The sequence below is a fragment of the Cygnus atratus genome, chromosome 4, assembly GCF_013377495.2.
Source record: "Cygnus atratus isolate AKBS03 ecotype Queensland, Australia chromosome 4, CAtr_DNAZoo_HiC_assembly, whole genome shotgun sequence".
Taxonomy (NCBI): Eukaryota; Metazoa; Chordata; class Aves; order Anseriformes; family Anatidae; genus Cygnus; species Cygnus atratus.
In genome coordinates this window covers 61,934,423-62,049,013 of record NC_066365.1, presented here as the reverse complement: position 1 = coordinate 62,049,013, position 114,591 = coordinate 61,934,423, and the positions used below count along the sequence as shown (strand labels likewise).

Below are 114,591 nucleotides of genomic sequence, written 5' to 3'. Positions count from 1 at the left end.
CAGGGGTTGCCACAGGTATAATCAACAATCCCCTCTATAATCAACAAAACAGCACCTCTACAGAACCGTTATGAAGCAGAAAGTAACTGCACCGTCATTACATGATGTGTTGCTGAACAACGCTATCTCACAAGTCCCCACCATCCTTTCAGAGAAGGGTGAAAAAGAACATGGTGTAACTAAACAGTTTTCTGCAGCTCATTCAGCCCTCTAGCAGTCTACACAGAGAACGGGTTCTACTAGCAAGGACAAGAACCTCTAGCTGCACCTCCCTAGCCTCAGAAACAAGAGCTCTGGAACAAGACAAATGCAAGAAGAAAACCCACCACATACCTCGTTACTACTTTCATCTTGCCTCAGCCAGTACTGCATGAGTGGCTATATATATATTATATATATTATATATATATATATATATATATATATAAAAAACCTAAGCTCTGGGCACCAAAGTAAATTTAATGCAGCTCACTTGAAGCAACAATTGCTATAAACAATATCCTTTCGTACATCTCTTGTAGGCTTCCAACTGAGCATTACGCATCCTTCCTCGATCCTGTGTTCAGATGTTGACCATGAAGAACCAACTCTGCACTAATATAAATTGAAGAATTTTCTTTTTCTCTTACCTTGTCAGTATTGGTGGGAACAAGAAAATGCTCTCAAACCCTGCAAGAGTTGGTAACCAAGCTGGTAATCAACAAACTGCAAGTTATCTCCAGCTAAGCCTGCAAGCTCACTTCCCCCACTGAAGAATCTTGAAAGCTACACACACACACCACCACGACTGCTGTCCTCGTGAATCTTAACATAAAGAAGGTATCCAAGTGGTAAAACTGGTAAAAATTACTAGTTTGCCAGATCTAGTTTGATATATCCGCCTACAAAACTAGGCAGGGTGGGGTAAAACACATCTGCCTTCTGCAGTCACACCACTTAGAGCAGGTGACCACCGAGCTCCCCACTCCCCATGGGCTGCAGCACCGCCCTCTTTGAAGGCCTCCTCGCACACCGCCCATGCAGCCACTTGTGCGGTTGGCACCACCACTCATCTCTCCTCCCAGCACAGTTGCAGCCCAGCAATGGATTCTCTGCATCCCCGCTGGTCAACGAAGCGGTCATTTTGAAGAAATGGGGAAGAGCAAGCGTCTTCCATGGACTTCCTGTGAATGAAAACTGACTTCCCTGGAAGCTGCTTCAAAACGCATCTTAACGCAGTCATGGCGGAGGAGGGAAACAACACACTGGGAGATTCTACAGCCACCATACGACCGCCACCGAACCTCTGCAGCCTGCTGGTATTGTACACGTAGATATCACACCGTAAAAGCATATATACTCAACCGCTACAGCAAGCTTTGTTGGTGGGAATGTTTTATTTGAGTACGTCTTTCAAGCCCAAATACAAAACCAAATGCAAAAGGAAGGTGGGAATTACCCTAATTTTGCCAGATAAAGAACTTGGGGTGAGAGGAAAGGGGGAGAAACAAGGCTCCTAAAGATGTCTTACTGCTACCCAAATGCAAACAATACATTTGAAATTACCTGCAGAGCTTTATATTGTACTTATGGATTAAAAACAAAAAACATTCACTTAACGCAAAATAATCCAGTAAAGTATATTTAAGTGCCAAACTTGGAAAAAAGTGGCATTAAAAAAATCAGAATGTTTTCCCATCTTCCCAAATTAAGTAAGATAAAACCCAACACCCTTCAAACCAAATGAGATTTTGTGAGATTGTTACACCACTGTACAGTACACTCATAATTAAGATGTTGAAGTTGTGGGGAGGGTCAGGCTAGTATAACAAATCTCACTCCAAGGATTGTTAACACAAGATGCGGACTGTAAGTAAAGTGCATGAAAGGAAGCCTGCTCAGCTAAATGAAGTAGACTGAAAGATCAGAAGTCAGCGGTCATTCGCCAGAGCGGCAGCAGGCCCGAAAACCACACTGCAAATTCTGGCATCCACTGGCGGTTTCAGCATGAGGACCTGCACAAAAACAGAACAAATGTGAAAAGAAGAAAATAGGCCGCTTAGGTGCAGAATTCTTCTAACCTGGTAATTCATAAAGTGTATTTTTTTAAACACAAAAACTTCATTCAGCACTGTGAAAGTCTGAAAGGCTGCCGCCAGTAACGTCACTGTATTAACACCTCACTTCAAACAGCTATTTTGAGAGGGTTTTAGTTTTTTTTTTTTTTTGAGATAGCTTTGTCCCATGAATGTAACATTTAAAATGACACAGATGTAGGATAAGCAACACTAAATCAGCAAATTTTAAAGAGCTCTCACAGCTACCTTTCACAATCGAGGTGTATTTTCACAATGCGTGTTTAAGTCCCATTTTCCAAATTTAGAGGATGACATCACGGTATTACCAAAAAAGCCACAAGCTCTAAATCTATTTCTATTTATATAGAAACAATTCTTAGCCTGTAAAGTGTTTTTTTTCCAGGAACATTTCATAGTTGGCTAGACCTCCTGTACTCTTGACTGGAAATTCAGAGTCTAAAAAGAAAAGCACCTTTACTATCCCTACAATTATCCGAAGCCGTAAGGCTAAAAAGGAGACATCCAAAAAAGAAAGCTGTGAGGCACAGACAGTACAAACCAATGCCGTAGTTCTACCCACCTCCACTTACCTTCACATTGTTATCCCTTTCAAATGTTAAAGTGATCATAAGACAAGAAACTATTGGATTTATTAGTACAGGATTTTATTTCCTGCAGCCATAGGCCTGCTTCAGAGAGACAAACATTTACAGTCAGGTTGGCCGAGCTCTGGCACCCAACGTAACTCAGCGACACACTTTCAGTTGACCACAGCAAGCTGGTCAAGAGCTAACCAGGACAATCCATTTTTTCCCCGCTCGTACTTGAAATAAATCGGAGACTATTTAAGGTGTTTTCAATACATTGAGAAGAGATTAGCAAAATAACGTAATGAGTAAGGGCACCATGCTATGTCTGGCTTGTTTTCCCCCTTGAACAGTAGCTTGAAGTCGTAATTCAATTAATTCCCCCAGAACCTTGTCTCTGGAAATCAGTTTTTTGCTTCATGCCACACACCGATGAGCAATATTCTACAAGATAATTAAATTAACATGCATGAGACTGAATAAAACAAACCTGAAGCTATAACGGAGGACAATGGTTACAATATGCAAGTCAGCAATATCTTCACTTGTTGATAAACTTACTTTCCCTTTCAAGTCTTTTTATTCACCTGAGCTACGTTTCGCTCCTCCACATCACTTACGAGCTAGAGTTTGAAACCTTCGTTTGAAAGCTTCTTCCACAGTCCTTTAAAAAGGAGACTCGGTGCTTCTGAAAAGGTGGTTTAGCAGATTTAGCAGAGCACGTTCTGGGCAGCAGCACTTCCCAAGCCGTGGCTGACCCTCCTCCTCACTGTCACAGCTAAGCAGCGCATCAGTAGTTCTGAAGCAACTGTCACGCTTCTAGGAACAACGCTTGTGACAAAACTTACAGAGCCACAACATCCCAAGGCACAGCGTTGCTCACTATACTTCTAATAGTGCCTTCCACCACTTTATTGCTCATCTCAAGAATGCTCTTCCTCATGCTAGTAACTGACCATAAGAGCTGGCCCGTGGGCCGTCCAACCCAGCACCAACTTGGCACTGCCAACAGCAAGTGTTGTCCAGGGCAGTCACATAAGCCCCCTGTGCAAACCTTTCCCATTCCCCACAGCATTCAGTACTGGTGTACTACAGATGCTGAAGCTCATTTCCTTTGGTATTTGTTTATGGCTCTCTGTGCATGAATTTGTTTAACCCCCTTTTTAATCCTTTGATACTAACTGCTTCCACAACTCCCCACGGGACCGAGTTCTAGAAATTCACTACATCATGCATCTGTTTTAAATCAACCACCTACTAATTTTAACAACTGTCGCTGAGCTACAGTACTGCAGAGTTCGGTAAGCTGCTGCACATTCACGTCATCCACTGCCTTCCCAGACCTCTCCCATCTCCCTTTCATCCATCTCCCTTTCAGCCTTCTCATTCCCGGACTGAAGCGTTCCAGCCTTTCGAGCATCTCCCTGCAAGACTGCTCCCTGCTCCGTTCCCTAACTCTTTTTAGTAGACCTCTTCCACATCTTGAACTCCGCTACGTACACTTTACCGGACAGGGAGACCAACACTGCATGCAGCAGCTCCAAGTGTGGGTGCCCCGAGGCTTCCAGGAACAAGCAGCAACACCTTCCTATCTTGTTCTCAACACCCTTGCGATCTCAGTGTTGAAAACATTGTTGGCCCTTTTGGCTGCTGCTGCAAACAGGAAAGATCTCAGAATTAGCACTGACAGCTCTCTGCAACCGTCTTCCAGTTGCAGCTGCCGGCTCTGAATTCAGTCTCATGCAATCACGGTTTGATTACTGCACTCCTCCCAGACATACAGCCATACATACAGCTCTACCGAAGATCACGAGAAGTCCTTGTGGCAATCTTCAGCACCAGCATCAATATTTGAGGCAGCTCAGTACCATTTGAAACTTGGAAGCAATTCCATTACTCGCACCAAGACAGCGACCGAAGTGCTGAACAGAACTTACCCCAGCACAGAGCTCCTGGGGGCACGGGGAGAGGCATCAGCTCCCAGATCCTGCCCAGTGACCATTAAGCCCTACCCCTTCTTCCTGTCCTTTAACTAGCTTTCAGTTTTCAAGTTTAAGATTTTAAGTTGCTGTAGGATTGCTTTAAGAATGTAGAAACTTGTAAGCTGCATCATCTGAAAAATTTACAATCTCCTAAATTATTAGGCACTGACTTACAAGTTACATTAACCACACCGCAGTGAAAGCTTCCTCCTATGCTGCGTTTCTTGTCCCATATCTAAACCTCCTGACAACACTGCATTTCCTTTAGAGCCTCTAATGAAGAACTCTGACAAAATGAAGCTCAGGTTTCACAGCACAGCTCCGGAGATCTCCTGCTCTGTATTGTTTCTGAGCACACGCAGGCAATTCCCGTAATTGAAGATATTTCTGCTTATTAAAACAACTATTAATAATGTTTATTACCTTGTTGTAACAGCAAGTTTGTTTGGTTGAGACTCTGTCATTTCATTCTTATGTTCTGACACGTCAATTGATCTCCTCTACCACTGGTCATGCATCTCCTCTGTAAGTATCCCAGTCCTCCTTAGCCTGTTCTTTTTGCATTTGACACAGCAACATTCACTACCTTTGCTTTTGGCAGTCACAGGACCATTTTTGTTTTCCTAACTTTGTTACATCTGACTGTCCTTACGACTCTTTGCCTTCCCAATTTCTGTCTTCTCCACTTTTTGTTACTGACCTCATTGGACTGGACTCTGTTTACAAACTGTCGCTACTTAAAAAGGCCATTAAATAAGAGAAAACGCCAGAAAATATTCTGTTTTCTTTGGACTCCACGTTCAAGGGCTCCCATTCATTCCACCTCACTGAAGCACCAGGTTAAGCAATACGGAGACCATAAGAAGGGAGCTGTACGCAGTTCAGTGAGTACATCATCTTTTTAGGTCCTACAGGAGGGTTGGCTTTTTCAGAAGGGCCCCTCTTGTTCTCCTGACAATGCGGTGCTAGCAGTGAAGTGCCTGAGTTCAGTGAGTGCTGGGGTCGTTCACCTGGGGAAGCAAAGTTAATCGGATTCTCACCTAACCTGCCGCAGACTGCACTGCTGGCTTAGTTACCTCTAAACTGGATTATTGTAATGCTCTTTAAATCTAGTTCTGATTACTCAGACACTTCAGGTGACCCACAGGAGAGGTCTGCTTACTCCTGCTGAACAACTCCAAGGTTTTCAAATATTAATACAAACGTGGCTGGCAATCTAAGAAAGGGGCACAGCTATTTGATAACTCCATTTTGATGAATTTTTATTTCACTAATACATGTAACAAATCTCCCAGAAGGCAGTTAAGCATTTCACCCAGAAGGCATGCCAACCAAGACCAAAACCGTGGTGAAAGAGCCCCTTCAGCCCAGCACACACCTGCCTGCTACCATCGTGACCCTTTAGCCACCTGTTCTAGCCCTCACCCGTGGCAGCAGAAATACTTGTGGATATAAAGCAAAATGGATCCCCAACCCATCTGAGAAGAAAAAAAGCCTTCAGCTGCCCCAGTTCTTGGTTTCATTTACCAAGTAGAAACAGAAAGGCTAACACCGACATCAGGAAGGACAGCAGGGAGGGAAGGACTGCTCGTTTTCACAATCACCACTGCAAAGCCACAGCCCAAAGCAAGGAAAACGAGTTGCAAAGGTTGAGGGTTCCAGCTCAGCGAGAGGTTCCTTCATTCCCAACAGCACATACCACATTGGATGGTCATGTAGCAAAGGCACCACTTTACAGGGGAATTACAAAAAAGTGATCAAATTAAGCATTGGCCTTGAAAAAATATAAAGCCAACATTCATTTGAAATCTCAGTTTGAGTGTTGCTGTCTATTAACCTTTGATGAAGGTAACCAAGACGCTCTCATAAAGAGTGGCTGTTGTGTATCTGGAGAACTTAGGGAGAGTCCAAAGCCTTAAGGTAACAATGTGCTCCCATATAAATCTGCACAGGGAGTCCATAACCTAACCAAAAATTTCAAAGTTCTCAGCTCCATTGCTGGAAGACAGATCAAACTGTGAGCAATGAATTCCCAACCTCACAAGAAAAGAGTGAAGCAGAACCACAACTTCATTTTATTAATGCCCTAACCCTTTAAGTATAGCACCTGAGGACTACACTAAGAAAAAAAATCTAGAAATTGAATTGCTACTAAAAAGCTGCGAAGAGGTACTGCTCCAGGGACCAGGGAGCCCCATTTTTCTAACCCTGGAGCTGCCCGTATTGCAGGATTTAAAACTGACAGTACAGTAAGGAGACTGAACACGGCTGGACAAAACAGCCTACGGGGAAATACCTGTTGCAACTTTAAAGTTTGTAACTCTTAAAAAGTTTACACTTTTAAAAGTTTAAAAATTAAACTTTCTTACTGAGTTTAGTGTTTTTCCATCAAATGTTTCAGCCATTACAGAAGACCAGCAATTAGGAGGGGTGTACACCAGATTCGTTGTCACCTGCAGCTGAGGGTTACCTAGCTCAAGTCTCCGGTGCAGGGCAAAGCAGGCAGAGATTCGAAACTAAACATTACTACGCAAACCAAGAACTGGAATCATACTAACAGTAAACAAATAGAAAATAAATCTGGAGGTGTGTGCAGGTTTGTGGGCTCAGATAAAAACTGTATCATGTTATTGCTGTACTACAGCTGTGACTGACCCAACTTGAACATCTGGAAGTTGCCGATGCCTACCAAACAAGTCCAGCAAAATCTCCACAGAGAATATCCAATGAGGCTGCACACGTTAGGCTCAGGGATTATACAGAAAGAAATCTGAAAACAGGCCGTAGGTGAAAGTAAAGCCCTTATATGTCAAAGACAACAAAATGGTATCTTTATTAATCAAAGACGGCTAAATTCCATGCTGTCGGCTCCATTTTTTGTTCTGCAAGACTGACGGGTTTTCCAACACGATCCCAGAACATATCTCCTTCCCCGAAAACAATCCCTGATAAGCTGGTGGGCAAAGAAAATTATGAAATTATTCTCTAAATCCTTACAGGTCAGTAATCTTTGTACAGCATTTAATATAATCTCTATATGAGCAAAGAAAAGCAAACAGCTTCAAATATGGATTGCTATAAATAAAACAGCTTTTACTTCCCCTACAGGTTCTTTAGAAATACCGTATGGTACTGAAATAGTTCAAGCTGCCACAGAAATCCTGTTGCCAACAGAGGGGAACAAGTGTTTAGCACTATCACAGTGAAGTTTGGGTGAAAATACAAACAAAGGTGTCCTGATAAAGCTGCAGAGAATTCAGTTATGAAAAGGTATTTCCCATTTCCAAATTTTGCTAGGACACCTCTAAGTTTTTATTGGCTTCCATCTAAAAAAAGCTTCTGAGATGATATTTTTCAACAGATATAAGAAGTCGGACCATTACATCCTCTCTCTCCTCTTGACTTCTCTCTAGAAGAGCTGCTCATCCAAAGGCATGCAAGATGCTTTACAGAGCAGAGCTTATAGCCTCACTGCTTCCAACAGGCAGTAAAAGAAAGGAAATAAACAGGAAGAGGATCAGGACAATTTTACAGAATTATTCCAGAAAGTATTCTGTTTATATACAAATAATTTCTTTGGGATATTATAGAACAACCAAGCTTTAAAGTGGTGGAGGACTTGCACAAGAGATTCTGACTTTGTGAACTAAGATGACACTATATTTTAGGGACTAGAACAATGGAGAGAGACAGAAACAGCTAAAGACAAACCAGAATATTGAGTCTGGTATTACTGAGAAGTGGAAACAAAAAAAAATAGCAAAGAATAAAGATGTAAAAGGGAAAAGCTTTTAACTGGTCTTTGAAGACACCGTTAAATTCAACACGATGCAGGAAGGAGAGTCAGAGAAGGATTTCAAAAAGGAACCTTAATTTTCAGATTGAAATGCAAAGAGGTTTGCAATGTGGTTTTAAAAAGCTATAGTCCAGACAGAATGAAAGTAGGTAACAAAAAACAAATGCATCAAAATAAAAAAAAAAATCTGTCAAAAAGTACACAGAGAAGTCCAAAAATTATGGAAGCAAAAATGATTTAGTACTTTAACTTCTAACGTTAGTAACGTTGGGATCCAATCCAATAAAGCACGTCATCCTACATCAGTTTCAATGTACTGAATTCCCAAACGTCACTGAAGTTTTACTTTTGCAGTTCCAAAGCTCCAGCATCCTAATATAGCAGGGATACCCTGCTGTGATCGTAGCTCAGTATAGATGCGAATTGAGATAAACGCCATGAACTATCAGGGAAGTATAATTTTGTTTTACACACAATTAGTTCTTGTAATTCTTATAACTGTCACCTCAGTTATCCTTTTTTTTCCTTTCCATTCTGTTGCACTTACCTGTTTTAAATTCACACATGGAATACAAATCACACCATGGTTCCATCTCTAACACTATGAATGTTTACTGGACCTGACATAACAGACCAAATTCCAGTGTGGGAAACACTGAAAAGACTTCCACCATAACCGTATTTTATGCATTTATCCAGATCCTTCTCCAGCTGAGATCCAACCCTAAGTTAGTAAATTAAGCAAAACCAGAACAACTAAATTACATTATCTATAAGGACACATGACGGTATTCTACACCAAACCCACTGTAACTTGTGAGGTTTACATAAAACACACAATTTTTCCCAAAAATAGTCATTTTAGTACCGCTCTAAGCCTCTTTCTCAAGTTATCGCCACAAAGAAAACGTACAACTGCATGATTTACAGGAAAGAGACAGAAAGGACAAGGGTGTATCAGCTATATTGAGACTTACTTCCTAGCCTCTATTACTTATGCTAACCTAAAGTAAGAGATACAAGGACTACAAGTGTCTTCCTAGAGTAATATGATGTTGGACTAGAAAGACTTAAAATAAGATAAAACTGACTTAACAGCTGCAATTTTGTAGTTAATATTTGAAACTCAGCGCTACACAGCCAAAAAAAGGGTTTTTTTTATTTTTATTTTTTTTGCGTGTTTTTTGTTGTTTTGTCTGTCATTTTCTAATTTGCCCAGAGAGGTTGTGGATGCCCCATCCCTGAAGGCGTTCAAGGCCAGGCTGGATGTGGCTCTGGGCAGCCTGCTCTAGTGGTTGGCAACCCTGTCCAGAGCGGGGGGGTTGGAACTAGATGATCTTTAAGGTCCTTTTCAACCCAGGCCATTCTATAGTTCTGTGAATTTGTTTGTTCATGTGTCCCTAAACCAGAGGTCACCCCCCAGAAAAGCATCACATCTTCACAAAAGACATTACCGTTAATGTTGTCACAGTAGTAAAAGTGTTCATCGTTTAGCGAAGGGCATGCAGCAACTAAATCCTGCAGGCCTGCACCAGTTACAGTGAGACAACCCGAGAGGTTGAGGTGTTCCAAGTGTGGCAGTCCTCCTCCCAGAGTCAGTGCCCTGTTAACAGACAGAAGAGAGGCGTTAAGAGCTTGCACAGCACTGGACTGACTTGTACTCCACTATGTCACCAGTTTACTAGCATCTTGTAACAAAAGCAAACCTCTAATAAACCATTTAGCTTTAAATCTGGCAGTCTGGCACCCTATGAGGTGCATCACCCTTGCAGCCGTGCAACAGGCCTGAAAAATAAACCAATCCCTACAGAAAGTAATAATTTCCTTTGACAAAAATGGATTTAAGTGTGAAATCACTTTGTTCATTAATGACTCCAGAGATGACCACTTATTTCAAAGAACTAGCATGACATGCTTCTCCAAAACACTACTGATTTCTGGTGAGTCTTCCAAGGTGAGGTGTATTTCTCAACCCATCCTGAGAACAGAAATGCAGAATTGATGCTCCCAATGTTTGGTGCATAACACTTCCAAAAGCTTCAGTATAACTTTTTGGTTCAAGTCATTTTGGAAACCAAATTTGTACTTTCCTAAGTCTGCCAAGTCTTTACCAGCAGAGCCTCTCTGCCAACACACCACCACATTACTCAGATGAAGTTCGCTATTTTTCTTCCAAGTGCAGGAGAATTTGGCTGCTGATAAAGCGGCCTCACAGATACGTTGCACCTGACCAAACACTTTGTGTTAGCCTGCTTGCTTCTTTGGGAGTTCACAGGACAGCTAAGCAAGTTAATCTGAAAAAAATACCACCACACCACAAGCTTGAATCAACACGTGTCAGATTCAAGCTGAGACATTTTCAGTTTCATGTCCGAAGCGCATGGGTGTACAACTTTCTCCCGTCAGAACTGCTAATAACAGAGCCAACTAACAGTTTATATGAAATGAACTGGCACATATAAATATTAGGAGACTTCGTTATCCTGGTAAGCGCAACAAATACTTCATGTAGAATACAGTCTCAACTCTTAGTATTCGCTTGTATCGAAAAAGCAGCGATGGGAAACCAGCACCACAGCTAAACCCTTCCTATGACTCAAGGATCAAGTAGCCCTTTGGTGCAAGAGCCATGAAAGAAGGCCAGCCACGTGCAACTACACGCAGCGCTGCCTATTCCTCACCAAGTGAGCCACACTCGGCAGCACCAGTCTGCTCCAGTGCTTGGACAGCATCGGGCTCAAAGACAAAGCACAGCTAACTGAAGTGAAAGCTTAAGTACCAGAACAGCTGCAAAGAGACATTTGAGCAGCTGGTACTTCTGAATTTTGTCAGATGGGGACGAGGCCTCTCGAGAGGCAAATCAACACCAGCAGTGCCCCATGTATTTCTCTGTTGACTGCGGCATACGGTACAGGTAGGCATAAAGCCTTCACATTCCAAGCAGCTCTAATTAGTCCCCAGAGCTACTACAGCACATCTGAGCAGGTGACTTCAAGTATTTCAGTCTTGTCCCATTTTCATTATGAAGCAGTAACTACACTTTGCTGACACAACGCAAAATATCAATTAGGTATCACACACTGCAAATTTTGCCACTGTCGTGAAGCTGGCTCAATGTGCAAGCTAACTTCAATTAATTTCTATGCTTTACACATTACATGAAGTTATATTTAATGTGTTTTTGTGCACGTAAAAAGTTACGTCACCATCCATACAAGTTAAATGAGATGTTACAGTTTGTTTTTAAAGTTTCAAGAGTAATAACAAGTTTGGCAGGCATAATGGAAAAAAGTGAACCAACACTGAATTTCCTAACAGGAAGTTACTACAAGTCCAATCTAGAAGTATAAATAAATACTGCCTGTTTGCCTACTGCAAATGAATTTACAAAAGCACTTTATTCCAGAGGAGATATTATTCCAGAGGAGATGTCTAAAAAATGATTTTTTAAGTCCTTTCACTCAAAGGAAAAGTTGGAGAAAGTTTTCAAGTCTGGTACCATAAATATTTTGAGATGGATGCAAAGATCACTTAAGACTTACCAGATTTTCTCAGAAAAAATATTTATACTGAAACTAGGCCGACACAACCCAGAGCAAGCCAACTGCAACAAATACCATCAGAAAAACCCTACTGCAGCGAAATAGCTCAAAAATGTCTTTTCACCTGAGAGCACGATCTGTGATCTGGTAACACCCAGACAGACTGAGAAACTGAAGAACTCGTGCAGTCTCTTCATCTGGTTTTTCACTCCCAGAGTATGCCAAGTCTTTTTTCTCTGACTGTTTAGTCCTTGTTGTTTTTCTACACAGTGCAGAGGACTCTGGAAGTGCTTGAATAGTTCTTAGTGCCGTCCCAGCACAACAAAATGAGTGACCGCAGTAAATCAAGTCAGTAGAAGCACAGTGCTGCTGCCACCCTCTAGTCCTTAAGCCATAAATGTCTCTACTGCAGCAAGATGCAGAACAATTAATGGGGGATGTTGGTTCCATGAGACAAAACCCTTCAACGTTTCTGTGTCTCCACTCTGCAGCATCCTCGATGTCAGCTAAATCATCTGCATCTAGCATCCACACATATGCAGAATTGAAGTTTTCTGAGCTGTCAGGGTCAGTCCAATGATGCTCACTGTCTCTTCCATCGATAAAGTCTTCGTTGTTGATTTCATGCAAACAATTATACTTCTTGCTGGACTGCAGAGTAATCTCTCTGTTTTTCCACAAGGTCTTAGCATTCCTGTTTCTGCAGCCTTTCAGAATACCCCTGTTATGGTGAGTTGATATGATGCCCAGAGCTCTGGAAATCCTCTCTACCGCCACATCCGTGATTTTTTCACATCCAGACAGATCAAGGTGGCGAAGATTTTGACAACAACCAAGTGAAGACCAACTGAAATCAGAAGAAACAAATGACTTATTTTTGCTCAGAAACAGGTGTTATGGATAAATATACAAAAAAAAGATTAAATAAGGGAGATACTTTATTAACTCACAGATTAGATAAAGAAGTCGATATTTATTACATCTTGAACAATTTTTAAAAACAGCAGACCAAACACATACGTGACAACAATTTCAAAAAGCAGTTTCTGCTGTGCATAATGCTGGTACCAAGAGCCAGGTAAGTTTAGAGAAAACATATAGTTCACTTCTTTCAGCTTTTTGAGAAGTTAACTTATTGAATTAGTAAAATTCACAAAGAAAAGAAAAGTGAGGTGTAACATTCAGTTCAAAGTATTTTAATACTTGTATTTTTTCCTATTTGAGTTTCTCAAGCTTGCCTGTTTATCCATACTGAAGTATCAGTGTACTCAGACCCCATGTCCTCCTCTCAAAACTTTCCACTTACTTCAGAAAGAATAGCTGGACTCCTGAAGCATGCTTTGTGTATGGTATTAATTATTCCATACAGGTAATTAGTCTTAGATTGCTATGGAAACAGACCTTCACATTAATGAAAACTCACCCCTTCGGCCTTATATTTTTCAACTGAAACAGAAATTAGATCTGCAGTACTGTTGCTGCATTATTAACTATAAAAGTATATAGCTGATTTAACCTTTGTCTGTTTATAGTTAATGTTAACATTTTCCGTATATGATTATTTCCATTTACAGCAAACCAAATCCATTTTCCCAAATTACAGATTTTAAGATTGGAAATACAGATATAAGGAAGGGCCAAGAATTTAAGTTTCATGGGAGACTGACACGAAAAGATCAAGTTCTGAACCATGCAAAATTCCATAAAGGTCTTTATTTCAGTTAAAGCTTCTACAAGCTACCATGCCAGTAACATTTTGTGTTGTTAGCGCACACAGCTTGAGAGCACTGTATAATTAAATTGCTGCACATAAACGGCCACTGAGTTCCAGTATCACGTTAAGACCCATTTGTGCAGGCTCCACATTTATGCATCATCCCACTGGTTTTAATGAAATTTCTGCAGAGTTCTGTAAAACTCAGGAGTCTACAGTAATACACCTAGGCCCTGGAACTCTTCCCACCATTTGATCAGCAACGTAAAAAGCAGTATTCCAAATGCTATCAGCTGTATCGGAACAAAAACTACAGTAATTGAGTAACTCCCAAAATTAAATCTATGAACAGTTTCCATTGTTAATATTAACACAAAATTAAATTGTTATGGATATCTATACTCTGATAAATTTGTAGTAGTTAAGACAGAAGGTTGTAAACAGCAAAGCATAACTTTGTAGTGGCCGTTTCATTCACGTGTTGCTCTGGTTTAGTCCTTTGTTCTGTGTGAACCCTGACCGATTTATTTCGGTCTCACGCTGGCAATGGAGTAAGGACACGCTTGAATGTTTTCTCCCCTTTTGTTTATTCTTAAAAACAAGTTAACTAACCTTTCAAATGCAGAGTCTGAAATATCAGTTTGAGTGAGATCCAAATATTCCAAGTTGGGACAAAGCTCCAAGATCTGTCTAACCTGGAAAATGAAGAATAATCAGCAAAGTCTAGCCAAGGTTGCAAACAATGTCAGAGACAACATATGAATTTACATTCTTTTAAGTTGCAACTTGTTTTCACGACCAGCGTGCTTTAAACTTGGGCACATCAGTTACTAATTCCAGGCTGCACAGCCGCAATTATTAAATGCTGGTTTCAAGTTACATACCATTTTGCTAGACACTGCAGAACTGTAGGCTAGTACTAATGTCTTCACTGAGGAGCCTACATATGGGAGGACATTTTGAATTAAGCCATGAAGGAAACGTTTTTCCATTTGTGCTATATTAATGGCAAGTGAATCTTCAGCTGCTTCTTCTGAAAAATAAAAAACCAAAGAGGAAGACTTAATATTTTAAGTCATTTGGAATCTACAGTGTCCGCTTACATCACTAAAGTTATCAGGAAACCAAAGAAAGCCTAACAAAGCTTAGGTTTCAGAAAGTACCCTACATCAAAACTTTTGCTGTATTCTAGTTCCATACTTCAGCCCCATCTTTAAAATTTTGTCTTTGCAACAATCCTGAAGATTTTAACACCAACGGCAAGTAAAAATAGTTAAAGACTTAACAGAAAATTAACATTTAAGGACTCTGAGAAACATTTACTACAGATTGTGTGCTATTCAAAGCAGTCTGGGGCAGCTATTTCCACTGACTTGCTTAATAAATTGAAATATAATATCTAGGGGCATATCACATCCCGTGATGTAAAAACTTATGACAAGTTTTACTTTAAATCTAGAATGCATTAGGATGCAGTATGATTCACCCAAACTTTCTAAAAGATAAAGTCTACCTTTTACCTCCTTCCTAACTCCAGAAGTATCCCCATAACTCTTCTTTCACCTGTGCTCATGGTTGCTATCTCCTAGATGAGCTATTTCAGCACACCAAAACCAGCTGCCTTTTTGTTGTTGTTAAAGTCTCCCCTGGCTTCTTTATCCATCTGAGAGTCAGGATGAGATGGAAATAGGGAAAAAATGCACTCCTTTCAGGAACACTAAGTAGTTCCTAGACAAAACTTCAAGTTCTTTTTTAATGTATAAACCTATTTGGCTTAGAAAGCATTTAATCTAGATAAGAAAGTACATGTTGCTGTATCTGTCATTAGTTTCATGTACGTGGAATCAACTACAAAAAATCAGAAGTTGAAATCGATTTTATACAAGAGACTCCATTTTATGAGTTCATTATAGCTATGTAATCTGTAGAAAAAAAGAACTTCATCAAAATCAGAATTTACTTACCAGATTCATCTATGTCAGCATCTTCATCCCATTCCTGGAAAGCACGACTTTCATCTTTTCTATTTTTCACCCATTCCTCATCAGGTTCTGTCTCAGTATCTGCTGCAGGACCACTATACCAATCACCTACTCACCGAGAGAGAGAGATGAGCACAAACTTTTCTTATTAGAGCAGAAAACAGCAATAACTTCTCAGTATACTGTGAAGTATCTAAAGATATGAAATAAAATAATAAATTTTGCATTCATCTCAACTAAGGTTGACCTGACTCTGGACATAACTCATGTTTGGTTGATATTTTAAAGCTAGAGATTCCTGAAACAACTGCAGTACCATTACACAGCTCGTTGCCTATTATGTTATTCCTGAGACATGCCTTCTGTCCTTATTTCCTTAGTAGGGACCAATGATTTTAAAAATAACAGAAATGGTTATGGAGTACCTGGACTGTGTAAGTGCTCAGGTTCTTTATGGTCGCTAAATTAACCACAAGCTTCTTGTTTAGCATTTGGTTTGAGGCATTTCTGTTTTCCTTCGGAAACCCACAACCATATAGTCAATCAGTATGTATTTTACTAGTCCATTTTTAGTCACTGCACATGACAACTCCAGGAGCACAAACCCCAAATCCCAGAAGGAGCCTACTTACAACAGCTGTACAACACAATTATAATCTATACGACTCCAATCAAGAGATAATCGTTTTCTAGAACATCTGGATGAACACAAGTATCAGGACAGCTCTTGTGTTTTAGCTGGGAGGGAATCCCATTCTCCCCAAAAGCTACTGCACAGGCACAAGTTATGGGTACGCTGTAGTGTTGGGCTCGGGATAAGCATGTCTGCTGCCTCCGTTAGTGTAGATATTCTTAAGGCAGGAAGAGCTTATCCCACTACCTCACTAGCGGGAAATCCTATTATCCCACAAAAAAGAGCAACCCCTGTTAAATAGTTTCTTATTCAAGCAACACAGACAAGTGACAATGAAATCCTAACTATTTGTCAACCAACTGAAGGAAAGGGCTTTGGTGACATTTCTCATCTACTTTATCCCACCTTCGTAATACACAGAAAGACTCAAAAACCCTCCCTGTATGAGAAAAAAGTTAGAAATTAAACCAATTCTGTAGATTTATTTTTTTTTTTTTTTTAACACCCCCCCCTCCCCTTGGCAGTAATTCCTATTTGAGAAGCTTCCACCCAGTTTAGAGCACTTCTCCACAAACGACTGCGTTAGTAAGTATAGACAGTACGTCATGGGAATGGCTTCCTGTTGTGCCAAAACCAGGTTCAGGAATAAGCCAATTTAAGCAGATGCCAATTATCTCTTTTGTGTGGCATGTAAGTATAAAGTTAACTAGGTTTCAGAAGAAAATTCAACGAATTTGAACTCTGAAACCTCCCCACATACCCACTCTGTCTGCTCCAGCTCTGGGACCAATCTATTATTGTAAGTTAGATTTATTCGGCCAAACAAATTAATTCCAAACACAAAGTCATTTAACTCTTCTCTGCCCTGTACAGACTTTAGAAGCCATAAAGATACAAAGAGAAAAAAAGTTCTTAGCTTTTAGGTCAAGAATTTAAGTTATAAACTAACTTTATTAAAATCTTAAAAGACATAAAATATTGCTTATTAAAAAACACAATCATCTCAACCACAGGCACAGCATCAATTGTGTAGCCTGCAATGCCATCCTCCAGTGATTGTTCAATATTCACACAAGTCTGGACAAATACAAATATTTGTATTTTAAGCTACAGATACGCTCCGATGACTCATAACTGGCCTTTACAGAATACAGAGTATTTTGTCTGTTTGAACAGGTGCTTTTGCAGAGGTTACGTTTCTCAATAGAAAATTTTAAAGAACACAAGTCTGAGGAACAGAAGCTAGAGCACACCACTTCTTAGTCCTTACTGCAGTACAAGGTAAGATATTTAAAGAACCAATAATAAAACTAACACATGCAGTTTCTTTGAAGTTTAAATATAAAAAGCAAGAATAGGTCACAATGAGGTGCTACAATTCTGTTGTTCTGAGCTTCAACTCTGCAGTTTGGTGTGAGTCACAAGGCAAACCTCCCCAAGGAAAGCATACTAGTCAGGAACTAACAAAAATGTATTTTATTTCCACCTAGTAACACGATAATATGAATATATTACAGAAATAGTAACAGCAGCATTTAGAACTCAAAATCCCTACACTATAATTAAGATGTGGTACTAGTGAGCACACTTATTAACACAAGACAACAAACCTCAGTAAAACTAATAAACAGTTTGTATGTAAGAGCTATTCATGAGTAATGACCAACTCAGTGTTTAGTTTCTTCATACCTCCATCTTGCTGTTTTTGTTTTCTTTAATTGATGCTGCTTGTTGTTTTGTGTTTTTTTGTGTTTTTTTTTTTTTTTTTTTTTTTTTTAATTCATCCAAGTTTCAAGGCAGTTCCTGCCAAAAGCATACAACCCTTCCAACATGCACAGCTTTCAGGATCACTGTATGACACGACAGCTAATAAAACATTATTTGCTGTTGATTCAAACTCTATAATTGACATGCTTTCAAAGAAAGAATTAAATTTAACTTACCTCTGGCCCAGCGAACAGGATAAAGATGTTTCCAAAGAGATCCAGTTTTAGCCAACTGTGACCATTCAGTGCTTACTTGACTACACTGACATAACTCTTGGGGGTTAAGGTAACTGAAAATGGTCACCATTACTTCAGGAGGAAGATTAGTAATATTTGTGGTGTGCCCTGTTACTTCAGTTTCTGAAATACAGAAAGTTTGTGTTAAGTGAAGTAAATCCTCATAGCTTTAAATAGTAATGGTGTAACTACATTCTGACTACATCAATGAAAAAAATGTATTAGTATTTTAAACAATTGTTTGACAAAAGAAACAAAGAAAATGGGTGTTGTTTTGTCTTTAAAAAGCTTCCTCTGTAATATCACCTTCAAAAAAAGCTTAGTTTTCTGTTTGCCATTTTCCAACTGGCTAGGTTTCCCCCCCCCCCAGCTCTGATCCCACAAGACTCCAAGAAAGCCCTAGACAAAAATAAACTGCTCCTACTCTACCACAGCAAGACAGCAAATACTGCTTTCATAACTGGAAAGCTTTAAAAATATGCCTTATGTCATACATGATATATATACCTGCTTTGCCAGATTCCCAATAAATAGTATCAGCACACAAAGTCTACCAGCTGGGCCCACTCTCACTGAAAGCACTCAACCTCTTGACTGGGACACAGCAAGAAATCCATACTTAGCTGTTTGTAGCTGTCTTTTTAATTTCTAGCTTTAACTGGAAATATAAGCAATTAAGGTGACACTAAATATTAGGTCAGACACTAAAAATCAACTATTATAATCTATACTTTAATGGACAATAGTAGAAACCATCTCCAACAGCTCTCCTTTATTGCCACAATACCTAAAGATCTGTAAACTGTAATGTATTTAGTGCTTTGGTTAGATGTGGTTTTTTGTTTCTTTCTTTTTGCTGTTTTAGAGAATTTTCAATGCTTTGTAGAGTCAAATTACTTGAGAAAAAATATTTCCAAAATGTTTTTAAGGAGTCCTTAGAAATAGCAGATTTCACAAATTAGTACGACACAAAGTATGTAAGACTTTACTGTGAGACACGGACCAGGTTTCTCTTCTTTGCAGAAAAGCTTCAAAGGTGACCATAACAAAAATAATTTGCCCTATCATAATCTGTTACTACTTCAAAAACCAAGATGTGTAACTACAATTTCAACTGATGAATCAATGTATTTATCTGGACACCTGGCAAGTCACTGCAGATAGACTACAGGGAATTTCACACTAAAATTCTGCTAGAACTGCACAAGACTACAGCTGTGATATTTTCTTCCTTTTCTAAGAAACAAACAAAAGATATACTCCCCTTCCCCTAAAGTCTAGAACACAGCTGTTGCAGAGTTAGAACTGTCCCAAAACTGCAATTTCAGCTAGACATAATAGCAAGGAAAGCCATAAAGCTACTTCTGTCCTGTTCAGTTGTTCAGACTCGAACAGTATCTTACACCATAAACAGCAATGTTTTCTGAAGGCTTGACCTGAAGGGTAGAAAACGACCAGTTCAGTAGTTCAAGAGTCAAGTTTCGTCAAAAAAATGGTTCCAGAACAGTTTTTCAAGTTTTTCTGATGAGAGCACCACACCTTATCAAAACCAAAGAGTAAGCTATTTGTCAGTCTCACCCCAGTATTACACTTGTGGTACATTAATCCTTCTTCCTTGGTACATTAACTCTTCTTCATTTGTTAAGAGTGAGAACAGTAAGCATGGAGGATGCAGGCTGTTTCAACAGTCAGAATACAAGCCTGAAGTGCACTTCAGTAGCATTTATTCTACGTTTCATCAGGAAAGGTAGAGTTAGATGAATGCAAATTAAATACCCACTTTCAGAATGCACGTTTCATCTGACCTACTCACACACTGTACAGATTCATACCCTTGCACTAACTCCAAACACAGCTCCTTCCTTTCTGATTCCCCAGATTAACTGTAAATATTGTCAGTTGACTAACTATCCTGCGTTACTAAACCATCAATAGAAAAAGCTTACAAAACAGGCCTGAAAAACAACAATTAAAGGCAGAGTCTGCAAACAGAAAATGTAATTTTTATGGAAGTATGAAATTAAAATTTAAGTATCGTTTCTACCTGTTTATTGTATCAAGTATTATCACAGGAGGGAGGAAAGGGGAAGAAGTCTGAGAAAAGATAAACAGTATCAGATACGGTAAAGTTTGCCAAAAGCCTGTATGATATAGTAAGTCTTCAAGTTTCAAAACTGCTTTGAAGAAATTTCTACTTTACAAAAATTATTTTAACTAAAGTACTGTACTGGTAGATATGCCACTGGTGTGGCTTTTTAGGCAAAAACTGCTTTCACTTTAATTAAATGCTTCACCTTGATCTGCCTTCTCATCCACAGAATACTTAAAGACCTTCTGAAGCTCTTCAGCTTGATTCCACTTACTAAGACCTCTGAATTCTGCAGCCTCCTTTTGTGAGCAGTGTTGTGCAATTACTTTCTTCTTAATATCTTTCAGCTCTTCGTAAGTAAAGTATTCCATCAACATTGGCTGAAAAACCTAAAGCAAAAAATAAAAAGTGCAGTGCTGACACAGATCTACCAGGACAGAAATTTCCTGCTTCCATTCCTCCCCGAGCACAACATGGCGTACGTAGATGGTCCTGTCCTTAGGTTCATTTCAGTTTTAAGTTCTAACCCTGCGCTTGCCAATGGGTCACTGAAGAGCCTCAGGCATGCTGTTTACCTGTTTTCCCCAACAGAAAAGGGAAGTGACTAAACTAAACAACTTATCAATGTACTCACACGGAAGGCAAAGTGGCAAGGCAGAAAAAACATGAGGGAAGATTTCTCTTAGACCTCGGAAGATTTGTTCTCTCCAGAAGATGCTTCCCAGTTTTCAGATACCCATAAATCATCAGACTGGCAGTACTAGTCTTTATGTTTCAAATATAGGTCAGAGGCTGTTTGGGAGTGTCAGTTTGAGTCATGAAGCACGGGTTTATAGGACTTCTTTTAAGTTTTGCTAGGCCATACGACATTTGCACTTTCTTTTAGACTTGCACTCTTGCACATTTAGAAGTTATGCAACACATCATAAGTTTAAGAGCAAACAATATTTTAAAGACTTTTTTAAAAGAAAAAGGGAGGATTTTTTTTTTTTTTTTTTTAATATTTGTGCAGGTCTAGCAAGTCACAATAATGGTACCAAAGTTTACAGTAATGCATTCTATTTCTGTTACTTACTGTTCCCATAGTTTTACAATTTTCAGGCACCTTAATACTACATCTTCTGTTTTATAAATGGATTGTTTTATACTGTTAAACCATCTGTATGACAACGTCATGAAACAAGTCAAGCACAATACCATGCTTTATACTGACGCTGTTCTTCTACCTGAGCCCTACTGCGATATTCTGCATACTTCATGTAACTAAACCCTTGCTTAAAGGTTATTTGTAATAAAAACAATTGCACGTACACATATGTATGTAACACAAACCTTTAATTATCCCTCTAATTATATAATGTTAATCATTTCAACTTTTCAGCAGTATTTTAATCCACCACCACCAGTCAAAAGGTGGCAATCGCATACCATGTGTCAAGTAACTTCCTGTTAAGCAGCTATACCTGCTGTAAACAAATTCCAGTGGACTTGTTACCAACTTTCAAAAGGGCCATGATTTCACCATAAATTTTCAATATATTCACTGTTCTAGAACGTGTCACATACCATTTACAGAACAGAACAATGACACCACAGTCCTGAATGCAAATCGGCATAATAATTAAAACAGAATTGTGGAAAAAAAAAACCTCAATCTCTTAAGTCCTTTGTCTCTGCACAGTCATTTCAAACCACAAGGAAGATCAGCGTAGTATTTGAGGAGAACTACCTACCTCCTCTTCCTCTTTCATATGAGGAAGGAAATCCCTGGTAAAGGCTTCCAATCTCTCCTTCAGCTGTTTCGCATAGTTTAGCTGTTCGCATTCATTCTGAAAAGAAAGAAAAGATTTAACTGTTATCTAATCCTGTCCACCCGTTCAGGGGTTGAACTATTAGATAAACCGCTGTTTCAACATAAAGAGCATGTATGCAGTATGTTCTGTGATGCTGTTTGCTGTATTTAGTAGTAAGAATGTGTTAACTTTAAGTTTCTTGACAAGCTGACAGTCTGTACTGACCTGCTTCTAGACAGAACAAAGTATTACCTTCCTGCCAGATTCCAGTTTATTTTGTTATCAGATATGAATTAGCTTGTCTAATCACATTTTTACTTTAGAGCAAAGACCTGAAGCCTGCCAGTCTACAGTCTAACCCAAAGTTCAAAGTAGTTATAGACTAATCTAAATATTTGCATATTTTGCCCAAGAATCCTTCCAGGATATAGTAATTCCATTTCATCTTCTAACTGCATATATTTTACATTAGTTACTCTACAATCAAGTTTCAAAATTATAATCACAAATTATAGTCCTATGTGTTTTCTATATAAAATATATGAATTTACTTTTGAAGTGGAAAGAACTTCAAAATAGAGACGTGACTTTAATATTAAATTTTTTCCAAACTCATCTATCAATTTGTTCTTTGCTTGTTCTTTGTGCCAGCAATAAGTTGGCTCTTTAGCCTGTCCCATAATTGCAACGTACAGAAGTTCCTCATAGTTCTTACAGTAAATGTTGCAAGTTTTTCTTTTCAAGCTTCTACAACATTAAGAAACCCTGTTATAGGAAAATCCTAAACTATCAGTTTAAATCAAACTAATCACAAAAAAAGAAGTTAAACAATTAACATATCTAAAGGAAGAAAATTATATCTATATTATAACATATCTAAAGGAAGAAAATTAACATATCTAAAGGAAGTTAGAAAAAGTCTTTTTTTCCATATAAGAAGTCAATATAAGCAACAGAATAACACTAACACCCTATTATAGAGGCTATAACACAAATCCAAATGTTCATTTTCTCTCTCCTTCACATTCCTTCATGTTCCAATTCATTACCGGAAACAAAACAAATTTTAAGGTTTGATATTCACAGGAAAAAATTATGTGCAAGATTCCAGTTCAAAAACCACTCTAGATATCAAATAAGCTGTTGTCTGATTACATTTTACTATTTTCCTTACTGAAAATACAGAACATCTATACATTTCTAAATGTCAAATTATTAATGGAGTCTACCATTCTTAGAGCTAAGGAAGGGGGAGTTGAACTGTGTACCCCAGAGAAATTATACGGCATAATCAAGATGAATTGCTCTCCAGCAGAATCCAACATGAAAAAGCCAGCTGGAGAAGGAACATGTGGAGTTACTCAAGGACTGGAACTCCAGCAGCATTACCGAGCAACAGATTACTGGAAGGAGTGCACTACTTGCTAACAGAATAAAACAATGCACTTTTTTTTTTTGCCTAGGTTCTGTAATGATCTCCACTTGTGACAACAATACAGTCCTATGTGCCCCCCAGAAAAAATACTCGGGCTTTCCTAACAAGATAATAAAAACTAGAGTTTCTAGTCAAACTGTTGCACCAATTAGCAGAGCAGTCATATTTGAAACTCTCACATTGTTGTCTCCAAAATATCTCCAGTTATGCAGTGATGGACTTCTCTATGTCACAAAATAGATCCCTGAGAAGAGTTTTTACTAGAGATTTAGTAACTGCAGTGAATGGTAAAAGAATCTCAGACGGCGAGTGGAAAAATCAAGCAATAACAAGTGTTTCATTTCTTCCTAATTTATTTTTAGAGAAAATTAAAAAAAGTTGAAGCAAACTAACATGCAATCACAGCACGTTTTCCTTAGGACAAGTCCTTTTAGAGTCTGCTTACCTTTACATTCTTTAACCCTTTCTCAAACAGGCTAAGCATCTCAGAGAGTTTGTTGTCCGAGTGCACGTTGTACACTGTCCGGCTCCGTTGCTGAAGTAAGCCCAATGATACACTCATTTTCAATCTGCTCATGCATTTTGAATTCCTTGAACGTGGCATAGAGGGACTGCAGAAGAGCCCGGAAGTCATTGTTGTTGGAGAAGTTGGTCTTGGACAGCTAAGAGAAAGAAAAGCTCATAAAAACCAACAAAGAAGAACATACCAAGGTCAAGTTAAAACCACTAGAACAGGTATTACACCGTTATTCATTGCTCCCACTACTTTCAACATAAAAGCTGAAAACCTTCTGTTATAAAGAAAAACTGGCAAAAATGAGATTTGAGTGTTCAGTTCAAGCAACTCACTTCAAAGATATCAAAAATGTGGGTAATTAATGCTCTTGAAGCTTCCAATCTTCAAGCACAGGAGATTAAGATCACATATCCAAGCACATATATAGGAACACACCGTTTTTATTTTAACAAAAAATTCCCCATAATTTAGCTAATTGTTGCAACAGAATATAATTCAAGACAACTTCTTCCAGACACAGGCAGAATTAATATTGGCACTTGAATAGGATAGATTAGCAAAGATTTCTAACATCCACGTATTAATATGACTTTGGGAATTATTTAGAGAGAATTTATAACTATTTTAACCTTTATGGCTGACTTGCCATTTGATTTTTATTTTTTAACAAGAACTGACAAAAGTTTCATGCAAAACCCTCAAACTTATTTTTAAAAAAAACTTCCAAAAACTCATTATGCGCGGCTGTTTCACGTATAGGTTCCTCCTACAGTTCATTAAAACAGTAAACCATCCACAGTCAATTCTTAACTCCCAAAGCAAGCTACCCAAACAGCTTTACTACCATGTTGTGCTTTGTGAATAAGGTTAAGTAAACTAAGGGATTTCATTGCGCAATTCTTTGATTTCCAACAGCAGCTATGTAACTGTATTTCCCACTACAGGCTCTGAAAAAAAAATGAAGCTATAAACTTCAGAAACATTACAAGGAAAAATTACAAGATAATTGCAGAAGTTTCACAAGGCATAATGTATGCAATAATGTACACTTTGAGAAGAGTTTCTAATTGCCAAAAAGGAGATTACATTTGACCAGGCAAATGCTGAAGGCAACCCTCTCATTCCACATGGATACAGAGAGCTTAAGACAGCAGTTAAGTAGCAGGGTAACTTTTAAAGAGAAAGATTTTCCTCGAAAGAGCGATGTTATTATAGCATTAGTTTTAGAAGCCAGTAAAGTCAGAGCTGTATTGAAGGAACATAAACCAACCTTGGGAAACCCTGAAATAAACAGATGTAGGAAGATTTCCTGGCAGAAATCAAGGCAACCTCCCCAGCCTGGCAGCTAACCAAAAGGTCCAGCCACTTCCCGAGGTCTGTGTGCAGGTGCTCGCTGATAAAGCTGTTATCAGCAGCCCTGGAGCTCACCTTACGTACGGCCCACAAGGAGGACTGAGTTTTAGCCAGCGTACACAAACGGCGTAAGCTGTTTGAAACGGTTTCCCATGGACTGAGAGCTGACAGATCAAGATAGCGCAAAGACCTAAGTTACCCGGTAACCCATTTTTACATACATACATGCAGACACGGTCATCATAAACAGCATTTTCAAACTGTGTTTTCCTTTGGTGAATGTTAAAAAAAATGGTATTTTTCCATTCTTATGTCTTATTGTGTGTGGCTTCAAGAACCGCAGTCCACAGCGGTACACAAGAGCAAGCATTCTACAAGTAAAAATATTTTAATTCAATTCAGAAAACAAGCCACTGAAACATTTCAGAAGTGTTTTGGTCACCAAAAAAATCCCCAAACTAAGCTTTTTGTTGGAAATGGGAAACAGACACATACTTTCATTTACTACCTGCATAGCTCAATGCTAACCATGAGCTGCGACTCCCAAAATGCCAATCACTTAGAAAACAAACCGAACGAAGGCACTGCCCCGTCCTGACAGCGCAGCGTCACCTCCGGGCAGCCACAGCAGGGGCAGGGAAAGCTGGACACCTGCCAGGGGCTTACACAACTCCCCGGCAGTCATGGCGTGCTCTACTGGCACACGAGCAAAGCGACTGCCATTAGGGAAACGCACTGACTTAGCCTCAGCTGAGAGCAGAAATAGGGTAAAATTAAATTTTTTTCAGTATCTTTCAGACCAGCTACCGACAGGTCAGGATCAACTTCTCTCCGTTCGTGACGCTGTGTCTGGATACACTCCTCACCTTCAGCCATTTGCCACTCCGACTTCAGCGATGGTGCAGCTTGCTTTCTGGTCTAGCATCTCTCTTCACCAAGGACTGTCTCAAAACTGTTCATTCAGCCCGTAAGGACGCACAATACCTGCAGTCAGTCCCAAGCACCCTTCTCCCCAATAATCTTACTCGTTCCCAAAAGCTTAGCTGTTTGACATAAAAACTGAGACAAGACTGATGAAGTGTGCAGCAGGAGGGTTAGAGAGAAATGTATTTTGCTGGCGGGTACAGGAAAAAAAAAAAATCACAGATTTGGTTCTGATACGAAATAGTATTTTCTCTACTCCTGACTCAAACCTTTTCAACACAAATACTTCTGTTGTACCTATTTACTGTCATCAGCAAACATGGAATAAGCGAAGAATCCACTTGTGCATTCAATTTAAGAGTTCCTATCGTAAGTGCCTTGTTAGAGGAGCCACTGGAACGTGAAATACCCGCATACTCTGCCCCTCTCTGCTACTGGGGCTTCCAGCAGATAGCCAAGAGATTAAGAACTATGGAGAGGATGTCGAAAGCTTAATGACTGTACTTGAATCAGCAACTGGTACATTAAAAAGGTCAGCTGAAGCTGAAGAAAGCTGGCTTTTCAGAGGCCAGGTAGCCTAGCAACAAAGTCACTCGGTCAGATCTGCAATTTCATTACCGGGCCTGATGAAGTCTTAGGACGAGCACCAAGAGCATTAGCAGAGGGCAGCTGCTCCTCCCCAAGGCCCGCTTTTTCGCCAGCTCTAGGCGAGGAAAACCAGTGCAGAAGTTGTGCAGTGCAAGAAGGAAACTGCCTCCCCAGGCTCAGGTAGACAATCCTAAGAGAGTGGCAGGGTGGAGGACATGGACTGTATTATATTTGCCGACTGGTTAAAAACACGAAGCACAGTACGTGTGAGATCCCTGAGCTGACTTGCACCACTAAACTGATTAGCACTGCTGCAGGTATTAGGGGTATCTGGGAGCTTGCTGTCCTTCTGAAGACACCACATTTAAACAAGTCCAGGTTTGTACGTCTTAGACTAAGCCAACAGCACGTCTGGTAAGGGGCTTGCAATACAAGCTAGCTCAGGAGCAGCATCACAGACACCAAAGAGAAACTCCTGGTGCCTCCCGAGGTCTTGTCCTGGAGCTCCAGGAGACAGCCACCAGCCGGAGCACCGGGCCCAAGGCAAGGTGCGGTGCCAGTCACTGCCACCTCTGGTACAGCTCAGGGACCTCTGATCTAAGTGCACGAGCGGCCAGCGCTGTAAAAACTGAATGCAAACTTGATTTTTAATTTCAAGCTCTTAAAAAGAGATCTGTCAAGTTATCACCTCTGTTTCATGAATACGGTGGAAAATGCATCAGTAATTCAAGGGCAGCTGCAGTGCCAGCAGTGAGGGGAAGCAGGAGGTTGCAGAACGGCCCGAATCTGTTCCATATCACAGCACAGCAAGGAGACAGACATACTAACTTAAGAGCGCTGTTCTCCTCTAAAGTTCTTTGTACCTAAATTGTCAACTTACGCCTTCACAGTATAAGATACTTAAAATGATGACAAATAAAAGAAGAAAATCAGAAATGCAGGCTTTCCAGCGATGCTAAAAAAAGGATGTATATTAAGATTATGACAAGTAGAACGTAAAGTTTTCTGCCATTGACTCAAGACCAGGTAACTCCATCCTCCCTTTGCAGGGAAAGACAGTAATGTTGAATTACACAATCACTTAATGGACCTAATTTTTTAAACCTCAAATTACTCAAAGAATCGCTACACAGGGAAGAGATCTCTGTACCTCACCATTTTAGGTGAGGGCCCGACTCCCTGTCCCACAGAGCCACTAACACACTCAGGACAAACGTACAGAGACACAGCAAACAAACACCCTTCCTTACTGTAAGCTGTCATCTCGCGTGAATAAATAAGCCACTCCAGTAACACCACTCCAATAAAACCACTCCAACTGCACAGTAACTAAGTCACTGAACAAAACACCGTATTTAGTTTTCCTCCTGCAAGCATTTTACATATTTACCAATAAAGCTCACGAAGATGTCTTCCTATAAGAAGGAAATTCACATTTCTGGCAAGTGAGTTTACTGCGAGTTAGCTCAAACAGTTATTTCCTAATGTCTATGCCAAAAATATGTTGAATAAGCAGAGTTTGCTTCTTCCTTAAAAATATCCAAGCACACAATCAACAGGTAAGGGGGAAAGCAGCAAACAGGAACAAGTAAGAAGTATGCTGCTCTTAACAGACTAGCACCACGAGAAGCAAAGCCTATATTCTGTGCAAACTTTTCAGGTTATGAGTATCTTGCTATATTCCCAACTACAGGCTGGAAAATAAAAAACCTGAAGAAAGAACAGGAAAGGGCAAATTGCATTTCCACTCTGCCCAAAGGTTTTACACCTTTAAGGTAGAATTACTAAGAATAAAGCTAAAAGTTCACCAAACACTATTTCATACAAAGGCTTTTCCCCATCAGTACCCAGAACTCCTCAACAGCCTTTAACCCTAAGAATTCACTCAGGAACAACAAGAAAATAACTTAAAGTTTTTTGTTTTGTTTTTGTTTGTTTTTTTCTTTTCTCATGCATCACCACAAGTAACGTTTTCGATAGCTCATTACCGTATATTTTTTATTTCCATGTATAATCACTGTGCTTACGACTTATACAAGCAGCTGATTGGCACTGGAGTTGAAATACCAAAATTGTAAATATTCCTGATGATCAAAGCAGACCACATTCCTACCACTTGTTAAATCAGGTTAAAAAACTCACTAAATATACTAAAATATTTTTCATTGTTCAGCAGGCAGACCACTGATTTAAAAGCTGACATTTTTAAAACAGAAAAGTACTGGGGGGACCGGAGAGGAAAGCAACACAGCATTACCAGGCAGCCACAAGTTTTTTCACTCACGCATTTTTAGGTATTACCATTTCACATACGCATTAGCACTAAAACTGAAAGGACAGAAACCGTGGACTCTGCAGAGATATTATCTCTGTTTTATGAGGAAGAAAATGAAGGGTCAAAGACCAGAACAAGGTGTGCCTGTATCAATACCAAGAGCACGTGCTTTCAGGTTACACTTCATCCACCGTAAATTAGGGAGTGGGATGGAGGAAGAAACACCCAGAAGCAGCAGCCCTGCCCCTGCTTCCAGCTGTACCTTCCTTCCTACCCTTTCCCTGGAATGTGCCCCAGCAATTACGCAGCTGCAGGACGAACCAGATCACTTCTACTGATGCACGAAGAAGCGCACGGTGCCTTTTCAGCAGGTTCCTCTCTCACCTGGTCAGGGCACTAGGCTGAGCGACAGCCTGCAGTGACATCCGGGTGCATCAACGTCTGTCTGAGACCACAAGGAGTTCAGTTCTTGAAACACAGCTAAACTGCTTCACAATCCAGCTTTTCAGATGTATAAAGCCTTAAATCAGACGACTCATACAGGTTTTGTTGTTGTTTTTTAAACTCCGGGTGCTTTCTTAGCTGTGGGTCTACCCAAATTAAGAGTAATTAGTAAGGCAGGACAGGACCTGCCCAGCCCATGGAGGGACTCGTGAAGAAATTTAAAACTTTCAAAAGCTCCTAACTTGTTTTCTGGGTAATCCTGTCCTCTATACAATCTCATCAATAGTTTTGTGGCTTAAGCAAAACAAAATCTTGAAATAGCATTTGGGGGACCCACTGCATTAACACAAAGATTAAGGGTATTTTTAAGGGTAATTTTCCCCTCCAAGAGCACCGGCAACGGTGCAGGTAAAGTCTCGTACTCTGTATTTTGAAAGGCTGTGGTCAAGCTGATAAATGCCAAGCATGACAGAAGAGTGGACCTAAAAAATAAACTGAAATATTTTCATTTTTATTGAGGTCTTCCATCTCTCTCTCTCACGCTACAGACGCAATCAATTTCTGCCACTAAATACCTATAAGAAAGTTTTGGGTTCATGAAGGACTTCTCACAAAGACCTAAGTAAACTGCGCAGCACTGCACCAGAATTTTCAATGAGGCAGCTGCTACGAGTGTCAGACCTCCTCAGGGACTCAAGCAGAGCACATGGCCAGGAAAAGCAGAGCTAAGATCATCCGAGTCTTCTCCACCACGCGGTTTCCGCGAGAAGAACTCTACCAGGCATGAAGAGATCCAGGTATTCATCATGGTTGCAGAGATGAACCCAAAGAAACACCAAAGAAAAGTCTAGTGAAGATATGAAACACATGGGCCTCATATGAAAGTAGAATGAACACTTGCAGTGATGTTACTCAGTTGTGTAGCAGCATTTCTCATGCACTTTTAATATTCCTTACAAGATTTTTCCTTTTTTGTATTCTCTCACAGGTAGATTCCTCCTAAGCCACGGCCTTTTGTCCGTCTGTCTGGGAGCATCTGAAGTCCCAAGGGTGAAACAAAGCTAGCCTCAAGGCTCCCCTCCATGCCCTCGCTGCAGTAACTCAAGCCACAGGCACAGCAAAAATACCTCTGCTTCTCTGCACCGGCCTCACTGCAATTCCCTAACACAATCGAACATTGGCACTGAAAAAAAAAAAAATCACTTTAGGCATGCACTGCAAAAACAAGGAGAGCCACCACTCTCTGAAGAATTACAGCTTACACTATATTTAATCAACTGAATCAGAAATTATAAAGCATACCCTCAGGTAAGCGCGTGCCACTTGTATGAATGCCAGTACACGCTAATTACAGTTTCTTTTTTTTTTTAAGGCATTTTTTTTTGGGGTTTTCTGTGTTTTTTTTTTTTTTTTTTTGGTTAGGTGTTTTTTGTTTGTTTTGTTGTTTTTTTTTTCTTTTTTTGATGCCACAGACTAGAAAAGGAATAAATTGTTGTTGCTTAAAACAGAGAAGGGCAGAGGTGAGTTGTTACTGCTCTCCACAGCAGGCTGGAACAAAGGACAAAAGATCAGAGCTACACATGAAGGGTGAACAGAAAACTTTCTTTTACAATTTGAGGGCAAAAAATAGGTGCTGAGCAATTACCCAGGGAAAAAACCTGCTGCTGTGTCTGGCATAAGAAAACATCTGGGGATAGCTTATGATAGCGAAAGAGAGAGATAAAGGAGAGAAGCATCCAAGAAGTAAGAAAAAAACTTTTCACTAGAGAAATAATAGAGATAGAAGGGCTTGATGAAGCAGCAGGATCTAAAATAGGAGTAAAATTATGCAGGTCTGAAAAGACTCAAACTCCAAACGCAGATGTCCCTCATTTAAATCTCCTTTGGCACTTTACTTAAAATGCATTTGCTTTAAAAGCAGTTACTTAAAACATATTGTCATTTTCAGATTCATCTTCAAAACGTTCTTCTGCATGAAGAATGAGATCGAGGCTGTTATTTCCCAGTAGGCACAGCAAGAAGTTACCGAACTATTCAGCATCTAACAGACAAGACGGAAAGAGGGCTGGGGGAGTCTGATAAAATAGTTCAAGGCACGGACAGCAAATTTTTCACACATCTCTGGACACCAACATGGAGGCTTAATTCCCTTCCACCTGCCTGCAAGGCCCAGCTAGCTGACCATTTGCAACTTATTAACCCTGACCATCCTAATTAGCCATTTACTTATTCTAAATCTAGGTAAGAATGAAAGCAGGTTCCCAATGCATCACAATGTTAATTGGTAATAACTAAATATTACGAATATCTAAATCAACACACACTAATTGCCATTCATTTCCCACCGCTTCTTCAATGTACCCAAATCCCTTTTCAGTGTTTCAGAAAAAAACGAAAGCTTTACTAATTATTTTATTAGAAACAGACTTATCTTCATGAACAGTCACTCTGTTCTTAGGGATATCAGGCAGAAAATACTTCTGGCTTTGAAATGGAAAGTCAAAATGGTAATTGTTTAATGTTTCAGTCCCCCTGCTGCCATAAAAAGCGCAGTCTTGTGTGGTCACCTAATTCCCCGATCAATGCTTTACAACATCAATTCAACTTAATCCAGGAGAGTTTTTCCCTCCCCAACTGGTTGATCTGTAACATTCTTACTGTAAGAACATCACAAATCTAACATTTAAAAACTATTCGTTCCCTTCAGCACAGCCCCAAACTTGCAAAGTAGAGAAATGACTGAAGCACAGCAGGAAGCTATTGAAACAGACAAAGGTGAAAGAAACTTGAGTTATCAAAAGGAACAATTATTAGGAAATGGAGAGAGGAACTGTTAGCTATGTGGGACGTTTAGAAAAGAATCCTACAAAACCAACCAAGAACGTAACACCGCTGGTAACAGAATAGGATTTACAATATAAATAAGGAGGACTCATTCACAAGTAACAGAGGACACACCAAAAAAGAAAACAGCAGAAAGGTCAATGTAGACGGATTTAAAAAAAAAAAAAAAATACTATCTATACACTTAAATGTACGATTTAACAGGAAAGGCAGAAAGATGACAACAGGAAAATTGTCATCTCAGCTTTAGTCTTCATAAGGAAGTTAAGACAATATTTATATTTACAGCAACTAACTTTTAAGAAATGGTCAGAAACGTAGGCTAGAAAACAAAAAGACCAGTTAAATCTTTATAACGAGTTCAACGTATTCCAGTCAGCAGAACACGACAGAATTGACCCAAATTTTCCCGAAGAACTAGCCAAAGTAATTACTGAACCATTAGAAGTAACGGCTGAGATCTTCTGCAGAAAGGGGAGATCACAGAAGACCGAAGTCAGGCAAACCCAGGAAAAACCCCGGACGTGTTTGCTCCAACACCAACGGTTGCACAACGCAGCGGAGCTGCTGGAGCAGACGTTTACTCCTGCAGGGGCTAGCCCTGCCCTCCTCCCACACCGCCAACCTGGCTCTGCAGCTCGTCTGACCTCTTAGCGAGCCAGTTTTACTGAACTGCCTTTCGCCTGGGTGAACTCGCTGCTCATCAAGCGGCCAGACGAGCAATAATTAACCCTTCCCGAAGCAGCCAGCCGTCACATCCATTTGCTCACAGTATTGAATCTTATTGAATCTCGCGCTAATTTTGTGAGGCAGTGAGAAAGATTGCAGAGCAAGTTACCCATCAGCGACACGGCATGACAGCGTTCAGGCCATGACTGTGCTTCCTTTTGCTAATACAGCCTGGGTTTGCTGGGTAATTTAGCAGGTTCATCTCAGGAAAGCCTGAACATAACCCTCTGCTTAGAAAACACATTCTTCAGCTGCAAAACCACCACGAGACAAGTTTGAAATCCCATCCAGCGATCCCAGGTGTCTCATCTGGGGTAGGCTCAGCCAAATTTTATTCCAGGTGTGCATCTAGACCGGTCGCTATTTCAGCAGCCCGGAACTTGAAGTAACAACCAGATTCTTTTTCAAAAAGGAATCTCACTTCCTTTTGCTATGATAACCAATCTCCTTAGGAGGAAGATGATACGTTACGCGTTACAGGCCATGATTTCTCTATTTTTCTCATCTTGTTTTGCTTTACAGTGTTTCAGCAAACTAACACAGCAGCGTTACAGGAAACCACACGGCAGCTCAAGCACCTGGCAGCAGAGCTCTGAAAACAGCTACCGATGTTTACAGCTAAAGCAGGATGGCATTTTTAACACATAATCGGCAGCGATGTCTGCTGCCTCGTGACAGACAGGATACGTTCGGCCACAGCATGGAAAGGTGGAAAGCTGCTAAAAAACACGATCTGCAAGTGGTGCGTCCACAAGGTCACAATGCAGCCACAGAAATGGTTTTCTGCTGGACACCACCACGCTGATAACTACAAGCTGCCATGGATCTGACAGTCCTCAGATAGGCACAGGGAAGCCCGAAGTGAGTATGTGGCTATTAAACAAGACTGCAGAGCACCATATCCAACATGCATCAGCTCTCCTCAACACCAGCAGCGACTCGTTTTGCACAACAGATTTCAGGCAAAAGTAGACGTAATTAGGCTGAGGTTTCCCAGTAGCTCAAGCCAATCTGGCTGCCACGGTCCCACCCTCTGCCTTGCGTTGGCTTCCGTGCTCATCTGACAAGCTCTTACTGGCAACACAACATCAGCAGAAAAATTACCCCGCTTAAAAAAAAAAAAAAAGAAAAAACGTTTTCTGCCAGCTTAGAGCCTTTGTGAGTCATTAAGCGCCGATGGGAGCAAGGGAGGCACAGCCTCAGCAGCAGCCAGATAGCTTGCAGTGTCGCGGGCAGCAGCGAGGAGAGCTGACAAAAGCAACAAGTACACTGAGGTGCAGCCGGCGGGACCCCCGCGTATGGTTGGGTGCCTCGGTTTGCTTAGTCCAGGAAGCAGGTAACTCAGACGGGGGACGTGGCTACGATTTGTAAATACCTTCCTGACAACGAAGGGCAGTTGACTAGAGATAGGCAAACGCTATCAGCTCTATTTGTAGCAAAGATGATGTCAGGCGTTATGAAAACCATTTTCACTGTAGGGACTGTTACCCTAGCGCTCCTCTCCCTGTAGGGGCGTACTTCCCCAAGGACTTACCAGACCACGTGACAGACGCGAGAGCTTTGTGGGTTTCCTTACAAAACAGAATTTTGGTTATTCTTACTACGCAAGTCCCGGGCGCTGTGTTCAGTGCAGCTGAAATGCCATTTACGAACGCAGCAAAAGCAGGAAGAAATCATTGCTAGCAACAGTTAAGAGACAAGGATAACTTTTAAAGAGAGACATCAAACTTCCTAACATGTCTGATTCCCTGTCCTGCCTCACACCAAGTTCTAGAGGAACAAAATAAACTACAGCTCTCAGTCCTCACCTAATATTTAAGTACCTGCTTACTCTAGCCGCCAATAACCTTACAGCTGATGCCCTGAAAAGCACAAAAGCACCCATCTCACCCTCACTAACATTTGGGGGAATTTACTACAGGGAGGAACTAACCTGACAGCAACTCTGTAACACCACACAGGGCACATGAGGAACGGTAGGTCATATATAATTCCCAAAATTAAAGACCACACTCAAGGGCAAACTAAATTTACAAAGCGCATGGCTTTACAGATTGTAATTGACACGTAAGCAGAACTAACGTCTCATCTAATTACATCATCTCAATCACACGAGGGAAGTCAAACAGATCACAGATTTTTTTCTGATGCAAAGCTAGCGTTACTCAAATACAGAGGTCACAGGCACAGCCTTCAAGCTCTGAAACGGGGTTAAAGGATGCAAGATTGAACACTTCAAAAATATACACAGACACATAAATCCCCATGGCTACACTTCTTCAAAAGAAGAAGCAAGCAAGCAGACTCCTGTACATTAAAAAGAATTAGGAAGATGAGAGACTATGTTTCATTGCAGGCCGGGTAGTTTTAATCAAATTTGCCAATACTTAAGAAAGCAAAAATTCCTGCCCAGGTAGTTTTACTTTCAGCAAGTCACAGTAAATTTGATCAAAACTTTGTGGGAGGTTCAAAGTAACAGCCGTGCCTCTCTAGGGATCAGAAATCCAGGAGCATCAGCGAATGACTACAGTCTCTGGTGCTTCAAGCAAACCCTGTTCAGCAACTGCGAACACCACACTCAATACTGCAGCAGGGGGCAAGGGGAGAGAAGTCCCATGTGGTCGCTTCGTGTGAAGTCCCCTCTGTTAAGATATCACAAACTTCTGTGCAGCCACAGATTAAAACCAACAAAACAACCCTGACCGCAAACACGCTCAGAGTTAGCGACCGGAACAGGCCCGCAGCGGGGCCTGCCGAGCCCCGGGGCAGGACAGGGGGGCACGGGGAAGGGACAGGAGGACTCCCCTGTCCTGCCTGCAGCTGTAAGCTGCTGCACTGCCCCTCCTCTAACTTCTGCCTCCTTTCTAAGCGCCTGCTAGCCCACCTGAGTGTGCAAACAGCCACTTATGCTCACAGATGGGAGGCACTACTTCTTTTCTCGGGGTGCTGGCTCTGAAGTATTTGCCTGTAGCCCTTCATAGAATTGTTAGGGTTGGAAGAGACCTTCAAGATCACCTGGTCCAACCATCCCCCTACCACCGAAGTCACCACTAAACCATGTCCCCAAGCACCACGTCCAACCTTTCCTTGAACACCCCCAGGGACAGTGTCTCCACCACCTCCCCAGGCAACCCATCCCAATGCCTGACTGCTCTTTCTGAGAAGAAATGTCTCCTCATTTCCAGCCTGAACCTCCCCTGGCGCAACTTGAGGCCGTTCCCTCTAGTCCTATCACCGGGTACCTGAGAGAAGGGCCGACCCCCAGCTCCCCACACCTTCCCTGCAGGTAGCTGTAGGGCGCAGTAAGGTCTCCCCTGAGCCTCCTCCTCCCCAGACCAAACACCCCCAGCTCCTCACAGCAGCCAACTTCGCCTTACAGGAACGCCCCAGCCTGCGCTACTGAGCACGAAACGCATAAAAGCGACAAATCCGGGGTAAAACTCTTTTCACCCCAAACCTCCACCAACACCCCCCGGCCTCCCCGGGGCACCCGGAGCCGCTGAGGGCGCGCACGCACCCCCCGTGACGGGGCGGGGAAGGGAGGGGCGGGGCGGGAGGGGGGTCCCGGGGCCGGGGGCGCTGAGGGGAGGGGGCGCGCTGACAGCTGCGCACTCTCCAAAACCCCTCCGGGGAAACGGGGCAGAGGCCGGCCCCGCCCGCCCGCCGCCGTTACCTTGTCGCAGTAGAGGCCGACGAGCTGCTTCATCCGCCAGTGCGGCGCCGAGAAGACGTCCACCTCCTCGGGGAAGGGAGCCATGTTCTCCCCATAGAGCCCCGCCGGCACCGGCGGCGCTAACGGCGGCGGCGGCGGCGACACCCCCCCCCCAACGCGCATGCGCGGGGAGTGGGGGGGGGGAAGGCGGGAGCGGCCCGGTGCCACGTGACCGCCGCCGCCCCGCCGCCGCCGCCGCCGCTGCTCGGGGTGGGCGGCGCGCATGCGCAGTGGGGGTGGCGCGGTGGTGTGAGGCGGGGAGCACAGCCAGGCCCCAGAAGGGGGGGTGGGGAGCTGAGGGGGGGGTCCACACACGGCTGTCCCTCACCCCTAGGGTGTCTGTGCTGGAGGCACTGCGCCTTCTAAACATGGTGTTAAACGGGGGAGCAGTAGAAATTTGACTGTGTTGACATGCGATGAATAAAAATGCCCCCCCTCTCTTCCCCCCCAAAATGGAGTGGGTGACCGTATGTGCATATGTGAGGAAAGGAAGAGTGTCTGCAAAGGAACCGGTGTTGGGGGGAAGATGGACGTGTCCCCCACCGGGCTGCTGTGGGGATCTTCTCCCAGCCCCTGGCAGCAGTGGTGGCAGCTCCCCGCCGTCCATGCCGTCCTTGTTTCTCCTTGCTTCGTGTCTGAGACAAAAGGAGCAGGAACACCGGCCTTGGGTGCTCACCCGCTCCTATCGAAACAAAAGAAGCAGGAATGCTCAGCAGAATTGAGATTACAAGTTAATTTGGCAAAAGGCGTTCGTAACTGTCGAACGACCTGCCAGTACGTAACCAACGTCCCCAAATTGCATTTTCAACCGTACAGTACATGCAGCACAACTTCCTGGCTGAAAACTCCTCCATGCAAAGTCAGTGGCGTATGTTTGATAGACTAAAAGCTGGCTAGGGTAAAAATCTAAGCAACTACTTGTAAGCAAATTGAAATACTTTGAGCAAAGGCACACATACGTCTTAGCCCAGTACTCCTCACTGTACTAATGCTCGGGAATAAAATGTGAAATCCTTGGTAAAATTCATAGATAATGAGGAGAGATCACGTGTTCAGGATTATCTAGATCACACAGCACACATAATCCTTTTATCTCTTTATCTATGGAAAGGATGCTTAAGCAATTGCAGCACTGGGTGTTTCCTTTTCCATTCATCCTTTCCGCTTCCAAGAACTTTTGAGCATGTTGACCTACTTAGTCATATTTGACAAAGGTGCACAAATCTTGGAAGATTAAATTTGTGCAACTCTGGGGAAAAAAAAAATAGCAGTTACACAAGAGAAAGAAAGCAAGGCGAAACAGAGGTATTGTACAGCTGGCCAGCCAGCAGATGGTTGCATTTCCTTCTCGGCTAGTAAACACAACTCTGGTTTTGGAGACAGTGCATGTGTTTCTTGCAAAGGGTGTCACAGCACACGAGGAAGCGGAGAGACTTGGGTTACTGCTGTAGGTAGAATTTGTGAACCAAAGATGCAAACCCTCAAGAAACAGAGGCTGGTGAACTCTGTTGCTTAGAGGAGCTTGCAATATGGGCAGTTTCAAGGTCATATTTCAAAGCCTAAAACAGGAAATCACACAGAATTGGGGTTATTCTGCCAGGAGTTAATGCCTGAGTAATAGTAGGGGATTAACGCTCCCCACTGTTTGCCTCCCTTCTGTTGGAAGCTACCACTCCCATGTGGCAGAAATAACAGGAGAGAACGTGTCTATTCCTCATCTTCCAGGGATTCAGAACATAAATATTTGCTGAATTTCATGGTAGTTTGAGTTAATATTTGGTTTGTGAACTAGACTATCTCCAAGGCAGATGTGCTGTAAATTTTGCTGACTCTGGTTCATGGGCAGACTTCTCTTCTAGGAGAGAGGGACAGAGAGCAGGGGACAGTGATCTGCATCCAGTGTGAACTGCCAGAGCGTGGGAGGCAAGATTAAAAATTTGTTTTTTTCATGGACTACCTTAAGGGGAGACTTGGTCATTTTCTACAAGACTTACATGGAGAGAAGATTTCTGAGGTTAGATTCTTCATTAACATAACAGAAAAAAACATCATGAGATCCAGTGACTGGAAGCTAAAGGTAAACAAGTTCAGGCCAGAGCTAAGGTATGACTCTTAAGGCTATCTAACTGTGGGAAAAATTTCCCTGGAGGTGTGTTAGATCAGCCATCACATGAAGTATTTAAATCAAAGCTAACAAATTAGAAATGGCTGTGCTGAGTCACATCAGAAGTCCATCTGGCTGGATGTTGTATTTCTCCAAGTGGCCAGTGAAGAAAGGAAGCTTGACAGGGATGAGGTGGGGATCCCAGCAATTACTGAACCTGCTTCCATTCCCTCCGGGACGTTATGACAGTTCATGTCCTTTTTGCAGAACACCACTGAGCAGCCCCCACATTTTCTTTGGGAAGTTGTTGAGCCCTAACCTGGTGTGTCCTTGCAGAAGAGCCATTCTAAAACTCTGTATCCATCTTTTCGAGTTAACCTGTGTGTTTCTAAACAGAAATTTTAGTCTTGATGAAAAATTAGTGAAAATTTCTGCTTGTTTCTATGTAGAAGTTCCCATCAGTGATGCCTCTGGTATCTCTTCTGAAATTATTTGACAAAACTTGTCTGCAGTGAAGTCAATGGTAAAAAAAAAAAAAAAAAAAAAAAAAAAAACTTTCCTTGACTTCCGTGGATGGTTGTTCTCTCTAATCCTGAATCCAAAACAGTAGACTTTAAACCGTGTAACTAACATGCCCCATCAGTATGGCCATGTTTCAGAGAGGTTATGAAGGGAAATAGGGAGAAAAAGCACTGAAGAAGTAACTGGAGTAAAGTACAGCATTTGGTGTGTCTCCACCATACCAAGCCCAACATTGCACATCTATTTCTGGGCAAGTCTTGCTTTCCTAAAGAACCTGCTGCAGATAACAAGCGAACTTGTTATCTTTCTATCACATTTGCAGGAGAAATCCATCATCAGCAATTTACTCAATGATTAGAAAGATTTTGCCTTCAGCAATATGCATTAAGTGAGAACTGGTGCATCAATGCATAACTAGCATATATCTACAGCACTATATAAATAAATACAGAAATAATAAAGGTGTGTGTATTCACTGAGGCATGGAGACTGCTCAACAGAAAAAGAACGGGATGTTTTTCAGAAGTGTGAATCTGTACAAAAAATACTCTCAAGTTAAAAAAAATTAATAGTTGTTTTAAAGAGAGGAAAAAGTATTTGGCTGTATTTACAGCAGTGTATACCACAGGATATTTACAATGAAAAGTGCTTTCATTTTTATACCACTTGATGTTCTAACACAGTACTCGTGCAAGAAGAAATGGGAGGCACAATAAAAGTGAACGGAAGTTGAAGATATTTCTTCAGGGCACAGGAAGTGTCTTAATCCTTCCTGGCTGTCATATTTGTTCCTGCAAGACATTTTTGTCTTGTCACAAGGAAGACTCGAAAACAACTATTATCACATTAAAAAAAATTGCTGTAAGTACCCTGGACAGAAGGAGAAAAAGAGCTGACTAATGTTACCCATATGTGTGACACAACACTGGAATTTGGGTTCTTACGAGATCAGCAACTATGTATTTCAATTTCTTTGTTCTTGATACGTATTTCAACATTTATTTTCCGCCTTTACGGAAATCCATGCAAAAAGTGTAGACCTTTCTTAGAAATTAATGAAATTGCAAGCACTTGTGGTGTTTTAGGAAGCTGAAGCATGGCAATAAAGCAAACCTAAGGCATTGTAAATACTTAATTTGTAAATACTAAATGTAATAAATGTATCCTGGATACTGAAATATAATTTAATTCTCCCCAGTTACCACCAGGTGGCAACATCATAACCTTAAAAGTTGTTTTTTTTCTGAAGTAGAGAACATTTAGATATAAGGAAGTGATGTATCCCGTTGCTGCATTCATTCCAGGAAACAGTACGATTACATTCTCTGACAAGGTTCAGATTTCTGCCCAACTTTGTCATTTGTGTAGAGAACTACAGCCACTATTGAAGACATTAAATGTTAAGCCTCCTGGTTTCCATTGAACTTGTATCATTTAGCTCTCCTTTTTATTTTTTTTATTTATTTTTTTAAGAACTTGTGTTGTCAAGAATTCACGATGAAGAGCCTTTTTTTGTCTCTCTTACTAGTCTCTATTCTGTTTATGAACAGCTTTTCAGAAGTGCGAGGAAGGAAATGGAAAGGTGAAGGTACGACACAAAACTTGGAAAGCATTTTCATTGGAAGGTGTTATGACTATATCAGAATTGTGAATCCTGCTGTTGGGTAAGTTTTTGCATGTTTCTGGATTAGTTTTTATGTTCTGTATGAAATGATCAGTAAAAGTCTGATGTTTCATTCCTAGCCATGAAAGTATTGAAGCCAACATTCATGTAGCTTTCTAGAAACAAAAATTGAACTTTGATGGATGATGTAATAACAAGCAGTGTAAATAAGGCAAGATTTTTAATGCTTCAACTTCATATTGCACATTTTTACCCTAGTAATACAGTGTTCTGTGAGGAGAGTGCTGCACAGAAACTGTGGGGATGTTACTTCTAAAACACCAAATCTGGCAACACTCCTGGGAGGACCAGCTTCACTTTGCATGTGTTGTAGGTCAGGTCAAGTAAGAGGGAAAGGACCTCACTTTATAGCTATCCTGTGCTACTGAAAGAAACTATTTAGTTTATCCGCTTGAGAAATCAAGTAGAAATCAACTGGTGAAGTGTCATTATCTGTTCATTGTCTTGTCAATAGTCATAGTTTTCACCATCTTTGTCAACTGCACAGAACTGGAGGTAACACACTTTGCTAAAATGACCACTTTTTAATTCTTCTTTGCATCGTTTTGGCTTTGGTAAAAAGGAAAAGTCTAAGGGCGGTGTCACTGAGGTCTGTCCTTTTTTCTGTCACCAGAATTTTTCCTGATAGTTTGAAGGTATTTGGAGAAGGGGGATGGCTGGGTTTCTGCAGTGTTGAATTGTAGTCTTATATAAAGTTAGATTATGTTGCATAATAATAGCAAATGCCACCACCTTCCCCCAACCTCCATTTTCAGTTCCTCCTGCAAAACAGGAAGATGTAGGACTTGTCATGAGAACGGTTTATGACCTTTAATGAAGGCAAAATGACATGTTTCCTCCTAATAACCTTACCCTATCAGAACCATTTTGCTTGAATTTCTGCATGAAAGAATCCATCATCCTAATGCAAATAACAGAGTACTAAAAGTTCATCTAAACAACTCAAGCTTGGCAAATATATAAACACGTCAGAGTGGAAGGTGCCAGTAAACTTTATGTTTTACACACCTACAATATAATATAAACTACAAAAACTTAAGTCTGTTAACGGTTGTTTACATATCTGAAGTCTTATCTTGCAGTATACTCTTGATAGGTAAAGTTCCCATTACAGTTAATAATGTCGTTTCATTTTTATCAGAAGAAAGGCATAACTAATAATGGAGAATACTCTAAAATAAGCAACTTAAAGGATGGTTATTGTGGAAATGTTAACTTTATCATGAACTGTTTGGAGCTTTTAAAAATGTAACCACAGTAGTAAAGAAAGTATTTATATGTGACAGTTTTGTGGTCTAATTTCTGTGACATTTTCATGGTATAATTGTAAAGTTGAGGAGTCTGAACACATTCATCAAAATTCTTACTCAGAACAGCATAAAGCAAGGCAGGACATTAGCACTGCTTTCCTGAATTAAGGGCCAGATTGGCTTTATAAAAAGAACAGCTGCACAATTAATTTCATGTTATGTGTTTTTACTCTCTTTCCCTTAGGTCTATAAGCAAATACTGTAATCTAAACAAAATTGAAATTTCATATAGCACAGGTGCAATCCAGATATTCTAATTATTTATTATCCTTTCTGTTCACTGTATGTTTCTTAATTGCCCCCAGGCTAGCTTTTACACAGGCATAGCCGCCTGGATAGGTTTTGCTTCTGAATTTATAATCAAACAGAATGATTAAAAAAAAAAAAAAGGAAAAGAAAAAAACACTTTACTAACAAAAAAGGAGCTGGCAAAACATGTCTTTACACTGCAATAACATTAAAACATAAAAATGTTTATATAAACATAAGGAAAACCTTACATTAGAACAGAACATACTAAATTGCAGAAGAGGTATTTTACAAAAGTGAGGGATTTGAATGAAAATCATGTTTGAAATTTTTTTAATAGGAATATGCTGTATTACACAAACACAACTGTTCCTATCGTGCATTTCTTCCATATTTTTAACAGGTAGTATGTAATGAAAGTTTTTTGGGGAAAATAACTGACTGCTATGAAATAAATCTGATGCAACTTACTAGTGTCTATTAAAATTGGAAGGAATTGTCCTGAACTACAGTCCTTTCCCACTCGGTAGATTAAGAAGTATTTTTACCAGCTAAGAAATAATCCTTTTGATTTACAAGCTGTTCAAACCTGAGATGAGATGACATGAAGAAAAAAATGGTAGTGAATTAGCCAGAAAATTACTGCTGGTTTCAACTGTCAACAAAGATTTCAGCTGATGATAATTTACAAGTACTAACATGAAGAAGAGTGTGCTTACAGTAAACAGCTCTTTAGCAGAACAAGAAATAAATATATACAGTTGTCAGAAGCTAAAGTTTAAGAACTTGAAATTAGAAATCGGGTACAAATCTTGTTATCAAGACTATTTAAATATTGGAACCACTGATCAAGGGTCATATTGCATCACTGAATATTTTCAGATCAAGATCCCATATTTGCTTAAGATAAGTTGTTTTTTAAACAGGTGTTGGAAAGCTGTTTTTTAACTAGGTGTCAGAAGCATGAGCAGAAATTACTGTGAGAAGTTCGGCGGTTTCTTTCCTGCATGGGAGCTGTTTAGCTCATCATTAGGGGTCCTCTAGATTTAAATAATCTGGGACATGCAGCATTGCTAAACAGCTGCTTAAAGAATCTCATGAGGAGAAGTGCCAGCAGAAACCCTGCTGTGTATGGATGACATTCAATGCACAAAATGCTAATTGCAAGGTTTAGTTTACTTATAGGGACTACTATAACCTGTTCAAGCTACAGCTTTGTAATTACAACCACTCACACAAGGAATGCTTTATGCAAATAAAATACATTATTCTGTTCTGCAGAGTGTTCCCAGCATAGACATTGTCACAGTGTAAGTGGGGAAGGCACTGTGGGAAAGTGATGAGAGCAGCAGTTTACTTTTTAATTCCTCCAGGCAGGCTCAGAGCTTTCGCAGATGAGCTCTTGCAAATCCAGAGATTTAGGACACTTCCACCCCTCGGTGACCAGTCCTGTCCTTCTGCAGTTGACTGTCCCCAAGGCAGAAGTGGCAGAAGAGAACTGAGTGCACAGCCTAACATCTCATTTCAGACCGCCTCTCAATGAGCAGTTTAAATGTTGAATCCTAACACTATTCTTGCAGCTACTACACAGTGACAGTACTTGTCCCATACAGCCACTGTACTCACTCCAGCAAGTTACAGCTCCATAATCCAAGGGCCTGCTTACACCGAAGGCGTTTCTTCATCAAAACCATTTTTCTGCCATCAGAACTTTTTGGTATCTCCTCCTGCCTTGAATCTGACATTTTAAGAGTAAATTTACATTCCAATAGCTTTGCACGTTCAGCTATGTTTTAATTGAAATGGCTTTTCAAATCCCCAAAATCTCTAAGAACGCTGCATTTCTACTGTGCTGTAGATCAGACCTCACTATGAATACCTTATAAGAGTTTTTATGAATTGCATATAATTCTGATCCCACACTGTAAATCATAGTATTTTCATTGCATTTCATTTCTTCCTAATCTCTTTGTACAGGTGCTGCTGTAAGAAATAGGGAAAAGAAAAGAGATATAGGCTCTTCCTGAGTTGTGAATTTTCTATCTTAGCCTTGTGAGGGTTTTCATTTGGGGACTGAAAGAGATTGGCAACAAATGACTTTCTTGCTCTGCTTTGGAAAAAAAAAAAAAAAACGTTCTGCTATTTGTTTGTTTCAATGATTGCAGTGAGAAGAATTGCTCAGAGTTATGGGAAGCTTTCAGAAATGCTTTTATTAACAAGGATCCTTGCAACATTCTACCTAAGGACTATGAATTATTTATCAAACTGGCATTTCACACAATTCCAGCTAACAAGGTAATGATTATTAACGTTAAGTTAACAGTTCTGTGACATCCAGCGGGTCTTCCATCACATAGTAGCTCAAAATGGACCACGAGTCATTCCATGGCTGAATGAAGATTCATTATTTTGGCTCATCTGTAGTTTGCAAACTAAGCTCAAGCTGGATGGCACTTTTCGATGTGTTTCTCTTAGTTTATTTTATGCAGTAGCTTATGCAGTAATCTTTGTAATCCTCTGTACTACTTTGCAACTCCCTGCCTTTGTGCAGGAGACCCTACTCCCGTGTCAGTGGTGTCCCCAAGGTTTCTGGATGTTTTTCGTCTCTTCCTTCTCCTGTACCAGCAGCTCCACATTGGTGCACATGGGTTCTGTATGCATGTTACCATTTCTTCATCCTCACTCCTTTTGCAGTGGATTGCATACAAACTTGGGATTTGCGTGCCTTTCTTATTGATGTTACTTCCTTCTCATGCTACAAAGGTCCCTGTTTTTCCTGCCATGCCAGGAGCTCTGTTGCAGTCCCTGTACATGCACAGCTACTTTTCCTCGAGCTAGGTGCTCTGCTGGCTGCTTCCTTCTCCTCCTGCTCCTGACACACCAGGTCTCAGAGCATTGAATGTTAAACTTTGACATGTTGAACGTATTAAAACTAGCATAACCAGAATTGAGATATGGTGCCATCATATCCCATCAAAATGTGTGCTTTAGCCTTCTCTAAAAGATTGTATTTCAAAGCAGTTTTTCTGCGCACACAGTTATTCCTTATCTCTAAGTGATACAAGCTAAACTAACAAATGCTCCTGTCAACGTAACTTCATTCATGAGCTCATTTTGCAAACACAAGAATAACAGCTAGACATTGATTTTTTTTCACATCATAATTCAGCATAGTAGTATGAGAGAAGTCTCTAAGATATACCTGGATTATGAATGTTTCCTCCTTTTCTTCATTTTCATAAATGTCTGCCGAGGAAGGCAAAGCTAAGCCTAATTATATTTAATATGGGTCTATTTCCAGTCTCAGCATGGTGAGAATGTCCCTCAAGCCTCTAATGATCAGAACTTACACCACTGTAAAAACAAACTTCATTCCTTTAAAGAGAGAGCTAACATTTATAACTATTAGCTTGATTTTGAAAGAAATACTAAAATGTGTTTTAAAATGTTTTCAGCACTCCGTAATCTCATTGTTTCCAAACCCAAGTGATGGTTCCTTTCTTCTGTATTTTGTTTTTCTTTGTTATTTAGTCTCTCTTCTGGGAAAATAATCAGCTGCTAGTCAAGAGCTTTACCAGCGGAGCTCGTCGCTACATGTCTCTGAGTGATACTCTCTTTGGCTTCGTTGTAGATTTTCTAATCTGGTGTGGGCAGACCAACAGCGCTGGTAAGACAATTAATATTATATTAAACGTCTTTCCATATAACCATAACGGAGACTGAGTGCTGTGTTCTGGAGGAGGTAATTTTACCCCATGAAAAATCAGGGTAGCTTCACTGTCTCATTCTTGTCTATTTGGTGTGAATATATAACACAGAGAAATCTAAGTAGTGCTGCACAGGAGATAAACCTTGGTCCTTTGGTGGAGCTCATTGCATCCTAGGTATGGAGTTAGTCACTTTAACCAAATTATTGAGTCATAGTTTGTGTAAACTGCAAAGGATGGAAAATGCTAGAAAAAATACTGTTGGCAGCTTCCTGTGTTATGTCAGGCCATCGTGTATGTTCAGTGAGTAATGCAGGACTATTAGTAGTTGCTTTCTAAGGTCACTTTTTATGGTCATTATCATCTCTTTAACAGTACATATCACATGCCTTCCTACAGGACTGGACTATGAATCTTGCCCTACCATGGAAGAATGTGAAAACAATGCAGTGGATTCTTTCTGGAGGATGGCTTCAATCACTGTAAATAGCGCATTAATGCTCACTTTGTGCGTTAGTGAGTGTGTCCTGGGAAGTTCAAGAAAACAGTGCTGGATCAAAAAAGATTTAAAGTTATGGGAGGGCTAGATTATTTCCTCTGGTGCAAATAAGCTTTTCTAGGCTGAGTATAATTTAGCAAGAGGAACCCGACTTTTTCATCTTGTCTAGCTAATGTGTTCACATTCAGTGTTAGCTGTCTTAATGTATATTAAGCATACACTAAGCACAATAAGCATGCTAAATGTCTAAGGAATACAGGTCTGAAGTGACATTTGACAGCTTTGAAGGAAACCCTTTATTCATAGATCAAGCCCAACAAGGAGTGCCAAAATGCATTATTCTTATACTGAAGAAGCTGTTTATAGGTTTAAAAAGAAACAGTTTGAGAAGATACATTGAATTAATGCATTGGCTGCTTAGTTCCTGTCTTCTCTACTGAAGTGAGCAGGCTAGGGTGCTAGTTTGATATTATTTTCACAATTCTGATAATCTCTTTGGTAAAATTCTCTCCTTGGTCATCATTTGCTTGCAAGACAATACCAAGACGTATAACAAATCAGTAAGATGAGTTCTGAAAAAAAAATTGTTATGTATTGCAGTATGCACAGCACAGCTCTGGGGTGATACATGTCTTGTTGAATGGTTCTGCAGAAGGAGGAGCTTATCCAGTCAAAGGGTAAGAAAACTGTGTGAACCCAGAATAATGTGTTCAAGGTCTGGTGCATGCAAAAAAAAAGGTCAACCAGTTGTCTGGGTCTTCTGCTGCAACAAGGATTGGAAGTTTAGTAAGTTCTGGGGCCAACTGTTAATTGTCCCCAGCTGTAGGAATCAACATGAAATGGATGAAAGCAATCCTCTTTTATTTTACAAGCTGCTATGGCAAGTAGGATAAATTCTCTTTGAAAGCCACATTCAAGTCAGACAACCTACTGCAGCAAAATTATAGCCTCTGCATGTCTTCAGAAGAATGAGCATTACAAAATTTTTATTCAGGGACATCTGAGAGGAGAAGACATTGTTATAGGTAGTGTAGCCATTGTCAGGGCTAGGAGCAAACTTGGTAATTTCTATAGGGAAAGTGCTTGGTCCTGCTATTTCTCCATGACTGAGAGAGAAGTTCATCCAAGCTTGTATTTAAGATTTATTGTAAAAATAAGTTCCTAAGAACTTTTACTGAGTACGTGGCTGTAACAGCTGCCTGTCTTTGATGAAACATACATCTTTCCTTACCACAGCAGCCAGCCTGTCCAAGGCTGATAAAAAAACTGTCTTAAAGAAAGCACAGAACATATCCTGCTCCTGTTTACTCAGTGAATCATACACTCATGAAGGTTGGAAAAGACCTTCAAGATCATCTGGTCCAACCATCCCCCTACCACCACTGTCACCCACTAAACCATGTCCCTATGCACCAGGTCCAACCTTCCCTTAAACACCCCCAGGAACGGTGACTTCACCACTTCCCTGAAGACTGATAATCATTGCAAAGTTAATTGTATTTCTAGATAGGAGAGAAACAAGAAGTTCCTAAAAGCTACCAACTGTTCCAGAACACCTACTATGTACTTATCCCGTTCCCCCAAAGGATCCATCTCTGGACACAGCTTTCAGCTAATCAAGAAGACTTGTATGGTTTCCTTGGGTTGGTCAAGTGGTCAGCTGTAACTGAATCTTCTGCAGATGATACTAGTTGGCAGCGGGCCAATGCCCAGATTCCATTATAGATGCTGTCTTTATTTCAGAAATCTCTTACACGTGAATTAATTCTTCCCATCAGTTCCCTGAGTTACCTGTCTGATGGTATTCTGACCAGTGAAATCTCCACCACTGAAACAAAGCCTGCCAAGAAAAAAAATAGCAAGCATAGCCAGTTACTCCATCTGTTTTCTTTGCTATGTATTATCCGGCCCATTTACGACTGAATTTCTTTAAGAGATGTTTTCTGAAAGAGGCTTAAAGTTGAATAATTAATAGCAAGCAGGTGGTAATTTGAAAAAAAATCTGCCTGTCTTGCTAAATATCACTCTGGGCTATTTTCAGTTATTTCAAAGGCACTTCCAAAGTTCATGCTGCATTAGTTTGTACACTTAAATCATTTTAGGTCACCATTAAGTCCCCTGTAACCATTTTAAATTAAGATGTGTTTCTCACTTCATTAGATGCATTTTTTGCTGTCAATCACATATGCATGAACGAGCAAAAGAGTTTAAAAAAAAATTGGGGGAGGGGAGGGTATATTTTCCCTATGTATTTTAGACAGGCTTGAACACCTTGGACGGGCAAACCTCCTGTTGCTGCTACTGACCTCTGGTTAACCAAAGCCATACACAGATGTGACCAGAGATGGCAACTGTTGGTAACCACCTTCCACTTCTCTGAAAGTTTAAATTAACAAGCTAAAATGGTAGGCAAATTAGAGCACACACCTAGGCTCAGCCTTGCACCAAACACGCAGTGAAAACACAGCGCTTACAAGCTCTGTGAGGAGAAAGAAAAAGAACAATGAAAGGGTCAGAAAACATTACAATATGTCTTTGCTGGAAGGGTTAGAAATCTGTGGCTTTAAAATACCTGCATCTCACAAGAAAATCAGTTACAGACATTAAAATAATCCATTGGACTTGGCACCTCCCATTTGATGTCAGAAGATTTAGTTGCCATTATATTATCCTGTTTTAATTGTTATACAAGTACCTAGCAAAGTAAATTTACACGGGGCAATAAAGTGGAAGATTCTTCCTGCCAGGGACAGACAATAGAAGTTTCTCCCTTATAGCGTTATGTATTCCTAGACCAAATACCTTGTTATTTTTTTCTGTGATTTCATATCTAAAAATATATTTGTCTCGTGGCTGTTGTTATATTTTATTTAAAACAGAATTGTATTGTCTCTAAGAGCATTAACTACAAGAATGATCTTTCCTGACTAAACATCAAATGCTTTTTGTTTTGGTTTTGCACTTTAAAGTTCAGTTCACTCTGATTCACCTTTGAGTTACAACTTTAATCAGCTGAGACCCTCTCAGAATAAAAATATAAAAACAAAACTTCTGATTAAGTGTTTGACTTTGTGGACATTCAGAATGTGAATCAGATTTTTTCAACTCTGTGTTGAGTCTGATTGTAATCAGAAGATATAAATGTAAAATCAAGGAAGCTCGTATCCTACAGCAGGATCAGGGGCTTGATTGCAAAAGAGATTTGACTGCAAAGGGATTTTTTTTCCCGTTCCGTATAGTTCTAATAATTTGTTTTTTTTTGAATCAGATTTTTTGCAGATTATGAAATACCTAATCTCCAGAAAGATAAGATCTCAAAAATTGTCATCTGGGTTGTGGATGATATTCAAGGACCAGATAGGTAAGTTGTATCATCTAAAAACAATTCATTTCTCCTTTTTCAACCAGTCTTTAAAATTTTACCCTAGTTTTCTCTTCTATTACAATTGCATAGCAATTAAACTAAAAATATTTTAGATGCTCTCACTAACAGAGAATGCACAATCCGACATTCCCAAAGGCTGTATAAATAGGAGAATTAGAGAAAATAAAAATAAATTGTATTATTAGTTCTGGAGTCCACTCAGTTTGAGATATGTATGTGTGGATCTCAAACCTTAAGTGATGATACAGCACATGCAGTTTTGCTATAAAAAGAGTGAAACTGAATTTGAAATTAAGTGCCGATGTGAAATATTTCTTTTGCCTTGCCAAATACATTCTTTTCATTTTCACCTATCTTAACTGTTCTGGAAGTTAGTAGAAGCATGGAAATACCACAACAGGGCTCGTCTTGTCACAATACTTAAAATCAATGCAGTAGGCTTTAACAGGTCTCATTCTGCTGTTAATTTTATTTTAAAAAATACACCAAAGAAGAAAAGAAGAAGTCCAAGCAGAATAGTCTGTTGGCAAATAGCCAAGACCAAGAGAAGATTTTCAAAAGAAACATGGTGGAAAATGGACTCTGAAGTTAACAAAATAAAGTTATTAGGGCAGAAATTAGGCTTGTTTTGGGACTGATTAATGGTAAAAATAAAGTTCTCTATTCATTATAACTTTTGCGAGGGTCCCTAAGAATATACAGGGAAAGTTCTTGGTCCTGCTGTTTCTCCATGAGTGAGAGAGGAGGTCATCCTTCACAGATGAATTGGGGTTAGAGTAGAGGAAGTAAGTTTTACTCCAATCTGTACAGTCCCTGCAATTTAATATAACATATGGTGGCTCTTCGTTGCTCTTAAAGCTGGTCCTGGCTGAAGAGAACCAGAAAAACAGCCTCAGATGTCACCTTATCCACCACTAAGTCCCTGGTGTCATCTGGATATACCAGCAGCCCAGTGTGAAGCTGCTCTTCTTGCATCTCACAACTTTTAGTTGCATACATTCATTTTGTGTCGTTTCCCTTTCACTGTTCTCTTTCCTGTCTCCTTTTGCTTCTCTCTCATTACGTTTTGGCATGGCCAATCCAGACCACATATTTTACTGTAGTGCTATGGAATCTATGTTTGTGCTTGTCTGGATGCATGGGCATATTTGTGTATCTTATTAATTGCTTTTCACGGTGATTTTGTTGATCCACATACAATTTCTTTAGTAATGAGTATTTACTGACCAATGGGTAAGTGAGAGACCTTAATACTTGACATTGGTTCATGTTTTAGAGGTCTCAGTAGGTTCTGTACTATGCCAAGCTTTCTTTGCTAATTGGACCAAATTAAAAAAAAAAATGATGCTAGATATAGAAGCAGGATTTAGGATTATTTCTGTTTGTGTTTTTTTTTCTGTCTCCTGTTTTAGTATTGTTTTGTGTTTAAGAAAGAGGACAAGCTTCTAACAACAAAAATAATTCAAATTTGTTATAACCAACTTATTCTGTAAAGACAGCATCAACTCCATCACCAACTAAACACCTGTCAAAGAATATTAAAATTTAAAGTCTTTTTTATTATTTTTCTAAATTATATATCTTTTCTTGTTTCTCTAGTGAAATCTCAGAAATATGGGAGTATTGGTTAATGGAATCTGCAAATGCTATAGAAGCTGAAAACAAGCTCCAGTCTCTGTAAACTGAATATAAAATGTTAAACAACTATAAGCAAATGAAGCATTATAAATAGGAATGTGCATCAGTTTTCTATGTGTGTTAAGGAGTATAGAAGAGACAAAGTAATGGGGATTTACATTACTAATTCCATCAAGTCCAATGAAAGGAAATTACATGATGAGAGGCATGCGATAATATTACAATCTTTTCTCACAGAGATTCCTGTGGAAAAAATACTGTAAAGATATTAGAAGACCGACTGAAAACCCTTGGTTATGATGTCACCTGCACTGACAATTACAAGTAAGTGAAAATCCTTCATAAATACAGTGTATCTGCAGAAGCAACTGATCTATTTTAAATTATTGCTTAGCTTCAAATGTCTAAGTACAAGACTTAAGTACAAATGTCTAAGTACTACAGACTTAACATTTTCCAGCAACGAATTAAGCAAAACACTGCATCTTATTGTATAGTTGTACAATTAAGGGGAACGTTATACTTATCCAATGTTAGACACAGAAGATGGCCTCGTGTACCTATTCACAGTAAAATGTATATTTGAACTGAAAATTTAAGCAATAGTTGAAAAAGTGTTGAATGCCTGCAGAATTACTAATTAACACTAGTATTCACAGCTTTAGTTATTCACAGGCTATCACTGAAGGGAAGCTTTAGACAAGGTAATATTGCTGAGTTTGTTTCATTTCTTCATTTGTTTTCTTTAGTGTTCTGTCTGAAAGATGCAAATAAAACAATCTCTTCACAGGCCTGTAGTGTTCTTACTCTGCGTGGATTATCCTGATGACTCTAACTGTATTCTGTCATCGTAAGTAAAAGAAGTTCAATCCATCACCAGTGTCATTACAGCCAAGTGAATAATGCAGAAGTCGACAATTAACAGATTCCATCTCAACCATCTATATAGCATCCATAAGCAATATGCATTATTCTTAAGTTTATTACTTACTCTGTATTAAGTAAACAATTTCTATCTACAAATTGTGCACAAAACACAGTGTCACTGCTGTTGCAAGTTAGGTGTTAATCATTTCTCTTTGATCACACAATCACACTGCATATCACTAATGGTATGAATGAAGTTTGTAAATATCAGTGTTCTACTGCAAAATCTACTCAAAATTTTGAATTATTTTCATTAATATTCATCCAAAAATAATGAAATTGTATGTCAAATGACAATAGAACTAAAGAACACTTCTCCAACTACTGGAACTTCTGGTTCCAAATTTTGAAAAAGTTTTTTTAATCTTCCATTTTGCATGCAAGCTCAATTTCTACATTTTAATACATTTACTTTGGTCCAGTAGGTTATCTGCAGAAAATGCAGATTAAATCCAAGATAAACCTTTTTTAATTAGCAAGCATCACTCCCCCACTAGGTTTTAATTGTCTCCCTTCCTATAAATATATATTTTTTATTGTGTAAAGAGTATTACATTAATTTATTATGTATTTCATTTAATTTTACAGGAAAGAGGTCTGTTTTCACTTGTATTTTAAACTATATGTTGTTACATGTATAGGTACACATAAGATATTTGAACATCTGAATGTGAAAACTTCCTCACAGTTTGGAAACTTGCAGGATACATAAATGTGTAGAAGTTGTTCTCTAGTTTTATTATTTTTATTCACAATCCATACATTATTCATACATTTCTCCACATCTTATCTTCTACTGCCCTTTCTGCCCTAATTCAAGCACTTGCAAATCTTTTGTATGTTAAACCCATGTAATGCTGCAATGATTATCTCTGCTATCAAAAGCCTGATTTGCTGTCCCTGGTTATGGCAGCACATGACTCCTGTGCTCAGGTTTGGATACGTTCTGCCTGTCTCTGAACGGACATTGTGTGGCAGTAGTGCTTCACTTAGTACAAAAAAGGAGATGTATATCGCTTCCCATAGCATGAGTTCAGTTTTTAATACACCCTTACAGAAAAAGAGTACTCTTCTGTTCCTGTGGGTCACTGAAAGTTTTTACTCATCTTGTCATGTAACAACATTTACATCCAAATTATATCCCAGCACCAACCTATAAACGTGCAATGAAAACAGCAGCATTTTAGAAATCACTGATAGCTCTAGAATCCTTTTAGGTAGTAGATGTTAAAATCAACCTGTTCCTGGCTTGTTGAGGCATTTGTTTTTTATTGGATACCACTTGCACAGTGGATTAAACAGGGTTTCCTTGTTCTGTCAGTGAATGATAAGGCTTTTGTTCATAGGTGTCAAGGACTTGGCCATAATCATCCTCATCAGGAAAAGTTTCCTTGCTTCTTTTCTTCCTGAGCTTTACATTCCCTCTTGTGTGCATGGCAATGCAATAGGTTTAATACACTTCATATCTATGCTATCCCTGATCAAGACAGAGCTTCCCAATCTGTATGCTAAAAATCATTGCAGCTCTCTGAAATTTAAGTATCTGAAATACTTAACACAAGTGAATGCTTACACTCTTCCCCAAATCACTTCTCTGCAACAAATAGCATCTTCATTGAAATTAGCCACCCTTTCCGAAAGAGCCTTAAGCAGGTGTTAGATAAATTATTTGATGATTATCTTCTAGATCTGTTTTCTCTGTAGATGGATTCTCCCTCTCTGACGGTCCGTTAGCTGACATGGGGACAGTTTGGTCAGTAGTGGTATTACTGTTAAGAGCATATATCTCACCACAAGGACGTTTAAGGGATCTAAAGGTACACAAGTCCATGGCACCTGATGAGATACATCTGTGGGTCCTGAAGGAACTGGTGGATGTGGTTGCTAAGCCACTATCCATCATATTTGAGAGGTCGTGGCAATCCGTTGAAGTTCCTACTGACTAGAAGAGGGGTAAAATAACCCCCATTTTTAAACAGGGATAAAAAAGGAACACACAGGGAACTACAGGCCAGTCAGTCTCACCTCTGTACTTGGCAAGATCATGGAGCAGATCCTCCTGGAAACTATGCTAAGGCACTATGCTGAGGAGAAGGACCTGGGGATGTTGGTTGATGAGAAACTCAATATGAGCTGGCAATGTGTGCTTGCAGCCTAGAAAGCCAACTGTATCCTAGGCTGCATTAAATGTAGCATGACCAGCAGGTCGAGGGAGGTGATTCTCCCCCTCTGCTCTGCTCTCGTGAGACCCCACCTGGAGCCCTGCATTCAGCTCTGGGGCCCCCAGCACAAGAAGGATGTGGACATATGAGAATGAGTCCAGAGGAGGGCCACAAGGATGGTCAAGGGGCTGGAGCACCTCTCCTGTGAAGACAGGCTGAGGGAGTTGGGGTTGTTCAGCCTGGAGAGGAGAAGGCTCTGGGGAGACCTTGGAGCAGCCTTCCAGTACCTAGAGGGGCCTACAGGAAAGCTGGGGAGGGACTCTTTGTCAGGGAGTGGAGTGATAGGACAAGGGGTAATGGCTTTAAACTAAAAGGGGGTAGGTTTAGATAAGGTATTAGGAAGAAATTCTTCACTATGAGGGCAGTGAGGTCCTGGAACAGGTTGCCCAGAGAAGCTGTGGCTGCCCCATCCCTGGAGGTGCTCAAGGCCAGGCTGGATGGGGCTTTGGGCAACCTGGTCTGGTAGGAGGTGTCCCTGCCCGTGGCAGGGGGTTGTAACTGGATTATCTTTAAGGTCCCTTCCAACCCAAGTCACTCTATCATCCTCTGGCTTTATGATACCTGTTAAGAAAAGGCTTCCTTTGCATTGTGTGTACACATACATTTTCATACTTCAGTGATAAATACTGACAGTAGGCATGCAGGCTGCATTGCATCCCCTTTCACTATGGCTGTTTGTTACAATACTGCTAGCTGGCTTCTCATCCTCTAGAGCTTAATGTCCCGAGCTCAGAAACATCAGTTGTACAAGAGACTTTTTGTCACCACAGCTCCTGTTACATTGGCGTTCCAAAGGAGAGGGCTGTGGCAGAGGGATGGCCCAGAAGGTGCTGCGGTTTGCTTGGAGCTTCTTGGGTAGTGATAGTGCCCCTTAACTCCTCTCCAGGTTTGAACTGTATTCCTGAAGAGCCAAAATTCAGACTTTTTTGACTTTGACACCCGTTTGAAGAAAACATGCAAGTAAAAAGACGCCCACTAGATGGCAGAGATGGTTTACAAACATAAGCAGAAAGGAAGCCTAATGCAACCTATTAGTAGTGGTATTTATTACTTGCATTTTTGCAATGTCAGGGAGTCTTAGAAATGGATCCAGATACTGTTGTCTCAAGCACTCTAAAGATATAGACATCTAGGACTGCTGCTCTCTAGAAGAGCTCTATACATTTCTCAGGTATAAGCCAGAGATGGTGCATGGACATGGAGCAATAAGGAGGCTCAGGTAGCACGGACAAACAACGTAGAGAGAAGTTTCCCAGGGTTCTGCACACAGATACCCTATTTATAAAGTCATGACAGCTAAAGGGAATCTGGTGGCAAGCACTTATAAAGAAACTTCTAGCTTAGCACTTGGACTGCAAACTTCATCTTTGGCAACAAACCTCTGGTATTTGAAAGAATCCTAACTCAGCCTTGTGCTGTGAACATCCTGTTTGTTTTCTTTTCTTCAGATCTGCACCACCAGCACAAAGAAGACCTATATCTTCAGACAGAGGAGGCAGCTGGAACAAGCTCATGTTTGTTTCTCTTGTAGGCTTTTTATTCAGATCTGCTTCAGAGTACTGAGATAATCAACTGAATCCATATTCTCCATTGTCTTAGCTGGCTATAAATTTGGCTTTAATTCATTTCTAACTGCAATTTCACCCTACTTCTGTGACTGGCAAACTTGCATATTAAAACCCTGCATAATTCTATCTAGATATCAACTACTAATAGCATAAAAAAAAAATCTGCTGCTAGAAAGCCTCACCCTTCATTTCCTTTTCTTGAATAGAAGACATCCATTGCTGTTTCATCGTATCCCAATCCTCCAGAATGAAACTGAGAATAATACTTTCTGTCTGTTCATAGAGTTCACAAAGAAAACCTAAACAATGTCCACCATACATCTCCCAAACAACTAAATCCTACTATTTTGGCCTTGAAAACTATGCTTTGAGAAGGGGAAGTGGGAGCAGGAAGTATGAGTTCAGATGCTCACTTGGTACAAAATATAATAAGCGAGACAGCGGAAAAATTAAACTCATTTTCATAGTCTAGTATTTGAGCCAAACGTAGCTGAAACAGTTATACACATGATAGTTACAGAATATGCAAGCCACGCATATTCTGTTTACCAAGTTTACCATGTACTGTCAATTGCTTCATCATCCCCACAGCTGTTCCTCAGCTGCCTATCTCCCTGCCACTGGATAACGGGTAATATGGTCAGTAGTACCGGGTCTAGAAGGCTCCACAGGTCTTCTAGCACAATGTGTTTAGCATATTGAATTCAGACAAGAACCTTCCAGGTCAGATATTTGTCTGCTTTCAGTGGACTCAGTGTGTTTGAGAATATATTGAGAAGAAAGCAGCTGCCATCTTGAAGGTCTCTTGAGTTCCTTCTGTAAGTTATCTATGTCCCAGATGGATGTTCATCTAAACTACCAGGACATCCAGCTACTAAGATGACACATAAATCTTTGGAAAAAAATAGTTGTTGTTTTAGAAAATAATTAGAATTTTGTTGCACGTTCTCTGTTAGCTTCTGTGTTATTTATTTGTGTTTGTATTAGCTGATTGCTAAGAAATTGGGATAGAATGTTCCTGTTATCGCAGTGTTTCTGATTTAGGACTTTGCAGTAGATGTGCATCCTTTCGGTCCCTGGTACAACTATATCAGGTTAAATGTTTGAAAGATAATATCTGAAATATGTTGCTGTTGCTTATTTGCCTGGTTTCCATTCCCGTAATAATCTTTAAATTGGTTCCTGTGCAAATCCATTTGCACAACATACAGAGTTGCATTTGCCTGTGTCAGAGTTAGATTAGGGCTCGAGCTCAAAGGATTCTTGTGTGTTTCAGAAACTTGCAAAATGACTGACGTCAGGCTCACAGACAGGTGTCCAAGCCACCTTTTGGTCTAGTGTTGTCCTGCCCACTGCCCACTGTACTACGGTGTGGGTGGGGGGATTCAGAGAGTAACTAAATATCATCAGCAAGGCATATGCCTCTCAGGCAACTGCCACCCACAAGCCAAGCGTCCCCACTGGCCAGCTTTTGCTTTCTGGCCCATGTGAGCTTTTCAGCCTCTGGATGCTATCAATTTCAGCAGTGCAATCATGACTGGCAGTTATGCATGGTACCAAACACACTGCAGGAAGTGATAAATAATTCTGTTTTAAAACTTGCAGGATGCACAGCAGGATAGATTCAATGCAAATGACTTGAGGTTATTTACTGTTTGACCTTATATCGAGACCAACATACCCAGAAACCTCTTGCAGTGTTTTCTTATTTCTAATATTCTTGCCTCCTTTCCCATTACATCGACTCAGCAGCAAAACCAGCATTTTATTTTTCCCAATATCTTTTCAATAAAGTGCTTCAAACTTGCAGGAAAAGCTTGGGAAGATCTGTAAAGTTTTTTAGCTAACCAACTAATATAGCTGAGAAAAGAAGGCAAAATTTTAGATACATAGTCTTCTTCAGATCTTAAAGGCAAGAGATGCTGAGTATGGATCAGTTCTGAGTTTAACTTATTTTTTTTAATTAGTGTGAAAGAACAGTGCATCTAGCATCTAGCAGGGCAAAAAGCAAAGTGAGAAACAGTAAGGTCATTTCCTAACAAAAAGTGAGCAAGAGAATCCCTTCTCTCTCTTCTTCCGTTTCTACAGCTACACAGCATGCAAACAGGGCTATTTACACATACATTTTACACGTATGTGGTGAGAATGAGCCCTGTCTGTGCTTTGCCTTAACACCTGGTAAATGCTGCGATTAGCAATGTCTCCTGTAAAAGCTGTGGCACATTTGGAGGAATCATGTCTAAATGCCCGCTAAGGCTCAACAGGGTGGTTCAAAAACGGATTCAAAATGTTTTGATCATTCGTATTTGTACTAGCAGTACTGCAGATACAGCTGTCTGCAGACATGAATTCAGGTCTGGAACTGAATTTCAAGGGGGAAAATGCTTCAAGGGGGAAAACGTTTCAAGGGGGGAAATGTTTCGTATGAAAACATAGTTTGTATCACTTCATTTTGAATCCAGTTTGATACCACAATTCTGTATAGATCTGTCAATACCCAACTACTCCTGGCAAACGAAAGCCTCATGCACCATAGCATTACGGGGTGCTTTGCATTTACACAGACAGACCTGTGGAAGCTACTGATACTAAGTTAGTATTTCGTATCTTCACCCATTTTGTGGACCACAAAAACTCAGTTATGTCACGCTCTTCATTCCTATGTGCAAGTAAATATAACCTCCCTTCCGCTACCCTATTTTTGTTTCTGCTGCATGTGTTCGTGTCACTGTATCTGACAAAAGCAGAACTCTAATTCAGAATAACTTATTTTTTCAGCATGTCTGTGCATGCACACGTATACATCTGCTCATGCCCGCTCTGACTACTTTTAAATGCAAACTCTTGAGTGCTTTGGAGTAAGTGTTAATGAGAATAAAGCAAGGACAACGTGTTTACCTCTCTGCCCTTTTAATACTGCTGGTATTTATTTTTGTCGTATTGGCCTGACGAGATATTCAGCTGACACATCCGTGTTTCCAATCAGTAATCTCAAATGTAGTGAAACATCCACTGAAACCTCAAGGAGTTGCATAGCACTCAGTTGTTCAAAGTAAGGGAACTTCTATGATAGTTTTCTTTAAAGCTAGATCTGCTAGAAATAATTCTGGTGTATTCTGCTTCAACAATAGAGTGTAAGTTGGAAGAAGGGTGCTTTTAACTGAGGCAAGAAATTTGGTTTAAAATAGCTCAGTATAGGGAGGCACGGCATCTTAATTTAGGCAAACGCTAGGGTGGTTCAAGGAGCTTACAGTATTTTTTCTGAGTTTCAGGTTTTTCCTAATTCCAGCTTCTGCCCTGTCTAAATGTACTTGTCATTGTATTTAAGAGATGAAGAATATAATTTGCTAATTTTTGCAGGTAGCTGAGTTCCTGTAGTTCCCTGTGAATCACAAAGGCAAGCTCACAAGAGACTCTGTCACCCCACTACAGCTCAAGTGCAGCTCAAGTGCAGGCTGGCAAGCAGAGGGGCTGAGGAAACTGGGGCCTGGGAGCACAGCACAGACCCTGCCCTCACACCGTGCCAGAGCATCCACCTTGTCCAGGCAGCGCCCTCGTCACCTGCCTTCTGCTCTCTTTCCTGCCATCTGCAGCAAAGGTGAATCTGGTCTTAGTTCAGATGAGTTATTTCATAATTTTAGCAGAATATGAGTGAAAAAGCATGACAATGGACATTTTATAAAAGGAAAAAGAAGCAGGAAATTATATTTAATAATATGCATTTTCTTTAGGTAATAGCTACTAAAGTAACATAATTAGTCCTTTACTCGTGACTGTTTGACTAGGAATACCTCCACACTATGCTTTGGTAAGCTCCCAAAGTGCAGACAGAAGGGATCCTCCAGAACCATGTGTCTGGAGTAACTTGAGTTATAGCATCAGCTACAATAACTAACAAAGTAATTCTGTTTGCCTGGGCATCTGTTAGTGGATATACATGATATGGTCTTCTATCAGATACTAACAAGTGCTTCAATTAATAATTAACAAGGAATGTCAGGTATTGCAGGTGTAAACCAGGATGATAAGTCAAGAATTTAGCAAACACTGGACCATTAAACTGTAGGAAGACTTTTTTTCCCATTTGCAACAGGTAGTCAAGAGAGCTGTGCTAAGAAAATGGCAGGTGTTGCATATTCTTAACTAAGTTAGGGTAATGATGAAGAAAAGCTCCTTAGGTCACACTCTGCTGTTTTGAGCAGAAGTAGCTATTCCTTCCAAATTTTAGTCTTGCAGTCTCAAATCACAACTGTAAGACATGCTGGACTATGTATGTCGTGCTTCATTCTTACTTTTCCCTCTAGTTTAATGAAAGATGCAAGAAAATCTGGAGCTGGTATTTCTTTGAAGAAGAATAAAGTCACTTGACTGTCACCTTGAACTTTTTGTCACCACTGCCCATAAGCATGGGGTTAAATAAAAGAAGGAAAGAGTGATTATAAAAGCAAAGTATATGGCATGTATCATACAAAAAGAATCTACAGTAAGACGCAGTAAGAATAACCAATAAACATGGAAGGCACAGCATCAAATCCTGGACAAATATTTAAACACATATATACAAAAGCATATTTTACGAAATAGCTGGCAACCAGTAAAGATCTTGTTTTTCAGGTTTCATGTTTTTCTTTCACATGGATCCCTGCCAAGTGGCAGACCTACTCCCTGTAGTTCTTTCAGGAGAATTCTGCAATTTATACAATCCTGTGCCTGCCTAACGTACCTTTATATCAACTTTGTTTTGTTGGCCGCCTCAGTGGGATGGTGGCCAGCTGGGTACTTTGTGCCAGAACGTGTGAGCAGCATAATAATTAGTAATGGCCAGAAAACAAGCACTTGAAAGTTGGTGAGATTACTCCATTTGTCTTCACTCTGCACTAACCTAAACTTTGAAAAGTAAAAGCAGAAAAAAAGTAGAGCAAGCTCATCAGACTGTTAAGTAGCCCCAAGCTAGCTGCCTGCTCACACAATCAGAAGATCCCTAACTCCTAGATGATAGCTTTGGTATAGCTCTCACTTTCTTGCAATCCCTTCTATTGCAGCTGTTCCATTTTGTATAAATTGAACATTGCTTGAGCAAAAAATATTTTCTCCATAGCTTGATTCATGCTGAATGCATGATTCATTAAACTTGCGTCTCCCACTCTGCAGATCAGTGCTTTAAACACTATATTCTTGAATGTGTTTTTTAAAAATTGATCTAGGCCATTATTTTCTGACATGGATAAGTAGAAAGCTGTATCAAAAAAGGTGAAGATGATGCAGAAGAATGAAGTGACTTGTTTCCTCGTGCTGTTTGGGAGCTACTCCGCGGCTTGTGCGTCCACTCCACCAGCAACATGTATGTATGCAGGGGATTTCTTCGTGCATTGCACAAGCCCTAGCTATGAATTTGTTTTGTTACAAAGCTGCCATTTTGGCTGCAAAAGAAATTGTAAACTGAAAAATGCAAAAAGCAGCACTGGTGACAGCAGGAAATTCTTCAGGCAGCAGAAAAGCTTAGGAAGCACCTGTAAAAGTGCCAAGCTTTCAATGTCAAGGGGAAGGAGCAGATGGCCTGACACTCAGGAGAGCTGGCAAGGGAAACCAGCACAGAAATGGGAGGAAGAAGCTTGGTCTAAAGGGGGAAAACTTTTTAGACCCTTTGAAATCTTTGATTGCAATAGACAAAGAAAAATGTTGGTCATTAGTGTCCATTACCCTGCCTCACCCTGAACATACAGCCCCAGCTGTCGTGACTCCAACTGGCTACAAGCGAACTCACGCAGCAACAAGTAAAGAAACGAGTGCTAATCACACACTGGGAAAGGAAATAGAGTATGTCGAGTTATTAAGGGATAGCTATTCCCAAACATTCCTCCCCAGAATGTCAGCTTTAAATGCACTTCCCATTGTAACGATGTTAATTTGTAAGGCAGTCAAAACTGTAGCAAGGTTTGAAAGATGGAATGCAGAACAGATGCTGTGACTTCTGAGAAAGGTTGGAGTACATCTACATTCTTGTCAGTCTATCTCACTGGATATTTGATGCTACTGAATAAATCTGAGTGTCCATAAATCACGTCCTAGGAAGAAGCAGCTTAAAACTGAGTAGTTCCAGTGCCATTTTGGTAGAGTACAACACCAAGGGAAAAAACAGGCCACTAATTTTAGAATCTTAAGCTCTGTTATGAGGCCTGAAAATCACTCATCCCTTATGCTGTCTCTGTAGTCTCCTTTGAGACAATAACATGAAAAGATCAGAGCTAGTTTTCCATGCAGTGCTTAGTAGGAGTTTCCTTATCAGAAAGGTTTTTAGAAAAATTAACATATCCACAACTAAAAGAGCTTTTCAAAACATCCCTGAATTATTACTTTGGACTGCAGAAGAACTTCACAGGAAAACAAACAACAATAATTTCCCATACAGAGACAAACAAACCTTACCTATGTGGGCAATCAGAAAGGTTTGGAAAACTTATTTGCTAATAAGGAAAATTTATCACTTACTGATAAAAGTTTTATCTTCCACACTAATACATGATGCTTGATGAGGGGAAAAGACACTTGGCTTCCTTTATTTCTCTGTTACATCCCATCTGAGAGTAAGGACATTTGGAAGGATGGAATAGGGTGAGACGGAGATTGTATCCTCGGACTCAAAGGGAACTGAAGAGCCCGCAACCGTTCCTGCTTTAATAAATCAGTTTGAATGGAAATCAGTTGAAAAAAGAAAATAGGAATTGATCCTGTCACAGCCATGCTGTAGCTGTTTAATCTCATCCTATTTCTTCCAAAAATAGTTATCTAAGAGGACACATTTCATAAAGTATTTTTGAAATGACTGATGGATGAGTGTCAGAAACTTTACTGTAGAAGCCTGAATGTCATGACTGTCCGTGAGACACTTCGGTATGCCAGAGCAACAGATCTTCCAAAAGAAGATTCATGAAACTATTCAGAAAGGATAGCTTTTTTTCAACTATGTAAAGGGGCATTTTAGAGAAGACAAAGCAAAACTCTTTTTCAGGAATGCACAATGAAAAAACTAGGGATGATTGTTAAAATGCACAACAAGTGAAATTCTGTTCAAACATCAAAAAAATCACCATGGAGGTGGTGGAGCAGCTTGCCGAGAGAGGTTCTGGATTCTCTATCTCTGGAGGCTTTCAAAGCTCCACTAGAAAATGCCCTGAGCAACCTAATACAAGCTTGAAGTTGCACGTGAGTTGAGCAAATGGTGGGACCAGCAGACCTGCAGAAGTCCCTTCCAACCCACATTGTGCAATGATGCTGTGAGTTTTCCAAAAATGGCAATTACTGGATATTTTCTTTCTGGAAAGGCCTGTCATACATGGTACTATCCCCTTTTTGTTTTCATAATACAAATGCCTAACTGGTAAGACAGCTTTATTTTTATAACATATTTAGCTGTCCATAGATTTTTAGCAATCAGTCATACTGGGTGTGTTCATTTCAAAACCTAACAGCTAACATGTTTATCAAGGACATTTCAAATTCTAATTTAAGCAGCACAAATAATATTCCACAACATGTTGCATTCACAGTCAACCTTAAGCTACCTGAAGATCTGCCTTTATACATAACTGATTTCAGGTATTGTCTTCAAGGAAAGATTAGCTAGATTTCCATCTGTCTTGTTCCCTAAATCCTGGTATCTTTGGAAACCTATCTGATAAAGTTCTTTGTTTTCTTTACATATTCATTAGAAAGCAAGAAGATCTGGCTGTATTCTGCAAGTATTATCACAAAATCAGAGAATCATACTGTTTGTATGGGACCTCTCAAAGGCAATAGCAGCTTTGTGGTGACATAGCCAGCTTGCCCTTACTTTGAGGCTAGGTCCCCTGCCCCACTGAGCAGCAGGTCTTATTTTCCTTGGTGTTCCTCCCACTGTGGGTGTGCCCGTGGCAGCCCTTCTTGCATCGCCCTTGCACATCTCACTAGTTTTAACTTCAGTTCAGGTTTGGCTCTCTTAATACCTTCCCTGCATGTCCATGTCAGCCCCAAAGAGGCGAGGCTGCAACCACTCCATGTCTGCATATGCAGGATGGAGGCCTGCTAGTGAGAATATGTGTACATGTACATATGTACAACATGGATTCCTTCAACAGCAGCCTCAGAAGTCTAACCAGTAGCTGGCCCTTGGATCCCAGTCTCCCCAGTTGCTGGCACCTGGACATAGGAGTTCCCAGGGCTGCAGGCCTACTCGTAGCACGATGGGTATCACACCTCCACATCGGGGCTGATGGCTTTGCTGGGACAGCCCTGGGACGAGCCCAGACAAGGGGGTTGATCCTCAGGAGTCCTTGCTTTGTGTTCCTGCCTGCCTTTGTGTCCCCATACTCCTCCAGGCTTGTGCAGGTGGGCCTTTCATCAGCTGATAGGCTTGGGAGGAGCTGGGTAGGGAATTATTTGGGCTTCCCCTCCCACCATTGTCTCTCTGACAAGAGACAATGGGTGTGCAGATGAGCCTTATCACATAACCTAACAGCCTGGGCAGTTAATTATTTTACATTCCTCACAGACAGTCCATCCACCCTCTACACACTTTCTTCCAAGATTTAAGCTCAGTTAGGAGTTTCCGATTTGGCCAGGCTGGACTCCTGCCACAGCTTCAACTTCCTGTATATCTCCAGTTCTGAATCTTCCTTTCTTTCACAGGGCCGTTTTTCAACATTTCCTAAGTAGTCATTTCTGACTATCTGTCAGTTCCGATCATAAAATTCCCCACGTTGCTGATTAACATCTAGAAACAGGCTTCTGACTCCGTGCGGCCAATTCATCCCTAACAAAACACAGCGAAGCTCCACTCCCCAACTGCACCACGTCACTGAAGGACAAGTGCTGGTGCCCAACACTAGAACATTTGACTGATGTATCCTGGGAGGTGGATTTTGCACGGACAGAGACAAAATGTACAAGTGGGGCAGATGCAGGGACTGGAGGAAGGTGGCAAGAGCCAGTGGGGAACAGGGGCGAGGGAGGGAAGATCTCCCTGAGCAACCCAAGTAGGTCTCTTGCACTGTCCTGTGCTCATCTAAGCTCATTCCCAGTTGCATATCTGACAGGTGACATACAGATGGACCAGACCGTCCTGTGGCTCGCACAGGAATGAAATAGCTTCATGCTGGTTGCCTTAAGACATACTCCTCCCTGCCCCTCGAGTGCATGAGTATTTTATCTGAGAAACAAGAGGTAGGGAGGAGGGAGAAACGACTGGGAGTCTGTGCAAACACAGGAATGTTTTGTCTTAAAGACCTCTCCTTTTAGATGTTGCTCTGTCCTGGGCTGCTGCGTTGGCCCTTTCATGCTCTGCAGTTCAAAAACAATGCATCAGTCTTGGGATCCTGTCCAGCACTGAACCCCTCATATATGGGTGTCTTCATGTTTATTTACACAAAAAGCAGAAACTGATTTGATAGATTTTATTGATACTGCTTTCCTTCTTCTCTTTATTTCTCTTCCTTCCTTTTCTCCCCTCAACTTCCCACATGCGTCTTGAGATTAGAAGAAGCCACACTACATCTAGTCAAGTGTGTGTGTAGGGTGATGAAAAGGTCACTGGCAAAATAAGACAAAGTGGTGACATTTGGTCCTCCCACACTCTCTCGATGCGTGAGAACACATAGGAAAAAAATAGTACGTTCCGGTCGAGAGAGCAGAATGCTTTATTGAGGAGAGGCAGGCATCGTGCTTGTCAGCATGGCTGATCTAGTATTCTCATTTCCCCCATTTAAAGCCCTCAGCAGCGTATGAAACAAAACGAGTAACTTCCATGTGGAAAAACAGGCTGCTTAGAAACGATAGAGATGAAAGAGACAGAAAGCCCCTGCAGTCCCTCAGTGTGCAGAGTGCAAATAATTACTAGATGATGTCTTTTTACAGGGTAATTTATCACACTCCGGGTACAGCAGCTTGCACCGATGGGCTTGCAGAACCCAGGGTACGACCTGTGTTTGAAGCAGGCCAGCCAACTTTGCAGCTTCAAACCTGCATGCTGCAGGGGTAGTAGCTCCAAAACATGCCATCAGTATGGAAGAACGTGCACGCGTCCACAGCTGTTACAGTGATGGGACGTGGCATTTCTACCCCCCCAGTGAAAACACGTACCACAGCACGTGATGCCAGTGGTCTCCCTGCACACCTCTCGGCCTTCCAACGAAAAGTGCTCGAGGGTATACTGATCGTGAGATCGTATCCTTATTTACAGCAAAAATGAGAACGAAGTGACCATATTCAGAACACCCACAGAGTGCAAAGTCAGTTTTATGAAAAATACAGGTGTCTGGGCTTGGGAAAGCAACTTCAAACTGCTTTCTGTCCTATGTTTCTTAAACGTAAGGATGCCTAAGATCCAATGGTGTTTCTGTTTGAACTGAAATGTCCCCTGGGTGCTTAAACATGAGTGAATTAAGGAATTCAGAGGTGTCCATTAGCAACAGGTGACAGGTGACAATTAAGACATTACTGCTTTTTCCAACTAATTAGTTCAGGGGCACCTCCTCAAACAAAATTCAGTAGCAATGAATAAACCCACCCAGACACACAACATTGTCACTTTCCAGGCCAACTGCACAACTAATTTCTGTATGATTTTTCAGGATGATCAGAAGAGGAGTCAGGTCTGAAACTTTACAGATTTGAAAAGCTACAAGTGTCTAAAATAAAAAGTGAAAGTGCAACTAAATTCACACATCTTTAAATGCAGAGGTCAGTTGTCCATCTGTGTTAGCAATTGTTCAAGTGATCTACCTAGGTCAGGTACAAATTAGATCACCATTCAAAGAAGACAGATATTTAACACATTGGAACAAGGTCATAAGATAAATGCATCAAACCCTCAGCTTCAGTTGCTTAGAGGAAGCAAAGTCTATCTCTACACTCACTGCACAATTTAAAATAGGACAGTGTTGCTCGATGCCCTCAGAGCCCTGCATTCTGCATGTAAACCAGAAAGTATGTAATGCTGCATGTAAGCCAGAAAGGGCTTAAGAATTTTCAAGTATCTTCTGTGTGCAACAAAGTAGGTAGATAAATGCATGCAATTTCTTTTCAAAGAACTGAAAAAATGCTGAAGATAAAAAAAAAAAAAAAAAAAAAAAACAAGATGATGAACCATTGCAATATCAGATTAGCTGACTAAGGTATGAAATCCAATTACCTCGTTCATCAGCTAGATTTTATATTGCACTTCAGGAGGAGCCTTGCTGTAGTGAACTGACCTGCAGAGTTAGCAATGCCAGGACACTGTTCTGTACCTCCACACTGAGCTTTGCATCACTTGTAAAGATGCAAAGATGCTATTGCAGAACGGTTTTGCAACCTTGCAAGTGGGAAGTGGGAAGATAATTTATCTTGAGCCTGGTTTACAAATGAAAGGAGGCCTATGCAATCACTTCGTTTGCTTGTCCATTCCTCCATCTGTCAGTCCCTTCCCTCCCAAAGACTTGTGAATTTATGGGCCAATTTCAACCGAAGTCTAATGGAGTGGGCTGCAGAACTTCTGTTCTTGTTATTTTACTCATGCACATTCAACTAATTTGGATGGTTTGGGGGTTTTCCTTTTTTTTTTTCCTGCACAGATAAGGTATGTGTTGCTGTGAATGGGAGCTACACCATCCTGTTCAGAGGAGATTAACTCCCTATTGTCTGATACTCAGACTTTAACACACAAAAAAGTATTTTGTCATCATAACTAATCTTAAAGAACTTCCAGCAGAAGCAAATGCAGTCAGTAGAAATTTGTGTCAAGTAACAACGAACTGAGCAAGACAATAACAACAGGCTGAACAAGGCAGCTGGATAATGGCAACCAGCTGAAAAAAAAAAAAAAAAAAAAAAAGATTTGGGATAAGGGAGTGCTGGTGTTCAAACCATCTTCCGACTGCTCACCCAATAAACAAGCTCACAAGGCATTCCTGGTAGTGGATATGGCCTTTGCAGAAGACATGACTGAGACATCTGGGTGCTCAGACACCAAGTTACAAATGCCTGTTTTGCAGCAGCGGGTGTGTGGTTGGATGGCACGCTGCTCTTCACAGCTGTCACTTTGTACTTGCTGTTCTTCTTGTCCCAGCCCATTTATCATTTTATTTTCAGCGTTTATCTCAAACCTTCTCTAAATGTTATGACAGCAGTTACCCTGTGAAACCGGGAAGCTATGAGAAGACTAATCATTGCTATTCCAACAAAAGCCGTGAAAGGAATGATTTCTTCAATTATTGTAACAGCTTCTGCTCTTTTCAGTTCAAATTCCCTTATTCCTAAATTCTGCTGAGCACTGGCAGCTAGCAATTACAGGTGTCCACAGTGATTAGTGGCACTGCATACCACGCTATCATCCTCATCCAGTGCATTATGTTGAAATAATTCTTCATGATTCATAAACTGTGTAGCCTTTGAAAGAGCCTTTTTTCTATCATATGGAAAAATTTACTGCTACTATAACTAAGCTCAACCCCACTAAAGGCAGTGGCATTGTTTCTGTTTCTACCTGAGCACACTTAGATGAGAAATGGAAGCAACTGAAGAACAACCAGGACACAGGCAAACCACACAATCATAAAATATTTCTATCAAACTTTTTACTCACTGTGGAAGAAACAAGTTCTAGAAGCAGGTTTTAACCTTGGGCACCTAAAAGATGCACAACATTTTTTTTCTTACTGATGTTTGCAGGTTAATGTTGATTTGGACTGGTTCCATCCACCTATTGCACACCACCTTTTATCAGCGAGCGATATTTCTGCTGTGAAGGATTATTTGTGTCCTCAGCCATGTTTGGGGTGCTAGGACTATCTACAGTTGTAATAAAAAGTTTAAAAAAAAATGATAAATCAAACTGTTGAATGACCAGACCTTAAGAATGGCTGGGGGGTGGTTTGTCATCCCTTGCTGAGTCAAAAATACAATCCACAGTACTTCCAGGTAGCAGTGGAAGCTAGCTGCTTTTTTCTTATGATATACTTAGCTGTACTAATGCAGGCTAGTAAATTATATATAATACAATTCCATTCTTACAGAAGTCTCTTGCTGCAATACACGGTATCAAAGCAGAGGCTGGCATTTATGTGCCTGAAGTTCTGTCTTCTCATCTTTTACACCCACTTTTTAATCCTCCCAGGGATTCAGTGTAAACTCTGGCAGAGAAGCGGACACACCTTGACTTAGTATTAGTTTCGGCTTACCTTGGAAATTCACATAGCTTGGAGGGCTCCAAATATTGGAGTTTATCAGACATGGCACTTTTAAAAGATGTCATTTTCCTTAGAGAAGGCAAAAATAGCCACTAGCACACCAGTTCAAGAAGGACGCAGATCCATGAGCACTTCACTGCAATCTCAGGGGAAATCCTAAATGTGCATTTCCTTACAGTTGTGTTGGGGGTGCTGACCTCCTGATGCCCTGGTGGGATAAAGGCAGGTTAAGGTGGTTGTCTTGAGGAAGCTGCTTAGGAAAGAAGCGAGCTCCAGCTGAGTGCCCACAAACCTGAGGGGATGCAAGGCCTTTGTAAAACAAACTGCTGTTCACGTCCCTTCATCCTCCCTCATCTCACATTCTCTGTGCTCCTCTCATGCCGTCCTGTTCAGGAAATACCATTTCAACCCTTCTTTGCTAAGGCACCATTATCATCTTACTTACTGTGGAAACCCTCTTGTGCCAGGACATCTGCAAGGCACGAGTACCTTCTCACGTTCATACTGAGAAAGAAGCTCCCATTTTCTGAAACACCAGAAGCACTTCGCTGGCCTTCCTGCCGCCCCCTCGTCTCTGTTTGTCGCTTTACTCAGGCTGATCAGGCCGCAGAGGCTTGCTGAAAGGAGGCTTGGCATTTCCTTGCCTGTTCCATCCCTCCTGTAGCTCGAGGTGTCACAAAACCAACAGCAAGGACAGCTTCCAGAGCAACCGGGCCTCCACTTGCCTTACTTATTTATTCTTAATGAATCAACATCACATCTGAACAAAAGGAAAAGTTTTTTCATATCGGGTGCTTTTAAAAAGTTTTAAACTTTTTTAACTGTCCCATGTGTTCTACTCTAAAAAATATTCTGATTTTAGACTTCCTGAAGGTATCTTCAACACCCTGAACAAGCAGAGATTGCAATTTTATTGCATAAACTGTTTAGGATAACTACTTGTTTTGCTCTGTTTTGTTTTTCCAGTGTGGCATTTCCTTAGTTAATGAAACTGAAGAGCAGCAAGCTGGAAACATATGCACAGAAACATTAAGAGGAAAATAAAAGCAGTTGAATAACCTCTCTTGTGTATAATAATTTATTAAAAAAGGCAGAAAGTTCAAATCTGGCATTCGTGTTTACATTATCATCAACGTAAACAAGGAACAAAAAAGAACAATAACTTGGGACTGCCAAAGCAAAAGCCATGTGCTTACTGAAAGGATTATGGGGGAAAAACTTCCTTTATGAGCTCGTTTGTACTTAATTGTCTCATATAGAGCTTCCTGCCCTTTCTCCAGAACCTGCAGTAGGGTCCACTGCGGGCACACAAGCAGTCGGGGGATGGGCCATGGGTCATATCCTGGCAACTTTAGCTATTACTCTACAGAGAATTAAATTCCATTTTCCTATTCATAAATCAGATTGTTCATATGTTTTTATAAAGTTACCAAAATAAACATTCACAATAGCTATTTAACTTTTCTCTCTAATTATCAGCTGGCAATCTTGTTTTCAGATGAGGGAAGGTGTATGGCTGACTGGAGGTATTTTCTTGTCCACTTCTTATCTAGCCATCACTGTTAGCAAGACATATGCAGCCCCGAAACTGAAATTTCAGCTCTGAGAAAAGCCCTCCCAAGGTCTGCATCATTTCTCTGAAAACTGGATGTGGCAAAAATAAGAAAAAAAATAAAAAATACAAAATCAGCTGATATATTTAAATACTCTTTAAGAGTGAAGGGCTTGGCCAGAGCATTTCTCAGGTCTTTCAGAACTGCCTGGTTCTGAGCTGTCCCAAAAGCCCTTTCTTGCATTAAAGCTGATGCTTTGTAAGCAATTATTAAGGATTCGTAGTTAACATTGTGCTGACATCCAGTACTTTACTTTGTTTAGATGTAGAGATTTTAGCCTTTTTATGTTGGCTTTTGACTAGGGAAGCAGAGTTGTGCTGTGTGGAGGGGAGAACAAGGACTGAGTGCTGACTGCTCCAGCAGATTATTCCCTCAGATTCCCTCAGACACCCCAGCTGACACACTGCCAGAAATTCGTGTGCCAGCTGAGCCCAGGCTCTTTGCAGGGTCAGACAGAAAGCGTCCCGTTGGTTGCTGATGAGTTACCCCGTACTTTTAAGACAACCGCAAAGTCACTAGTCGCCTGCTGTAAACGCCTAGCGTTTAGAAACACATTTATTTCGCTCTTTATTCGCACACCAGCCCAAGGCGGGTGGCCGCAAAGGGCTCTGCACCGCCACAAGGGCTCGGGGGACGCCGCGGGGAAGAGGACTTCGGGCCCCACACCCCGGCGACCTCCGGGGGGGAGCCGCGCAGAAGGCGGCGAAAGGCGAGGCGGGGGCCGGCAACAACGCCCTTAAAACCAGCGGGACGGGGCCGCGGGGGCTCCAGCCTGGCCTCCCGGAGGGACCTGGCCGGAGGGGGGGCTTTGGCCGGCGGCTTCCCGCAGCTGCCGCTGCCCCTCAGGGCCTCCAAGCCGCTGCCCCTCAGGGCCTGCCTCCCGCCGCCATGCCTGGGTCGCGGAGGCGGCAGCGCGGCGTGCTGCTGGCGGGCATCGCCCTGCTGCTGGCCGCCCTCGTCCTGGCCGTCGTGCTGGCCTCCGTCTTCATGCCGGGGAGGGAGGCGGCCGGCGGGCAGCCGCTCAGGTGGCAGGACAGGGGCACCACCAGGAGCCTGCGGGAGATCGTGCTGGGGAGGTGCTACAGCTACCTGGCCGAGCGGCACCCGGCGCTGGGGTGAGTGGTGGCGGCGTGGTGCCAAACCCGACGGGTTTGGGGTGGTGGGGAGCTGCAGAAGGGACAATATTTGTAAATATCCGGGGTCAAGAGGCGCCCACGGACACGTACTGGCACCCCTTTAAAGCCAGCTGAAACAGAAGCTGGGTTATAACAGGTCGGAGTGTGGAGAAGATAATCCGACCTGCCCAGCGTCCTGTAGTGTGTAACGCTGCGTTCACACCGCCAAAACTACCCAGGAAGGAGGAGAAGGATTGTCACGTATTTATGGGATGGACAGAGATGTTAGAAGTGTGTTGGGAAATGTATTAGGGTTATGTGAAACAGATGCTTTTAGCACGGGGCACAGCTTCACGAGGAGTGCCGGGAGTACGATGGCCAACGCAGGCAGCCCCAGGTGCCCTCACACCCTGAGCTGCTCAGGGAGGAGGATTCCTTGGTCCCTGCCAGCAAGTAGGGCTGAGAGCTGACTTTCTGCTCTCCAGCCCCTCAGTGAGAGGCAGCGCACAAGGTAAGGAGAGCCCTGGGCTCCCCGTGGGCGCTGGGGATGCCGAGCACCTTGGGACAGGTTACAGAGCAGCCAGGGCTTCTCTTTGTTTCTTGTGGCACCAGCCACCCTGTTTGTGCCCTCAGTAAGCCTCTGGTAGAAGTTTCCGCCACAGTGAGCCCAGTGACAGGACCATCCTGCTCTTGGGCTCCAAAAAGGCAATGTCACCTCTCGTGTTTGTGACACTGAGCCGATGGAAACAAAGCTGTACATAACTTGCTTGGATTTGGTCTCCTCTTCGGTTCCTCTGTTCAGGGCTGTATGAAAAAGCTGATTTTCAGCTTTAGAGGGGAATGGGCAGATGGAAAATCATGGCCTGAGCACGCAGAGATTTAAGTGCATGCTTTATGTTAAACACCTGAGCGGCTGCAGTGTAGGTGAAGTGGCTTCTCTTCTAAAATAAAATTTAAAAAGCTCCTGAATTCTTTGCAAAGTCACATAAAGGTTTCTAAAAGTGCATATTAACTTATTACAGGATAGACTCAACATTTAAATGTGAAATTATTACATTTTCATTCACAAAACCATCTGAATCTGAAACAGAAGAGAATCATTTGCTTATTTTTTTTCAAGAACACTTTTGAAATAATTGCAAACGCACGATTGTAAGTTTTCTAAAAGATTGTTTTTTTCGAGGCATAACATTTTGTGCTGTGCCTAGTCCAGCAATGCTTAATAGTTTCAATGACTTCAGTGACTTCTCTAGTTGTTTTTGTTTTCACTTTCTTAAAGAAACAATGTAAAATCTATCTGAGAGAGCACTGAAAATGAAAAAAAGTATGTTCATTTACATGCACCCAAAATGTTCAGGAGGTTCCTGCACAGAGAAGTAGGTGCTGCCTTTTCTGGGTACCTAACCTCATATTCCCCATTTCTGATCCTACTGAGGTCGGTGTATGTTGTAATGCAACTAACTGCTTTCATCGCTGGCACTTCCTGATAATAAAGCCAGTGCCGTTAGGACACATCAGAGAGCCCTCTGTCTTTCATCCCGTGCTCTTTCATCACTAATGTAGGCCTTGGATCTTCTGTTGCGTGGGATCTTTGGTGCACTTAATCAAAGAAACGGAGTAGGAACATGGAACTGAAGAAGCTCAGGCACACTTGTAAGCTGCTCAAGCTGTGTCCTATACTCAGCCAGGGTTTTTGTAGCCTTAGGCTACTTCTGCTACGGGAACCTCACTGCCATGGTTAGAAATCTGTTTTCCTGATAAATCTGTCCATAGTCTGTTTGTGCCCTTTTAATCTAACACCAACATGCACATTCCTTTAAAAAGCTCTGCTTTTAGTAAACTCGTGTACATTTTTTCATGCTTTAACTTTTTTATACCAAAGCCATTGACATCAAAGTTACGTCTTTGACAATGTTCTCGGTTTTTTGAAAGTAGCAGTCTGTTCATTGGAGTAGTTAGCAAGTGTGGCTATTGCTATATTTTGGAATGCTGTATTTTGAAACTGGAATAGCTGTCTGGTTTTGGAAAAAAAAAAGTGGGGGGGAGGGATTGTCGACACATTAATATGGTATTTCTGATTTTTAGGCATCACGGATGGGGGCCACGAGTCTGTAGTCACCACTTGGCTCTGCTTTTGCAACAGCGTGCTATAAATCATGTGGCAAGGCTGTGGACATGCCACCAAGGAACGACACCTGCACCATTGGGGCAGCTTTAATCCTAGAGGTGCCTTTTGCACACCCACTCACGTTGGTGGTGCTCTGGACGCAGCACAGTCAGCTGGCTCCTTTCGTGCTCTTATCTTTTCTGATTAGAAACAGGGCCTGGAGCCAACGTCAGTGAGGTTCCTGGAAGGACTGTTGCTGTCTGTGGTATGGGTTTATAAGCACCTCATATGCATTCAGATTTTATCCCATCGGTTTGCATATTCTCCAAAACCATAAAAACATTCAGGCGCTGTATTTATTGCAGTTGCTTGCTCAAGAGCCACTCCTAAGTACTTCATACAGCACCTCTTGGTGATAAGGCTGTGCAACTGTCCGTGTGCAATAAAATCCTCGGTATTTCTGCTGCTGCTGTCCTGGTGATGCTCACCTATCACGTGTTTCCTGGCAGAGAGGTGTACACAGTGCTCAAAAGTCATTTATACGCATAGTTTCCTCAGCTATTCTTCCGGAGTACAACTGCTGTTGCGCCGAAGTTTGGGAGAAACAGGCAGGGAATACCAAACGCTCCTCATTGTGCATGTGGTCCAGGTCTAGGAAACAGTGCTGGGGGTACAGGGGCAGGCTTTAGGGGTTTCACTCCCTGCACACAGAGCGGCGCATTTAGGTGTTCCCATTAAAGAGCAGTATTTCTCTTCAGCTTCCCTGAAAATACTGGCTGCTGCCAAAAGACAGAGCTGAAGCAATAGTCTGTCACAGCTTGGTAGTCTTGTTTTTTTCAGCATTAACAACAGATGCAAACTCCGTTTCCACAGCTCTTGCAGAATTCCCATGCTCATCCGCCACGGCCACTGGCATGCATTGTAGTTTCGTCTGAGTAACAGCCAAAGGCAGTTCTGGCTGAGGGAAGGGTTTGACCTCAAGTTGCTTCGTGTCCTCTTTCCCAGGAAGACAGGCTCCCTCTTCTGGCTACCTGAACACTCACAATTCTCAAACTCCACTTCTCACGCGATACACATCGCCAGGGATGGTGAAATCAGAGTGGTTTTCCAGCAGCCAGTGCAGATCCCGTGTTGTGGTGCCGTGCTCTGTGGAGCCCGGCTCTTACAGCTGGGCAGAGCCGGGTCCCTCCGCAGAGCAGCTCTGGTCAGCATCGCCCTGAGCTCAGCAGGTGTTCTTGAGGAGCTTTGCACCTTTTTGCTTGCTGGGGGAGAACAGATTGCTACAGACATAGCATAAAACTTTCTGCTGTGAAGCCCACCGGTTTGATTTGCCCCTTCTTTGAATTGGCAGGCTGAGTTCAGATACGATTAGCACTCTGTGACCTTGTGAAGGAGGGGGGAAGAAACATTATCTGTAAGGAGACTGTGGTCTGGGAGACACAAACAGTGCTTCTTTTTCAGTTTGTAAGTAAACTCGTCTTACATCTGCAGTTCAAGAGATTTGTCACTCCCAGGTAGCGCTACCCCACCTTCAGATCTGCCGTCACTTACCCGTCTGATTCAATCAAGCTAAGCCAAGCCTGCAAGCACCTACTACTTCAAAATGGCTGGAGACAAGCCAGCTCATTTTCTGCCTGACCTCTGCCAGTGAGAGAGCAACAAGGACGTGGACCAGGAGCCATGTAGGTAGCGCGTGTGGCTGTGCAGACCCAGCCATCTCCGCACGTCTGGCACTGCAGTGCAAAGCCCTGTGATGAAGATGCAGATGGAAAGTTTCGTGAAACGTTGTGTGGACGTACAGCATAGACACCCCCCTTCAATACAATTGGGAAAATAATGTTGTTTCTAAACTTGGCCGCAAATTCCCCTTGTAACAAATTGCAACGGTGTGCAGTTCCATTAAATTTAGTAAAAGTTGGCGCACGCTCGGGAGAGCTTTGTCTTCTGACTGCATGATCATGGATGCATTGTTCCTTTCCATTCCTTTGCAGGCTGTGGAGGTGGTGATACATTTTGTCAAAAAAACCCATGGCACCATGAGTTTGTGTTAGATACTATCACGCTTGCACCATCATTTCTTCTAGAGAGGAATTCTTTTTTGTATGCTTACTTTTGTGTTACGCCTTCACGCTTTGCTAGACATTTTTAATTTAATTTCCTTGCGTTTGTTTGCTGACTGTTAACACTTTCACGTCAAGCACGGCACTTCACAACAGCTGTGCTTTGATTCAATGTCACAGATATTCTTCGCTTTATTTTATGTAACCATGACGTTATATTCAAACTTACCCGGGATTTGGGTTTTCGTAACGAAGGCATGCCTTATGTTAAGGGGTACCCTCCTATTCTTTGACTCCTTTGATGATGCTTTTAGGCTTTCAAGAGGTCAGCAAGGTAAATAGGAAAAGAAACAGCTTGGCTCGTCTGTAGCATCAGTGGTGTTGGTATCTGTTGGTACTTCTGCTTTGTCTCTCAGTGTTAAGGTAGCCAACGTTAAAATGATAAGTGAGAACATTTCTTACAGTGCTTTGGTGTACGCTTTTAGTATTTCCCTTCCTATTTCATATGCCAGTGTGTTGCCTTTAATACCTGTTCTCTGTTAGCCGTTGTTGTAGTTCTGTTTTTCATTTCTTCTAGCCCTCAGTATTTATAACAAGATCTGTTACAAATGTTTTTCCCTAACTTGTATAGGAGTGACTTCGGCCCTTTCTGGGGAACTGAGGTAAAATCATTACAGAGGTTAACAACTGGTTGACCCTGGTCAGAGGTACACTTCCACATGGCCTACTGAGCTTTTCTGGGGAACTGGGGTATATCATGCAGTAGGCACAAATGGGTATTTAAGACTTAAAGGTAGGGTTACTGGTTCCCTTATCGATCCTGTAAATGTGTCCTCCTGCTGTTTAAGGCAAGTTTCCCTCACTATTCTGGGCTACAAATTAGGGCTCCATTTGGGTTTCCTTGTCATCTCTCTAGTGTCTCTTCTCCAGGGCCACCATCAACGTACTTGTAAGGTTCAGCAGTGCTGCTGAGATCTGAGTTCAGCTGTTGCTTTGGCAGCCGTGTTTCCCCATCTGCCTGTTGCCAATACCTAATTCTAGTTACATTATTCGCTGCGATGACTATATATCTCTCATATACCCAAACTTCTTACATTTACTTAACAGTGGTGAGATATTTCGTGGCTCTTAATGCAAGATTCAGTGGCATTTCAAATAATCTTTCACGTTTGTGTTAGCCTTTGGTTTTCCCTACCGATACCAAAGAGGCTATCATTTCTAGCCATGTACAAATGAATCAGTGTTTGTTGATGAGCCACTGTTCACCTTTGCTTTCTTCTGCAGCTTTATGCAGCTATTCAGTGAGTCAGCTGCCTGCTCCTTCCCGCCTCCCTTGTTAGTCGATTTTACAGAGTTGACTGTGCAGAGCAATGCCTGGTGGCTCTCTGAATCTAGCAGCACACTGGGGTTGAAATTACCGTGTGCTTGGCTGAGCTGATCTAAGACCTTGCTGTTGATGAAAGGGAAAACCTTGTTCCCTTCCAGCACTCTGTGCTTGGGATCTCTACACCTGTAGAGCTCCCAGTGGGAAGAGCCAAGCTCGGGGGTGGCTTCCTGATGGCACAGTTCAGCTGGCGCTGCCAAGGTGTGGTCCAGAGCTGTCGAACATCTCAGAGCACCGTGGGGAAATACCCGTTTGTTTATCTGTAGAGATAAGAGGATTAGATCCTTTTCCTTTCTGGGGTCAAGTGGAGAGCTTCCTCAAGTGTCTAGGAGTGAAAAGAGATGCTGGCTATGCAGTCTGTCTTCCCGGGAGATGACACCAAAGTAAGATATTACCAAGGAGCTTACTCACTGTTGTAATAAGTCTGGTTTGTGCCCTTGTCCTTGTCCTGCTGACACGTGCCACCCTTTAAGCAGGGAATTCTCCTGACTTACGGCATTTATGCCACATCCCAGCAGTTTTAGGGGCGCCAATGTACTGCAAATTCGCGTTACAGGAAACACTTCTGCAGCTGCGTTAAACCACTGAGTGTTTCCGTGCTATCACTTGCTTCTATTTAGATCCTCATAGAAGTGTTTTCCCAAGATTAACATTAAAGCAATACTAAAAATATGCTTTCTAATCAAGGGGTAAGCTGCCAGCTTACGTTTGTTGGCTCTGTATCTGTTGATGGCATGGCCCTCACCTGGAAGCTTAAATGGTAGAGTAACTGCAGCCCTCTGACAAAATGCAGCCCAGGTGAGACTTCTGCTCTTCTAGAGACTGCATCCAGGTTACTGAGCATCGCTGAAAATGCCACCTGCTTAAATAGCGTGGTTTTTCACCTGGGAAGGCTGAAATCTGACTGGTTATATATATATATATATATATATATATATATATACATACATACATACATATAGATGAACTTTAATTGGTTATAGCTGCCACCTCTTGACTCAGCACTTTTAGGAAGGGTGGCAAGGCGTTGTGTCATCCAGGAGCACCAGTTCCCACCACGCATAAAATAATGCGGGAGCTACAAACCAAAGCCGCACGTTCAGCTGCCCTTGCAGCTTTCTCTTTCCTGCCAGAAGGAAGGGCTGGGGTGACAAGGAGCCCTCGTTTGTTCCCGGTCAGTCCGTGTCCATGAACATACCCAGCCCTGAGGTACGCCCAGGAGAAATCTCAGCTTGCACTTCTTGCAGACCTCTAGGCTCCCCACCTTTGCTGTGGGGACTTCAGTTGCTCTGCCTCGAGGCGGCCTTTCCAGATGGCATCTTCCTGAGGCAGGGTTTTGGATGCCTGCCTCTTCTCCCAGGCAGTTTCTGCAGTGCTTTCTTTACCTGCTTTTGAGCTGTTTAATTAACAGAGAGCAGTACTTACAAAATCAAGCTGTCAAAAAAAAAAACCAAAACAACAAACCAACCACCACCGTACGTCATTGTCATATTAAAAAAAGCAATTACCACGAACCCTGAGGTGACAGACAATTATAATTAAGCTAAGTGGGTAGTGGGATGCTAGTGGTCATTGAAGGCTTTGAGGTTGGCAGCTCTCCCATGATTTTTTTCCTTCATTCTTTCCCCTGGTAACTTTTTCCCTTGGTGTTACCCCAGTGCTAAAAGCAGCAGGTGGTAGCCCCCTCACATCCCCAGCTCTGACAGGGCATGGGCTGACCTCTCGCAATTCCCACTTGCCTGATTTTTAGCACCAAGATATCTGCTGGGAGACTTTAGATGCTCGAACAACAGTAACGAATCTGATCCGATGTATGCACGTACCCATTTTCTGGCTCAGGGATCTGCAGATGTGCCCAGCTGGAGCTGAACCCAGCTGCTGCTCCAGAGAGTCCATCGAGGTCTCCCGCTGGATGGCGGTGTTCACCCTGCCTGAGCTCCTTGTCTGCAGGAGGCTGCAGGAGAGTCCAACCACAGCTGCCTGGGCTGGGATTTGCAGCGGCCCCAAAAAAGTGGGACACGGTGAGGCTGGAAGAAGGGAAGGGGCAGCCCTAAAATATTTAGGGGGAAAAAAAAAAAAAAAGGAAGCAAAAGGATCTGGGGTTACAGAGGGCTTCCCCTCATCACAGGTGTGTTTTGCATGATTTCTGACCACGTAGACGTAGCTACTCACAAGCTCACATGAAAAAATAAACTATGAACATATAAATTGCACACTGTCTCCAGCTGCTGCAAGTCACCTAAAAGAGGCAGGGAAACAGATAAGCAGGCAAAGTCTGATGCGGAAATACTGCCGCCCCATTTAGCTCCATAGGTGTGCAGTCTCCTTCCGAAACAGCCAGGTTTCGGTCTTTCACAGGTGAAGACGGTGCCTTGCGCTTGGAGCACGGTGTGAACTGTTCTGATGCACTTCAGGAGCTTCGGTCCAACCACACAACTTCTCACTGACTTGTTAAAGAGCCACGTTTCTAAGCGCTCAGGTGCATACCTGCGTTATAATTTTAGCTGGCAGTGGTAGCAGGTGAGGAGGGCTCTGGGGTAAGTGCATGCACAAGGCAACGCGGAGCCAGAGGTGAGACCCAGCTTGACTTGCCAGAGCCTCCCAGACCTGCTCTGCAAATTGCAACCACCGATTGCCTGGCCCGTGAGGCTTCGTCCCTGCGAAGACCAATTATAGAAGGGATCTCTGGGGACTGTTTCCAGCTCTACCTTCAGAGCCTCACCACAGAGACCACTGTTAAAATCTCAGTTTATGGCCTGAAGACGTTGTTCTGTGTTAGAAAGGAAACTCAGGACCTTGGGAAGCCACCTCTGACCACATGGGTGACCTTGTCTCACCAGGGAAGCTCCTCATGCCTCGCAGGAGATTTGGAGAATATGGGCAGAACTGGCTGAGTTCTCCAGAGCAACACCTGGGAATCATTTTCACTTGTAAATTAATGTGGGTCCCATACTTTAAGCACCTCTCTCAGATTTTTGAGTGAAAAACTAGAGGCAACACAGCTCAAGGAAACACTGCCCTTCATATAGCATCCAGTGCTGAACTGAAGACGAGATGTTGTTCATGCTGTAACTGAAGTCACCAGGGATGAAACTCATCCCTGTTATTACACCACTTAAATCAATTTCAATTGCAGATGAATTTGCTCTGTCATGTCCAGTTAAAAAATAAAATACAATTGCACAGTAAAGAAAATAAAAGTTCTATATTAATTGAGACTTCTCGATGCCATCCTATTCCTTTAAGTGCAAGAGTGCTCTCAAGGTTAGCCAGACCGATGTACTTACGTGCAGGAGACAGTGATGCAGAAGCTGTCCAGTTTTATAATACACGCATTAAAGTTTGGCTGCTGGGACAGCTGCTAATGGAAATATTCTTGGCCCCAGCTTCCTTTCGATGAATTAATACGGTGTTCATAAAAAAGTAAATGGATAGAAATACTCAAATTCATGGGAAGAAAATGCAGCTTCTACCCAAATACAAAGAAAAATGCAGGATATGCTTTGCCATATACATAGCATTAGGATTTTAGAAGGAAATGGAGCTTTAATGGCTTTGTGCATTGGTATCTCAGCCCTCGTTTCTTGCTGTACTCAGTACAGGATGCAGACCCTCTCTCTGCAAAAGGTCCCAAGGCCCAGTTCTGCAGACCCTCCTATCCAGAGAAAGGGCTACAGGGTCAGTTCCTGAGCTTACAGCAGGTTTCAGTGTTCCCTGTTAATTATTATTTCACACTTAACAGCGTTTCCCAAGCTATGTTCATTTTTAAAATCTTGGGAAAAAATGCACATAAAATCATTTTATCAGTTACTGAACTTAGCTTATTTTTTTTTTGGATTCTGTAACACAAGAAAAGCCTTAAAAATTTCAGTATAAACAAAGTTAGCCTGGGGGGAAGAAATTCATTACGCAAACATAAATACATAAAGATGCGATATTTGCTTGACGCAGAATTACTATGCAATCCAAAACACACAAAAACCTCCCAAAACAGAAAAAGCACGTGGGTCCTGCGGCAGGGTGGTACATGAGCACGTTCCCCACGGGCTCCTGGTGCTCGCTCTCACCCTTCCTTTCTTCTTTAGCAAACAGAAAAGGAAATGAATCTGTTCTGTGAGAGAACTTCCCAGCGAGGATATCATTGACGTGACAGTCTTAGATGTGCTGGATCGGGACTTCCCTGATGAACAAGTTTCTAAGAAAATTCCTAAGCAGCTTTAAGTATCGCAGCCGTCACTTTCTGAGTGTTTTTTTTTTGAAATGCTCCTCCTGAAAGTGCAAGTCAGGTAGCTGTCAGCTAGTTACATGGGTGTTCCCCACAACACCGGGCATCACAGAAGCATCTCAACATCTTTCGCTGTTCCAAGCCTGAAAACTTGCCTGCCTCTTTTCTCACCTGGCTCCGTACACTGAGGAGTCCTGCTCCTCGCCCCAAGCCTTGCCTGGTTCCTCTGGGATGCTCTGAGAGGGAAGCAGGGGCTGCGGGCACCAGGCAGGTAAAGCTCTGCACGTTGGGAAAGCCAACGGTGCTTGTCCAGCTGGCTCCTTGAGAGCACCCCTCGGTGGCTCAGAGCAGCCCTCAGAGGACTGTCTATTACTCAGGCATTTTTTTGGCAAGGAAGATGTGCTCGTTTCAACCAGAAGGCATTCCTGCTAGAATTTTTAGCCTACCAAGTGCCAGCGAACTTCTCATATGGTTTTGAGGAGGACTTGAGCTTCGGCACGTCTCTAGCCTTACCTTTGCTGGATGAGAGTTAAGTACCGTACTCCACACAAATATTTTCTTTCTTTTATTTCTCTTGTCTTTATCAGCAGTGAGGCTGGAAGGAATTCCATCTCTTCCTGGAGCTGGGATTAACAAATCATAAAGCTCTCTCAGTGCCTGTTGCGTATCAGCCAAAACCAAAACTCTGTGTAGGCTCTTGAGATGCGAGGTAAAAGCTGTATTTTGTATACAGGTTTACGTACAGGTTCTATGTATTTTGTATGAGAAGTAACCTTCCGAAAGCAAACCAATGAATTATTTTTATTCAGATGTAAAAATATACATGTCGATGTGCAAGGGTAGTGAAAATGGAATACTCTTTAGCTTTGGTAGTTTTTGTTTTTTTTTACTTGGACGTTCTGTGGCGTGACTTGCAAAACAATGCTGAAATCGCCGAGTTTATATAAAAGCCCATTCCATACCTTACCGTTCATTACCAGCCGCAGAAGAGCTTCCCTCACTTGAAGGCTAAGCCCCGCCACTTCTGTGACGTTACGCGTAGCTTTGCTCAGCGCTGCCAGGTTTGTTGTTAACGCCGTTCTCCCAGACATCAGGGGCAGCCACGCACGGCACCGAGCGCTGAGCTCGGTGCGCTGCAGCGCTGGGAAAGCCTGCTTCGGACTCGTGACTCAGCAAGCTGCCTGGGCTGGATCGTGCGTCACCTCGATGGTTATTGCTTCGTGCTTCTCCTGGTCATCGCTAGAGCCAGGAGCAGAAACGCTTTGTAATGTATCCGTCATTTGCCTCTCTGCCTTTGGGATCAAACCCAGGGTTTCTTGTGGTTCCTTGAGAAATATTTTGTCTACTGAAACCCAGCTCGCAAAACTTTGCCGTATGACAGAAGAAATGGCCAGGTGGCCGGCTGTGGCTCTTGGCACTGCTTTATCTGTCAGATTTCAGGAGCAACTTAAAAAAAAAAAATAAACAGAGTCCTGCCAGGAGGACAAATGACCTGCCAGATTAGAAACCGCGAGCCACATACATGTCTTTGAGCTGTCGCAGTGCTTACTGCCAAGCCCTACAAGTTCTCTTTATGATACCGTTGACTGCAGTGCAAAGGGGCGGCTGCCTGCTCCGTGCTGTCGCCCCTCGTGAGCCCCCTGCTCTGGGCTGACGCAGCTCCCTGGGTTTAGAGTGGCCCACGAGATGCTGGTTTCCTTGCTCCGTAAAACACATGAACACTCCCTGACGTGACGGTGCGACAGCACAGCAATCAACACACTGTGGAGGTAAAACTGTGGAGCAAACGGGCAGCTGGCTTTGACGTAAGAGGTGTTGTAAAGGCTTTAGGGCAGCCAGCTGTGAAACCAGAATGGCGGTAGCCATGTGGGAAGGGCGGGGAGCGCGTCGTGGGACACAGGCTACTGCTGCCATCAAACCAGCACCGAGTGAGAAGCCACGTTCATTAGTTTGAACCAAACAATATCACACACGATGCTAATGTAATGAGTAAAGGCAGAAGGGGAGGAAGGCCGGGACACCTTGCTGTGGATCCTTGTGGATCCTTTGTGGTCCTTGCCGGGGTGATACTGGCCCAGGCCCCTGCTGCATGTCGAGGAGAGGCATTACCACTGCGAGGTGGTGCTGCCAGGTGCTGTAGCTCTTCTTTACACATCCAAACAGCCTCTGACTTTCCCTGTGCATGATGTTTCTTCTCCATAATGTTTAGGAGTGGAAGGAAGAGCATTGACATGCAGACACGTCTCAGCACAGCAAGGAGATGGCTGGGAGCTGAGGAAGGGTTTTGGGTCCCCCAGGCTAGGCTCAGCCGCCTGTTTCCCTTCACCCCTCTGATGCTCAAACGGGCACTCAGTGGCAATCAGGATCAAGTTAAGCAGTGGGAATGAGTTCACACAACTGTAGTGACGATTAACTTGTAAAATGCTCTGAAATCCTCAATGAACTGCCACCGAACTGTTCTTTTAATCCCTTCAGGACTATTTATAAGACTAATCGAGTTCCACATCCTACCTGTTACCTGAATGCCGGCAGGTAATGAAGCCTGCAGCTGTGTGCCACATGCTAACTGATCCCTGCTATTTTTGCAATGTTCTGAAGGCATCAGTGTCTTCACAAAAGACAAAGGCCATTGTTCAGACAGCTTTCAGTGGGAACGCCCTGGGAGGTGATTACAAATAGTGAAGGAAGAGAGGATGAGTCTCCGGTAGCCAGAATAGCTCCATTCAAGCATGCTGACAGCAGGATGATGCAGTCAACTTCTGGAATTTACATGAAGAATAGGGAAGAGAGCTGCAGAATGGCTGGGTGGCTGTCACTCCCAGGGGCAGGCTTTCAAAACGGGCCTGAAATTGCAGCAGCACAACCTGTACCTATGGGGACAGCCTGGAAAGCACATAGTAGGCAGACAATAATTAGGAATTACCTAAAAATCTTAATGGAAAGTTTTCATTCGTTCCTACAAGCACAAGAAAGCAGATGTCCTGAGCAGTCCCATGCCTTAGATGCTGCAGCTTCAGGGAGCGTGCCTCTACTTCAGTGCAGAGAGGTGATTTCTTGTCAGCAGTGTGCAGCCAGTTTCCTCTCAGTGTTACAAAAAGGAGCTCTGTTTCCATCAGCGGAGACATGCTTTATTTCCAGGGCTGATGAAGCAACGTGCTAAGAAGTTGATGTAGACCGCGGTGCTGTGGTTGTGTCCTGGCATGCACTCGTTCTTCCCATGTAAATTCAGGGGGATTCCTGACTCACACCAGGGAGAACAGAAAGGGCAGAGCTGGTAACACGGTGGAGGATCACAAAGAGACTGAAAAAAATCCACTGGAGGAGTGAGCACCTGGTTCGGATCTCACCTATACGTGTGCAAATCACCAGTGGCTCCAGCAGAGTCCACAGCTGCAAGCTAGCCCTTAACTGAAAATATCAGGTCCAAAATATCCAGACCTCTGCTTACGTTTTAGATAAAACTATAGATACTGTTCTGGTAGGGTCAAACACTCAGCAGGGAGGCTCATAGGCACATTTTGCTATATTCTGCCACATTTATTTCTCATGATTTAGTATGAATAATCAAGAAATTTGATCTCCTAGTTGTTAGCACCACTCTTTTAAGGGACAAATACATAGAGGGCATTCAGGTATTGCAGTAATCAGTAATACAAAATGCAGGGGAGAGATGTTTTAGAACTGCTCATTCCTCGGTTTATGCTCAATTCACTGAAATACTCTACTTTTTAATGCATAATATATATGTTGATGCCTGAGCACGATCAGAACTCTTTTAAAATCTATCCATAGTGTTTGAATGCAACAGATCCTTTCACAATCATAAATACTCATAAATACTAATTAACTATGTTTTTATATTTCAGCAGAGATACGGATTGCCTAAAAATATGGGAATCGTTTAAATATGCGTTCATTTACAAGAATCCCTGTAATACTACCGCAGAAGATTATCAGCCTTTAATGGAGTTGGCAGGTCATCCCATACCCTGCAACAAGGTAATGACGTGACGCTGGGTGGGCTACACAACAGGGATTGCCGTGGAAGGACAGATCTCTACAGTGCTCTGAGCAATGGATCTTTTCCGTAGGAACTGGGGGTGTTTGTAGATTGACAAGACTGATATTTTTGCCAGGGTCATCCTGGTTAAGCTACAGAGCTTAATCCCTGTTCCCCGGGCATGCAGATCTCTGAAAGGAGTACACAACCCTGCTGATATAGAGACGCTGATTCCAAAAAGCTGATCTTCCACCTGTAGTTCAGAAGCACACAACAAATTGCATATATATGCTATGTGAACTACTGAGAACTTTTCTTTCAAAATACTTTCCAGGTTGAGCGCATCCATTTCCATGAAAAGTAACCACCCCCAAAAAAATTTGGAAATGGGAGCAAGGACTGCAGAAATAAGAACTGACCCACTAATGGGAACATGCAGCATTTCAGTAAAAAACTAAAACTCCTTCACTAGCATGAAAACTTACAGGTTTTCTCCAGGAAAATGTCCTGACCAGTTCTAGTATAATTATCAGTTATTGCTCATTGTACCTTATTTCACAGTCACTGTTTTGGAGCAAGACAAATGACCTCGCTCATCGTTACACAAAATCCAGCCACAATCTCCTAACCTTGGAGGACTCCTTGCTGGGGTATATGTTTGATGGTGTTTCGTGGTGTGGAGACCCTTCGGCCCCAGGTAACAAGCCCTATTTTTTGCAAACCAAATGTGAGTACTAGAATTCTAGATTATTCTTTTCTCTTGTATATGACCTAGACACAGTCCCTTTTCACATGTTTTTTTTTTCACAATTTATTTTAAAACCTTAACTATTTTTACCACCCCATGTTATGGAAAACTGAAAATAATACTTAGTTCTGAGGTTAATTTAAAAAAAAAACACAGCTTTCGGGCTACTGCTAAGACACCAAATTGCTTCTTGGACTAATGGTTACATCTAGCCCTCTTTATCTATATCATTTGGTAGGTTCCTGTAAATTCAACAGGACAAACTGCAAAATAAGAATTCCCATTCAAAGGGGTCCTGGCCATAGGCCAGTCACAGTGATGGGGCAGTATGGAGGGACCCTGGGTTTCTGCTGCCCTCATGATTCCTGGTTTGATGCTTAAGGCTAGCAAGTTCCAAACTGGGCTGGAATTACAGGAAAAGTTGGGCAAATTTAAATTTTTCAACACAATCAGAAAGTATTTGCCAAGAGCCAGCCTGTTTCTCATCTTTAGAAATACATCTTTTCCGTACTCAGTTTTCTGAGAACTATTTGCATACCAGGCCTCCAGCTGTCTCACTGAGACATGTGTGACTAAAGAGGGAGACCTTCGAACACATGCAAATCTTCTTCCCTTCTAGAGCCATTTCCTCATGTAGCCATCTTGCTTTGACAGGGGGCAAATCTTTCAAAGCAGTATTAATGTTGTAACAATACTCACTCTAGTCTTAGCTATTCTATAAATAAATGTACTTCTTCTCAGGAATCAACTACGAATCTTGTCCAAAACGGAGTGAATGTGAGAGCAACCCCGTCTCTGTATTCTGGAAAATGGCTTCCAAGAGGGTAAGATCTAGAATAAACCTCCCCTAGCCTGAGGATGTTGAAAGGCACTAACTTGCTGGCACTGTCAAAAATCTGAGTTTGCAGGTCGGACTTAAAAAGTGGAATACTAAAAGTTCAAAAGGACTGTAACATTAGGTGCCAGAAAGTGTAGGTTTGGAAATCTGTATATTTTATATATTTTATATAAGTTGGACCAGAGTTGTCATCAGAGTTTGGGCATTCTTATTGTGGACAGAGGCTATACACCAGTGTCGAGAACAATACGTGTCAGACAGCTGGAGCTTTACAAATAAGACTTACAGTAATAATAACCCCCTCAATTAAATCACAGGGCCCAAACTGCTAAAATACAGTATCTTAGAGCTTGTTAGTGTTGAGAGCAGCTCTCAGATTGGCACAGAAGTTTGCCAAGTGGCCAAAAGTGCCCTTGCAGCTTCCCAGCATAAGCCTGAAGAGGACATCTTCCCACAGTGTTACCGTCCAACATTCCTGTGCTGTGCCCATCCATGTGCACGTACCAACTCTGATCACATGCATGAGACCTTGCTAATCCGAGTTAAGCAGTTTGCCTGGCTTTGTTGGATCAGCACTTTACAGAATGCTCATTTCACACCTGCCAGAAAAAAGAATACTCTCCTGGATCAGTTTAATTTTACATGTCTCAGAAGATTTTAGCCTTGAAACAACTATTAATAGATGATTTCCAGGTGCAGAACAAGCTCAATGTATTGTTCAGCTCTTGTGTATGTAAGAAAAAGTCTACTCACTGTAAAATATTGTTTCATGGGTAAACTAGCGTGCATAAGGTTTCCAAGCTCAAAACAGTTTTGATATACAGTTCCAGAGTCTGGGAGGGAAAAACCACCATACAGAGTCAGGCTTGCTCAACTATAAGCCTTCTAGTCCAAATAAATTTATGATCTACTGAAACTCATGCTTATTACATTGGAAAGTTACATATAATTAACCTCTCCTGTAACTCTTGAGAGCTGGGTTTGAGCCACATTGTTTATAAGTAAGAAGAATTGAAGGATTTGATAAGAACAGTCATTCTGTATTAAGCTTTTAAAAATTAATTTATTCTACTGATGGATTATGTATCTGGAGTACTGTGGGTTCTTTATGTTGTAACCTAATAGTCTTAAAGTATTTGGACACAAGTTTTAAAGAATGAAAGAACAGTGATTAGATGATCCAGTAATTTAAAAATCAAACAAAACTTGGTGATGAGCTTTACTAAAACCACTGGAGGGAAAAATCCCTAGCCGCAAAAGCACACAGAGTGTGAGTCACAAAGTAACAACTACTGCATGCTTTGCATGTCCTTAAACTTGCGGTACCTCTGTTCTGGCTCGTCCTCACTGCTCAAGTTAAGGCAGCCTGAGGATTTCTGCATGTTGCTGAGGGAGCAAACAGCCCCGTCAGACAGCTGCAGCTGCTGGTGCTCTGGAAAGCTGCATCCTCCCTTAAAAACTGAAAATCGTGGCAGCAAAGTTGTTATACCATCCCATGCGAGCTCGGACTGCCAATTTATGGCTGGTTAATGCAGCTTTATGGCAGTATTACCGTAGTGTTTAGAGGCTTGTGTTTGCATGGACATCTGTAAAAACCTTGGCCAGATCCTCTGCTTGTGTCAGTCCGTTCTGTTGACATCAAAGAAGTTAGAGTAATCTCTGCTAGCTAAGATCTTGATGTGGCACTGCCTGCAATGCCAGATTATAATATCCATTTGTTTTGTTTAGTTTGCAGAAGCAGCATGTGGTGTGGTTCAGGTGATGCTTAATGGATCGATAGAAGCTGGAGCTTTCAGAAGCAGCAGGTAGTTACGCGGCATCCACATTTCTCTTGGGCATGCGTGTTGGTCAGCAGATCTTTGCCAGTGAGTCCCAGTCCCAGTGCAGATGGGATTTCGGTGAATTTATATAGGGATCTAAACTGTTGGCTGTTGTAGAGCTTATTCACTTAATTTCCTTCTATACAGTGTCTCCAACTGAAATCCTTCTGAGGGTATATGGGTAGGATCTCCAGAATGATATTACTGCACAAAGTAGCTTTATTACATTTAATCTGGGTTTGTACACTCACAGGAGTGACACTTCTAGCTGCTTGTGGAGCTGACCTGGTTTTTCCTCTCTAGACTGTGCTTCCTCGTGTTACCTGGAAGAAGTGTAGTCTTGAGTAATACAGAAAGATGAATACTGTGCTGGTCAGGAGAACAGCCATGTTCATTTTCCTTGTGCCAAACCAAAACCGTAGCCAATAAAACTACAGGAGAAGAGGCACATAAGATGGAAAAACTTTAGCTTGTTTCTGTCTGCAGACAGTTTCAGAAGATCTCATGAAAGTGAAATAAAAATGGGGAGAAAATGGGGAAAACAAAGTAATTAAATAGTCTATGAAAATCCAGCAAAAAGTTAACATTCTTTCACTCGGGATGACAGCAACACTAAGTGGTAATAGTTGGGGAACATACTCTGAACTTCTTACTTAGATAACTAAGAATGTTTCATGTCCCATTCTTACAGCATTTTTGGAAGTATTGAGGTCTTTAACTTAAATCCAAATAAAGTCTCTGAAATACAGATTTGGCTTATGCATGACATCGGTGGACCCCAAAGGTAAACCACTCTAATACAAAATGATTAGGGGTGAATGTCTGTCTAACAGTGACACTGTCTTAAACCTGCTCAGAAAAACTGCTCTGTATTCGGTCTCCTAGCTGCTTACTTTACAGGAAAGAATAACATTTTTAGTGTTGTTTTCTTTAGTATTTTCATAGTTACAGCTGGTTGCTTACAGCTAAGATACAATTATATTCTTTTGCTTTAAAAAAGTCCCATGACTTTAAAATTCCTCATTACTCCAAATCCACTGAGCTCTACAGATCTTTGTCACGGGTGCAGCACTTAAGGCACAGAGCAGGTTAAGTTTGCAAGGATGAACATCAGGAAATACCTTTTTTTTTTTTTTTCCCCATAGAAATAGTATAAATATGCTGATCAGGTGACCAGAGCCATTTTGACAAAGTAATTTCAAACACTGGAACAGGTTGCCCAGAGAGGTTGTGGAGTCTCCATCTGTGGACATACTCAAAACCCAACTGGGTCCTGGGCAACTTACTCTAGCTGACTTGTTCTAGATGATCTCAAGTCATCCCTTCCAACCTAAATGATTCTGTGATTGTCGTTTTTAATAATAAATCTGTAGTTGAAATACTTATGGAATTACTGATACCAGAACGGTGACCTCAGATCACATCTGAGCCTTTCTGAGTGACCTTTTTCATCCTGTTCAGATTCCCTGCAGAACTATCACATTTCAAGCACCAAGCATGAGGTTCGGTGCTTTTGACCCCTGTCTTTGTGGTTCTGTGGTTCACGTGGTTATAATGCACTGCTGTGGTTTCTCCTTTTAACAAGGACCCCACATGCCAGAGGCACCAGTTCTGACAAAGTGTGTCAGGAAAGAGGCTGTGGTGGTCTCAGGAATGAGTATGGACCCTGCAGAGACCCGTGCTCAGGCAGTCTCACTCTCAGACAGTGCCAGCTCCAGTGTTGCAAGCCCTCCCCTAATATAAGCACTGACACCCAGGAGCGTTTCTCTGCCAAACAACCTGATGTGTCTGTCACAAGCACACGTCTGTCATGTAGTCAGCATGCCAGACATATTCTGGTGTCCCATTCTGATGTCCCCCTGCACAGAGTTTTGCTGAAGAAAAGGACATAGAATATGTAATCTGTGCATGCGTTCCCCTGTACGTGGCACTTGGTCCTTTTTGCCGTGATTTCCCAGCATCAGCAAATCTATCACATTCCTGCTTCTCAACAGCTTCAACAAGCTGGTACCCTGCCAGCCTTCCTGACACATCCTCTTCCCGTGCCAAGTTCACAACAGTTTCTTTTTTTATTTTCAACTTACTTCCAAGGAAGAGGAAGGGTAATATTTTATTCCTTTTATCTTCTGATTGTATCTCATGTTGAATCACTGATAAGATATGCTAAGTCTTGTGAACAAGGAAAAGCTGGCTCTGTTTTCCGCTGATGCCATGTGTTAGGAACAGTCCTTGATTTGTCCCAGTATTGTATTATTGTCCTAATGTGTGTGTGTCCCGTACTCTGGACCAAGAGATGATTTTTTTGCCCAGGGTAACAAGTCTTTTGCAGTAGTTCTGCCTGCCTCTGACATTTGGCATGCAACTTGAGGGCCCCTTGGGCTATTGCAAGCAAATTAAGATAAAGATCTCAAAGGTATGACATTGCTAGAAGCTTCATGAAACACCATTAGCTGGGTAGAACAGAAATAACCGAAATTGGGGTTCTTACCAATGGAAAAGTAGATGAAACAGACGCTTATCGAAACAGAGTAGCAGCATCCAGCAGACTGAGCCAAACAAACAGGAGACCATCATATCCTGCTTCCTCCCATGTTTTTTGCCTGTTTACACTGATCTTATGTCCTACTCGGGAAGTAGCTGCTGGATTTTGTGATTGGCTTTTTCCCTCTGATTGCACAGAGGACTCGATCCCTTTGTCCTTCCACAGATTTGAATGAGCCTTATATCATGTTCCTGTGGATGGAGGCCACCAGCACCTCTGGAGCAGTTCCAGAGTACACTGAACTTGTGAATAGTACTGAGTTATTTCCCACAGATAGCTTCCTGAAAAAACTTTTTGTATGAGTTAAGCGATTGAACATCAAATAGTTTCTACGGGCAAATACCCAATGGCAGCCAAAGCACCACACACCTAGATGGGCTTCACAGCACATTAGCAAATCAGATTAATATCTGCTTTTTAAGAATCTTATCTGAAATAAAGTGACGTAGGATTGAATTCAGCTGAGCTTCTCGCACACTCGAGGAACACAAGTAACAGAAGACTTTTCTCTCCAGCGAGTCATGCTCAGGTCATTCCATACAGAGGTTAAAACGCATCTTAGAAGAGCGAAACTTTACGATCACCTGTGAAGACAATTACAGGTAATTCTCATTGGTGTCTACTTGCTAACATAAAACTAATACTGCGTCTCCGTCTCTGCTTGATATCAGTTTCCTGGTTTACAGCAAACTAGAGCATACTCCCCTTTTGCTTCCACCACACCTTTTCAGTGTGCTGTGTGCTTCTCAGGGCCTTCCACTAGTGCTGCAAAGCTCCTGTTGGCTGCGTCTGGAGCTTGCTTTCTGCCCTGCACTCCAGAAGGTCACGGCTGTTGGGCATGCTTGGCTGCCTTCAGAGAAGAAGCAATCCAGCCTCCTTCAACTCCTTCATCTGACCAGGCTTTTACCTAGGATAATCAAAACCAAACGGGCAGCTTTCCTCCTGGCTGCATGCAGATAACACGCTGTGTCAAGGATGGTCCTTACTTCCTTCACTATAGTTGGAGCTTCCTTTCCATCCAGATACTTTGTCAGGGAGGGAGACACAGGACATGATAAGTATTATTAATTAGTATGATTCCCCATTGTCAGGAGTCCAGGAAGCAGAACAGCCCAAGTTCTGACTTGACTGAAATCTCTATGTGCCTGCTGAGGAGTTACAAAAGCCTGAGGACCTTTATCCTTCTGTGTCAGTTCAGAGACCTTCACACAGAGGAAGAATGTTCTGTAGTGACATTAAAAAAGCAGCCAGAGTCCAGTTTTACTCATAAAGCTCTATAATCTTATCTTATCTGCTAGGAACAGCTTTTCAGAATGAAGAAGTCATACTTCGATAAGAACCCTTCCAAAGTAAACAAACATTTCTATATATACCTGAGTTCACGACATTGGTTTTATATAAGGGAAAGTTTGTCTGTGGAAGAGACATTTGCCCTATAAATACCTTCCGTGGTGCTAGGATTTTACTCTTGAAGGCAGAGTAATACATTCCTGTTCAGGTATTGCTGAACCTGATTAATGGGTTCTTGCACATTGTGAAGAAACTAACACTAGTGTAGTGCATACTTCTGCCAGAATCATGATGCTCATGGACTTGCTTTCTCTTTGGGTAACTGCAATCTTTAACCAATACTTCCAGGACTTGCAAGCAAATGCAAATTACTTCAGCCTAAGTTTAAAGAAGCTAAGGGACCAGGGAGAAAGAAGAAATATGTGGTAACTTAGATCCCCCATGGCGCAGCACACGAAGAAACCTTCAACACTTCACGAAGAGTATGTTGCTGAGACTCACAACTTGCTTCTGAAGATAGAATAAGAAGTAGGGCTTTTAGTCAGCACTTAACTAGCAGATGCATAAACAACTATGTAGAGCAACATGGACAATTTTTTAAATGAGTATTTTGCATACAGAGCAATAATAAAATAAGTAATTTACATGTGCAGTAAAATTTTTCAGGATGGACAGGACAAGTTAGCATAATTCCTCTGAAATCATTGCAGACAGAACTGTGTGCATCTGTATCAGCTCAGCATCTGGTGTTTGGTGCCACATAGAAATTGATGCTGATAATTACCTCTTGTTTTTGTCAGTGTCAGCAGTGTTTTCCACAAGTAACTCAAAAACCCGAGTCACTGGATGTACTTGTAACAAAACATCTAATCCTAAATAATATTTTTAGCAACAGCTGTACATGGTATCAGCAGGGGCTACCGCAGGATAAGCAGGATGATGAACTTCCAGCATGGCAGCAATTCCGTAGCCAGTGATAGATATCTTCTTTTTCATATATTTCTGCTATGAGAGCATTGTTGGCATGCAGTGAGTTCACTACACCTCATAGCCACTTGCTCTTGTCCCCGATGCCTATTAACACCAAAGTTACCTTTCTGCAGCAGTGTCTAAAAAAAGTTACCTTAAGAAAAGACATCTACTTGATACACACACAGGTAACATGCCCTTTGACTTTCATGTTGCATATAGTACCTGTGGAATTTCTCTGTTTTACTTGCACGTGGTGACTAATTATTTATTTTTATGTTTTATCCCAGGCCGGTCCAGCTCCTTCAGTGTGTACGTAATCCTGACCACCAGGACTGCAGGCTTTGCCCCAGCAGCATGGAAACTCCGTGAAACACGGTGCTCCACACTATTTGATTTTTTTTATTATTATCTGTGTGCAAAACTGGAAAAGACGTGGCTACATAGCTTAGAGGGACAAATAGTGCTATGGTGTACAGAGCCAATAACCAGCAGTCCTTGCTGTGATACTAACAGCCAAGTAGCAGGAGGTGGTGCCGTACGTGTGATTCCTGTACACATATGAGCAAACGAGCATACTGTTTCAGGAGGGCCAGGGACTTGTTCGATGGTTGAGGGCAGAAGCTTTGTTCTGGTTTGTTCCCTCTTGTGCAGCTCCCATTGTGCACAGAGCATCAGGGCAGGGCTCCCTGGGGCGTGCACAAAGAGTTTCCAGTGGAGACACAACTTGCCGTGATCAGTGTGCTGCCTTAGAAAGGCTGGAAGGGAAATGCCAGGAGCACATGGAATATCCCCCAGCAGGGAATATTGCCCAGTGGCACACGTTATAGACACCAATGATTTGTACAGGTCAGGGGAATCAATAAGGGAGGCCTGGGATTTCTCCTCCTGTAGCTGCATCTGAAGGTTGGAGGTTGCATTTACCGGGCAATAGAGCCCCTGGAGTCAAGCAGAGCCAGGCAAGGCTCTGACCCTTCCTCCCAGGGACGGTGGCACCTCTGATCAGGCAAAGCAATGATGGAAGAGAGAAAGCAATTCTTATCTTCTAATGGGGAAACAGCAGAGCTGAGCCAAGAAGAGACCAGAAGCTGCTCAGAGCATTGTCAGCATCTGTAAGAACACATCTGGTGGGTAGCTGCGGAGAGAAAATAGCAAGACTGACTCAGGCATTCCCATTGAAATATCTACTGGAAGCATAGTTGTGGTTCAGGTTGCATTCTCTTCTTAATATAGCAGTAAGTGTGAGCCTTCCAGCTTTCGTAAAGGGCCCCTCAGGCCAGAGCTTGGCCATCCACTGGGATAGAGACAAACATCCAGAGGCTGCTGCAGTAAGGAGTCTCTCCTGACCTCAGGTGCTGAGGCGAAAGGTGAGGCCTTACAGTGTATGACTCACAAGCAGAAGGTTGTAATGCTGTGTATTTTAGTGACCACGCAAGCTAGTATAACTTGGAGCACCTCTAGATAAACGTTTGCCCTATAATACAGGAGCCTGCACTGGGCTTGACCATACCCGAGCCCTTGCCCATAATGTTTACATGAATTGAAATGATTTTTATTTGCACTCTGTAATGTAACTGCTTAGATGCATTGACTCAGACATACATTAATACTTGTAAATAGGCTATTTCTGACTATAAGTCAAGAGTCTGTCTTCAAGCTCACTTTTGTACCTTTTCTGATGTAATGTAAAATGTTGACTGTCAAATCAAGACTCTAATAAAATTGCTAACGGCAAATGCTGTTAATTGAGTTTCACATTCTAGTTAACCTCAGACTGGACATGAAAATAAGCTGCTTCCTAAAAAAGAGGGGGATTTTTGCATGAATTAAAAGTCAAAAATAAATGGAATAATTTTACAAGCATTTCTGCAGAATGTTTAACTGTGAGAGTAAGAACTAACTCAGCAAACCAAGGAGAATTCATCTTCAGTTCTGTTCTTCCTTCCCAAAGTTTTTACCTTTTTCTTTTATTTCTTTTTGAAGTTGCCTCCAGGCATTAATGAAGGAGTATGGCCCTGCCATCTCCATGGGGGTGGTGTGGGTGCTTAGCCTGAACTGAGGATGCATGGAAACTTGCAGCATTGTTTACTGTCAGAATGTGTTTTATGCCTGCCAGCAGGGAGTGGGGATGGGACCAGAGGGGCAAGGCACAAGGCTGAGGCACAGGGGCAGCAGGGCCTTCAGCAGTTGCCTCTCACTTGGGGATGATCTGAGTTGAGAGGGACTCCCTCCCGTGCCTCTGGCTATCTGAAAGCAGTTTGTTCCTTTCTGGGCATGACCAAAGAACAGGAGGTACATGTCAAGCCAGGAGAAAAGTATGGTGTGCTGCAAGGGGAGATGATTAACAAGTAGCTTGGGATTGTCTTGGTTTGATCAAGTTACATTGAACTGTCCGCAGCACAGACCCGTTAGACATATGCTCAGATAGAGAAAATGTAACCCTGTGACTATCAGCTAGGTATCTGTCAACAGCCAGAAATGCACAGGAAAAATAACTCAGAAATTCACTTAAAATATGAAACTCCCCATATACTTGGCCAGGAAAGCAGAGAAAGGCCTCAGGGCATATCCTCCCCAGGCTGCACCCTTGCTCCCTCCACCATCATGTACAGAGAAGTTACTTAATTTGTAGGCAGTGGAAAGTGAAACGTCCTATCGTTATCTTGAACACAGATACACACACACACACACGCACACATATATACACGCTGTTCTCAGCCATATTAAGAAAGATTACTGTTCTTATCAGGGGTTGCATAACAAAACTTTAAAAAGCAAATCTGTGCTTTTGAAAAATGCAGCGCACATTCAGTACAGGCAACTGTGGTTAAGTGAATGGCAGTTTTGTAACCCTGTTTGTTTGGTATTAACATCCCAGCAAAACGTCTTTGAAAAGCGTGTAAAATGCCACACTTTCACAGGGAAACCTGGCAATAAACCACAGTTACCATTAGGAGAATAACTGACCTGATGATCGCCTGGTTTCATTCCGATTGATTATTCTGCTGGCAAAAGGGGCTGCAAATTTTGTGGATCTGCAGGTGGAGGTACAGGGTGCAGGCGGCAGAACCCCAACGGCTCGTTTGCACTCACAAAGGGAGAAAAGTTTTTGTTATCCACGCTCACACGTCTGGTATGCCATGCAGACATGCCCTGCCAGGCAAGTATCATTCCAAAGCCAATTGCTCTGCTGAAAACATGTAAACCAAAACATTCCCAAGCTAATACAAAGTCCCAAATTCACAGACACCTAAATAAAAGGAAAAATTAAGCATGCATTTTTTTTTCCACCACATGGAAGAAATGTTTCCTAATCTAGTTTGAAACATGTCCAATTTTGAAAAAAATGCTTTCAACCTGATGAAGTGAACCTCTGTCACAACTTGTTCAAGATAAATGGGCTAGACCGTGCCTCAGGCCCATAGCAAACACTGCCAAGAGCACTGCTCGGAAACGCAAGAAGCACCCAAGTCATTGTGCGATAAGGTGGTATCGGCGCTGCGCCCTCCCAGAACCACACAGTGCCATGAAAGCTACTTCTGTGACCCTATTACCCCTGTATTCGTGCTCCCTCAGCCTTTGATGTACTTAACCTCACTAGAGCCTGCTATTATTGCACTTGTTTTGGAGATTAGGAAACTAATGAAACACAGAAAGATCTGTTCCCTTTGCCAGTCATTGCTTGGCCATAGGTATTTACCATGAATCTTTGTGTTTGATTTAAAACATTTTGGCCTCTTGTAGGGTCAGGAGGCTCAGCAGGAGGAAATGCAAATAGCCTGAATTCCTCTTGGGTCCTTACGCCTCATGTTTCTTCTTGGCTGACCCCAGGTAGCTCCCCCACCCTTCACTTGGGTCTCCCCACAGTCACCCTGCAGGGCCACAGACACTCTCCAAGACTCACATATAGGGAAATAAGTGAAATTAAGCTGACTTTCCCTTACAACAACCCTTACAGGTCTAGAGGAAAAGCTAAAACCTGGAAACAAAGGTTTAAGCACATGAAAGGTAATAAATCTTACCCTCAAAGCCCCCCTTCCCCCCCACCTTTTTTTTTTTAAAGCTATTATCCTGCTTTCTTGGAGTCCAAAATTCTTACTGCAGTACCTGTAACCTAATCTATAGTCTTTGAAGGGGGGTTTTTGATTTTGTTTATGTGTATTGGCAGCATATAGTGCAGTGGATCTGGGTCCCCCTAAACACTGTCAGTAAGGGGCCGGTTTTGAAAGGGACTCTGGGCATAGCTGCAGCACTGCAGGGTCTGTCAGCCAGAGGCAGAACCTTCACCTCCACTGATCCGGGCTGCCCTTCATGCATGTGCCTGGGAAGACCCCCTGATACTCAAAACAGTGACCCTCAGGCATTTTCTTACCTAAAAGAGTCCCATAGCAGGAGTAGTAAAGTGAGATCAGCCTTCAGGTGGGAAAGCCTGCCAGGAAGATAGTGAGAACAGGCTGCATCTCAGAAACTCTTTTAATAACAATATCACAGGCTTAAGACAGCAATTAAATGTGCTAACGGACTGATCTTTCCTATTAAGTAGTTTGAAAGGAGTAATGCACTGGCTAATCCAACAAAATCACTTTGCATGTAGAACACAAAGGTAGGTGACAAGGTAAAAACGATACTATGTCTGTATGACAGGAGCAAAACCACAGAAAATACATGACGGGAGAGCTACACCAATAGCTCACACAGGACTGGGAGACTCCAGGGAACAACTTTTTTCCATTCCTACTCTTCTTGAAATGCTAACCAAACCACTGGTACTGCACTGCAACCAGACCTGGGCCTTCTGCAGCTGAGGCCCTAGGAATTAGAGCTAAAGGTCTCCTGTCTATCAGCAAAATCACATTGTGGGTCAGGCACAACGGGATGTAGCATTTGCTAAAAAGTCACTCAGAGCTGCACTGGGATAGGTAGTACATTTATTCATCATGATGCTTTATATAGAGCCATATTTTTATGCTATAACGTGCTGCATACAAAGGCAGGTGACCAGAAGGATCAGCCTTGCTTCCCCTGAGGACAGATGTTCAGTAACATCACTGTGTGGCTATGTGCTTGGTGTACGGCAGGCAAACAGTGTGAAAAGACTGAGAAGTGGTTTAGGTAAACACAGACTACAGAAATAAACAAAACATCAATAAGGATAACAGTTCTTGCACTAAAATATTGCTAAAAACAGGAACCAGGAAAACAGTGCCAGTTTCCACAATTTTTTGTCAGAGGCTCATAATTTTCATGAGTAATAACAGACATTTCATACATGAAGAAACAAAAGAATAACAAATGTCTTGATAAGTTTAACCAAGTTCTGGGACTGATGATCCTTTTTTCATTGCTGCCTTTTCCTTTGAGCTGTATCGAATGCACTGTGCAGGTAGTGATTCATTTCTACGCCTCTGAGGGAATTGCTGTTTGGCATTGGGCAAACAATTTAATCTCCAGATTTGAGATTTCCTGTCTGAATGGGAGGAATGATGAGATCATATTTTTAAATGTTACAGTCACGAGGGTTATCATAGTCTCTCAGCTGATCTTACAAATGCTACAGCTTTTTAGTTTCATCCTATTGTGCCTCTGTTCTGTCCTGGAATTGCGCACTAGGCTGATGCATCCTTTCCAGGAAGGCCGGTAGCCTTGTGCTCTCTGATAATGTCAGTCAATGAAGTACCCACTCTTCCCATGGTAGCTTGTTACTCAGCCTCATTATTGAAAATTAATCTAAACTTTGCCAATATTCATGTTCCAGCAACTTCTTTTTGTATCCTGTGCTAAAGATTCTGGGGAATTAGTGTTCTGGGGACCGGTAGCTTCTCCTGGTGAAAGGAATTCTCCATCCAGACACTTCTCACTCTTTTTTGGTGAATTAAAGAGATCAAACTTTTTAAACATAGGATAATATGTTTGCTAGAATTAGTGACTTTTTACTTCACCCTCTCACATTCATTATTATTCTTCTTGCAGTGCAAAGAGACATCTTATATCCCCTGTGGCATGCTGATTCTTGGGCTAGATTGACATAGCTAGATTGAAATTCAGTCCTTCTTTTTGTTGAGTTTGTTGCTGATGAGTCATAGCAAAATGATTACAGAAAGTCACAGGTTTATTGGAGCAAAGTTGAGAGGCAGATTCTTTACTACTGAAAAACAAATCAGTTGTTACTCTAATGTGCCCCAGCAGAAGTGGGGGGACTCTGTGGTCAAAATATTCAGCTGCAGGAAAGGCAGCCTCTCTTTCAAGTGCACCTTTCATTTCATCTGTTTTACACGTTCTTTCACGACACAACATCAGTTAACACGTTAGGGTAGACAAAACTTTTTTCAGTCTCATACCAAAACGCATTCTTACCATACTACCTTGGTTAGTTTACTATAAAATACCCTTTCACTTTGATTACTAGTCCAAACGCTCTAGCTTAACAGAACTATAGCAAGTTGATTTTTCTTTTCTAGTCCAATCATTTTATCACTCCAAACTTCTTGAGAAAGAGTATTTCTACACAGCAACATACCTGCAATACAAATTATGTGTATCAAAAGGTATTCATTAGCTTTTCTGAAAACCAAAAAGACCTCACCAGCATCAACACATCACTATCTCAATTTACCAAGAGAATAACAACAATCCTGGCAAGTTAAAGACATCCTTACCAATGTCTGAGATGTCTCCTAATGTAAAAACTAAACTAAAGCACACAAAGTCAAGGAAACCTAGCTGTAGGCCTGCTGATGCTCTAGAGTCCTCTTTAACTCCCCAGCCCTGCCCCAATGTCACACATGTTCTGTATGACCATAATTCTATTCTCTTTTCCTGTTTATGTCTAGTTTCTACTCAATCCCCACAGAAAACAGAGATCCTCATACATAAATGAGATGGAAGGCACACGCACATGGGCTGTGGAATATAACTGAACACTGAAGCAAAAAAAAAAGATAATCAACACTTCAAAGAAGATGAGCAAAACCACTTAATATCTGCTGTCTTTTTGGTTTGGATTGCTGTGCTCACAGTCTCAAAATATTACCTGAAAGTAAATGAAATAGAGATAATTTATTGGAAGATGACTGATTTTGATCTGGGGATGTGCAGCATGACAAATTACGTCAGTGCAAAAGTAATTGCTTTCTAATTTAAATGTCAAAAATTATACAGCTCCCCAGCAGAAATATTCTATTCTGCATTTCTAAAATTGCCACTCTGTTCACTGACATTATGTTCAATTAGCTCAGGCAAGGTTACTTCGGCTGAGTTTTGGCATGATAAAGCTAGACATAGTAAATTAACAATGGGTAGGAAATTATTTATATATCTCCTCCAGTACTATTTTCAGCAGTGTGTGAGTTGTACTAAATATTAGTGACAGTGAAAGTAGAAAATGCCTGGGCTGTCCCGTGAGTTCCTAGGCACTTAGTGGTAAATACACGCAGAGCAGAGTCTGTTGCAAAATATTCCTAGCCAGAAGTAAGAATTTTGTTATCATCATTACCTGAATTCAGTTAAAACTCCTTTTTGCATTGACAGGAATATTTCGGTTAATGATTACTGGGGCAGAATCCAGCCTTTTCACAGACTCACAGAATGGCTGAGGTGGGAAGGGACCTCTGGGCATCCAACCCCTGCTCCAGCAGGGCCTCCAAAGCAGGCTGCCCAGGACCGTGTCCGGGTGGCTCTTGAAGATCTCCAAGGAGGAGACCCCACAGCCTCTGGGCAAACTGTGCCAGGGCTCTGTCACCTGCACAGCACAGGAGTGCTGCCTGGTGTTCAGGAGAAACCTCTTGTGTTCCAGTTTGTGCCCATTGCCTTTTGTCCTGGCACTGGGCACCATCGAAAAGAGGCTGACTTCATCTTCTTTGCACCCTCCCTGAAGGTATTTAATGACTTTGATGAGATCCCCCTGAGTCTCATCTTCTCCACGCTGAATATCCCCAGCTCTCTCAGCCTTTCCTCATAGGAGAGGTGCTCCTGTCCCATCATCATCTTCATGGCCCTTCATTGTACTTTCTCCAGCAGCTCCAGGTCCCTCTTGTACTGGGGATCCCAGAACTGGACCCAGCACTCCAGGTGAGGCCCACCAATGCTGAGTAGAGGGGCAGGATCACCTCCCTTGACCTGCTGGCGATACTTGGCCTAATGCAGCCCAGGATACCATTAACCTTCTTTGCGGCAAGGGAACATTAGTTCAACATGATGTCCACCAGGCCCCTCAGGTCCTTTTCTGCCAAGCTGTTTTCCAGCTGCGTGGCCCTCAGTATGTACTGGTGCGTTGGGTTGTTCCTGACCAAATAGGAAACAGCACAGCTCCCACACGCATGGATGGAGCAGCACTCTTCACAGAGTGACAGTGACCGGCCCGTGGCATTCTAGGATTCATGTAGGACACCATTCCAAGGAGCAGTTCTGGCAGTGGAAGAGTACTCAGAGAAATGGCATCAGCCATTGCCTAGGCCCGCTTGAGCATCTCAGACCTGAGGAAGGGAAAAGAGGAACTACTGCAGGAAAATGTCACCCAGGGGCTGGATAGGAGATCCGTCATCAGAGACCCAGAAATAAAAAGCTGGAAGAGGAGTGAAGAAACATGATGTCTTATAGGCAATGGTGAATTTTTCTTCTTGGTTTGTCAGGATTTTTGGCTGCGCCCAAGAATACATAAACCTTAGAAGAGGTCAATGCCTGGAGAAAAGAATGTACTTTCTGGAAGGTTTCACTGTGGACACTGCGTCCGTAACTGCAGTAAGGAAGCTTCTGGAGAGTAGAGTGGGATTAGCCAGCCTCTCTGACTGCTTTCCCTTTCAGCACCTGTCAATGCCCTTCAAAGAGCCACATTTCTGAGATGCTTAGCATACTGGCAGATGCAGGGAATTTAAATCTAAATTCAGTGCTTGAATGAAATGTTTCAGATTTATTGGCAATGTGCATGCATTATTAAATAGGGTGACATAGCAGCATACTAAAGGTCTAAAGATCTTATATTATTGTAATTAGTTTTCTCTGCCATGGATATACTGACTCAGAACAGGTCTCCGCAAAGCCACAAGCTCTTGCTACCAACCGAAACAGAACCAGCTGTCCCCTGTAGAAAACAGTGCTTCTTGGGATGCTCTTGCCTATAAAATTCATGAGATAGCATCAGGTAAAAGCTCTTTTACTGGCCAATACTACTTGTAATTTTCTGGCAGTCATACTGAAATGTGAGTAACATTGGATATTTGACCTGTCAGCCTCAGCTTTAACGTTTTAATTTTCTGTAGACAGGATCACCATCAGCAGGTTCTGTGGACAACGTGCTGCTTGTAAGACACGGGGCTATTTTGTATGTTTTGAGTAAGTCTTTGTGGAAATAGCACAGAAATAACAGAAACTCCATATGTGACCTATGTCACCTTAGACAACAGCACACATCAAATGCATGTGTTGCAAGTAGCATGGATAAGATTAGCATTTGTGTCACAGTATCATAAAGCTGCTGCAGGCTTTTAAGTGCTCCGTTTCCTGTAACAGGGCTACTGCACTTGCCTCTGGGTGCAGGCAGCATGTGAAATGAGGTCAGTATGTCCAGAATCTATTAACGTACTATGTGTGTGCTGTTTTCTTCCTGCTCTGTACAAACCACTGGATGTCCAGAATCCTAGGTAAATGCATGAAGTTCTCAGAGAAGTCCAAGACAGCACTTCTTGATGGAAAAAGAGATGAAGTTCAGGCAAGGCCATGCATATTGCTCTTCTAGTTTATTATTATAAATACAATTATTATTTTAGATACAATTGTGTATTGGATTTATGTGGCAAGGTTTTGGTAGCGGAGGCTGCAGGGGTGGCTTCTGTGAGAAGAGTCCAGGAGCTGCCCCATGTTAGATAAGGGCCTGTTTCATCCAGCTCCAAAGGGACCCACCAATGCCCAGAGCAGAGCCAATAAGCGATGTTGTTTGTGCCTCTGCATTTAAGAAAAGGAAAAAAGGCTGATGTGACACAGCAGCTGGGAGACAGACGAGTGAGAACCAGCCCTGCAGCCCCCAAGGTCAGTGCAGAAGGAGGGAAGGAGGTGCTCCAGGCACACAGCAGAAGTTCCCCTGCGGCCTGTGGAGAGGCCCCTGGTGGAGCAGGCTGTCCCCCTGCAGCCCATGGGTCCCACATGGAGCAGATCTCCACGCTGCAGCCTGTGGAGGAGCCCCCAGTGGAGCAGGTGGATGTGGCCTGGAGGAGGCTGCGGCCCATGGAGAGCCCCCGCAGAAGCAGGCCCCGGGCCGGAGCTGCAGCCCGTGGAGAGGAGCCCACGCAGGAGCAGGGGGTCTGGGGGGAGCTGCCGCCCATGGGGGACCCGTGTTGGAGCAGTTTGCTCTGTATTTTGCACATAATTCCTGTCCCAGGCCTTACTACTGCTGATCCAAAATGCCAATAGCTTTCCTTGTCAGGGGACTCTATTACTGCTGCTTGCAATTAAGCACTACAAAGATTTAGGTAGTATGTTACATGCAGTCAAACACGTCCCTCATATATCCTGAGGCATTTCATCTTTCTTAATTACCAGATTATATATATTGAATAAATAATGAATAATTGTAGGCTTTTGACTAAACTGAAATCTCAGACATGGCTGTTTGAATTATGCCATTCTATGCTTGATCCATCTCTCCATATGGATAGCCATTAAACAAAATGTCTAGCAGTGGGTACCACTGGTTGAACTTATTGTTATATTATCACTGCTCTTTCCTTTTTCCAATTTTTTGGGGTTGAATCAATTATTTGTACACCATTGTGCTAAGTGTGGGCCTATTCATGCAGCATTTAACCTGAATTCATCCTATAGTAGGAGCCACCAGGAAGGTTCAGCGACAGGGATTATCAAAGAGACTGTGCCTCCATCTATGAGAGCTTTTGTGGAGTATGGTGTTTTGTCTCTAAGGCAGGATGGATAGTGCAGACCTGCTCAGCTGTCAGTGTCACCTGGAAGTCTAAAGCAACAGGAATGACAAGGACAATATTTATTTAGTGCAACATACAGACTGGAGTGATTTATATGTGGCTGTAGAAGGCATGAAACTTTTTGAATTGTGCAGAAAAATGAAGTCAATGCATGTGTATTTTAAAAGTTCACATAGTGGTGACCTGTATTGCCAGCTTGCTTCATCTGCTACATCCATTGTTCATAGATTTTGAGGTGCTGACCACGAAGGAGGCCCATGAATTTCCTTGTGGGTGAAAAAGAATATTTTTCAAACCCTTTTCCCTACCTGGCAGCTCACCAGCAATGATGCCTTCATCAAACAGGCTTCACTCACGCGGTGGCTAGCATCTCAGTGGGAGGTCTCCTCAAAGTTCAGTGAAGCAACCTGGTTTCTGGAAAGAGTAAAGAAAAGAGTTGTTCATATGTGCTGCTCGATGCCAGACAGATGTGTATGCAACATGCAATAAATCAACTTGGAATAAGAGGAGCACTGGTAATTGTTTTTCCACAATGATATTAAAAGGAGATTTCTTTTAATGCTCTAGCCTGGAGCCTCTGAGGCCCCTGAATGGTCTGCATTGCAATGCACTGCTCAGACTGTGCCCATTATTTGTGGTTTCCTGTGCAACAGCAGTATGTCTTTGGTGATTTAGTGCCAGGTAACAACATGACAAGGAGCACTTGCACTTCCCCCATCAGAGCTCTGAAGCATAATTCACCTACTTTCAACTCATCAGCTGATGGGCCAAATCCAAAGACTCACAGATTCTATAAAAATATCTTTTCTTATAACATTCAGAGTTCAGAGTTCAAGTTTTAGACCCTACTGGTTGACTTCTGAGGAGAAAAGGCATATTTGGAAGTACATATATGTATGCCAAAATTATTGGTCTAAGCCAAGTTCACATTCTCTTAGTTTCGGAACTAATTAAAAAAAATAAAAATAAAAAAAATCTTTCCATTGTTCCCATGGGTATCATCCCAAATACAGAAGAGAAAACAGGACCACAAGGTTGTCTAGTCCCAAAGATGTTTCTAGCAAACAAGAGGTATGTTGTAGCCTCCTGCATGCCTGCAATTGGTAGATGTAATCTGAGGTGACTGTGATCAGCAGCTTGCAATTGGACACGACTACTTGCTGGTTGCAGAAACGAGAACATTTAAACTAGTGGGAACATGCCTATAGGAAACAAACATTTCAAGTGTTGCTGCAAACAGTGAAGTCTGTTTCTTTCTGTAGATAAACGAGGAAGGATATTGTGACAAAATAGGAGCCACTGGATGAGACTATTGCTCACTGCCAACGATCCGTGTGAGCTATGGGCTGCAAGGGAATGTCACTTATAAGAACTTCCCATCATCAACAGAAACCAGGAACAACCAGTCCAAGAGTGGGAATAACACTCCATGATAACTGCACATCCCAGTCGCAATACCACCCGGAATAAATATGCTTGGAATTTTAGGCACACAACTATTTTACATGATTTATATGGTTTATGTGAGCATTTAATCTTAAATTGCCTTTTTTCAGACATTTCTGTTCAGTTGTCTGGTTACATAACCTGCATTATGATTTTAAGTTGCCAAGAATTTTAAGCTGACTTCTTTTGCTTGTAAATTAAAGCTATTTGGTTGATTTAATTAATAGAGTGGATGGTCCGCTAGACTGATAATTTTAATAGGGCTGTTAGATTACTTTTATAGACTGATTCTGCATTAGGTCTGAGTTCTTCCAGAATCTAGATCTGTTTGGATTCCCACTCTATGGTTGTTCATATTGCTTATGTGCAGCCATACACCCACATAAGCACTTCTATCTTCTGGAGGAACTGGGAGGCCAATACAACTGCTGCCATTTTCAACTATTGAATAGCGTAGGTGCTGGTGGAAATCTTAAAGGGTGTACAAGGAGAGCACTGTTACGTTCAGACAGGCAAATCAGAAGCTGCAGTGAAATTGATTGCTCCTGGTCGATTGGCTTCATGATGTTCCCAAGTGCAATTCTATTGTGACCCAAAGAAATGAACACTCAAACAGTAAATTCTGGAGCCAAGTTAATACTTAATGTAAGTCCAGAAAACTAAATGCCCTCAAAATAGGAACAGATTTAACCTACAGATATGCTATGTTGATATATGGTCTTAGGTAAGTTATTTCAGTCTTCTGACTCTGTTCTCCTATATGGAAAACAGAAATAATCTCGGTAATATGAAGGTAGCCATTCATTGATTGGCTCTGCCCTCTGTTCCCCAAAAACATGAAGTCTACCTTCTGAACCCTGCAGATATTAAAACCAGAAAAAATCTATCTTCTGAGTAAAAGTCTCCTGACATTTCATTTTTACAAGAATTGAAACACTGTAAATACTTAAATTGTGTGATTTTTCCCTCAGAATCTGTCTACACACACATGCACTCCTGCATACACACACATATGTATATGCATCTTGACTCTCGCACTTGGAAAAGTAGAAGATTGCCAGCAGGAAATAAATGTCTGTCATTTCTTCTGCTTGTACACCTCAGTACATTTATTTTTCTTCACTGATTATTGAATGTTGCTAGTCGTGAATTTTCATGTCTACACAGAGTTTGAGTTCTTATCTACCTGACTTGGTTGTGGGTATTTCTGTGCTTCAGGCTTAAAGGAAACTATCCAGACCAGCCTTTCAGTGGCCTGCAGAACAGAAAGCTGCAGAATGCCCAGGCAAAAGAAGTTTTGAATCATTTTGAAGGTGTTAAGGTCGGCTCATTGAGCTGGGCCTTTTGTTGTTTTCCTGCACAGAGGTGAATTTCTCTCTGCGTGAATGAAAGTCTTTGATATTTCGTTGTTTCTTTTGATTTCTGCTGACTTTGACTAATGGCAGTAGTGCAGAAAATGGTTTAATTACAGCACCTGGCTAGCATTCTGCAGGTGTATGAAATGCTGCTGATTTTTGTGTAACATCTTCCAAGAGGCAAATCTTCCCGTCATACATGGCAGAATCAGCTTTCTCAGAAGTTGTAGTTTCATAATCAAAAGATATAAAAGGGGGATATTGGTCAATTCTACCGAGTCTACCTTTTTTCCCCAAAAAGCCCCCAGATTGTTCCAATTATCCAAACTTGAGCAGAAGGGAAGCTTCTATTGTACCCTTCATTTTGTCTTTCTCCTCTCATCTTGCTGTTTGAATTCATAACCTGTAACATTCTCTAAAATTTCCTGACATATCTACTGCCAGGAAAAACAAACAAACAAAAAAGTAACAGCTTGGTATTTATCTGAGCAGAACAAATCTAGCAACTATACAACTACTATTCTGAATTAATTCCACAAGCTCCCTTGATGAAAAACCTGAGAGCAACTCCTTTTGTCACACAAATAGCTAACAAGCAAACATTAGGAAGTCAATATTATGTACTGCAAAAACTATCAATCCTTTCAAACCAGATATTTCAGTCAAACATAAGGAGAAAGCTGTGATCCAACACTATTGTCATTTGATATCCCATTGTCAAAGTGAAAGATTTATTGCCTGGACGTACTGTTCAGTATGCTGCCCACAGCCATGAAGAGACCAGAGCTGCATGTTTTTGGGAACTGAAGAACTTCGTTACACATCAGGTCATACTGCCTGAAGTGTTTGCTGAGCTCATGGGGCACCTCCGTCTTCTATTCATGAAGAAACCTAAAAGATATGACTCTGTAGGAGAGAGCTATTGACAGTCTTCACTTGGACCTTTGTTACTTTCTCCTTTGGTCCTGTTTTCAGTTGTTCGATTACTTCTATTTGAAAACAGTTAATTATTTGGGCACCTCTGACTTACTGGTCAGTAATAAATTACAGTAGCTATTTCAAAGAGTAAAATTAATCCTAATGACAGGCTATTAGCCAAATTTACTTCTAGGTAGTACTTACATAAGCCCAGAGGAGCTCCATTAATACTGACACACGTCCCCAAAAGCATTGTTTTTATGTAAATGAGTGAACAAAAAGTAAAACACAGGTAGTCTCATGGAATAACAGTAGAATGTTTTCAAATGCAAAGGAGAAGCCAAATTCAACATAGATTTGGCTAGAGATAGGAAGGGTTATATGAATACTGGTGCTCCATAGGAAGGTGAGTCAGTTTTCATCTCTAAGGAAATCTTATGCTGCTTCCAAAGACTGAAGACAATATGCTAAGTACTGGAAATGTCAGCTATACCCTTGCCAGAACTAAACTACGGGTGCAAGCAGGGGGCAAATTCAGAAGAGCCATGCAAGCATGATCCTGTATCATCATCTCCTACTAAAAACCTAAATCCAAGCATTAAGGTAACCTCAGTACTGCAATAATAGGTACTGAAAAATTAGGAAAAAAGATTGTCTACAGTTTTTAGGGAGAAAGGCTCAAAAAGCTAATAAGCACCTGTTAGCTCAGGAGCTTGTAATGACTCACCAACCCTAACTAAACCTGCGCTAATATGATTTTTCTTTTTCCATATGCTCCTAGCATATTTCATGTGTTCTTCTTAGAGAAGAAAGAGACATGAATTCATGTGATGTTATTCTGGAGCGATCCTGGTTTATGACAGGTCTTCTTTGGTTCTTTTATTCCCACAAAGGCCTGTAAAACTAGTTGCTACTTGAATGAAGATATGGGGTAGGCTCATAAAGTCAAGAAAGAAATATTACATTTGATAGCGGTGGCATCCAGCTAAACTTTGCCAGCATTTGGAAAGGGAAACTCCCCTAGAACTTTTATTGGAAACATACTCCAGCTGGATAAGGAAAAACTACATATTCAAAGTCTGAGAATTATTTTTGAAACCATGACAGCATTTTGGTTTACTTCTGATAATAAAATTATTGTCTAAAATAGGTAATCTTTTTTTTTCTTTCTTTTACTTACGGGATTTTTTTTGTGATTGTCCACTATACTGTGAATAAAGTACGGTAGTATGCTGAAATCAAAATAGACGTAAATTACCATTCAATCTTTTTTTTTTTTCTCTGTGAATTATAATTTTATTCATCACTAAGCATCACTCCTACAGAATCTCATGTGATCATTTCTTAGCATTTCTTTTGTACGCATATTTTCTTTCTTTTTAGTTTGAAAAAACACATCAAGTTTCCACATGCCATTTCTATTAATACTGCTCCAGTTCCATGACCCGGAGCCTCTCACTGCATATTGCCAAAGCTGCACTGGATCGAAATTCTAAGAAGGGTTTGGACAGCAGAGTGGAGTTACCTAGCTGGACTCTGGCCAGGACACCATCAACTAACATCTTCCCTCTTACAGTGACGGTGACCTGGGAGCTCAGACACCCCCGTAGAGCCAGCACCCTGATTGTTAACACAAATGGGGTTCTTTTAACCCAAACACCCCAACTGCAGCAACACACGCAACCCCTAGTGAGCTCATGGATTGTTTCTGAGACAAAATTTTATCTGAAGTCATACACAAACCAATATCCCCTGATGCCCCAGCTTTTCTCTGCCCACAAACTGTCCTCTTTAGCTCACGTCTGTGCTTGCACATGTAAGTGAGGTGTTCAGAATCTCTGAGATCAACACTTAGCTGGAGTCCTCGCTGCAGGACACTGAGGTCTGTAGGCTGCCACATGTACAGAGCAAAGACCACGCTCATGCCTAGAGACATAAGAGACAAGGCACAACATTCCTGGAAGCTTGCACTAGAGAACTGCAGCCGTCCTTTATAGGGCTCTTTGGAACAAGGAATAGGAACAGAGCTGCCACAGCACATGTATCTGTTGGGATTCAGCTGCTGTGGAGTAAAAAGCAGTCCAAGATTTTCCAGGGAATCACACCACCTCTGGAGTGACTCTGGAAACCACATCACCTTTAGGCAACAGATGCAAAGGTAGCTCATGTTATTTAAAAATATCCTGTTATCTAAGCACACTTAGTACATATAATTGGTGCACGTATATGGATATACAGAATACATTACTGTTACAGATAACGCTGTAATTCCTGGATTTTAAGATCCATTTTAACATCAAACATTCTGGCTGACTGGAGCAGCGCTCCCCTCCCCTGGCATACACGAAGCACCACCGAGTGCTTATATGTGCATGCTCACAGGCAGTTTTGGACATGTTGCAGCCTCTCATTATATAACCAAGTCCTTTTGATGTGTCTGTTTGTTGCCTGGAAATCAGTGTCAGACTTCCATGGTCCCCGGGAGCCTCAGGTTAATTAAGTTTATCATTTCTACATGGTGCCAGGTATGATCAGTGACTCAGGCAGCCAGGTGGTTGCATCCTCATGGGAAGTCCTTACAGTTTTTCCACTTCTTCCTTATCACTTCTTTGTCTTAAAACAGCTATTTCAAGTGGAATCAGTAAGGAACTTTGGAAGAAGGACCAAAATGTCCTTCTAAAACCGCCATGTGTCCAGTATCTGATAACTGCAACCCTGCCAGGGTTCTTGTACTCTGACTTCTCTTTGGTTCTCTGAAGAGATGTGATGACTGTAAGTTCAGTTCAAAGTTCCCCTGCTCTTTCAAGGGAGGGAGCAGAAAGAAGCTCAAATACATTAAAACACAGGAGTACCTACGGTGGTCTTGAGACCTGTAGGATTTATTTGACCATCTGTGGTGCTAGTGGGCAAGGAGCCATGCGTGCTCCAGCAAGGGATGAGAGGGTACCACCGCCCTGGTGATGAGATTGGGCTGGAGTGGCCTCAAAGCTGGGTTTTCCCATTTGATTGAGCCCCAGTGTGCTAAACAAATTGGTGTCACTCTTGGAGGTAGCCTAGAGGAACACGCAATATAATATATGGAAATGGAACAAAATCCAGGCACAGGCATGGATGAGGTGCAGCAGCTACCAACAAGTATTGAGCTGCCTTGCTCAGGGCAGCATCAGAAAAAAAAAATAAGGTAAAGGTGGAAAAGGGAGTGGAATTTGTTATCTAGGTTCAACTATGTCTACATGGCTTGAGCACAGCCGTGTAAAATGTGTCATGTCTGAACATTCAGCCTCTGCAACGGTTGGCCAAATTCGGGTGAGGTGATATCAGGCGGTAGGTACTCATTGGCCCCCTCGGGGAAAGAGGAGGGCAGGGCCCTCTTGGAAGCAGGAAGGTTGAGTCACTGGGCTCTGTTCTCCTACGAGCAGTCATGCAACACGAGAGATTAGATGTGCAATCTGTACTGCTGCCAACGTGGTAAACGAATAAAGGAGGTTGCAAAAGAAACGGAAACTCATTAAAATGAAATTGTGTGTGAAAGTGAGTGGAAGCCATACTACAGAAAATAATAGAAGAATAAAAAACTTTAAAATTAAAGGAGCCAAAATTTTACAGATTCTTAAGTTACAGAACATTGCCAGAGCTGTTTGTTAGGCACTAAAAATATCTCCCCACTTCCTAGTGAATACAGAGTTACATCTAAAATTTTCTAGATTAGAGTCATACACTAACAACTAACTTCACAAAAATGTTTAACTTTGAAAATTTTCTCTCTTCTTCTTTTAACAGTTTTTAGTTTCTCTGAAGTTTGGTGAGAGTTTGAGAATCTGTAGGAGTATGTGGGGCTTGAGTCCACCTAAAAAATCATCCATAATCTAAAGGGATTACCAAAGGTATTAGCATTCCACATTGCAAAAACAGGGGAACTCCCTGAAGTTTCTTTATCTCTGAAGCAAGAATGAGTTTTCTATCTTCAAAAGCCCCATCCGTTCCAAGTAAACATTCACATTATAATACCCAGGGTTTTCTGGAGAAACAAACAAAATTACCTGGAAAGTAAGGTACATTTTTCCCAAAGATGCTTCTGACAATTTTAAAATGCCTAGAAGACATATGGATACTTTCAAAGCCAATTACATTTGTTCTTGTAGTTCCTGTCCAGAATGATCTAATCATGAAGAATGAGAAGGGGACCACTGGAACTCTGAAGACCCCTGAAAACCTCCCAGTTCAGCTTTTCTCCTCATGACGACTGAGGTCACACAATCTTCCTATACATCATTTCCCCATGTGTAAAATGAGGCTGATTTTTCCAGGGAGCAGAGATCCTCAAGTGTTGAATATGGTAGGTCGGAGGACGTGGGCTGCACAGACATAATTTAAATCCGCTCATTGCTCTCACTTGCTCTGCTGTAGAAGGTGTCAGAAAACTCCATACCGCCATTAAGAAGCACAGAATGGAGCTCAACAATGAACTTCTTCAGAATGATCACAGATCCTGAGATGAGGAACACCAAGAAATATTTTATTTATCCTGACCTGCTTGCCTCTAGAAGCACTAACATTATACTGACCTAACTGGCCCTGTAAAAGCCCAGAAGAAAGCACTCACAGGTAATTGTTGTCAAGCGATTGCTGTGTAGATGCAGGCCTGAAATACAAGGCTTGGTAAGTGTTGTGAAAGCTTACATGCACTTAGCATAGGTCTCTGCAGTCACCGAAAAGGCTGCTCATGAAGTTAGACTGCAGCCATGCTTTTCTTAGACCTTGCTCTTCTGAAACGTGCCCTTGTAAAGAACACCCAGAACTACATATACATGGAATTTTAAAAATCCAGTCCTTTGGCTGAGACAGTTTTGATATGTTCACTCTCACATTAGGCTACATTCCAAGAAAAAGGGGTGCACAAAAATCTCCTTTTTCTCCTGTCTTCCCTGGTGCTCCAAACAGTCCATGTAGGATGCTGGAACAACCCCATACATCACAGCTGAAATGCACCGTGGAAATATTAAGATTGGGCATTTTCCTCCTGGGAAGAGGCACGCATGAATATCAAAGTCATTCCTGAGGGAAAAAAACAAACAAACAAAAAAAAAAAAAAACACAAGAGGACACAGATGCAGAAATATAATGCATTGCTGGCGAAGACAATGCAGGTCCCACACATGGCTCCGGGTGCTGACAGTCCTGCATGCAGCGATGCAACTCATGGCTCTGGAATCCCCGGC

General features: G+C 41.9%; 3 protein-coding genes across 6 annotated transcripts; 2 read left to right on the top strand and 1 right to left on the bottom strand.

The window, feature by feature from the left end:
- Window positions 1-1,357: 1,357 nt before the first annotated feature.
- Window positions 1,358-37,139, bottom strand: FBXL5 (F-box and leucine rich repeat protein 5). Its single transcript, XM_050710266.1, is given in 12 exon segments — window positions 1,358-1,994; window positions 9,877-10,025; window positions 12,089-12,811; window positions 14,291-14,373; window positions 14,563-14,711; window positions 15,643-15,768; window positions 18,238-18,420; window positions 20,592-20,775; window positions 22,120-22,215; window positions 24,060-24,161; window positions 24,163-24,276; window positions 36,962-37,139. Coding segments are annotated over 12 exon segments (2,148 nt in total). The 5' UTR covers window positions 37,124-37,139; the 3' UTR covers window positions 1,358-1,917.
- Window positions 37,140-40,878: 3,739 nt separating this feature from the next.
- Window positions 40,879-71,068, top strand: LOC118259455 (ADP-ribosyl cyclase/cyclic ADP-ribose hydrolase 2). Of its 3 annotated transcripts, none has more exons than XM_035568985.2 (9): window positions 40,879-41,290; window positions 45,035-45,164; window positions 46,401-46,536; window positions 46,976-47,058; window positions 47,676-47,752; window positions 50,344-50,436; window positions 52,336-52,422; window positions 52,889-52,948; window positions 56,696-59,708. In XM_035568985.2, exons 1-9 carry the CDS (start codon window positions 41,124-41,126, stop codon window positions 56,808-56,810), a joined length of 948 nt encoding a protein of 315 aa, XP_035424878.1. In that variant the 5' UTR covers window positions 40,879-41,123; the 3' UTR covers window positions 56,811-59,708. The 3 variants fall into 3 exon arrangements, with proteins under 3 accessions (XP_035424878.1, XP_035424879.1, XP_050566222.1); XM_035568986.2 differs by lacking the exon at window positions 56,696-59,708 and adding an exon at window positions 70,981-71,068 and having other exon boundaries at window positions 40,920-41,290; XM_050710265.1 differs by lacking the exon at window positions 56,696-59,708 and adding an exon at window positions 60,176-61,184 and having other exon boundaries at window positions 40,920-41,290.
- Window positions 71,069-72,081: 1,013 nt separating this feature from the next.
- Window positions 72,082-96,477, top strand: LOC118259458 (ADP-ribosyl cyclase/cyclic ADP-ribose hydrolase 1). Of its 2 annotated transcripts, none has more exons than XM_035568993.1 (8): window positions 72,082-72,742; window positions 86,385-86,517; window positions 87,080-87,215; window positions 88,008-88,090; window positions 89,833-89,909; window positions 90,616-90,708; window positions 92,982-93,068; window positions 95,016-96,477. In XM_035568993.1, exons 1-8 carry the CDS (start codon window positions 72,516-72,518, stop codon window positions 95,095-95,097), a joined length of 918 nt encoding a protein of 305 aa, XP_035424886.1. In that variant the 5' UTR covers window positions 72,082-72,515; the 3' UTR covers window positions 95,098-96,477. The 2 variants fall into 2 exon arrangements, with proteins under 2 accessions (XP_035424886.1, XP_035424887.1); XM_035568994.2 differs by having other exon boundaries at window positions 72,159-72,742; window positions 86,388-86,517.
- The last annotated feature ends 18,114 nt before the right edge of the window (window positions 96,478-114,591 follow it).

Bases quoted from the DNA above. Each gene is read 5' to 3' on its own strand.
- LOC118259455 (XM_035568985.2), top strand. From the start codon at position 41,124: ATGAAGAGCCTTTTTTTGTCTCTCTTACTAGTCTCTATTCTGTTTATG. The intron at 45,165-46,400 runs GTAATGATTATT...TTTGTTATTTAG, and splicing joins ACACAATTCCAGCTAACAAG to TCTCTCTTCTGGGAAAATAA. The intron at 52,423-52,888 runs GTAAGTGAAAAT...ATCTCTTCACAG, and splicing joins ACCTGCACTGACAATTACAA to GCCTGTAGTGTTCTTACTCT.
- LOC118259458 (XM_035568993.1), top strand. From the start codon at position 72,516: ATGCCTGGGTCGCGGAGGCGGCAGCGCGGCGTGCTGCTGGCGGGCATC. The intron at 86,518-87,079 runs GTAATGACGTGA...CTTATTTCACAG, and splicing joins ATCCCATACCCTGCAACAAG to TCACTGTTTTGGAGCAAGAC. The intron at 93,069-95,015 runs GTAATTCTCATT...GTTTTATCCCAG, and splicing joins ACCTGTGAAGACAATTACAG to GCCGGTCCAGCTCCTTCAGT.